This window comes from Rhinolophus sinicus, chromosome 15 (genome assembly GCF_057876585.1).
Source record: "Rhinolophus sinicus isolate RSI-liver-muscle chromosome 15, RSI-T2T, whole genome shotgun sequence".
NCBI lineage: Eukaryota > Metazoa > Chordata > Mammalia > Chiroptera > Rhinolophidae > Rhinolophus > Rhinolophus sinicus.
In genome coordinates this window covers 84,541,763-84,656,083 of record NC_142515.1, presented here as the reverse complement: position 1 = coordinate 84,656,083, position 114,321 = coordinate 84,541,763, and the positions used below count along the sequence as shown (strand labels likewise).

At 51.8% G+C, this 114,321-nt stretch overlaps 5 protein-coding genes across 13 annotated transcripts; 1 reads left to right on the top strand and 4 right to left on the bottom strand.

Moving 5' to 3' along the window:
• Positions 1 to 2,529: 2,529 nt before the first annotated feature.
• CALR3 (calreticulin 3) lies at positions 2,530 to 20,963 on the bottom strand. Of its 3 annotated transcripts, XM_019736723.3 has the most exons (9): positions 20,801 to 20,963; positions 20,479 to 20,580; positions 17,015 to 17,218; positions 11,875 to 11,969; positions 8,949 to 9,137; positions 4,979 to 5,086; positions 4,756 to 4,887; positions 3,958 to 4,050; positions 2,530 to 2,752 (listed from the first exon to the last, which is right to left on the bottom strand). In XM_019736723.3, exons 1-9 carry the CDS (start codon positions 20,889 to 20,891, stop codon positions 2,606 to 2,608), a joined length of 1,161 nt encoding a protein of 386 aa, XP_019592282.2. In that variant the 5' UTR covers positions 20,892 to 20,963; the 3' UTR covers positions 2,530 to 2,605. The 3 variants fall into 3 exon arrangements, with proteins under 3 accessions (XP_019592282.2, XP_074194093.1, XP_074194092.1); XM_074337992.2 differs by lacking the exon at positions 17,015 to 17,218; XM_074337991.2 differs by lacking the exon at positions 20,479 to 20,580.
• Positions 20,964 to 21,090: 127 nt separating this feature from the next.
• On the top strand, positions 21,091 to 33,231 carry C15H19orf44 (chromosome 15 C19orf44 homolog). 3 transcript variants are annotated; one of them, XM_019736912.3, is made up of 10 exons: positions 21,091 to 21,222; positions 22,387 to 22,544; positions 24,163 to 24,922; positions 26,535 to 26,853; positions 27,756 to 27,823; positions 28,360 to 28,777; positions 29,324 to 29,419; positions 30,620 to 30,786; positions 32,082 to 32,160; positions 32,315 to 33,231. In XM_019736912.3, the coding sequence occupies exons 2-9, from the start codon at positions 22,519 to 22,521 to the stop codon at positions 32,151 to 32,153; spliced, it is 1,926 nt and encodes a 641-aa protein (XP_019592471.3). In that variant the 5' UTR covers positions 21,091 to 21,222; positions 22,387 to 22,518; the 3' UTR covers positions 32,154 to 32,160; positions 32,315 to 33,231. The 3 variants fall into 3 exon arrangements, with proteins under 3 accessions (XP_019592471.3, XP_019592474.3, XP_074194076.2); XM_019736915.3 differs by having other exon boundaries at positions 21,178 to 21,377; XM_074337975.2 differs by having other exon boundaries at positions 21,193 to 21,421.
• CHERP (calcium homeostasis endoplasmic reticulum protein) lies at positions 32,644 to 49,761 on the bottom strand. 2 transcript variants are annotated; one of them, XM_074337974.2, is made up of 17 exons: positions 49,610 to 49,761; positions 49,127 to 49,300; positions 47,098 to 47,282; positions 45,837 to 45,974; positions 45,425 to 45,576; positions 43,687 to 43,831; positions 43,506 to 43,595; positions 42,110 to 42,356; positions 41,124 to 41,299; positions 39,272 to 39,707; positions 37,729 to 37,967; positions 36,602 to 36,735; positions 35,716 to 35,802; positions 35,155 to 35,298; positions 34,946 to 35,062; positions 34,381 to 34,475; positions 32,644 to 34,102 (listed from the first exon to the last, which is right to left on the bottom strand). In XM_074337974.2, the coding sequence occupies exons 1-17, from the start codon at positions 49,632 to 49,634 to the stop codon at positions 33,909 to 33,911; spliced, it is 2,778 nt and encodes a 925-aa protein (XP_074194075.1). In that variant the 5' UTR covers positions 49,635 to 49,761; the 3' UTR covers positions 32,644 to 33,908. The 2 variants fall into 2 exon arrangements, with proteins under 2 accessions (XP_074194075.1, XP_019592470.1); XM_019736911.3 differs by having other exon boundaries at positions 43,687 to 43,798.
• Positions 49,762 to 54,474: 4,713 nt separating this feature from the next.
• On the bottom strand, positions 54,475 to 66,505 carry SLC35E1 (solute carrier family 35 member E1). The gene is made up of 6 exons (XM_019736735.3): positions 66,050 to 66,505; positions 65,691 to 65,761; positions 63,407 to 63,544; positions 62,481 to 62,606; positions 57,946 to 58,191; positions 54,475 to 57,485 (listed from the first exon to the last, which is right to left on the bottom strand). The coding sequence occupies exons 1-6, from the start codon at positions 66,456 to 66,458 to the stop codon at positions 57,255 to 57,257; spliced, it is 1,221 nt and encodes a 406-aa protein (XP_019592294.2). The 5' UTR covers positions 66,459 to 66,505; the 3' UTR covers positions 54,475 to 57,254.
• Positions 66,506 to 68,480: 1,975 nt separating this feature from the next.
• Positions 68,481 to 113,458, bottom strand: MED26 (mediator complex subunit 26). 4 transcript variants are annotated; one of them, XM_019736952.3, is made up of 3 exons: positions 113,126 to 113,458; positions 71,600 to 71,674; positions 68,481 to 71,176 (listed from the first exon to the last, which is right to left on the bottom strand). In XM_019736952.3, the coding sequence occupies exons 1-3, from the start codon at positions 113,195 to 113,197 to the stop codon at positions 69,524 to 69,526; spliced, it is 1,800 nt and encodes a 599-aa protein (XP_019592511.1). In that variant the 5' UTR covers positions 113,198 to 113,458; the 3' UTR covers positions 68,481 to 69,523. The 4 variants fall into 4 exon arrangements, with proteins under 4 accessions (XP_019592511.1, XP_019592510.2, XP_019592517.1 ...); XM_019736951.3 differs by lacking the exon at positions 113,126 to 113,458 and adding an exon at positions 74,035 to 74,385; XM_019736958.3 differs by lacking the exon at positions 113,126 to 113,458 and adding an exon at positions 103,425 to 103,545 and having other exon boundaries at positions 69,387 to 71,176.
• Between the last annotated feature and the right edge of the window lie 863 nt (positions 113,459 to 114,321).

Below are 114,321 nucleotides of genomic sequence, written 5' to 3'. Positions count from 1 at the left end.
GAGACCATTATAAAGAGTGACAGGTTCTACAGAGTACTCCAAGGGTGTGACACTTGAAGGTGGAGCATGCATGCAGTGACGGTGGGGGCTGGGGGCCATGGCAGACAGAGGCAGCTGAAGACCTAAGAAGCATGGTGAGATTGGGCTCTGAAGCTCAGAAAGCAAGACAGTGTCAAATGAGGCCAAGAACACACATGGTCTTATGGGACACCCCTGTGTGAACGAGCAATCAATGAAGACCATGTGTGATCCAGCCTTGTCTTTAAATTGTGTTGCTCTCTGTGCTCCAAGTTCTCAGTCTCACCGTGCTCCTTCATACCTCAGCTGCCTGTGCGAAGAGCAACAGGAAGCTTCCAGAGGTTCTGAGCATGATCAGATCTATGTTCTAGAACAGTGACTCTGGATGCAGCTGGCAAAGTGGACTGAGACAGGATGGATGGAAGCCAGTGGGCCATCTGGAAAGATGTAGCCGTGGTCCAGATGGGGTAATGGAGGTTTTCAGCTGTCTTGAGCACGTGATCAGTTCGTGTTGCATAAGGAAAAGAGAAGTTATTCTAGATATTTCCAACAGAGACAGTTGATACAGATGATTGAGTATAAAAGTATTGGGAAAACAGAAGGGTTATGTGAGGTTACCTAAGATTAGTAACTATAAGAAGCTGCTAACCCCTTTAGGGCTGGAAAAAGATGTTACCTGAAACCAATAATCACTGGGCCCTCACCAGCTACCGCTGTTTCCGCCATTGTTGTTAAAGTCACTGCTATTGTCACTGCTGAACGTGTTGGCAGAAGCCTGAAAAAAACGGCTTCTCTCCACCTGCCTTACAACTTCCTCTGACAGAACATGATGGGCAAGAGTGTCTGGGAAATGCGTGTGGGCTTCCAGCCTGGGTGTCAGAGGCTGTCGGGGCGATACCAACAGACCCTCCAGTATCTTCCTGACTTGGCGGTGTGAGTGCCCCCTGGCTCGCCTGAGTGGCCTGGGGTTCCCCTACTGTGGCTGCCACATTTGCCAGCAATCAACTGACCTGGGGCCTCTCTCATCAGAGTCCGGGGCTGCGCTGCCCAACATGGCAGCCATTCTCCACACGGGGCTACATAAGTTTAAATTAATTACAATGCAATAAGGTTACCTCCATAGAATGTACACCGGGAGTGAACCCAGGGCAAACTATGGACTCTGGGTGATGACGATGTGGCAGTGTAGGTACATCTATTGTGATAAGTGTACCACTGTGGTGGGGGATGTCATTGGTAGGGGAGGTTGTGCGGGTGTGGGGACAGGGGTACATGGGAACTCTCTCTCCTTTTCGCTCAGTTTTGCTGTGAACTGCAAATTTCCCTAAAAAGCATTTATTAATTTTTTAAAAATTCATTCCTCAGTCCCACCAGCCACAGCTCAACGCCTCACATGCAGCCAGTGGCTACTGTTTTGGCCAGCACAGGTGGGGACGGTTTCTGTCTTCACAGAAAGTTCTCCAGGATGAGCTGCTGCAGAAGATGAGCTCTGAGGGTCTGAGCTAATCTGACACATCTTCGTATAATTGTTTCTGGCATTTTCTCCATAGGCCTGGTTCTCATACTTCCCTCACTAACTTCTCATCCTATTTAGTGATGAAAGAGGTGGGTAGTGTTTGAATCCCACCCCTGCACAGCGAGAGAGTGAGTCTTTAGTTTCTGAGACTGATAATCAACTCCTGATAACCCATGAAGACCAATGCAGCCATCAGCTGAAAAAGTCCACATTTGAAGGTCTGCCAACTTCCGCTACAGCGAGACCAAAACTTGACAGATTTTCACTTCCTGACCTGACTTTTCATACTGATCATCTAGCAATATGCATATATAATTTCCAATTTATTCAGCTTATTTGTAAGTTCACTAAATTTCAAATTTCTGGTGTACTGAATTTGATTATTTCCAACACAAGTTTCTGCATGAAAACAGGTCTCTCAAAACAGAAGATTGCTATGTGTGACTTTAGAAAAAAAAAAAGAAAATTATTTGATTTGAAAGAAAAACATTAAACTGAGAAGTAATATTTTCACTTGAGAAAATAAATTTCATTCCTCTGTTTTACAGAGAACTAATAGCCACTGAAGTGGGTCACAGGGGTAGGGGCAGGGAGCATTAGCTTCTTTATAGCACTTCAAATGTCTGTGCACGAAATCTGGGTTCTCCAAAATAACCAGTGTACCAGCGGAGCACGCAAAACCTTTCCACACGAAGGATATTGCATCAAGATTTCATGTTGGGAAAGCCTCATATGTTACTGGTAATTTACAAACTGAAGAAATGAGGCATCATTTCCCCTTTTTCAAAGTAAACTTACCAACTTTTATTTATAAAACATTTTGGGGGTTAAGAAAAGAGCATCAGGATTTTTGGCCGGACTCGCACCGGCCTCTGGCTTCCAGCCTTCAGCTTTGTCCAGAGGAAACGTCTTGTGCTCAGGGGCGGGGACTGGGGGAAACCACCAAGAAGCATTGGAACATTTCTCAAGGAAAATTGAACGAACGACCACATACATAGATGTCTGAGCTTTTATATGCAGGTGAAAGTAAAGCAAGGTTTTACCAGTCATCTTTAGCTGGGGTGGTGATGACTAAAGTTCATTCCTCCTATGAAATCTCTTGAAGACGTTTTCTTTCCCATCCAACTTGTCCATCAGCAGCATTTCCTCCTCATCTTCCTCACGGGCCCTCTTCAGTTCCTCCTTGGCCTGGATGTCGTCCATCTCCCTTTCTGGGCCCTGCAGAAAGAAGCAAACATCCAGCCAAGGATTACGTGACCAAGTGTGCCTGCAAGCTGTGCCTGCCTCTGGAAGCCTCCACTCCAGCTAGAGGCGGCTAAAGAGCCCCCAAGCCTATCAAGGTCCTAATCCCTGGACCTTGTCAATGTGACCTTATTGAGGAAAAGGTCTTTGCAAATGAGATTAAATTGTGCTGAGATGGGGAGATTATGCTGGACTATCAGGTGGAACCTAAATTCTGTCATAAGTGTCCTCGTAAGAGAGAGGCAAAGAGACTTCACACACACACACACACACACACACACACACACACACACACACGAGAAGGCCATGTGAAGATGGAGGCAGAGATTAGAATGATGTAGCCACAACCCAAGGAACACCTGAAGCCACCAGAAGCTGGAGGAAGCAAAAGAAGGATCTTCTCCTGGAGCCTTTAGAGGGAGCGTAACCCTACTGATGTCTTGATTTCAGCCCACTCTCACTCTCCAGAACTGTGAGAGTATACATTTGTGTTGCTTTCAGCCAGCCAGTTTGTGGTGATTTGTTATGACCGCCCTAGGAAATGAATATACCCCCTTCTTTCTGTTCCCAGAGCGTGTGGGTCCCTGTCGTTCTACCAGCCGACCAGTGAATGGGCAATGAAAGGAGGCCTCAGAGCCTAAATGAGAAAAGCCAGGGAACATAAAACAGGACAACATATTGAAAGCTGTTTGGCTGTGAGGGCTCCTGTGACCCAGCCTGTCTACTCCTGGGCTTGTGTCCACTGAAAGACATGTACAGGAATGATTATAACAACTTTATGCCTCAGGCCGCAGCTGGAAGCCACCACCTAAAGCTGCATTGACAGAGAATGGGTACACACTTCTTGAAATATTCTCACAGGAAGAATGAGCTACGGCTGCATCTGATAATCTGAATGCATCTCCCAACAATGCTGGAACAAGTAAGTGTTGGATGGCTCCATTTATGTGAATTTCAAAAGGAGGTCAAATTGATCTATGGTGATGAAATAGTGGTGTCTTTGGGGGCAGGTGCGGGATGGGAGGGGGTGTGAAGAGGCACCTGGGGCCCTGGTAGCTTTCTGGATCTTCATCTGGGTGGGATATTCATTAGTGAAAATTCATCAAGCCCTTTCCTATATGTTAGACTCAAGGACAGAAGCAAATGAATAACGAAAGCAAAGTTCATTGCAACCATCATACCTTGGTCTCACCCCAGGTGGCCTTGGCAAAATTCTCAGCATACTCTTCATCATCTGTGATCAGAAAGTTATCGAAGATGGTTCCAGATCTCACCTGTGCATGAAAATAAAGCCTTCCTTACTGATGTGAGAAATGTAACAACTTTCCACCAAGAAACAGCTGCATTTTGCTCAGTACTGTGACAGTGATTAGCTCTCAAGGGTAGCACATGCTTAAAACCCATTTCTAGAATGTTCATTCCCTCCAGGGCACTGCTTCTCAAAACGTGATTCCTATTGGGATCACCAAGAACATTTCAGAAACTCCTGATGCCTGGTCCCAGCCTTAGGGATACTGATTTAATTGGTCTGGGTGCTACCTGGGCATTGAGACTCTGCACAGCACCCTGGCACCTCAGGCGCTCAGCAGTGTCCGAGAACCATAGCTCGAGAGCCTTACTGTGCACCATGTGGGCTGTGGACAGGCCGCGGCAGAACCACCTGGGAGCTTGGTGGAAACACAGAATCTCAGGCTCCACCCCGGACCCACTGCATCAAAATCTGCAATGTTGTCCTAAAGCTGATGGATCCATAGGTCAGCTCTGAGCAGAGGCGTGACCAATTCCCAAGAGGCCGGGAGGCGAACAGGAAGTGCCCAGAGGGTGGGAAGGGCATCTGTTTTGGCCACGGCTGTATGTCTTGGGTCCAGGTATGGGTGCCAGGCACACAGCCGGAGCTCAAGGAATAAACAGCTATGTGAATTACGGAGGTTAAGCTAAAGTTCAGTTATGAAATTCAAGCAAATTAAAAACCCAGTGACCTGCCAAAGCTCCAGCCCGATGGCACCAATGTTCTCAAATTCAGAGAGGTCATATTCTGTCAAATAGTTGGTGTTTTTCATCTTCTGATGGAGCCAAACGTCCTTCTCTATACCCTCTGGTTTCAGGCCATCCTGCAATAACAAACCATATGTGCTGTTCCCGAGTGAGGCGGGCAGGGGAGGGGGCAGCCCGAGGGTGTCCCAGGGGGAAGACAGCATGCACCTGGTATGGAGGCTTCTGCAGCATCACAGCCGGCCAGTCCCCATCCAGCTCGCTGTTCCAGTCACTCGGCTTGCTGGCACCAGCATCCAGAAAATGCTTCTCCCAGTCCTTTACATACATGTAAGGAAAACAAGAGATTCTCAGGTTTGAGAAAGGAAGTTCTTAGCTACGAGGGGGAAGGGACAGGCCCGTGACCCTGGTCGCTGTTTCTCCGTCTCTTTCTCAATTTGCTTGTTGAAGGGCCAAGTGCTCAGGGTCGCCCATCACACTGGGGGCCTCAGGGCCACACATTGCCGGGTTCTCTCCTTAACCCGCCATGTGACTGCAGCACTTTCCCCAGGCTGTTGAGAGGAACAGCAGTGTGGAAAACTTGAAATAATGGCTGAAGGTGAAATGATGGGAAAAAAGTGATGGTGGGAGACAGGGCCACACATTCACTGATGGTTAGGTAAAGTCTATCCTACGTCACAGTCACACATGGACTGTTCAAGAAAGAGGCTGCAACATCCGAAGATTTATACTTGCGGACTGCTGGGTAACATGAGAAAAGCAATTATCATTTAGTTCATATATATGTATATGTGCATATATATATTCGTACACATATACACATATAACACAACACAAAATGTGATCAAACAATACGGCGAATGTTCAAATAAAAAGTTTATTACAGTAAAAGACACATTGCCATTAATCCCACTCAATATACTCCCCCTTGCTTCGAACACACTTATCCCACCGTTCTTGCCACTTTCTGAAGCAGTTCTGGAAGTCCTCTTTCGTGTCTTTAGTTGCTCTGTCATGGCTGCCTCGATGTCTTGAATCATTTTTACGTTGGGAAGAGCCAGAAGTTGCACGGTGCCAGATCCAGTGAATACAGTGGATGAGGACACACTGTAATGTTTTTATTTGACAGAATGTGCCGTACACTGGAAGCGACGTGTGACAGAGAGCGTTGTCCTGATGGAGGATGATTTAGGGCACACTTTAAAACACACCTTCTCTCAACCGTAGCTCACACCCAACTGACTGCACCGAACAAGCTGAAACTTGTCACACACTGTTACTAAGGTTAGACGCGTCACTTCCCATATTGAAGATCTCTGCCTTTCCGTTGGATGGCACTGGGCAGCAGCATTAACCGTATTTTTTTTTTTCACAATGGAAAGGTTCTGTGTCACACATCGCTTCTGGTACGGCAATTTCTGTCAAATAAAAACATTACGTTGTGTCCTCATCCACCTCATTCACCGGATCTGGCACCGTGAGACTTCTGGCTCTTCCCCAAAGTCAAACTGATCATGAAAGGTAAATGTTTTGAATCCATTCAGGACATCGAGGCGGCCACGACAGAGCAACTAAAGACACTCATGAAAGAGGACGTCCAGAACTGCTTCAGAAAGTGGCAAGAACGATGGGATAAGTGTGTTCGAAGCGAGGGGGAGTATATTGAGTGGGATTAATGGCAATGTGTCTTTTACTGTAATATGCTTTTTAAATTTAAACATTCAATGTATATTTTGATTATACCTCATTCACATGTATGTGTATATACACATTTATATACATACATATATACACATATATACATATATACACACATATACACACACCTATATATATTAAAAAGTACATAGATATACACATTTATACACACACAGATATACATACATATATACACATGTCAATATATGTATATATGTATTAGGTTGGTGCAAAAGTAATTGCAATTTAAAAGGTTAGAAATAATTGCAAAAACCACAATTACTTTTGCACCAACCTAATGTATGGCTTAGTAGGTACTGAATAAATAGTTGATGAATAAATGAATGGATGAGAAAAGTTGTTACCGATTAATATTCAGATAAACACATATAAAAGCATAAAAGTCATGCACAATGGTATTTTCTCTTCTAGCACTGAGAAATTATAAACATTTTTCACTCAGGGGGCTGCTCTTCCATGATACTCTGTAACTTCTCCACAATGAATACATGGGAGTTACTGGCCTCTCCTACAGCTTTTTACCCAAACCCCAACTGGCTAACCATGAGCCCCTGCTGTGTTGGGATCCAGACAATGGTTACAATTCAATCCCAGCAGCCGGGCTCCTTAGAATTGTGGGTTATCAGATCTTAACCCCACAAGGAACTAATTTGTTTAGGAGCTCACACGGATGGACGTGAACACAGGGACAAAACACAGCCAGTTTGGAAAAGAGCTTCTGAAAGGACGATTTGGTCCCCACCTGCTCTGCCGGCCACTTCTTCACAGCCCAGAGGAGGCTAGGATTCCAGTCCCAAGACCTGCGTCTCCTACTGTGCAGCCTGGGGGCTGCAGGGTCAGTTTCTTTGCCATTCTGTGTCTTGTTGAAAGTAAATGCTCTTTCTGGGTGAAAACTCCCTTCTTGGTTTGCTTTAAAGGTAAAAAAAGGAGGGGGAAACTTTGCCTTTTTTTTTTTCCTTCCTTGAGAAATGATGGAAAAACCTTATATGATTGGGGTTTTACCCTAATCTGAAAGCATTCTAATGGATTGGACACCATGGATTCCAAATTCATGGAACTTAACTTTCGATTAAGAAAAAAAAGGGTTGCCAAAAAAAATTTAGTAGTGTAAACAAGATGTCATTTTGATTTAGTAATTCCACTCGGTCTATGATGAAGTATTTGATTATTACTAGATGAAATATTTGATTATTAGATAGCAATGCCTCTAATAAGTTACAAATTGTCAGAAATTAATTGTAAGCATCAGCCCAGTACTCTTAGTGATGGCAGACGACTGTTTTCAGATAAACGGCTCATAGTTTGGTACAGTGTTTGATGTTCAAAACAAAATGTCCCAACAATAAACAAACATAAACTGGAAAAATAAAAGGTAGCTGTAGTGGGTAGTTCTCAGAAAGATTTGTCCACATCCTAAATCTGGGAACCTGGGAGTGTGAGCTTATTTGGAAAAACGGGGGGTCTTTGCGGATGTAATTAAGGTAAAGATCTCGAGGCAGATCATTCTGGATTATTCAGGTGGCCCTAAATCCAATGACAAATGTCTTTAAGAGACAGAAGAGACACAAGAGGAGGAGAAGGCCATGTGGCGATGGAGGCAGAGATTGCAGTGATGTGTCTACCAGCCAAGGAACACCTAGAGGCAATGGATGGGGAAAAAGCAAGGAAGGACCCTCCCCTCCAGGCTTCAGAGACAGTGAGACTCTGCTGACATTGATTTCTAACTTCTGGCTTCAAGAAATATAAGAGAATACGTTTCTGTCCTTTAAACCACCCACAGTAGCCCTAGGAAACTACCATAGCGTTATGTCAACTGATTCTTGGTCGTCAGGAACAAGGGTGAGGCAAAAACAACCACTTCATGTTCAAATGCAAAACAGCAAAAAAGTCACTTTTAGGGCCGCCCGGTTGGAGCTCTGTTCTCCTAACTCCGAAGGCTGCCGGTTCGATTCCCACATGGGCCAGTGGGCTCTCAACCACAAGGTTGCCAGTTCGATTCCTCGAGTCCCGCAAGGGATGGTGGGCTGTGCCCCCTGCAACTAGCAACGGCAACTGGACCTGGAGCTGAGCTGTGCCCTCCACAACTAAGACTGAAAGGACAACAACTTGACTTGGAAAAAAGTCATGGAAGTTCACACTGTTCCCCAATAAAGTCCTGTTCCCCTTCCCCAATTAAAAAAAAAATCTTTAAAAAAAAAAGTCACTTTTAAGAAGATTGCTGCTGCATTTAACATTGGTTGAAAAGAACAACTCTTACTTGCTTTGATCACAAATATTATAAAACTCACAGTACCTTGAAGCGTGCAGCTCTGAGACTGGTTTCAGCGCATAGACTGGGGAGGGCATTTTGATCATTATACTGCTGTCATCATGATTCCCCGCCACACGGCAATCATACAGGACCTGGTACTTCCACACTTCACTTGTGCACTTTCTGGAGTTGTTCGGGAAAAATCCTCACCTGGGGTTTGTCTTCTCTCTTCTGTTCCCGGTCCTCAGACTCTGCCGAAGGCTTCTCCATCTTCTTCAGGGATGTTAAGTTCCAGTCATACTCAATGCTGCCGGATTCAATTGCTTGGCCGTCAATTTTCACTTCGTAAGTGAGATCTGGTCTTAAGATCAGCGTGTAGAGGTGTGTAAAGCCATCAACCTGCACGTGTTAGGGGAGAAAAGGATGACAATGAGATGTCCTCAGGCAAAACCTTGTCATAAACAAGCAAGAAGAGAGGTTCTAGGACTAGGGGTTGGCGTGAGCCTGTAACAGGGTGTCCTGTGGAAGAACGCCCCTTCGCAGACCCCGCTACCTACTGGCAGCCTTCTTGTGAGTGGCTGATTCCCTTTTGTACAAAGACACCGGCTCCCACTATAATCCCACCGGCAGTTACACAGGGTGGTCAGTGTAAACCACGGGACCACCTCGCTGTTTCTAAAAAGTTCTGTGGAAAATGACTTCCTGTTCTATATTCTGAAAGATTCCAAATGAAGCTCTCTCTAACGCAGGGGAGAACTTTCTGGTGATCTGAGCTGTCCAACAATTGCAGCTCGGCGAGGGCAGGCCCGGTGCCCTCTGAGTCACGTTAGAGCCCTAGGCCGGACACAAGGAGAGCATTCAACAAACATGCAATTGGGGGGGAGGGTCTGGGGGAGCCAAGGGCGCCCAGAACGTGCCTGCCTGCCAGCAGCGGAGGGATTCCTGCACCCCACTCCAGCAGGGGTTCTCGAAGTGCGGCCCCCCAGCGTCAGCATGCTCCCAGGTGGCAACCTGGTGGACCCACCAGTCACTTTCACAGGCCCTCCAGGGACACACACACCGCTCAGGTTTGGGAGCCGCTGCCCAGCCTCTTAAAGGGTCTGTGTCAGGAGGATTCTCTCCCTGCCAAGCGGCGAGGCTAAAGGCCTCTTCAGTTCCCGTCTGCTCAGCTCTGCTAGACAGGCCACTGCTGTCCGCCCCGTGGCCAGTGACTCTGTCCAGAAGCAATACTACAGTCTACTTGGTGTGACAGCCACGTACTGCTTCTCCCAACGCTCTCCCCTGCTGTCCGCGGGCCTGCCTCTCAAACCCCTTTCCTAATTTATACTTTTGGCTCCCTGGCCCCATTGCTGGTGCCCTCCCTCCAGGATTTGGCCACCAGAGCAAAGCCTGCTGGGGAATCACATCTACTCCCACACATGTGCAATGGCTCCAAAAGGCATCTTTAATTCCAACCATCAGTCTGAGCTTCAGACCCTAGTTTCCAACACCTTACTGACACCTCTATCTATATGTCTGCCAGGATTTCACACCTCACGGTTCTAAACGCGACTCCCGAGTCTGCTGTGGCCCCCTCCTTGGCTTTTATTTCCCCTCCTGAGTAACAGCAAAGCCACTGAGAGACATCCGCCCATACCCTTAGGAACCACATACCAAACATCACAAAGTCCTCTGAACCCCAGCCCGGAATTATCTGTCAGAACGCTCCCAGGCGCTGCACCCTGCCAGAGCCTTGGCGTGACAACCTCACCCTTCTCCCTCACCTTGGCCCTCTCCCGCTCTCCCCAAAACATCTGAGCTATTTTACTAACATGCAGAGCAGACTCCCCTGAGGGCTGACCACTATCTGCAGGGGAAGGGTCTCCCCTTTCCTTTCCAGCATCCCAGAATGAATCAGAGCCCAGTGAAGAGAACGGTGCTCCTACTGGCAAGACCAGAATGCGACCAGCTGCTGGGAATGAATGTTCCCTCAGCACACGTGTCGTATTTTTCTAACAGGTTGCAGAAACAGCAGCATGCATCTGAGGACGCCATCAGCCTGTGGGTGCCTCTCCGGGCCCTGGAGGCTTGCTGACCGCAGGTGGTCACGCTTTGGGCTCCCAGCCAGGGTCCGAGCTGCACCTCGCAGCCTCCCACACACCTGATGTGCAACTGAGGAGTCTCCTGAGACTCGATCATAAAGACCTGCCCTTTGGTCCCAACGCTACGTGGAGGAGGAAGACTTGGATTGTGAGCTCCCCTTCGCTCCATGGGAGGGGTGTCAGGAAGAGCTGTGTGTGGGGAACGCTGATCTCTTAGAACCACCACATCGGTGGGTAGGACCCCACGAGGGACTATGCTGACGGTGGAGACTCACGGGGCTTTGGGAAGAGGCCTGCTGTCTGGCTGCTGGGGTTGGGTCTGAATAAGGGACAGTAATATGGAGATGCTTCCCCTCCACACTGTCAAGGATTCTGAACCAGCTTGGGCCTCCTTCCCAGATTCCCAGGAGCTCTGGGCCTGGGGGATCTCTCAGGGGACAGGTCCTTGCTTCCTGGCACTTACATTCAAATGAGCTGGGTGGACATTGGGGGCATACTTCCCTTCCATAGGCCCTTCCACACGCCAGGGATTTAATACAAGCTGCCTCTTTGGAGAAGCCCCAGGCTGGGCCACTGAATTCTAAAGTGGGCCCTAAGACCTAAAGAGTCATTTTCACAGATGCCCTAGGTAAAAAGATAAGAGTGCATGCTTTCATTTTAGAAATTTCTCCAGATTAATTTCTCCAGATTAATTTTCAGGAATAAAGAAATAAAATCAGGACTACTTCATTCTTCAATGATAAGTATAGTTGCAAGGTGCCCATCCTGTTGTAACCCTGATGGGACAAATTATAAACCAATGTCCTAGGTCACAGTAAAAAAGGAGTGTGCCCTCCTGATGGGGAAAATCTTTAGAAACCAAACCAAAGTAGTGGACACGTGTCTTTAATGGGCCTGCTAAACTGGCAAGCAGGGAGGGGGGTGGTGTTTGCAAAGACCCATCCCTGGTTCATTTAAATACTTCAAGATCAAAACTCTTTTCTCTAAACTTACATTATCATCCAGCATCCAGCAGGAGTTAACACAAGTACTGATTTGAATACAAAAGCATTTACCTTACATCTGATAGGTTTCTTGTTTGAGTGATACTGATTCTTGAAATGCAAAATAACATGAACTTGCTTGATATCAAATCCACAAATATCGGGTCCTACAAAAAAACACACACCACACATTAGCTGCTCTCAATTGCCTTCCATACGTAGCACTACAGGACACCCCCAACCATTCTGAATCCCGAAATAGTATCTGAGGCACAGGAAGCTTACATGTCCAGGAATAATCAGATATGCATGTGGAGCTTTTTAAATGGATGGTGACACCATTCCCAGTTCAGGTCACTTTTCTGTTCCCCACAGCCACTTTGGACTCCAGCTAAACCAGCACTTGAGTACGAAAAGGACGGTTTAACAGGAAGTGTCCCCAGCTTGCTGCCTGAGTCTGGGGCCCTCCCTCTGAGTCTCTGACCCGTGCACCTGTGCCCAGGTGAGGGCTTTGGAGCTGGACAGACTGGCTGCGACCTCAGCTCTCATTCACTCTCTTGAGACATATTCGCCACGATGCAGCCTCCCCGTACCTCCGTGTGAATCGTGACTTCACAAAGCGATTTTGTCAGTTAAATGGGTAATGTATTTAAAGCTCAATACTTGTTGCTGATAATATTATGATGCCCCAAGACAACACGTGCACGGGCATGTTCTTAATAACCCCAAATTGTAAGCAAAAGAGAGACTGCCATCAGATAGATTCTGACGAATTGTAAACTCTAGAGTGTCCCGTTCAAAAGTTATCGATTTTTAAATTGGCACAGGGTTCAGTTTCATTCAGGACATGGAATGTTGTCGGACATTCTATTTCCTGCTCAGAGACTAGGGAGTTTTGAATATACTAAACAAGGTTTTCAGGAGGGATCTGGAAAATTCGTCAAATCTTCTGAGGGAATTACTTCACTGCAGCTTTATTGACCTTAAGCCTCAGGGAGGTACTAAAGCATCCGAAGATCTGTCTCAGATCAAATTCCACCAGATCCACTGACGCAGGCCTGCACCTGCCCCTGGGGATTCTGGCAAACATGGCGTAAACACAGGCAGATCACTGCGATCTCTTCTAGAACTTGAGTGATGACCTCTCGAATAGATGAAAGAGATCAAGGCCACATGTAATGACTCAAAGAATGTTATCAATGTGCCAGAGTAGATGTGACATTGAACTTGGAAGTGGCGTCCTGAGGGACTGACAAACACCACCTCCTCTATCTCCTGGCTGAGTTCTCATGTGTTTACATCATTTCCTGTTTTGGTTTTCGCTGGAAAACATTCCTGTTCCATTTTGAAACAAAAGCCACGCCAACAACTTGTATGAAAGTTCTGCTACCTCAAGATTGAAACATGAAATTTGTTTTTCCTTCAAAATTCCCTCTCATTCCTAAGCATCTACATGCTTTTAATATTAAATTAAGCTTCAGAACATGCCCAGACCTGACCGGAAAATCTGGACATTTTCTGTTAACAGCAATCATAAAATATTTACACACATAATGGATTTTTGTGAGGAACTAGGGTAGACGGATGCAAGTAGTTTAATCTGAGTCTGTTTCCTTATTTGCAAAGTGGGAGCTGTGTTCCCTATTTCCTAGGGTTTTATACGTAATCCAAGATTGCATGTGTAAGGCCCCTGGCAAGGGGCCCCCAAAATGTACTTCTCTCTTCCCCTTCAACACCCTGAGCCTCCGCAAGCTGCTCACACCAAAAGCTAGAGCTGAGATCACACGGAAGTGTTCTATCAGTGACACAGGGGTCTGAATAAAATGAAAGTGATTTTGAGTTAAAAGCAAAATTACAGAAAATTTCTTTTTTTTTTTTTAACACCAAGGTATGCTGTCTCACAATTCAGACGTAGCAGACGTGATATATATATATCTATATATATAGATAGATATATAGTAGTTTTACTGGATATTTATGGTTATTTTGTTTACCAAACCTAACTAAATCAAACATTTGTGAAATCAACTCTAATAGGTAATATTTTTTGCCAGCTATCCTGCATCCTGTTTTAAGAGAATAAAAAAACCAAGACATTTTAATTACTTTTTCATCAAAATAAAGACTATTTCCACTCCAGATTTTAAATTCAAGGGTAAATGCAAGGTATGGCAGAGCAGAGAGAATTCTGAGTGGGGAGTTGGACACTGTAGCGTCTGGGCAAACTTTGAATCTATCTAATGCTGTGGGCTTGAAGAAGTTACCACGCTCTCCACAACGACCGAGCAGGGTTATATTGAAATCTAATAATAACCCAATACCTAACACAATAGAAAGAACATACAACATTCGTCCTGCTTCTACATACAATGATACCATGACCAGCTGCATGTATAAGACCAGCATAAATGGGTGTCTGCAGCCCGATACTGAGCATGATAAATTCACAGATAAGCATGGAAAACTATGAGGGAGAAAAGTTCTAAAAGACAAAAATGTCAGATGAGGGGAAAGAATTTTAAAGAATAAGTTCCTAAATTTGGATTGTGGAGGGTTATTTTAAAAATGCACTTTAATTTTTAAAAATTTTTCACTTTTTTTTTTATTGTGGTAAAACACACGTAAGATTTACCACTTGAACCATTTTCAAGTGTTCAGTTCAGTGGCATTAAATACATTCACACTGTTGTGCAGCCACCACCACCATCCATCTCCAGAACTCTTTTCATCTTGCAAAACTGAAACTCTGTCCCCATTAAACGCTAACTCCCCACCCCTTCACCCTTTTCTCCCCCAGACCCTAGCAACTGTTATTCTACATTCTGTCTCTATGTCTACCCTAAGGACTTTATATAAGTGGAATCACACAGTATGTGGTCTTTTGTGACTGGCTTATTTCACTTAATGTCCTTAAGGCTCATCCATGTTGTAGCATGGATGTACCAGAACGTAGTACAACCACCAGAGTCGGGGGGTAGGCAGAAGAATGGAGGGGGGGGGTTAGAAAAAACAACAACGTAGTATGAGAATTTCCTTCCTTTTTTTTAAGGCTGAATAATATTCTGTTGTATGGATAAACTACATTTTGTTTATCCATTCATCCTTCCATAGACATAGGCTGAATGCTCCAGTTTTGTTCTTTTTCAAGATTTCTTTTGTTATTCAGGGTCCCTTCAGATTCCATATGAATTTTAGGATGAGTTTTTTTCTTTCCGCAAAAAAAAAAAAGTCACTGGAGTTTTGATAGGGATTAGATTGAATCTGTAGATCACTTAGGGTAGTACTGACATTTTAACAATATTAAGTCTTCCAACCCATAAATGTGGGATGTGTTTCCATTTGTTTGTCTTTAATGTCCTTCAGCAATATTTTGTAGTTTTCATTGTACAGTCATTCGCCTCCTTGCTTAATTTCTAAGTATTTTACTCTCTTTGATGCTATTGTAAATGTAATTTCCTTTTCAGATTGTTCACTGCATATAGAAATGCAACTTTTTGTTTTGTTTTGTTTTGCATGTTGACTTTGTATCCTGCTATTTCGTTGAATTCATTCATTTGTTATAATAGTGTTTTCTTTTTTGGTGCAACTTTTAGGGTTTTCTACGTATAAAATTATATCATCTCCAAACAAAGATAATTGTACTTCTTTCTTTTCAGTGTGGGTGGCTTTTATTTCGTTTTCTTGCCCAAACGTTCTGACTCAAACTGCCAGCACTATGCTGAATAAAAGTGGTGAAAGAGAACTTCCTTGCCTTGCTCCTGATCGTAGAGGAAAAACTTTCAGTCTTTCACCATTCAGTATGACGTCCACTGTGGGTTTATCACATATGGCTTTTTATTATGTTAGTTTCCTACTACTCCTAGTTTGTTGAGTGTTTTTATCATGGGTGTTGAATTTTGTCAAATGCTTTTTCTGCATCAATCGTGGTATATAACATTTGATGAATTTTTGTATGTCAAACCATCCTTGCAGTTCAAGAATAAATGCTGGTTGGTCATGGTGTATAATCTTTTTAATATGCTGTCGAATTCTGTTTATTAGTGTTTTACTGCATTAATGTACAAAGGCTATTGATCTACATCGTTCTTATAGTGTCTTTGTTGGGTTTAGTATCAGGGTAGTGCTGGCTTTATAGAATGAGTTAGGAAGTCTTCCCGCCATTTCAGTTTTTTGGAAAAGTTTGAGAAGGATTGGTTACTGTCCAACGTCCTTTCATGTCACCTTGCAGGACTCCCTTGAGTATTACTTGCAAGGCAAGTCTAGTGGTCATGAGCTCCCTCAACTTTTGCATATCTGGGACTGTCTTATTTCCTCCCACACTTTTGAAGGACAGTTCTATTAGATAATGATTCTTGGTTGACAGTTTTTTTATTTTAGCAATTAGAATATACTGTCCCTACTGTCTTCTGGCCTCCAAAGGTCCTGTTGAGAAATCTGCTGATAATCTTATTGAGAATCCCTTATAAATGATGGTTCACTTCTCTGTCTTCCAAAAATATGATTATAATGTGTCTCGATGTGGGTTTCTTCAAGTTGACCTTACTTAGAGTTCACTCAACTTCTTAGATGCTTATATTCATGTATTTAATCAAATTTGGGTTGTTTTCAGCCAACAATTTTTTTTTTCAAATATTCTCTCTCTCTGCCTCCTTTCCTCTTTCTCCTGTAAGGGGCCAGACAGTAAATATTTCTGGCTTCGGGGGTCTCTGTTACAATGACTCACCTCTGCCATTATTGCTTGAAAGCAGCCCTAGACAAAATGCAAATGAACTGAGTGAGGCTGCATTCCAGTAAGACTTCATTTGTGGACACTGAAATTTGAGTTTCACATCATTTACATGTGTCAAAAATATTATCCTTCTTTTGATTTTTTTCAGTCATTCAAAAATGTTAAAACTCATTCTCAGGTCATGGACCATAACAGACACAGGCTGTGGGACTGATTTGGCCCATGGGCAAGATTTGCCGACTCCTGATATATTCAAAATACTTGGGTATACATTAATGTTAAATAAATAATTTTCTCAAAAGCACCCTAGAATGATACAGTTGTCTTTTTATAATATTAAATAGGTTTAACAGTACTAAAAACCTTTGGTCAGATATACTCAATACTACTATTTTAGCAAAATCTTAGTCTAAGGTTGCTACTACAGCATGGAAGTGTTTTCAAAGTCACTAGAAATGGTTGCATTGTACTATCTGAACTCACCAAACATAACATAGTACTGGGATTTTCCATTCAGGTTCTTCTGATCCACGTCTGCAGGGAAGACCTTAATGTAGCCCCCTCCACAGTCCATTTTCTGCTCGTGTTTCACTGTGTATTGAATGACCAGTGTCTTCCCTTTATTGCTAAATGGTTTGAACCGTGCAGAGATGGCATAGAATCGGCCATTTTGAGTGGTTTGCAGACCTTCAAACAAAAAGCATTCATGAAGGATTAGGCATGACACACTACTCAGTGATACAGGAAATTAAATAGTTGTTACAGGAAATTAAATAGTTGTCTTTTCCCTTCCCTAAATAATAAACCTCCTAACCACTTACGTCTATCCAGCGCCTGTAGCTTTGTTATACAATATACTATGGACATCCCACTAACAGGCTCTCTGCTGCCACGGAACTTCTATTTGACAAACTCAGAAGGTGTTTTTATACTTAATACACCAATGTTATGTCTTATGTTATAAAAACATTGCAGTCTGAATGACAAATATGCAATCTAACTGTGGATAAAAGGTTAATTTTGCTTCCATTCATCTTCCAAGGGGGTGGGAACATACAAGGAAGCTTGTGTAGCAACTGAATTAAAAAACAAAGCATTCTACTTCTTTTCCTTAATTCTCATCTTAAAACAGTGACTTAAGACACAAAACAACAAATGGAGGATAGAGTGCAGATCTGTAAAAAAAAGTGTTTCATTGCACTGGGGGCACTGGTTGGGTGTCATCTGTATGGTGGCTCTTTTTATAGAGATACCATCCTTTCGTCATGTGAATCATCTCATATTTGTTTTACAAGTTTGTGTGCACTTCAAGAACAAAACTCCTGGACCGACCCGGTGGCTCAGGCGTTTGGAGCTCTGTGCTCCTAATGCCGAAGGCTGCCGGTTCAACTCCCACATGGGCCAGTGGGCTCTCAACCATAGCGTTGCCAGTTCAACTCCTCGACTCCCACAAGGGATGGTGGGCTGTGTCCCCTGCAACTAACAACAGCAACTGGACCTGGAGCTGAGCTGCACCCTCCACAACTACGATTGAAAGGACAACAACTTGACTTGGAAAAAATCCTGGACGTACACACTGTTCCCCAATAAAGTACACACTGTTCACCTTCCCCAATAAAATCTTTAAAAAACTAAAAAATAAAAAAAATAAGAAAATAACAAAACTCCCCTTTTCTTTTTTTTTTTTTTTTTTTTTTTTTTTTTTAAGATTTTTTATTGGGGAAGGGGAACAGGACTTTATTGGGGAACAATGGTCAAATTGTTGTCCTTTCAATCTTAGTTGTGGGGGGTTCTGTTCAGCTTCAAGTTGTTGTTCTTTCAGTCTTAGTTGTGGAGGGCGCAGCTCAGCTCCAGGTCTAGTTGCCGTTGCTAGTTGCAGGGGGCACAGCCCACCATCCCTTGCGGGAGTCGAACCGGCAACCTTGTGGTTGAGAGGACACGCTCCAACCAACTGAGCCATCTGGGAGCTCAGCAGCAGCTCAGCTCAAGGTGCCGTGTTCAATTTTAGTTGCAGGGGGCGCTGCCCACCATCCCTTGCGGGAGTCGAGGAATTGAACTGGCAACCTTGTGGTTGAGAGCCCACGCTCCAACCAACAACTGAGACATCTGGGAGGCAGCTCAGCTCAAGGTGCCGTGTTCAATTTTAGTTGCAGGGGGCGCTGCCCACCATCCCTTGCGGGAGTCGAGGAATTGAACTGGCAACCTTGTAGTTGAGAGCCCACTGGCCCATGTGGGAATCGAACCGGCAGCCTTCGGAGTTAGGAGCACGGAGCTCTAACCGCCTGAGCCACCGGGCCGGCCCAAAACTCCCCTTTTCAATAGACACTAGACTCTGTACCAAATCTTTATCTCATGCTGGAATTCATCGGACAAACCTAAAAACAGAGCCAGTCTTATTACAACCTAGTCTTCCTCACTCCAGACTCTGGCCCTCATAGTTGCCTATGCAGAGAGTTATCATATGAATGAACTTGGCATTTCGTATCAATAGGTCCAAGCCTGAACTCACGCTGATTCCCTACTACCACACCTCTCTTTTCTGTGTTCCCCATTCTTTCCTCACCCTTGCCTTTCTCAGGGGATTTGTAACCCCTCACCCTCTCTTGGCCCCTACCATCCAGGCAATTCCTAAGGCCACGTGATTCACCACCTTCGTGTCTTATTACCCTTCTCAGCCACCCCCATGGTTTCCTACCACCTCCCATCTCTGCCTGACTAAACTCTATCTGTACATCCATGGCTTCTATGTCATGGTCCCAGGAGACCATAACATAAGGGGCCAAACTAACTGGTATCCTCAGTGCCTGGCCTGCGTTGCGTCTGCATTTAGCAGCCATGTGCTGGAGTGAATGAAACACACAGAATCTCAGGATTCCAGACTGGAGGAAGGAAAAACATTGTGGAGAAAAAAGCAAGTGGGAACTTCTGCCCTTGGACAAACTTCATGGAATAACCTGTTTGTTTTCATTCCATTTAATCTGAATTCCACATAGCCTGATTTTTGACCAACTCTTTGGGCCAACATGTAACTTACAAAACAACGGATATACAATAGAAAACCAGAGGCTGCTGGATAGGGCAACATTGGGCCAAGATAAAGGTTGAATAGAAGGTGGTAAAGAAGAAAATTTTTCATCTACATAAGGGTCAGCAAATTTTTTATGTAAGGCGAGAGAGTAAATGTTTTAGACTTTGTCAGCCTTTTGGTCTTTGTCCCAACTACTCCATTCTGTCTTTGCAGTATGAAAGCAGCCATAGACTGTATGTAAACAAATGAGCATAGTTGTGTTCCCCTAAAACTTCATGTATGAGCCCTGCAATTTCATATATTTCATTGAATTTTTGTATAATTTCTGCATATCACAAAATAATAATACCCTTTCAGTGTTCCCCCAACAATTAAAAAATGTAAAAATCATTCTCAGCTTGCTGGCTGTACACAAAAACAGGAGGTAGACAAGCTGTAGTTTGTTCCCTTTGATCATCAGGAATGAGAAGAAGCCAGAATAGAGGTTATCCTGGGTTGGCACCAGGAGGCTACTGACTGAAAGGGTGGGGGAAAGGGAGGCCTCTAGGAAGGAGGGGCTGAAAACGTTCCCTAGTTTGACCTGTGTGTACAGATGTAAACAGTCCTCCTGTTGTATCCCCTGAGATTTGAACACTTGACAACATCTAACTTTTACCTTGTTTTACTTCTGAAAGTGAATATAAGAAGTATTTTTTCCTCTGCAGGGCAAGGCCCTGGGGTCTCTGCAGTGACTACAAAGCAGGGTGATCTTGGGCAAGAAAGGAGAAAACAAAAAATAATGCCAAACCCTACCTGTGCCTTAGTTTCCCCAGCTGTGAATGGGTGTAAGAGGTGTTCGCGGTGAGCCACACCTACCTTGAAGGACTGTTATGGAGGGTTTACCATTTAGCTAGACTTTTCTCACGATTCCTACACTAACCTTTGTCTTTCTCTTTATGGCCATAAAATTTCCCCGACGAGAGTCTAAAATGCCCCAATTGGGAGTCATTAGTAGATTGCACCCATCGGTTCCTCCAGCGCTCTGTGGGGTGAAACAACAATGGTTAGGGCTGAAAACTGTTAATTTGGGTCATGGTGAGGGGGCCCATGGTGAGGGGGCCCCTCGAAGCTTCGAAGCTTCGAGGCTTAGCCTCATTCATTCCACTGCGACGCGCCAGGGCCAAAGGAGACTCGGGCCATCCCTTGAGCAGCAGGGAACGGGGGAGCTTACGACCCCTGCACCCCAGGCGTCGCCCCTTCACCTCCGTCTAGAAATTCCTCCTGAAAGTAGACGGTTGCCAGCGCCACTCGCAGCACGCAGACGGCCCAGGCCAGGACGTGAGCCGCTGCCATGAAGGGCGAACTGCACTTTTGTAACAGCTTCTGCTCCCGGCGGTCTCCGCTGCGTGCCGGCCCCGTCCCGGGACTACAACTCCCGTCACACCTCGCGATTGTGACCTGAGGCATGATTGATCCCTGATGCGCGGCGTAAGCCGATGCCGTACTACCACTCCCATGATGCCCCACAATTGTGACCTGTGGCGCTATTGGTCTTTGGGGCGCGGTACCCGCTGGGAAATGTAGTCACTTCCGCCCTGGCGCTGTTGCCGGGGCAACGGACCTTCGGGCTGAGTGCCCCGCCGAGATCCTAGGCGGCCTTCGCGGATGGACGCCATGGGAGGAGGTTGGAAGGACTAGCTGGGCGGCGGCTGGGCTTGGGAGAGGAGTTGCGGGGAAACGGGGCTCGTCCGAGACTGAGCTGGGAGGGCTGCCCCCACCTCCCGCCCTGCGCCTCATGCCTCAGTTTCCCTGTCTGGGCCCACTTGGGAGCGTGATCCGGTGTGAGTCGTTTCAGATGTGGGGAAAGACCCCGGTGGTCCGAGGCACGTCACTGCTTTCAAAGTTTTTATTTATTTTTAACAACTTTATTGAGGATGCATTTACATACCATACAGTTCACCCCTTTTAAGTGTCCAACTCCGTTAATTTTAGTAAACTTACCAAGTGGTGCAGTCATCACCACGATCCAGCTTTAGAACTTTCCATCACTGGAAGAAAATCCCTCTTACCCCTTTGCAGTCCATCCCCGCTACCACCCCCAGCCCCAAGCAACCACTGATGTACTTTTGGACTCTGTTGATTTGCCTTTTCTGGGCAGTCCTTGCGAATGGAATCGTACAGTGTGTGGTATTTTGCATCTGGCTACTTTCACTTATTGTAATGTGTTTGAGATGTATGCCTGTTGTTGTGTGTATTGGTATTTGTTCTTATTGCTGAATAGTGTTTCATTGCATGGATAGACTGCAGTTCTCACCCACTCTCTAGTTAATAGGTATTTGGATTGTTTCCACTTTTTGCTTATTGTAAATAATAACTATTATGACTATTTGCATACATTTCAATTATCTTGGGCCACATGGAGTAGAATTGCTGGATCATTTGGTAACTATGGTTACTCTTTTGAGGACCCACCAGACTGCACTGGTGACTGCATCATTTTACTATCCACGCCCCCAGCAGGGTATGAGGGTTCCACTTTTTTCACATCTTTCCCAGTGCTTGTTATTATCTGTTTTTGGTTATAGCCATACTGGTGGGTGTGGTGTGGGATCTCCTGGTGGTTTTGACTGGCATTTCCCTAATGGCTTTTAATGTTGAACATCTTTCCATGGGCTTGTTGGCCATTTGTGTATATTCTTTGGGGAGATGCCTGTTCACATCCTTTGCCTACTGATTTATTTTCAATTGTATGTATTTTAAATAGATCTATTTTACTCATGGTAATATGTACCTAACATAAAATTTGCCATTTTAACCATTTTTTCCATTGTTTTATTTTAAAACCTAGGGAAATTTTCAGAAGAACTAAATGCCAGAAAACCTGGCCTGATGGTGGGGCCTCCCCTCTGACCCACAGAAAGTTCTGGACTGACTCGTCTCCTGGGCCTCAGCTAAAAAATATTAACGAAGATAGCTGTTGATGTTTCAGAGCAGTATGGAAATGAGGTACGATTCTGCATCTTGTCTCTTTTGTCTCACACATTATTATTATTATTATTTCTTAAAGATTTTATTGGGGAAGGGGAACAGGACTTCATTGGGGAACAGTGTGTACTTCCAGGACCTTTTCCAAGTCAAGTTGTTGTCCTTTGAATCTTAGTTGTGGACGGTGCAGCTCAGCTCCAGGTCCAGTTGCCATTGTTAGTTGCAGGGGGCGCTGCCCACCATCCCTTGCGGGAGTCGAGGAGTCAAACCGGCAACCTTGTGGTTGAGAGCCCGTGCTCCAACAAACTGAGCCACCCGGAAGCTGAGCGGCAGCTCATTGACTTCTAGTTGCAGAGGGCGTAGCTTGCTGACCTATGTGGGAATCGAACCGGCAGCCCTGCTACCCAGAGCTCACGCTCTCTAACCAACTGAGACACCCGTCTGCCCCGCCTTACATATTATTTTGTGGGAGACATTATGCGCACAGATCTCCCTCATTCCTTTTAATCGCTGCATCGTGTTCCATCATCTGAGTGTGGTCTCCTGGATTTTACCAGGTCTCTATTGAGAGGTTCAGGTTTTTGATGAGTACAAACAACACTGCCCTGACATTTCTTAAATATACATCTCGGTGCATTTGAGGATGTAACTATAGGTAAATTCCCAGATGTGAAATTGCCAGGTCATGGGGTCTGTGCAGTTCACATTTTCATTGCTGTTGCTGAGTTTCGCACTAAAGGGCTGCAGCAAATACATACCCATCCATGCCGTATTTCTCCATCTTTTTACATCTTTAAAGCCTTTTGAAACCTTTGTATATCTTGCAGTGGGTCATTCCTATTCTCTCAGGGGCACACAGGAACTTTGAGAATATGATGAAAGCTCTGGTCCTTCTTCCAGAACAATGTACACCAGCATGCACACTCGACATGTGGCCGACAGTTGGTGGGGGGGTGCTGTGTCTGTCCATAGCTTTCCCCTCCTTCCAGGGCAGTGGTTCTCACACTTTAAGTGAAATAAAATTTTGCAAGGAGCTCATGAAATACACAGACTGTGCTTCAACAGCTTTTTGTGAGAGAGCTGAGGACACTTGGATAAAAAAGGAGCCTCGACTTGGGGTACGACTGGGGAGCAGGACTCACTCAGAAGACAGGGAAAGTAACTGGGGAGGTAGTGAAGCCCAGTGGGGGACAGTGGGGTCTTTGGAATCAGACCTGAACTTTGAATTTGGCTCAGCTACTCATCTGCCAGGTGACCTAACCTGTGGGGGCTTTCATTTCCTCCACCTCCTGTATGAAGGGGTGATAATAACCAACTCACCGGGTTGTGTGAGGGTTAGATGAGGTAATGTGCCTCTGAGCAGAGGGGTGGGCACACTGCTGGAGCCTGAGAACTGCTGACTCTCATGTTTCATATGTAACAGGTCTCATTTAAGACCAGGTGTTGAATGGTCATTCATTAAGTGGTACCAACTGTCTAACCATTTTCCTTGTCAGCATCAGGCTTGAAGGGGAGGCTCTGGCCAGACTGCGAAAGAGGATTTGCTCTCTTCTGGGGTGGTGGGAGCCATTGAGAGATTTGAATGCACAGTACAAACATCAGGTGTTCTTACTATAAGTTTTCTTTCTTTCCTCGCTAGAATGGCTTCAACAAGGAAAACCAGCCATCCCATGCATGATATCTTGGGTGATTTCAGTGATATTTCCTTAGAAGATTCCAAGGGGGAAGAAATCAGCAACTTGAACCTCAGTAAGAATCTCACCAAAAGAGCTACCAGTCATAGCAGATTTCTAAAAAGAAGCCAGACTCTGGGTGAAAAACACTTGTTCCTGAAAGAGGATGCTGGCCTGGGGAGTGGGCCCCGGCTGTCCTCAGGTAGACCCCTGACCACGGCCTCGAAGCTCAGGACCAGTGCCGCCCTCAGGAAGCTGGCCCAGATTGAATCCAAGATCATGAACCGGAAGGTGCAGCTGGACTTGTCTGACGTGGAATCCAACCCAAAGACCTGCAAGGACAGTCTTCCTAGGAGAGCAGACGAAATTCCTCCGAGGAATACGGTTGAACCTTCTTCACAGAATACAGTCAAAACCTCCCAGAAGCAGGCCTGTGCAAATCCTGTCACCGAGAGTGACACGCTGAGAGGAAAGGCCAGTAGGTTTCTAAAGAAGAGAGAGCCATCCATTGAAAAGGTATCCCCTAAAGCCCATTTTGGGAAAGAGCGGAATTTTCCAACACCCAAAGAAAAAGAACCTACTAGAAAATTGGATTCTCCAGACAGTGATGAAGAGGAAATGAAAGAGTTGCTGGGAAGCTTGATGGAATCTTCTAGAGAAAAAGAAATACGCACAAAACAGGGTTTAACCAGAGTCAATGAGAAAGGACAAATAGAACTATTCTTGGTAAGGTTCGCATGTGTTTCTTTTCAACAAAGCCTTTGCATTTGTACCTTTCTGTCATAGAGCTAGAGACTTGATAGCAGCCGTCACCCATCTACCTGAGAAAAGGGATTGACGAGGAAAATTTGGGTTTCAGACAGTCACAGCTACTATTGTGGGCGTGCTCTGTAGGGGACGGAATTATTGGGGGCACATTAGGCAGTTTTGCCATACTAACTAATTTGTAACTGTGTACACCGCAGGACAGCACTTTGTCAGACTGATCAAACACCAGCAGTGATTAATGCCTTCAGTGAGCCACACCTATTTGTCACTTGTACCACACAGAAATCGTTCACTTGGGAAGACTGTATTTCCATTTCTTAATTGGGATGAAAGTCACAAAAAATTAACCATTTTTAAATGAACAATCCGGTGGCATTTGGTACATTTACAGTATGGTGCAACCACCACCTCTGTGTACTTCCAGACATTTTTATCACCCCCAAAGGAGACCCATTAAATAACCACTCCTATTTCCCCCTCCCCCAGCCCCTGGCAACCACCCATCTATTTTCTGTCTCTGGATTTGCCCATATCAATAGCATCATAACGCCATGTGGTCTTTTGTGTCTGGCTTCTGTCACTCAGCATCATGTTTTCAAGGTTCATCCACGTTGTAGCGTGTGTCAGCGCTTCATTCCTTTTATGGCCAAATAACAGCCCACTGTGTGGATGGACCACGTCTTATTTATTCATTTATCCACCGATGGGCATTTGGATCACTTCCATCTTTTGGGCGTTGTGAGTCCTGCTGCTATGAGCATATGTATATAAGTATCTGAGTTTCTGTTTTCAATTCTTTGGGGTAGATACCTCGGAGTGGAATTACTGGGTCCTATAGTAATTCTATATGTAATTTATTGAAAACCAAACAAATTGTTTTCCACAGCGGCTGCACCATTTTACATTCCCACCAGCAGGGTATGAGGGTTCCAATTTCTCCACATCCTCGCCAATACTTGTTATTTTCTGTTTTTGTTTATTTTAATTTTTATTTTGTTTATTTTAATTTTTATTTATTTAAGTGTGTTTGTCCAGGACCCATCAGCTCCAAGTCAAGTAGTTGTTTGAATCTAGCTGTGGAGGGTACAGCTCACAGTGGCCCATGTGGGGATCGAACCGGCAACCTTGTTGTTAAGAGCACTGCGCTCTAACCAACTGAGCTAACCGGCCACCCCCATATTTTCTGTTCTTTGATTATGGTTATCCTAGTGGATGTTAAGTGATAGGAAAGCTGTGTCTTAAGGGGAAACAATCCACATATTTTGCTTTTGCTGAAGGCTGTCATAGATCAGGTACTCAGGGGCCTTTATTTAGAAAATATATAATTAACCATATGTATTTGAAAGCAAAGTGGTATTTCTGATTATTTGAGGAGTATTTCTAATCCTAACATTATCTTGTCTAAATATTGTACCTTGACTTTCAGAGATGAGGAGAGAGGAGAGAAAGGGCCACCGAGGGATAAATATCTGACCTCGGAAGCCGTGGTCTCATGCACCCCAGTAGCCATGATAAGGCCATGTTTATCACACATTTGGTCATTTTGTTTCTTTTATTTCCGCCAAGGTAGGCTCAGATTCCAACTCAACTGAAACTCCTTTCGCTACCCGATGAGGAACTTTCCAGCCCAAAGCCACTTGGGACACCACATCTGCCAACCTCCCGGTCAGCAGACAGGACCCTTCACGGCCTGCGCTCAAGAGCTTGCTCCCCACCAACTCACACTCCAGGGGACAAGGCCTCTCCTGCGGTGTCACCTTCCATTACCAGCACTGGGTCGAAGTCAGCGCCCTTGATGATGGCGCATGGCGGGCTCTTGTCCCCTGCTGGAAGGAGGGAGGCTGGGCGTGGGGAGGAGTTGCTGTCAGAAGCCTCCGACAGCCTAGCCGGTAATCCGCAGCCCTGGGCAGTCATCACCCCGGGCAGGAAGGGCGCGGCTGCCTTTAGGGTCCCCAGTGTGGTGGTCACAGGCTGTTGTCACAGGAACTGCATGCTAGACCTCGTGATGCCCCCCACTCTCTGACATCCTTTCCTGGTGGAGGGGCCATGTCAGAATTTTGTTCTGTCTTTAAAAACATCCAGCAACCCTGACCAATTACAGAGCAATGACCCGAAATCTTTCTAGAAATCCTTCTAGAGCCACAAGCAATAGAAAGGCCACTCAGTTTTCCTTTTAGTGGAAGAGAAATTTGCCTCCTTTCCTTTTTAATTTCAGAGAAGGAAACACGTCTCTATCACCAGTCACCATTAGACATTTCTATTATTTCCATATTAATGTTTTTATTTCAATATTATATGTATTTAGGAAAGAGGAGAAAGGAAAAAGATGTGGTACCAACGTGTCACCTTCTGGGAAGCTTTATACTCATATCTAAGCTACATAACTGTAGCCTGCTGTGTCTGAAGGACAACAAATGCCAGCCGTGCCCCCAGGGCCTGGGCGACCATTACCTATGAATCAATTGTAGCTGAGGAAAAGTGCTTTTTCCTTTTCCTTCTAGGTTCTCAGCTGGGGCTCTGTAACAAAAGACAGATGAACGGGAGAACAGCATGCAGATAGTAAATAAATATTTAATGTACCTTTTACATGCTGGGAGCCCTCCTAAGGAACTGAAGACCTGAAGGAATGGGTCAAGCCTGAGTGTGTTTGTGCTAGGTTTGATGAGGAGTGGAAAGGCCTGGAAAAACGTGACGGGATGAAAGAAATGAGCTAAGGGCCGTCAACGTGATGGTAAACATTGATGGAGTAAATAAATGAGTAAATATTGTCATGTTACATTTTTAATTACAGATTTTCGAATAAATATTTTATCCCTTGATGATCTGGTTCCAGTTGTCAGTGAGAAATCAGAACAGAAAGTAAGTACAACTAATTTTTCATTGTAGCTCCTTACATAGAAAGGCTTGTAACCATTATGCTTCATTTAGGTTAGCGGTTCTTGGGGGCGGGGGGGCAGGAGGGCGGGGATTGTGCTCCCAGGGCACACTTGGTAATGTCTGGAGACGTGTTTTGATTGTCATGACTGGGGTTGGGGGGTGCTACTGGCATTGAATGGTGGCAGCTGGGGATGCTTCTCAGGTTCTTGGAATGCACAGGACGGCCCCCCACTGCAAAGAATGTTCGGCCCTCAAATGTCCATAGTGCATAATACATAATGACACCTTAACATTTCATCCACGTGCCCCTTACACAGACTCACACCGTCAGTGTTCAGTGCAGTAGCCCGCGCCGAAGGGTTTCACGAATCCTGTTCAAATACTCGGCCTATTCAAATCTAACGAAGGGCCAGGGGGACCCTGGCCTGCTGGGCCCCCCAGGAGAGCCCTACACCTCATTCTAAGAGCATTGTTGATCACTCAAAAGCACTGTCCAGTTACCTTTGCCTTCATTTTAGAAAGGAGGTCAGAGGGAAAAGGCATCCAGCCAAAGCCCCTGGGCCAGGGGCCCCCCAACTGAAAGTGAGGTGTCGGAGCACCTGAGTGAGCCGTCAGCCTCCTCTGCGGGGCCCCAGCGCACTGCCAGCCCGAGGCCTACGTCTGGGGAACCTCCAGCCAGCACAGTGAGCTCGGCTTACTCGGAAGATTTCGACAAATCCCCAAGTCTGACAGCGTCAGAGCCGATCGCCCATTCTGAGGAGTCTCCAGACAGGACAGTATCCACTTCGTCGGAACTGTCTGCAAGCCGGAAGACAGAGCATCCCCCACCAACACGTACCTCTCGGGAAAAACGGGCCAGGGCTGTGACAAGAGTCGTGGTGAAGGAGACGGCCGTGCAGACCCTCGATCCCGCCTTTACCTACCAGTGGACGAAGGGTAAGCCTGTGGCCTCAGGGCCCAAGGAGGGAGGCGCCAGCCATGGCAGCAGTGATGGGCGCTCAGGCTGTGCTCTGCGGGCGCCCCGGAAGTGTGATGAGCCCCAGGCTCCGGAGATCTGGGCGGTTGTCATTACACAGCTGGGAGGGACCCCAGGCGTCCCAGTTTCCTTCTCCACAGACGACGGTGTTGCCCACTGTCTTCCGAGCTCTCAGACATTCTGAAAGGTTCCAGAATCAAAGACTAAGGCCGTGGTTCTCAACTGGGGTAATTCTGGCCCTGGGGGACATGGGCAAGGTCTGGAGCCATTTTGGGCTGTGACAGCCGGGTGACAGTCTAGTGGGTGGGAGCCAGGGATGCTGCTCAACATCCTGCTCCCTCTTCTCGTTTAGATGACACCCAAGAACAAGGCAGAGCTTGGTCTTGGACTGTGCAAAGGGCTCTAATTCTCCCCACTGGGTTCATTTGGATTGGGGACCTTAGCCATACATCAGCCATTGCCCCAAATCCTGCCACTCACCTCCATCCCCTTTGTTCTGGGGACAGCGGCCGGCGTGGCGGCCATCGGACCGGCCTTGGGAGGCGCCTACGTGGACCCTGAGCCCATCGCCAGTCACGTCATCAGCGCGGACGCTATGGAAGGTAACAGCCCAGCTCCGGGGTCCTTGCAGTGAAGTGGATGCATTTCATCTACTAATTCACACCCACCCTTGGAAGTGTGGCACCCCCTTTAGCACTGGAATCGGGAAATCCATTGGTGGGGACTGTCACAGCCACGGGCAGCTGCCATAGGTCCTAGGATCCCAGACTTGAGTGTCTGAGAACCTTCTGTCTGTCTCGCCAAAGGATACCAAGGTCAGACAGAAGAGGATGGTTACAAGTAACACACCCCTAAGTCCTCCACCCCAACGGAGCTATTTTTACTTTTTGTGTCCCCTTTGAGTGTTTTTGTCCGTAATCCGTATGTGTTTCTCCCCAGTAGATACTCAGCGAGTACTGCGAGGCAGCCAGCTAGGTGGACAGGGCCGTGGCCTCCTAGCTGAGTCGGGGTTGTCATGGGTCCTGGAGAGGAAGGCACCCAACAGCCACCCAAAAGCCACCTTAGGGAGCCCAGACTCTGCTAGATCCCCGTGGGGCCACTGGTGGCTCACATGACACCAGCAAGGGCCCATCCAGTACCTGCTCTTTTATTTTTCCATTTTAATTTTCATGACATTTTAAAAAGATAAAAGATATTAAAATATACTGGTTGTAACAAATCAAATGTTTGTATCTTTAAAAAAACATCATTTTTAAAGACATAACATTAACCTCAAAGATTTTTCTATGTAGTTTTAATAATGATCATTTTTTAACACTTGTGCAATTTTTATTTTTATTTAAAATTTTTATTTTTAATTGTACTTTTAATTATTTTAATTCTGTTTAAAAATGCATAACATTAAATTTACCCTCTTTCCCACTTTTAAGTGTACAGTTCAGTGGTGTTAAGTAGATTCTCGCTGTGCAGCTGCAATTTGGGTGTCAGTTTACTAACCTTCTTGCTCTATGTTGGACGTGGAGGTGAACTTCCGCTTCCGCCTGGGAGCAAGCTTTCTAGACATGTAGTTTTGAGGTTCACACGCGTCAGTGGAAGGCAGTGGAAGTTCATTTACTAGAGACAGACCTGGAATAGGCGAGGCCTTCACTCCTTCCCAAGGTGGCAGCACTTCTAGAAAGTCTCCCGACATAGCCGAGGGGTTGGGGGCTGCAGCGCCCGTGGGCCCACAGCAGTGTCGACGGGGTGAGGGTCCTGGAGGGTGATGGGCACGGGCCGCCCAGTGATGCAGCTGTGCTGGGCAGCCCTGACAGCGTACAGCCCCGCCGTGCTGGTGCTCAACGACATGCTGAAGCAGCAGCTGAGCCTGACGCAGCAGTTCATCGAGGCCGGCCGGCACCTGCACAGGTCCCTCCTGCAGGCCCTGGACGCAGACTCCTACCACTACCACACCCTGGAGGAAACCAAAGAGGTGAGCACAGCACAGCTACTCCTTCCCTCCCGGGACAGGCCGGGCAGGCAGGCCTCTGGCTGTGGGCACAACTCTCAGCCCAGGGCAGCAGGGACGCGAGGCCCAGTCCCCTTCTGTCTTAGAGGAAGGAGCCAGTGTTGGGAGGCAGGGACACCAACAACCAGGCTGGCCTGGGGTGAAGCTGGTGTGGCACTGAGTGACCTCAGTCCACAGGTGACCTCCTTGGTGAGGAGTGGTGGCCCTCCATGGACCCTTCCGCAGCACTGGCCTGCGGGGGCCTCTCTTCTCAGTCCCATGGGCCGAAGCTCTCAACACCCCTCTTTTTCCCTCTAAAAATTTCATTTTTCTCTGACACAAAATGTTATTTTGTAAAAAAACTTGGTTAGAGATATGTAACTATTTATAAAGTCCTCTGTGAACTATGTGTACAATATATAAAGTATATTACAATGTAATAGGTACGTTATAGATATGTATTATGTATATTTCTTTATAGAAATAGCATAATACTCTATGAACTTTTCTGCATGCTTTTTACCTACCAATATTTCAGTATATATTTCTAAAAAATAAGGACTTTTAAAAATTAGTCATATCATACCAAAACCCAATTAACTTTTCTTTGTATCATTGGACAGTCCAGTATGCAGATTTCCACTCGTCTCGTAAAAGTTGGACATTTTGTTCCCATTTTTTTCATCACGATCCAGACACAGTTCGTACATCGAGATTATCTGCTGTCTTTTTAGCTTTGTCACCTGGAGCAGTGGTTCAGCCCTGAGCAGTGTCCGGCCGCCGAGGCTGTGACTGCCAGATCCTGTTGGCAGCAGGGCAGCCCACGGGGGTCCCACTGAGAAACCTGCTCTATGGGTCTCCCTCACGCCCATCTCGTTTTCTTGCAGTTTATTTGTTCAACAGGTTGTGTGAGGCTCCCCCATTCTGGGCTTTGCTGTGTTCCCTGTGGGGTCCTTTAACTTGTTCCTCTGTTGGACGCCCATCAGTGGACTGAACGCAGGAGGAGGTGATCTGTCGCCTGCCCACAGCCAGCCCGCCGTGGCTTCTTGTCTGCTCTGGGCCCACATTCTGAGTGGTGGCACCCAGGCCCTCGTCCCTGACTGATCACTCATCGTTTCAGACCAGCTGGGGCTCACGCGTCATTCCTACAGCAGTCACGTGGCATCCTGCCCCTTCCCTTTCGTTAGCCTGACCAGGAGTGCGGTTCATAGGCACCGCCCTTAGCGGCCGAAGCTTAGTGGGCTGCGGCGGGGTGGTGACACGTGTCCTCTGCCCCACAGTACATCAGGCAGCACAGGCCCACCCCGCTGACCCTGCAGGAGGCTCTGGAAGAGGTGAAGGAGGAGCTGTGAGCGCCAGGTGAGGCTCGACTTGTGGGGCTCTAACGAGCTGGTCCAGTACACTGGCTGAGACATGTCAGTGTCCAGGGGACATTCAGTGGGGGGCGGGGGGGGGCAGCTGGTACCCAGGAATCACCTGGGTGGAATCCTGCTGAGTAGTTGATCTCTCCCAGCCCTCACTTCCTCAGACACACCACAGACCAGTGGAAACGGGATGCAGGTGGCGCTCCATTACCACGCCTGGCAGGACAGGAGATGCCAGCTTGTGAGGGGCCTTGCAGGGTGGCTCCACCCAGCCAAGCACTGGCTTCCCAACGAGCCGAGGTAGATGGGGGTACGAGAAACCCCATTTACTAACGAGGACCAGGGCCAGGGCTCCATGCTGGGGACTCCTATGTGACATCAGGCAGCTGGTGAGCCAACCCAACCACTCGAGCGGCACTCAGACACCCCTCCCTACTGCACCTGAGCACATTTCTGACAGCAACGCACAGAAAAAACGGTCTTTAAAAAAAGTCTTTATTTGAAGGCAAAACAGTAAAATCCACAAATTGTTAACAGCACGTTTATGCTTTATCCTGAAACAGATGCATTTAAACAATTCACAGCTACAGGAAACCCGGAACAAAATCAAATATTTTATCACATCAGGCTGAAAAGTTGGAGAGGATTTTGTATCTTATCTAAAAGAATTTTTCAAAAATGTTTCTGTACAAATAAATGGCACCGCACCCTGCTGCCCGCGGATGCCAAGTGCGGCCGATCCCGGCACGGTCACCCCGCGGCTCCCTCCAGGACTCACCTCCCCTTGTGGTGGTTGTGGGGGGACTAGGAATAGGAAGTGACAGAGCAGGAGGTATGGTCGGTGGCTGCTCCCCATGGTGTGGGTCTAAAGGGGCTGTCGCACGCAAGTGCTGGTGTTGGGGGTTCCTCTAAGTGAAAAATACAAGTAGGTGCTAAGGGTACAGATCCTCCAGGGACATCGTGATGTCACGCTGTGACCTGAAGATGCCTCAGATCCATCTCCTTAGATCCTTCTGTTTCTGCAGACAATAGTAAATGGCTAACGTTCCAAAAAAAAAAAAAAAAATTCAACTAAAGTAACTGAACTAAGGGACCAGTACGTCTTGGAGGCATTGTTTCAAATTATCTCACTGGGGCTCATTTTAGATCAATCTTCGTTTTTTTAAAAACTTAAGAATTTGGAGTAAAAATGAAAACCCTGTTTAAGTTTGCAAATCAAGGTTCTGTGTGTCTGTTTGTAAAGAGTGAGAAGTACTGGCACCCGGCCTGAGCTGTCACGACACATCCGGTGGGTGCAGGCGGCAGAGCCAGCCCGCTGCACCGCTCGTCTGGATGGCAGCGGTGCCCACCCAGGGCTGCCTCCACACACGCCTGCTGGTTGAAGCGGAGGCTCACGTCTGACTGGGGGGACGTGAAACAGCTGTTCCTTCAGGTGTCAAGGGTTCTTGTCTGGGGTTGAGGGGTTCGTGTTTCTCGCTTCACTGTCCAGGCGTTGAGCTCAGGGTGTCTCGTCTCCTCAACCTTCCTTCTACATTAGAGCTGGTTTGCAGGTGGGGCCTGGGCCGCCCACGTGGTCGAGCATGGCACTGGTCACTATGCATGCTGTGGCTGTCCTCCTCTTCTGTCGCTCCCCCAAGATGGAGGCTGTGTGAGAACCGAGCTGTCCCTACCATTTTCCACGGCCACTACCAGGCGGGTCCCGATGGCCACGCTGCCAGCGGCTGGCATGGCTCCTGGCCGCACTTACTTGCACTCTTCCCTGGCCTTCATGCGGGCGATGAAGGAGTAGCTCTTGTTCCTGCGGTAGTTCTCGTAGGGGTCGTCCAGGGCCACACCCACGCCCTTGTACTGGTCCCACTTATCCCGCACGTCCCCGCCCTTGATGGGGTCCTGGATCCCTTGCTCTTTCACGCCGAGGCCGCCAGATCCACTCCAGCCTTAGGAAGGAAATGGGGCGAGCGGTTACAACCCACAAAAGCGGAAATCTGGTAACTTTCCCGACACCAAGTTAAACAGAAATGCATATGGGGGGTGAGTAACGTGCAGACATGCGGTTTATAAACGCGAGGCTGATAAAGGAAGAAAGAATGCCCAGCAGAAGCCTGCAGGCTTGTCCTTTTTCAAAGATCCCATGGGGAGCTGGGACTTCCTGTGACTCCATCACGCCCGACCCCGAATGCCCACAGTAGGTCATTCATCTTCCCTGGCACCTTACCCATTTTCACCAGCATCTGATGTCCTTTGTTCTCTTCCCCAAGCCTGGAGTCAGGTATAGGAGGTGCTGAATTAGAACCCAGACCAGCCGAGGAACTAAAATTGAGACAGGTAACTTCTTTTACAAAAGAGCTGGTACATTTATTAGAATGAAAGCTCTTAGAATATTACAGCGTGTGGCTTGTGTGAACCGTCACAGTGTAGGATGGACACACATACACTTGTCTACCATGCTTCGTCGTCCTCTTCGCCAGCCAGATAAGGGGGTTCCCTAAGTGATGGTCCCTGTCCCACACTGCACAGCAAGGACAGGTCACAACAAACCCCTAAAATGGTTAGAAACACAGAGCCCAGCCACTGCCTCAGGCTTTACGATGTGACCATAAAAAGGTAAGACCATGGAGTGAGACGAGGAGATGCCATTGTCACCGCGCTAGTACCCGGGATGCCTGAGGCGCCGACCCAGCACGTCTTCTAATGAAAAGTTGCAACATTCACAGCAAAGCCTCAGAGCTTCCAGTGCTACCAGCGGGTGGGTCAGTGGACAGTTAAGACAGAAATCTTACGGCGGGGTGGGGCTCCTGGACCGTGACCGACGTCTCCTCCCTGGGGAGTACGACTTGGACCTGGAGCGGGAGCGGGACCGGGAGCGGCTTCGTGAGGAGCGGGATCGGCTGCGGCTCCTGCGGGAGTGAATGGGAGAGGAGAGCCCGCGGGTCAGCCTGCAGCCGGTGAAGCCTCAGGCCCGAATCCCCGCGAGGCCGCGCCTGCCTACCTGGAGCGCGAGCGGGAGTAGGAGCGGGAGCATGAGCGTGACCGTGACCTCGAGTACGAGCCAGACGACTTGGAGGACCTCGAGTTGGAGCGAGAGGAGGAACGCCCTCTGCTTTTGGATCTGCTCCGAGACCGGGAGGGTCCACTGCAGGGAGAGGCTGGTGAGTTGGAGCTGGCACCTCCTGGCTCCCCCACAGGCCAAGCCCGCCACCCCTACTCCGGGTGTTGGGAAGACCTCAGGGATGAGGGGTAGGGACATGCCATTCACACCGGGTGTTGTGCCTAAACAGCTTGGTGAATACAGATGGCTTGGTGAATATCTTGTGCCGGGGTTTTTCCGTTTAAATTTGGGCTTGTGGGAACAGCTCCCAGCGCCTTTATCCTTGGCACAGACCTAAGACCCAGGCAGAGGCTACACATGACTTCCTCTGCCTGCGTTGGGGCATGATGTGATGTGTTAGGGCGTCACAGGACAGTGTCTGGTTCCCTCTAAGCCACTTCAAGAGCAGATGTGGCCAGAGAGGCATGGAGACTCCACACGAGACGGCGGGGATGCCCTCACCTGTTCCTCTTTTCCTGGCCTTTCCTCCGTCGGGCCCGCATTTTTGCTCGGAAGAACTCATAGAGGCCGTTCTGCTCCCAGCCTTCACTGTAAGACAGGGCCAAGCCCCACGTGACCACGTCAGCCTCCCCCCTGCAGGGCACTGGGGAAAGCTTATCAGGACGAAGTGCCACCAACAAGCCCTCAGAGGCGTGCAGCCTCCCCTTCCTCATTCACTCAGGGTGTGGAGCCCTGGCCACCAGGTGACACTCAGGCGGTCATTTCAACAGGGCCACCCTTTCTCAGGTGAGGAAGTGGACTGAGGCCAGGCCACTCGCTGGGCAGTGGAGAGGCAGGGATGTGTCCCAGCTCCACCAGGAGGCCAGGCCTTTCCACACTGCTGTTCTGAGAAATGGATGAGGAGGGTCGTAGGGCCTGTGGTCACCATAACTGGAGACCAGGAGCTCTGGCTCACAGACAGGCACACCCGCTCCCAGCACAGGAGGCCATTTTAGCCGGGCTGGTGATGAGGCCATTGGGGGAGAGGATCCTGGGGAGGACCCGTGACAAAGCCTGGGTGTGCGCAGCCAGCAGCTCCTGAAATGGGCCACATCTAAGTTCCTGCTCTAATGTGTCCCGACTATTAACAGAAAAGTCCTTCATCGAGGGCCACTACGTGTGACACACATCACCCACAGCCAGGGGAGAGATGGACCCTCTAGCTCGGACTAGACAGTTCTCCTGGAGATGCCACGTCCTCACCTGGGCCTCACACCACTCTGGGCAAAAGGTATGGCTGGGAGGAGTCTTTCTCATGAAGCAAACTCGGGAAGACAAGGCGCTAAAGGGGACAGACTGTCCTCCCCTCACCTGCCCCGTGCCCGGTCTCCCTGAGCCCAGTACCCACCTGTTCCTGGGTCTGTCATGGGAGGGCGGGCTGTAAAAGGCCTCCACGGCCGCCAGCAGCCTCTCGCTGGGTGGCATGGGGGGTGGAAGGCGGATGTCTTTAGGGTCCAAAGGCTTGTACTCGTGGTCTTCCAGCTGCAGTGGAGAACAGCTGTTACTACACCTTGCTGGGGCCCGGCAGGCCCACCCAGGGTGCTGCGGAGGCAGGAGACAGGGCCGTCCCTGGTGTGGTGTTTGGGTTGCTCTGGGCTCCAGAGCTCATCCTGGAAGGCCCACCGTCTTGTAGGGCTTCAGCCACATCCTAAATGGGGTGGTCGAGGGCTCCTCTGAAGCTCATGAAAGCCACCAAGTTCTCCAGAAACACACACAGAAGATGTGGCGTCCCAGCTTAGGTGATGGAAAGAGCCCCTGGTTTATTCCGACACCGCAGATCCCACACGACCTATCTGCAGAAGCCGCCCCGTGCCCCTGAATCCTACCTGGGGCTGTGTCATCTCCCCTGTGGGCCCTCCAGTCACACAGCAACCTTGGCCCAACCCAGGAACCCCTTCCCAGGAACCAGCTCTCCCTGCCACCCTAGCAGACCCATCTCCACTTCCAGTGTGTGGTGGCTCAGAGGGCACGGGAAGGGGCAGTGACCGGCGGGGCGGGGACCCTGGAGCCCCAGGCCTGACTCCTTGTTCACCTTGCCCCTCACGTGCCCCTCTTCCTGCGCCTGTAGATTTCCATGTTCCCCACAGGCACAGCTCGGAGGCTGCCCCTTTGCTGAGAAATCCCCTTGCCGCTAGTCCCTGGAGGTGGCTTCCAAGGGCTGGTACTGAGAAGACCCATGCCTCATGCCCAGCCCAGCCGGCCCCAAGTAGCACCAAATGCGCAGCACCAGGAGGGCAGGGTGGATGGGACACAGGTCTCACTTGCTGCCATTTCAGAAGGTTTAAGCACGTGTCTGAGGAAGGGACGCTGGCCTAGGCGCACTCTCACTGACTAGCTTGGTCAAGTTCACTGAGGGGTGGGAACCGAGATGGGCAGGGGCCTGAGGCAGCAGCGCTTTATAGCCTATGGGAAATGGTTTCCAGCCGTGAACTTCACATGGAGACAAAGGCACACCGAGCTCACTGCGGACCTTACCTTCACGAGGGGGGCCATCAGCCCAGCAGGGAGATCAAAGTAGGGCACGTTGGGGACCAAACTGGGGTCATCGTGGTTGATGTGGGGAGGGCCCTGTCGCCGCATGTGTGGGGGCTGCCCATTGAAGCCATGGGGAGGAGGGCCGAAGTCAGGGTGCTGTGGGCCCCCCCAGGGCGGGTGCTCATTGATCCCAGGATGTGGCATGCGGTGGCCAGGGTGGTGGTGAGGGGGTCCCATTTCTGCAAAACAAGAACTTGTCTCAGGCCTGCAGGGAAGTCGTGAGCAGGGCAGCGTCAGGGGTCAGGCATGCTCTTCAAGGTGACAGGTGCTAGCAGAAAGGTGCTCAGAGAGGAGGAAGTACATCAACACCCACTTCCTGGGCAGCCCCGCCTGGCAGCTTCTCTCCCTGCTCAGGCGGTGCAGTCAGGAAGGAGGAGCTCAGGCTTAGAGGGGCCTGTCCTGCACCCCCAGAGGCAGCTGACAGACCTCGTGGGTGAAAGAACCACAGGGAAATCAGAACATCCCCGAAAAGCAATGTTATAGGCTGAACTGCTGACCCCCACGAATTCACCCCCAGTCCTAATCCCCAGGACCTCAGAATGTGACTGTATTTGGACATAGGCCCTTTAAAGAGGTGACTGACGGGATGAGGTCATACAGGTGGGCCCTGATCCAGTGTGACTGGAGTCCTTCCAAGAGGAGATCAGGACACAGACACACACGGAAGACCACGTGAGGGCACAGGGAGAAGGCAGCCATCTACAGGCAAGGAGAGGCCTCAGGAGAAACTAACCCTGCCGCCACGCTGACCTCTGACTTCCCGCCTCCAGACTGCGAGATAATAAGTGCCTGTTATTGAAGCCACCCAGTCTGTGGCACTCTGTCACAGCCACCCCAGGACACTAACACAAGCAATAAATGTACTACGTGGTCTCTGAGCTGAATTTATAGCCAAAGGGGAATTCAAAAATAATGGTAGAAGCAGTAATAGTGTAGGAATGAAATTTTTAAAAAAAAGAAAACTAAAGATTCTTTGAAAAAACAAACAAACAATCAAGTAGAGAAGCTGATGAAAACTGCAAGATGCGGAACAGGGAACCCACGATGGGCCCTGCACTCAGCACCAACTGACTGCCAGCCCCTCTGGGCACCTGAGGGTCACTTCTGCTTTCGGAATCTGTCTTCCCTTCCCTGTAGGACAGACACTGCCCTACTCCTGGGTGTGTGGGAAGAGGGACAGGGTGTCACACCTCTACAGCCTGGTGCGTGGTTGTTGCTGACACCTGAGTTACCAGCCTGTTTGCAAGTCTCCCCTCTTTCCTGAGGACCCAGGATGGGCTTCTCCACCATCCCGTGACTCTGCCTGTGACTTAGACTCAGGGCACATCAGATACACACCAAGGATGGCCAGCAAAGCCATCAGCCTACTCAGGAGGCCGATCTGTCAGGTGCCTCCTCCAAGTGGGCGGCCTGGACTTCTCCAGGAACCAGGGGCAGGAGAGGACTGTACATACTGTCTTCTCCAAGGACACTGCATACTCACCAGCAGGGAAGTCCCCCTGGGGGTAGTCGAAGCGGTGAGGATAGGGTGGCCGCTCGAAGGGGTGCCTCGGGGGGAAGTCATCCTGCATGAAGCGCGGCGGGAAGCGGTTGAAGTTGTGGGGGTGCGGCGGCTGGTTGAACTGTGGGTGCTGCTGGTGGGGCGGGAAGGGCCCTCGGAAGTGCGGTGGCCGCTGCATGCGGAAGGGAGGCTCACGCTGGCCACCACCCCAGGGCGGCTGCTCGTGCTGGCTGTTCCAGGGGCCCTCGAACTGGCTGTTCCAGTTGGGGTCGGGCTGGCTGTTCCAGGGTGCATCACGCTGGCCATTCCAGCCAGGGTCCCCGCGCTGCTCACCCCACATGCCCTCGTGGCTGTTGTTCCAGGGTGGGCAGTGGGGAGGTCCGCCTTGGTGGTGCGGGTAGGGGGGCTGTTCTGGAGGCTGCGAAACAAAGAGCAGACATGAGCTACTCAGGAGGCCCACCTAGCACCCTGCAAACATGTGGCCTCTGCACTACCCAGGGCTGCAGATGACGGTACACTGGACACTCCCCTGGGCAGGCCATGGTACCTGGTTTATGCTGATGTGTGCAGTGGATGCTGCAGTGCCCACCCCACCACAGGCCCCTCACATCTGTGCAGATGACCCGACTCCCAAACGCAACACTTGCACCTTGGCCGACGGCTTCCTCTGGGTCAGCACGCAGAAGACAGCACAAGCTGGGGATCTGAGCACCCCTTGGCCCCTCGGCCCTCAGTGGATGGTGCAGAGGTGCCTCCCCTACCGCTTCCAGAGTGTGCGCAGTGACTGATCCCCAGGGGCCCATGGTGGCCACCCACCCTGGCGGTGCTCCCTTCCCCATCACGCACTGTCTCCTGGGTCATCTCCCACATAAACTCCTTGCCCTCAAATGCTGTCTCAGGGTCTGCTCCTGGCCCCATCCCAGGAAACGTGGTTTTCTGTAGGCTGAAGACCCTACAAGCTCTGATCTTACCCAGCTGCTGCTTTGAAGACTTAAAGCTCGGATTGCAACCGAAACTCTAGGGCCGGGGAGGGATGTGCTCAGATCAGGCAAACCAGAGGGGGCCCATCTCCAGGGTCATGGTTGGCTAGCTTTGTTGACCGTTACCACTGGGAGGCCGGCCTTGGCCACCACACCCTCAGCTCTTCCAAGAGAAGCCAGGAAGCCAGATCTTAAACATGGCAACTATGTCAAAACGTGTTAAGACACTGCGTGGGCCGACCAGGCCAAGTTTATCGCCAGGCCAGGGCTTCCGACAGTGGACTGCCAACCCAGAGCAGACCCTTGGTGTGGGGGCCCCGTTGCTGCGAGCCTTCCAATCATGCTATGCCAGATGAGATGACCCCTGCCCTGGCCTAGAAGTTTCTGACCCCAAGGAAACAGGAGGAAGTGACCAGTCTCTCAGCCCCAGAAAACACTGCCAACTTGACATTCTGACCTCCCCCTTCCTTATGAAAGCACCATGTTTCACGGTGACAAGGGGTTGATACTCTGCTAGTTGATTCAGTCAAAAAAGGGAAGGAAAGGGAATACCCTATTGCACTTAATCACATAGAATTTCCCAGAACTCACATGAAAATGGGGATCTGTTACTGAGAAACCCAGGCGATCAAAGAGCCAGGAAAGGAAGTAAAGGCTTGCCTGTTTTGCTCCACCCCACCCTTGCACCTTTGGAAGACGAGGCTAACACCCTCTCCCCGAGGCCTGACCCCACGGCAGAGCCTCAAGTCTCCCAGCAAGCCGCTAAAATCCCCCGTAACCCGCAGAGGCTGCCGCCCACCTGCCTCCCCTCCCATTAGGCCCAAGTGTGCCCTCCCTGTCCCTTTAAGAAATACCTGCTGTTGGCCCCAAGGAGCAACAGGGTGAGGCTGGTCAAACCATGGGGGCTTGTTAGGTGGGATCTGGTCGTGGGGCCCAGGGCCCCGGGGGCCGGCAGCAGCAGGGTCCTGGACCCCTCCCGAGGCATCGTACTCGGAGGAGCCAGGCATCTGGATGGGAGGCTTGTTGTCATCTGGAACCAGGCAAGAGGGCGGTTAGCAGAGGCCCCGGCAGCAGGAGGCAGCACCCAACACGGTCTTTAGCAAACACCCGGGCAGCCCAGGTGGGGCTTTATTTCCCCATAAATCCTTGCTTCATGACTCCACTGAAAACTGATTGCTGCTGGGAAGACAGCGGGAAGAGGGGAGACTGCCTTTGCACAGGACACACACTTTTCTGAAAGCTTTGCAGTAAGTATCTCACTTCTGCCATGTTGGTTTTATTTTGCAGAAGAATTTTTATTGCTGAATTTCATTAAATACCTTTACTGTTTCCAGTCGAACGATCACTTGTTCTCACCTGATCTTATTTTATTACATTTTTTAGTGTTACTTTATTCGATTTTTTAGTGTTGAACCATCTTATATATTCCTAGGACGTGTCCTTTTTGGTCATGATGTATTTAAAAATACTTGGCGCATTTCATTTGTTAAGAGTTTATTTAGTATTTCTGCATCTTTGTTCTGAAGTGACACTGGATTATTATTTTTAAATCTTTCCCTAATTATAGTTTTAATCCTTACCTACCTGGAGGGACAGTTACCAGGTGTACAAAAATGATTTGGGCAGCTTTCCCCTCCCCCTATTCTCTGGGATGGTTTGTACAGGAGAAGAACTGTCAAGAGTTGTAAGGGTTTCATTACATTTTGCTGTGAAGTCCCCTGGGTCTGGTGCTTTAAACCGATTAGAATCTGGCCTGGGACTACGGGACCAGAGCCCTTTCTGGAGGCAGGCTGCTTTCTAGGGCTGCTTCCCAAGGGCGGGTGCTGAGGGGACCACGTACCAGGCTGGGTGGTTGGCGGGATGGCCGGGGCAGGCGTGGGGGCCGGTGGCGGGGCTGGCGGTGGTGGCGTGGCCTTCACTTCAGCTTCCATTTGTGGCATCTGGATCTGCTGCTGTTGCTGCTGCTGCTGCTGCTGGGCCAGGCTGTTGACGAACTCCTCGTGCTGCGTCTTGAGGGTCTGGATCTGCTGCTGGAAGGCCAGCTGCACTGGCTGGACCACTGAGGAGTACTCGTTGATGAGAGTTGCCTGGCAGAGAGAGAAAGGCAGCCGCATTCAGCGTGAGCCCCTCAGGTCCCACCCCCTCTGAAGCAGCATGGGGACAAATGCTGGGAAAGCACCAAGAAGTTGGGGTGCTGCCATGGACAGTGAGGCCCAGGGGCCTGGAGCAGGCAGGCGACTGTCATGTAAAATAATCAACTTGGTCTTGACAACCTGAGCATGTGAATCTACTGAGAGTTGGTGACGTGCGGTAGTTTGGAATTCTCTGGTAATGGAATCAGGCGATGATAGCCATGCCCTGAACAGCCACTTAGACAAACCCATCGCTGATGAATGTTCTGGGACATGCTCACGGCTGTGCTTACTTGCTGCCTGGCATTGAGCACCATTGAGTCACCACCTCCCTGAGCCTCAATTTTCTCATCTACAAAATGGGACAACACTGGGACTGGTCTCTGAGGATTTCAGAGAGAAATCAGTGAAATAATGGAAAAAAGAGGGTAAAATTTAGAAAAAGTCTGAAATGCACGTTCTGTTTGTTTCTAAGCATGTCCCTGTCCCTGTGGGAAGGATGGCGTTTAGGACCATCACTGAGGGAAGCAGTCTGCGCGTGCCTACTATTCAGCCAGGCCTTCTGGCCTGAGAAGGGCTGTGAGCTGTGTCTTTTATTCCAACAGCTGTGCGTGGGGCAGTGATGCTCGTGTCCTGGCACAGGGGACCAACGGGACCCTCCCTGCCCTGTGGCCCTACTGACTGCATAAGATGATGGCCACAGAAATCTAGACGACATCGGGGTCTCCTCACGCTCCCGTCACGTGACTGTGTGCCTGGAGGCCCAGAGCAAACAGGCCAAGGGTACCCCTAGAGCAGGGCTTAAATTGGGCACCAGGTCACAAGAGCACCAAGCAGAGTCTCACTTGGGAGAGCTCACCCCTCACTGCGTGCATGGTACGAGGGCCCTGAGGCTGCTGCTCGGACCCTGGCCGCCAACACTCGCCACTATCCCAGAGGCACCACCGGAAGCCCAGTTTAGGAAATGCCACCTGGGCTCTGAGGGCACCATGCCACTGCCCACTCCCAGACTGGGCGGCGGTGGCGGACCTCCAGACTTCCGGGCACTGGTGAAGCGGCACCTGCCCTGGTACCGGGAGCCGTGTGGGAGATGGCAGCACTCACCTGGTACTGGCCGAGCCCCAGGGCTGGGCTCTGCAACTGCTGAATGATGGAGTCATCGAAGTAGCCATTCTTCTCCCACAGCTGCAGGAGCTGGACGTGGGGAGGACAAGGCCATGTCAGGGGGAAACAGCAACCCCAGCCCCTGCCCACTCCCCTCACACCCTCTCAGCAGCACCCCTACCCGGGCGATCTTTTGCTGCTTGTCCTCCTCCACGGCCAAGAAGCTGGTGCAGTAGATGGGCACCACGACCTTCTGCAGGGCGGCCAGCAGCTCCCTGGCCTGCTTGCGCTGGCTGTGAGGGAGAGACCTTCCGCGCGTCAGGGCCCTGGGGCGGGACCCGGCCACGCGCCCGTTACCATCGCGGCTCCAGCCACAGCACCCTCTGCCTTCTCGGGGAATGGGCCCCCAACCCGGCTGGGACGAAGGCTAGGTTCCCCATGAGACCTGTGCTGGCACTTGGGCCCGAGGGACAGGCGGGCAGCAGTGGGAGAAGGGAAAGAATATAGGCCGGGGCCTTTCAGAGCAAGGCCTGTAACACACCCTGGTCTCCTGGTCAGTAAAATAACCCTTCCCTCCGGGATGGTGTGCGGATGGACGGACAGGGGGCCTGGGAGAGCCCTGTTGTCCACAAAGGACAGGCCAGGGCTGCTGTGGGTTCAGGCCCTTGTCCAAGTGACCTTGCAGCACTGTCACCCACTGCACACAAAAACACTCTGGCTTGGGCCCCAAGTTTCAGGAGGCAGAACGAGTGTGCCTGGCATTGGGGACCTGAGGCTGGCAGGGCAAGGCAGTCTACCCCCGTCCCTATCCTCCCAGGGGCACTCTGAGCATAAATGGGTGTGGAGGCCCCTGCGGCTGTGCATGGAGGTGGCATGGAGCCCCCTGTGTGGCACTGGCAGAGTCTGCATGGCTGTCTCCTGGGGAAGGACATGGGACAGAAGGCAAGTGGCTGGAACCCCTCCCAGCACCAAGCTCACCAGAGGGAGCTCAGGGACAGGAGCGAGTGCCCAGGGCCAGGAAACAGGCCAGGGGAAGGAGAGCAGTCCAGGCAGGAGGACAGGGCAGGTGGCTGGAGGGCTGGCAGGACAGGGCTATCTCGGCAGAGCTGCCCTGGAGTCAGCAGAGCAGCAGGTGAAGCAGGAGGGCACAGAAGGTTCCAAGAGGCTGCTTATTTCCCGACAGCAGAGAAATAAGGGGACGATGATGCAGGGATTGGCTGCGTGTGGCACGGGGTGGGGAGTGCAGGGACCTAGGATTCACGAGTGGCAGAAGACGGGGCAAGGCAAAGGACTGATGGGGGCAGGCCAGTTTCTGCTGCCCTCGTGGGTGCAGGCCTTCAGCTGGCCAAGCTCAGAGCCAAACGTGGCGGCTACACACCAGCCTCACTAGCTGTGTGTGTGCTTCCCCTGCGTCCTCCCCGGGCCTGCCTCGGCCCAGGCACCTGGTTCTGTAAGTTAACCTTTCTCATAAGGCACCAAAGAAGCCATGCAGAAGGAAACACTGGCCTGGCCTGGAGAGGGCAGGGGGCGTGGGGGCTAGGGCAGAGGGTCAACAAAGGGAACCCTACAGGAGGGACCCTGAAGCAGGGCAGTCAGGTGACAGGGGACATGTATGTGGATCAGTGAGGGGGAGCTGGCAACCGACAGAGAGACACCAAAAGATACCAGAAGCTACCCCAAGGGAGCAGAGCAAGGAGCAAGGAATGGTGGCCCCAGGGGTGAAAGGGCGGAGGCACAGGAAGGTGGTGTGTGCGTGCGCACGTGGTGTCCTCCCAGCGGAGGGCTTGTGGCTCGGACCGACCCTCCCTCAGGGAATTGGGACAAGGGACCCGGTCCCAGGACAGGCCAAGCTCCTAAGCGCAGTGAGGCCCAGGAGGAGCGGGCTGGGTGGGTGGGGGGGGGGCCCGAGGAGCCCTCACCAGTGGTGCAGCACGTCATTGATCAGGTAGATGAGGTGCAGCCGAAGCTCGAAGTGCGCGCCGTCCGCGGTGATGCGGTTGCGGAGGTGGCCGGCCATCAGCTCGCAGTGCGGCGGCGACTTGGCGTTGCTGAACATCCAGTTCTTCCCAGCCTGTGATAGCCAGGGCGACAGGTGAGCGGGGCTGGCTCCCCCAGCCAGAGCACGGGCAGGTGTGCGGGGAGGAGGTCGTGTCCCAGGTCGGGGCCACCCGCTGCAGCTCTCCCTGCCTTCCCGCTTCTTCTCGCAGGTGCTCAAGAGAGAAGGGCAGGGGCCGCCGGGGCGCCCCTCGAGCAGCCCTCGCCCAGGCAGACTGCAGCAGGCTCCCACCTGTCAGGAGCACCGGGTTCTGGGTGCACCCCGCCCGCCCTCACCGAGATGGCATCTTTGGTGCACGTGTCAATGATGGGCTGCAGCAAGTTGTCAAACTCGTTCATGTCCAGCTGGGTCTCCTCCAGGAGCTTCTGCATCTGCTGCTCCACTGCATGGGCCAAGGCCGCCGTCACCTGCTCCTGGGAGGCCAGGTGGGACCGAAACTGCCCGTCAGTGCCCCGCCCCTGGCACCAGGAGGTCTGTCCCTCACCCGCAGCCCAAGAACTGCATCTGGGGCGGTCATGGCCATGGCCGGCAGAGCAGGTAGAGAACAGAGCGAGCTAAGACACAGGAAGAGACAATGCCCCCACCCGTGACACACAAAAATTAAGACCTAGAGGAATAAAACTCTACAAACGAATTCAACACAAAAGAAAAGTGAGCAGCGATGTGAATAGACAGTACAAAGAGAACTCAGAAATGGTGACTGGTCAGGAGAAAGGGGAGCAACCTCACTACAACCAAGAAATCAGAAATTAAAACAGGACACCAGGGTTTCGCCCATTAGATTGGCAAACTGAGAGCTGGCTGCGATCCAGCTCTGCTGTAGGGACAGGTGGTCAGCTCAGGCTGGCCGAGGCCAGACCAGCCAGCCTATGACCAGCTCCGTTCGGGAACTGAGAGTGAGCGATTTAGCATGTTTTGTTGTCAGCAATATGACAGCATTTTATGTCTTCAATCTAGTAATAAAACTAGGGTTGGTGTTTCAGATGTCTTATTCTTTATTCATCTCATTTTCCTGGCGATCCATCCTATTGTATTTGGCCAAATTATCAGACTGTGACAGATCAGGACAGAAGGGTCCTTTCCCACAGCAGCTTGGGGAGGCCTAGCTAGCAGGAGCTGGTGCCAACGGCACCCAAGACCACCTGGCATTCTGTTACACAATTTCTAACGTGCAGCCCCACTTGTAAGCGTCCACCCCAGCAAAGAACTTGTGGGATGATTTCACTGGAATGAGAAGCAACCTCTGTCCAGTGTCAGGGGTCAGGCTAAACACGTCATGGGCAGTGGCAGCAGTGGCTGCCATGCACGGAGCTCTGGGCAGCCCTGTCTTCAGCGCTGACATTTGGTAACGAGTCCTTCTGACTTGTTACTCACCTACTGCAAGTCCCAATATGCAGATGTAAAAACTGACACACAGGGTGAGGTCTAGGAACCCACCTTCGGACCAAGAAAGGAAGGGGAAGGGCCCTGGGCCTGATCAGGGCACCAGTCCAGGGCCAGTGGGTTGAGAGGGAAGAGGAGCAGCAGGCCCCGTACCTGTCTGAGGGCCAGCAGGTGCTGTTCCTGCTGCTGCAGGTTCCACTGGCTCTGCTGAATGAGCTCGTCCATGGACGGGGCTCCCTGGGCCGGCGGGATGGGTGCAGCAGGGGCCAGTGGGGGCTGTGGCAGGGCTGGCAGGGCAGCGGCTGGCTCCAGCTCTGGTGCCTGCTGCTTGCAGATAACTGGCAGGAGAGGAGAAAAGGTGGCCCCGTGAGAAGGTGGCCGGGGTCTAGGTGTCCCCTCAGCCTCTTGGGCAGCTCTAGGCCATAGGGGCTCCACTCCCTACACTCTCCATCCACAAAAGGACCTCCGTGCTGTGCTGCAGCCACCCCCACCGGAGTCTGCCTGGCTCCCTTTACTCAGGCTGGCCCTCCCACCCTGCCCCCATCCTCCCAGGGCCCGGCCCCAGCTCCCTTCTCCAGATCTACCTAAGGCTCTTTCCTCCGCCTGAACACTTCTGTCGGCGGTTTCCATCTGGCTAACTGACAAACTCATTATTCCCAGCTAGATATTGTTACTTCCAGAAAGTTTTTCACGAGCCCCCGTCTTCGCCTGCTAGAAGCACAATATCCTTCCCTGGTTACAGCCCCAAGTCCCAAGCACCTTGGGTTTCTGACCCTGCTGGGTGGGAAGGGTGAGGGGGCTCGTCTTGCAAGGGAAGCAGCTCTCGCGTCACAGTCACTCCAACCAAAGCACTGTCCTTCTCTGCCTGGTTATGCCATCAATCTCCACCCGGTGCCTCAGTTTACGAATTCAGCCCCTTAACCCCATGGCCCACTCCATCAGACTCCAACCCACTGACTGAATTCAGACCTTACAATCAAATGCCCCGTTCATTCCCGTGTGGGCCTCACGCTCCCAGCCTCCACTCCTGCTCCCTCCAGCCTGGCTACACAAACCTGACTTGTCACTCCCTTGTTTTAAACTCTCTCAAAGCTGGCTTTACACCACTTGTAGCAGTTTTAAACGTCGTGTGCTGGGGCTAAGGAATGATGGCTCCAGACACATAAGCGCGTATAATATTTTGCCTACAATTTCAGGCAACTGAAATTTCCTCCCTACCCCCATCTCAAATCTAAATAAGCACAAGAATCCCTGGACCTAGGAAGAAAACACAAACATTTCCCCTGGCATTTCTACTCTAGATTAAACCATTACCTCCTCTACACACATTCTAGGCTCCAGCCACGCAGGGCCTCTCATGCCTTCTGGCGTCTCTCATGGGTATCTACCTACACACCCCAGGCTTGTCCAAGCCACTGCACCTTTGCCGTTTCCTACAAACTTTTTATTGAACATCTACTGCGCATGGCGCATTAAGACACAATGACCCAAAACAAGGTCTGGTGGCTTCAGGGAGCTGGTAGTTCAGGACATAGTCACCTTTCAATGCCCATAAACTGGGCAATCCTCTACTCGTTAACAACACAGTTAGAGGTTAGGATTAGGATTCTAAAGGAGACAGATGTAGGTCCTGCCCTCAAGGACCTACCACCTGGTGGTTATTTATCTATTATCCAAAGGTCAGCTGGGATTCCTAACCCCATCTTGAAGCGTTTGAGGGCAGGGCCAAAATCCTGATGGCCCAACTCAGTGAACACTGACAAACATCTGCCAAGAACTAAAACCTAGAGGGACAATTCTTTTTGATCTGGGCTGCAAGCAGCTGAAATGCACAAAAACCTTGCTGGACCCACGGAGAGCCCACAAAGGGCCTCTATCACTTCCTCCTTGGAAAACACTGAAGCGGTCACTCTATTTCAGCTGACCTGTCATCACATCTGCAAAACAATAGAGAAATCCCTGATCCCAAGCCCAGGAGGAGGATCGATAACCTCGTCCTCCATTACACTGGGACCCAGCAACTGCTGCTGCAGGGCCCCGGGAAGAGCTGAAGGGATCAGGAATTCCCAGCTGCCCCAGAAAAGAGCAAACGACTCAAAAGGTGGTTTGTGGCGGAGAACGCACTGGAATCAGAGAAAGGAATCGCTCGATGGGGGCGGCCTGAAAGCTGGAGAGGACTCACGCTGCTGCTGTTCCAGCGCCAGCTTGCACTTGTAGTAACTGTAAAACTCGCCTCCAAACAGAAACGAGAATTTCGGGTTGTCCTTCTGCTTCTCCATCGTCATCTTCTCAAACTCGGGCCCGTTGCGAGCCACGAACTGGGCCAGCTTGTCGATGACATTTCGAAGCTCCTGGTCTGGAGGACGGAGAAAAGGCCACGCGGAGCGTCAGCAAGGACCGCCTATATCCGTGGGCCCTGGCGCCCCAGACCCCGTCCGCCGGGCCGGGGTCCCTAGCGGTGGGCCCCGCAGATGCCGCCCTTGTACGGGTCCCGATAGGGGCCACAAGCGCGCCGGGAATACGGGGACCCGCGGGAGAGGCCGCAGGCGAACCCGGGAGGCCGAGCCCCGCCCCCTCCTAGGCCCGGAGACCCTTGGAGGCGGGGTGGGCCAACAGGGGGTTCCGGGGAGAGAAAAACCGTCACTAAACCCGGGCTGGGCCTCACCATCGGGCGGCAGCGGCATCTCCATGGCTCCGGCCGCCGGGAACGACCTCCGGCACCTCACGATCCCCCACCAGCGCCGTCTGCGGAAGCCGGCCGGAAGTGGCGCGAGGGAGCCGTTTACGGCGGGCTTCACAGGCTACTTCCGCCCGCCACTTACGGCCGTCGCCCAGAAACCCCGGAAATGAGGGCAGGAGGCGGGCTGGAAGAAGCCGCGCGAGGCCGAGTGCGCGGGAGGGGCTTTCATGCGCTCACGCAGGAGTTTTTCGCGCATGCGCTGAATGGGTCCTTGTCGCGCGCCGCCCCAGAACGGCTTGGAGAACGTGGACCGTTCTTATGTGTGGCTTGGTCTCGTAGGGTCACGTTGCAGCCCCAAGGCCTGGCGGGCTATATTCTCCACCGGGCCAGGGCCCTAGGGAGTTCTTGCCCGGGTCGGGGCCTGTGTTTCCTCCTCGGGGGGCTGCAGTGAGGAGACTGCCACGTGAGGCGCGTCTTGGGAGGCTCCCTGCTTGGCGAAGATGGAACTCGGCCTAGTGATGGTCAAAAGATCCCCCTCCGCCCCCCGCTTGGTTTCTTTCACTCAACCCACCGCTTTGGTAAGGCAGACTTTGGGGCCGGTATCACCTACTCCTGCCAGCCTCAGACTGTGCCCTTTGGGGCTTGCGGAGCTTTCCTGCAGTCCGAGCTGCTTGGCAGGAACGCCCACAACCTTTCGTGCCAGGCCTGCTAGACGACGCACCTTCCTGAAAGGGGCAATGAGGTTGCTTCCGTAACGAGTGTCGATGTAAGAAACGTCCAAACCTGTAGATAACGTTTTAATTTATTTGAGCCAAACTGGCGACAATTGCCAGGAAGCAAAGTCTCAAAGGATTGAGAAAATGCTCTAGACAATGGCAGTTTTGTAGCTTATTTTATACATTAGCATCAAAGGAGACATGGTTACATGGAATCTGTTGATGGTAGGTTAAGGGGGTGGGAGAAAGCAAAGTGGGGAAATCTCTGGTTGGATAAAAAGGCAAACTAGAGAAACACATTTACATTGGTGATTACAGAATAGTTAACATTTACAGCACATAAAGATTGTAAACCAGGAACAAAATAACAATGAGGGGTTCTGTGGTCTCTTGCTGTGGTGTGGTGGTTGTGCCCTGAGAGATCTGGGAAAGATTACTCTGACATTTCAAATGTATGTTACCTCGATGCAGAAAGACTATGATAGGCTCGCTTAAGGTAAAGATTGACCTTTGTCAAGGAAGCTGCAGGCCTAGGACAGGACTATTCACCAGACCCACTTTTAGCCTGGAATTTTTATGTTCAGAACATCCTATGTGGTTACTTTCAGTCTCAGTTTGTAAGGCCTGCCACGTAAGCCTCCCCTGAGCTTGTCAGGTGTACTATGTGCCCCTTTTTTCATCGCCACAAACATGAAGTTAATGCATGCTAATTGTGGGGAAATATAACAAGGAGCAAATGATAGAGAAATACAGACTGGATGTCCCACGTAATCAGAAGGGTGCCATAGTTGACACTTGTCTTGGCCATACCTCCCTATTTTTTTATGCAAATCAATGTATTTTAGATCAACTTATTTTTCACTGTTAGAAAATTTCTCCTTCTGACTCTTAGGGATTGCCTCCTGTATGCCAGATACTGCTCTAGGCCAGGGGCTGGCAAACTTCTATAAAGGGCCAGATAGCAAATATTTTAGGTTCTGTGGTCCAAGAGGCAAAATCGAGGATATTGTGTAGGTACCTACATAACTCAAGAGAATGGAAATCAAAATGTAATCATTGTGTACAATTTTAAAAATATAGGTCTAATGAGAAGAATGGAATGCTTTGGAGAGGGTTCCAAGTTCGTCTTTCCTGCCATCAATTGATTGCAAATGTTCACCTGTAAAGACTGTTTTTGGTTTATGAAAATGGGGGCTGGTTGTGGCTTCCGGATGCAACGATGAACAAGTCAGACCTAAGCTCTGCTCTCATGAACCCAGCCTATGGGGTGGGAAGAGACCCATAAATCAGTAAACGTGTCATGACAAAGGTGTTATTAAGGAAAACAAAGTGCTGAGACCTTGATAAGGGAAGAGGGTGGGGCCTACACCATTAGGGTTACTAGGAAGGAGGGAAAGGTGAGGTTTGCACTGAGATCCCAGTCAGGAGCTATCTAGGCAGAGGGCACATTTGGGATTGTTGTGTTTAGTATGATGTACAGTAATCTGGGCAGTGTGGGCATTTTTCCATCCCAGTAAAGAGCTGTATCAGGAAGTCTTAACTTTTGATCTGCCATGGGTGGACTTAGAGATAGCACAGTGTCAGACATAGATGCATTTTTGTGAGTTGAAGATACACAGCATTTATCAGCTTCTTAACAGAATCTGTGAACCAAAACAGGTTAATAAATTTATATTGTCCTTTTCAATGACTACATGATTCTGTGGTGTGGATTTACTGTACTTTATTGAAGCCAGACACTGTGGAGTCTCTAGGGTTGGTTCCACTAACACTTGGGTTTTGACCACTATTAAGTGTCTTAGTATATATAGATCTTGTGCTGACTAAAGGGTGTGCACATTTAATACTTTTATTGCTCAACTGCCCCCAGAAAGATTGTAGATCCATGACTACTACTTGCACATGTTCATTTCATAGTGTGTTTATCTGAGACTGAAAATTCAAGCATCACAGGGCCTCACCCAGCTCATTTCAGTGGACCAATCAGAATCTACTGGTCAAAAGAAAGCAGTCAAATTGCTAGAAGTAACTGCTGTTGCAGAGATGGTGCCAAGGACCTGGAAACAAGACTTAACAACTAAACTGCACACCTCTGGGTGAGATGAATTTGCTGAAGGAACCCACCTAAGAAGCAAAATAGTTTACGATCACATGCACACCCCCTTTGATCCTGCAAATGTGCTGTGAAGAATGTATCCTAAGAAGTGTGTGCTACATTGTGCACTGCAAACAGCCCATAAAATGGTATTTAAACACGCAACAATATGGGTCGTTTCACTGTAGTACATCCATGTAATGGAACATTACAATACCATGTACACAGGCACAAAATCAAGGGAGAATAATAACATGGGGAAATGTTCCTAGCATACTTTTTAAAAGCAATTACAAAATAATATGCACAATATGTCATTTAATAACAATGTGTATACATCCTCCCCAAATGCAACTGCTGTGTTCAGTTTCTTAAGTATCTTTTCAGAGATAAACTATTCACAAACATTTATATATCTCAATGTATTTTGGAACTTGTTCCCTTTATACATAGATCTTTCGACATTTTCTCTTTAATAATTTTTTTGAAACTTAAAAAATATAGACAATAAACATTATTTAAAAAGTAGGGACTGGGGCGGGCCCAGTGGCTCAGGTGGTTGGAGCGCTGTGCTCCTAACACCCAGGTTGCCGGTTCGATTCCCACATGGGCCAGTGAGCTGTGCCCTCTACAGCTAAGATTGTGAACAACGGGTCTCCCTGGAGCTGGGCTGCCGTGAGCAGCCGGAGGTCGGGGTGAGCTGCCTCGAGCTGCTGAGTGCAGCTGCAGGGCTGCTGTGTGCAGCCATGAGCGGCCGGTGGTGGCCAGCGGGAGTGGCCGGCAGCTGGCGGGAGCGGCCATGAACTGCTGTAAGCAGCTGACCGACAACTGGCAAACGACTGCTGCATGCGCGTGGGTGGGGGGGTTGGTGGGGGAGGCAGAAGAAGGGGCGGGAAGGGACTCGGGAAATCTAGGCCCCTCCAGATCTACAGTCTCAAAAAAGCCAGAACTTGGTGTGACTGTCACCTCATCTCCCATAGTAACTGAACCATGTATGGTCAACTAGTTGAAGCCACAGCAGGAGGAAAGGGAACAGAAGGTCCGGTCCTGTGCTGGAGCACAGAGTATTCCTTGGGCCTAATGAGTCACCAGGCAAACCTCTGGTCACACGGGAATTGCCCTGAGACAAATAGGAGTATTCCAGTCTGGGAGAGGACATTCCTGAGTAGGAGTTCAGACTCTAGCGTCTGAACAATGGGGTCATCCTTAAACTTGGCCCTGACAAGGTGACGACCCTCTGAAGGACTTAGGAAAGAACGAAGCACTTAGGAAAACTTATACCCGTTATCTAGACCATGGGACTTCTGGAAGATTGCCATCACAGACCAGTCCAGAGACTCAACACAGCACTGATGCTTTTCAAGAATGTACTTTCTACTATGAGAACTGTTTCCCATTCTTTGGAACACTCTGGGTATTGCCTAGTTGTGTTTCCGATTTGCAAATCCTAAGACCCTTGAACAGCTCTTTGTCATTTATTTCTAACCAAAGCCTCCGGACTTTTGTGCTTGGTCGACACATTCAACTGGGATTGAAGGAAATTCTGTCGGGAATGATTTCTGAGTAATATGGGGGAACTAGGCTTTGGAGGCAGATAAGTAGCTGTGTGATCCAAGACAAGTGACTTAACCCCTTTGGGCCTCATTTTCATCTGTAAAATAAGTAATAAAACTTAACAAAGATGATAAGGATTGTGCATGAAAACCCACCACTGCATCAGGCACATATTAGCTATGACTCCTCCAAAAACAATCACCATAAGCACAGCTGCCACAACATTCTTGGGTTTTCCATGTTATTCTGTTCAATAAAGGCATGTCATTAACTCTTTAAGCTGTGATTCTATAGTTTTATTCTCCCATCTCATAGATTCACAAATTACAGGTCCTAAACTTGGCTCAGTTAAAAAAAAAAAAGTTGCAATACACTGGGATATGAGAACCAGGTCAGTTTCTCTACCTCTTGTTTGTCTTGTTGCTGGGCACACTAAAGACAGGGTCACTCAGAGACCCTCACTGACAAACTGGGAACAGTCTCAATTCCCTGGAGACCATCATTTATTTTTGGTAAATGCCATCAATGAATATACAGTGTAATTCCCACAGAACAGTCTATAGCATTTAGGTCTTGGAAACAGGTGACAATGGAAAAAAAAAGGCTTCACAATTTTCAGATCCTTTAATAATTTAATGTCCTATGCCCTTAAGGCGGTTAGACCCTTAACGTATCAGGTCTGGTTACGTCCCAGTGACAGTAAAGGGCCTATTGAACGATGTATACCAAATACACAGCAAAACGCAGAAATTCCAAGTGCTGCTTCACTGGAACGTATTTTGGCTTCTCTCCTTTGTAACGGGGGTTTGATTTTCCCTACAATTAATGACTTAAAGTAAGTGCTTCAAAATTCCACACCGGGGTGGCTGGTCAGCTCAGTTGGTTAGAGCACGGCGCTAATAGCACCAAGGTTGCCAGTTCGATCCCTGCTGCGCCCTCAAAAAAATTCCACACCAAATCTCAACACAAAACTATTCAAAAATGCCCTCAGCCTCAGTTTCCCCTTCTGTAAAATGAAGGAGTTAGGTCAGAGTGTCACAGGCCAGACCGCATCACGGATGGGTAAACTGAACTCGCTGCCACAACCGCCAGCAGTTAGGAGTGAGAGGAATAGAGATGCAAAAATGAATGCGGGAGTGGGGTGGGCGTGGCGGGCCAGGGAGGTAGGTGGCTGGAAATCAGGCCTTCAAGAAGTCAATGTCAGCTCTGAAATATCAAGTCTCAAAAGTATGTCTTTGTCCTTTGATTTGATGATTTGGTCTAATATGATTGTCTCATTAATTCCAGTGTATGTACTTACTGTAAATTTATGTTATATACAGAATTAAATATCCCATTTATTAATTTATAAATCATAATAAAACCAGTCAGTTATTTCCCCTCACCAGCAGATCTTGCATTGGAAAAGGAAAACTAATATACAAATTTCAGCAACATTGGAAATTTCATTAAAGCTGAATGGAGGCATAATTCATTTTGGAGTTCAATTATATGTTCAAGGAGTCAGTTACTGTAATCATAAAGACAACCATCATAATATCTTGGCAGACTTGCAAAAATTATCCCCACTTGTTATTCACCAGTGAGAAAAATTGAACTGCCTCTGGTGAAAGCACTCAGCGAGCGCCTGTCACCAACAATACCCTTCAGGATTGCCTTTTCAGGTTTCACACAGCAATCATCTTGAAACTTGGAGCCAAAGTAATGATTAGCAAGTGAACAACAGACAACAAACAGGGACTCCGGAGGCTGGTGGTTCATCAACTCACAGGTCAGAGGGCTTCTCTGAACTCTCCAGGAGCGGCCCACTTGTGAGCTGACAAAGCGGAACCTCTTCAATACAAAATTCCAATGATCAAAAACCAACCGACCAGGAGTCAAGCATAAGCTACAACACGTCTTTGAATGGGGGAACGTCTCACTCACCAGCAGGTAAAGGGTGACCCCGGACAATGCTGGAGGAAGAAAGCAGCCATCACCATAGACCCCACCCACCCAGCCAGTGGTCCTCTCAGGGAGGCAGGACAGTCCTTCGTGATGCCAAGAAAGCTGGAGACCCCGACCTGGACCTTGGCACACAGAGGTACCTGCTGGGCTCACATAATCTTTCTGAAGATTTGAACCTGCCAGAACCCAAACTTTTCCTTGACCAAAGCAGCAGATTTGGCAAACCAGCTCCTCGCTTGGTGCTCGCCCTGCTCCCCTTCACCAGGACAAGATTCAGATCCCAGCGTAAACACGAGCACAGGCCATGGAATCCAAGCACTGGGCTCTCGTCTGTCACACTAATCATCGAGATGATATTCTGGATTCATTCTGCTTTCAGCGATTGTGGTCATTCGGGAGGCGCTCCTCAGCACCTCACTGCTTCCCACAGAATGCCGAGATGTGTCAAGACAGGCATCGCCAGTGGGAACTTTTCTTATTTTTAAACGTTTAAAAACAAAAGGGTTTTCAACCCATAAGCCAGTCTTAATGCGTCCCCTCCTGGGACCAAGGCATAAATATACATACCACTATAAAATATCCCCTAGAAAAATGCAAGATTCTCATAAAATCAGTATCTCCGCAACATCCTGCAAAGTCATCACAGCAGTGAAGACCCACCAGAAAAGACAAAACGACTATTATGGAAATAGAGCTTGAAACACTGAACATGATTTCCTAATGAGCCCTGCCCCAGCTCTGTAGTCACCTCCTCACTGCCCTGGGAGGGGCAGTGCCCTGCACGCACCAATTCTGACTTGCAGGTCAAAGAATCAGCCTCCAGGAATCCCATGCTAACTGCAATAGCTGTTCACTTGGGCGTGCTTGCTAGTAACTGCAAACGGCCATGGGGCTGATGGGGAAACTGAGTCCATCCCCTTGCCTGCTCCGGGGTCTGTATCCACAGTGATCCCACCTTTCCAGAGGGTTATCTGGAAATGTTATCTGGGAAGCAGAACAAAAACTCTGAAATACATGACATAGGGGAAAAGTCCACGCAGAAAGGTAACACCTGGCCAAGATCTCTGTAGCAAAATCGCCCTCAGATGACAGACTCCAGGAAGGAAGGGCAGGAAACACAGGAGCTCGAGGGTGGTGGTCCTCACGGCAGGGAGGGCGTCCTGCTGCTCCGGGCGCTGGGAGCCCAGGGTCCTCTGATGGTTGTATACCACTCCTGTGTACCATCCCCTTGGGTGGGTTTACATTCACTGGTTGTCAGAAGTGGTGCTGCTGGGGGTGGGGCAGGAGTCACAGAAAAGCCCACCCTGTGCATGAGGCTCTACACGTCATAGCGGTTCAAATTGTACGAGTTCGGGTAGCTCTGCCGGCTGTACTGGAAGTGGTCTGTTAAGGTGTTGTTGCGGCCGTACTGATAGTCCCCGTGCTGGGGGAAGAGGACGCCATTACGGGGCTTCTCCAGGGGGCTCCGATGGTGTTCTTTACTGCTCAGGTCCCCTGTCGAGACGGGGAGGAGGTGCTTCCTTGCTTGCTGATTTGCATCGTACTTGGTCTGCAGGATCAAGAGAGCAGTGGGACACTTGGCTCCTTCCCCAGGACATGCGCATAGGACAGAAGGGAGCTCAAGATACACAGGCAGACACAAGTGTCGACCCAAGCAGGGCTCAGACATGGCCAGTGAATGGTTAATGGACCAGCCCTCCCTGTTAGCCATCCGTGTCCTTACAGTGGACTAAACAGATCCTACGTGAGGAGAGCGTGAAATCCTGACAAAGCCGCAGTAGACCTGAGAACCACAGCTGGAGCGAGGCAAGGGCCGGAGTCATCTATGTGGGAAAAGGAAGGCCAGGGCGGGTGGGGTTGTGCCAAGACCATAAACCTGTCAGTGGCACAGCTAGGAGCTGGAACCTGGGCCTTTTAGCTCCTGGCGAGGCCCCTTCTTTTCCTCCCTCCACCAACTCTTGGCGCCTCCCTGGGCGTGGAGGGGACAGCCTCCCCCACCCCAAACTTACCTTGTTGTACAGGAAGACCCCTAGGATGGCCGTCATCATGCCCAGGACATTGGTGCTGGTGACTGGGTTCCGCAGCATGATCAGGGACACCGTGATGACCATGATTCTCTTGGTGGCATTGGCCACTGAATAGCTCAGAGGGCTGATGAGGTTGAGGATGCTGAAGGCGATAACATTCTGGGCGAAGTTACAGAAGCCACTGACAGCCAGGAGCAGGAGCGTCCAGGGCCACTGGGACATATATGTCTATAGACAGGGGAGCAAGACAGCACCGCGGTCACATGCCTGCCTTGGTGGGGGGCGGGGGGGTGCACAGTGGCTTATTAGAGTAACAGTGGGGAGCAGACCCAGACTGTCGCGTGCTATCAGGGGCTCTGTATGCACAGCCTCTAACCCTCACCACCAGCACCATCAGCACCTCCCTCTCCTGCCGAGGAAGTGGAGGCTTGGATAGGGGAAGTCAGGTGCCTATAGAGGGCACAGAGCAGGACGGGAACCAAAGTCTCCCCTCATCCCTGGACAGTGAGGGCCATGGCTTTGGGCTCAGCAGAGAGAGAGACCTGCTTCCTGGACCTGGTCTCAGTCTGATCGGGCGGCTGAAACAGACACCGCAGGCTGGGGGCTTACAAACAACATTTATTTCTTAGTTCTGGAGGCTGGAAGGCCAAGATCAAGGAGATTCCATATCTGGCATGGGCTTCCTGTTTCATAGATGGTACTTTTTTGGGGTGTCTTCAAGTGGTGGGAAGGGTGAGAGAGCTCTCTGGGGGTCCCTGTAAGGGTACTGATCCCACTGATGAGGGCTCCACCCCCCATGACCTCATCACCCCCCAAAGGCCCCACTTCCTAATACTGTAACATTGGGGGTTGGGTTGCAAAATGTGAACTTTTAGGGGACACAAACATTAAGACCAGAGCAGACATAATGCATCCTATAAGACGGGGAGGTCCTGGGAAGGCAGCCCCTGAGTGTGTGAAGAACCCCCCAGGTGGGAAGCCAGAGGCCCTGGGTCTGCCCATCGCTGGAAGCCCTGGGCAGCTGCTTGACCTCTCTGGTCGTAATGTCTTATCTGTGCCACGGGGGCTGAGCCCTGTTGAGCCCATACAATGCCACTGCTGCGGGGATCAAACACAGTCATGGCTCCTAAAGTGCCACACAAACATAAGAAGGTGCTATTATCATCAAAACTGCAGTTACTGTCTGATCCTCCCCGGAATGAGGCACTCTGATGAAGGGGTCCAGAAATCAAGAACCCAGTGCAGACATCTGGACCACAGAATCCCCCAAAGAGCCTGGGCTGACCCCAGGACAAGCAGATGGGGAGAAGCAGGTAGGCCCCACCCTGGCCAGGCATCTGGGAACGCTCAGCACTCAATATTTCTGTATACGTATTTACAGCTGGACGCCAGAAGACACAGCACAGCTCCCACACTTCCCGGCCCTCTGCAGCCCCACCTTGGTACCTTCAGAATGGGGAACCAAGAGTCTGTATAGACAGGCTGCCAGGCCAGCGAATGACCTTGGAGATAGCACACCAGCCACAGACAGCCCCAGGATGTCCGTCTCTCTAGTATCTGTGACCCAGACAGCAGTGCTGGGACATCCCTGTGTCCCAATGCTCTGAGGACAGAGAGGTCTCTGCAGGCCAATTGCTGGATCACAATGGCCTTGGCTCTGGGAGGATACAGCTGGCTCCTCTAGGACGGTGGCCCTGCGAGGACGGGAGCTGGAGCAATCTTAGGATGATTGCCTGATTCCATCTCTACCACCTCTCGGGGAGGGATCACACGGTCCCCTCAAAGGTGAGCAAGATACACTGAGGTGACCTGCTCAAGGTCACCCAGACTTTTGCCCCTCGTTGGGATAATGGCCTCTGTAGGGCACTGTTGAATACAGTGTGTTCCTATAGGGCTGCCATTAGAATGGATAAGGGACCCATAATGTTAAATACACACACACACACACACACACACACGGTGCCAAAAATATGTATATACATTTTAAGAAAGGAAAAAACTGTATTAAAATTATGCTGACGGTAACCACTTTGAGCACCTCTTATAATTGCAGAAGTCAAATGTGACTTGCATTCATTCATCTTTTGTTATCGGTATATAGCGAGTATTATAGTTTTTTCCTTTCTTAAAATGTGTATACATTTTTTGGCACCGTGTGTGTGCGCGCGCGCGCGCGTGTGTGTCCTCAAAAAGAAAAAGAGGATACTAAAATAAAAAACAACAAAAAAAATCGTGATCAATAGAAGAAAACTGAAAAAATATCAATACAAGAAAAACCAAAGAAGAGACCAGAGCAAAGTCTGTCTACACACGTTTGTGCGTGTGTATGCAGACACCAAAGAGCTGTAACATAGGACAGTAAAAGAGAACTGACAACAAACTTATTGACAATATAATACAGCCAATGAAAGGAATGAGAAAGACCTAAATATGTCAACATGGAGTGATCTCCAGGACATATTGAGTGAAAAGAGCAAATTGCTCTTTTCTAAATATCTAAAAAGTCATTTTTTGTGTAAGGAGGAGGGAAGGTGCGAATATATACAAGTTTGCTTACATCTGTGAAAAGAAACCCTGAGAGGGTAAACCAAGTGCACAAAAATGGCTTCCTATAGGGGGAGGGGGAGAGTGGGAGAAGGCGAAAGGGACTGAAGCCAGGCTTCTTTGAATAAAACTTGTCATATCCTTTGACTTTGGAAATAAAAGATTTGACGTACTCAGTAGGGGCATAAAAAGAAGGCAATGCCTAAAAATTGAAAACAAACCCAAGGAACCCAACCACACAAGTCAGTGACACAGGCACGTTGTGAAAACAATTATTTCAAGTGCCCTTAGAACACAGTATTTCAAATGAATAGTAAGTCCTCATTTAACAGCATTGATAGGTTCTGCAACTTTAATCAAAACAACCTATAATGAAACCAGTTTTACCACTGGCTAATTGATAGAAACAAGAGTTAAGGTTCTACGGCATCTCATCAGAGCTCTAACGAAACACCATTATTCGAGGACCTGTTGTACAGTTTTAATGGGACGTGTTTTAAGGACAAATAGAGCTGCACAGAAACCTTAAATTTCTCTCAGGGCTCAACCCGCTGTTGTCCTGCAGGATTCTCATTCTGGAGTGACTCTCTGTGTGTACAGGAGGGTCATGTACGTGAATAACTGGAGTAGGACGTGAACAGGAAATGTTGCGAGGAATCAAGCATTCCAGAAAAAATATAAACAAAAAATTAAAGCAGTAATAAATCCCGTGGCATTAAAAGGGAATTGGAACAATCAATATGAACTCTCCCTTCTGCCCCAAACACGTCTTGCCCAGTATTTCACTGCATAGGCTTAAAAGTAATGCTAGTCCAACAGCAGTGAGCACACATAGCGTTCAGATTGTGTCTCTCAACACCACTCTCCACTAAAAACAACCTGGGTTCCCCAAAGAGTGGCTGATGGCAGGTCTGGGATGGGAGGTGCACAGATAAAGGAGCACATTTTGCTGGACCAAAAGCCACCAAGGCTGACGTGTTGTCAGAAGGGCAGGGAGCCAAAAGGAAGGACTCCATCTGCCAAGACAGGATAAATTGAATATGAAAAGACTAACAGGTACAACTGACAAACACGAATTCACAATGAGACTAAAAAACCAAAAGAATCCTCCTCCATCCCCCCCAAAAGGAAAAAAAAAACCCTCAACTTACTGGTTAACATTTGAAGTCAGCTCTTAACTCTTTACTCTGAAAATTGGTAATTAAAAGAGAAACCCTGAACTGCCTTCTTGTGGACTGTAGCTCAAGGTTAACAGACTAGTCCTGGTTGACTGGAAAGTTCTTCACAGGAAAATCACAGCAAATCAGTGTAGAAGGGAAGTTAGAACCTGGAGCCACCGTTGGCTCATCTGGTAACTGAAGATAATTTCCACAGCATCCACAGGTGGTACTAAGGATTAAGGACCAAGGTCAAGCGTCCAGTCAGACCCCAGTAAGCCCTAATCAGTATTAAATCTTTCTCCCTAACTGAGGCCTGAAAGAACCACGCCCACCTCCTTCTCACTGTCACCTGCATTAGCACTCTCTGGAGGCTGGCCTGGTGGGTGGTGGGAAGAAGCTATTTCCGGTACTCAGAGAGCTACACCTATGACTGGAGTAAATGGAAATATGTATAGCGATGAGGTCAAAAAAGGAATCGAGCACAGTTTTAAAAAGTCAGACTGAGATCTGAACCAGACCGTTAGGACAGGAAAAGTCCCCCATGCTGGGAGTTTTTTCTTCCTTCATGCCACTGGCAGAAATGTGACCACTATCAGCAGCTGGGATCTAGCACGCTGGAGAGGAAATGCAAAGGAAGCTGACTTCCTCGACTGCACATAACGTGAATCATGACAAAGAGCTGAGTGTTCAAAGGCGCAGGCTGTCAGAGGCCCCAAATGCTCCAAAGTCAACACAGAGGCATAATTCCCCAACAAAACACCCACTTTGGAACCAGTCAAGAAAAGGGTGTGTTTTCGGCGCCGGCCAACTCACCAGGTCATTGCTGACCAGGAAAGCTGAGAGGTCCACCAGGACCCACGTGGGGATCATGAAGAAGATGGCATGGCAGCCCAAGATGTTCAGCAGCCGGAGATGGTGGATCCGCGAGTCTCTCAATACCTGAAGAGAGAAAACTCCTTTAAAGGCTGATTGACACTGTAAGTGGCAAAAAGGGCTGTGACCCAGGCCCCAAACACAGTGACTGTACATGAACCCCGACATCTGACCCTGACCAACAAACCTGCAAGTGCACCTATGATGAGACACACAGCCCATGCCCAAAACAAGCATAATGCTTCATGCACAAAGGACCGAGAACAGAAAAAAAAAAAAAACCACGAAAAAAAACCCAACATCAACACTTGGGGCCAGTCAGGTGGTTGGAGCGCTGTGCTCCTAACAACGAGGTCACCGGTTCGATTCCCACATGGGCCAGTGAGCTGCGCCCTCTATAGCTAAGATTGTGAACAATCGCTCTCCCTGGAGCTGGGCTGCCGTGAGAGCGGAAGGTCAGGGTGAGCTGTTGTGGGCTGCCCAGGGCTGCCGTGGGCTACCACGAGCAGCCGATGGCCAGCGTGAGTGGCCGGAAGCGGGTGAGAGCTGCCATGAGCTGCTGTGAGCGGCCGACCGGAGACCGACTGCCTCAGCCAGGGGGAGCGCAAGGCTCAACACCAGCATGGGCCAGGGAGCTGTGTCCTACACAAATAGACTGAGAAACAATGGCTTGAACTGAGAGTGGGGTGGGGGGAAGGCGGAAAAAGGGGGAAAAAAATTAAACAACAAGTAGAAAACCAGCAGAAGGGCAACATGAATCGTTTTTTTCTGCTCCAACACCGAAGAAATCCCTACTCGGCCACTTTTTCAAATGCCACCCGTGCACCCCCAAAACACCATGCACATCCCAGATGGTGCCCAAATACCTTTTTGGAGAAAATATTCTGAAGTGAGAAGCACAGTGTGGCAGCAAGAGCACTGATGAGCCCCCACATGTCAAATGACAATTCAGTGACAGTGGCCAGCAGGACCCCGCTGATGATGGGGATGAGTGATAAGTATACCTGTGGGAAGAAGGCAGGAGGGGCTGCTGGGCCGGCGTCCAGCTGGGCTGCCCAACAGACGCCTGGGAGAAAGCCTGAGCTACGCTCTCTCCCTCACCGAAGGGATACCACCTACCCCTTTGGACAATGGTGTTAGCTGACAGTGATATGCTGAGGAGTTGGGGGCGAGGCAGATGGTTATCAGGGTACCTGGGGCAGGGCTGTGTCACTGTGGGCAGCACTATTCCCTATCCCAACACCCCCCAGTAAGAGCCATTGCTCAGAGCCACAAACCTGGGCTGGTCCTGACAGATCTATCCACTGCCACCACCAACACACCAGCGTCTGAAACCCCAATCCTCTAAGAGGTTGGCAGGGTCCCTCTTCCAACATGCACTTACCCCTGGCGGGGACACTCCCCCCCACACACACACACCTTCTCCAACAGGAGACCTCTTCTCCCCTCAGGTCTCAGTTCACACGCCATTCACAAGACCTTTCCCCAACCCCCCTCTCCCCGTCAGGTTCCTCGGATGCGTGCTCCCAAGCACAGAGCTTTCCACCCCGTATAAGTGTCCCTTACATCGTCTGTGCTGCTGCAACTGCTTTAGGGCAGGTCCTCGTTCACTGCTCTATCCTGGTGCCCAGCACACAGCAGGCATCCAGTAACACGCCATGACAGGAGGCCTTCCAGAACGTTTGAGCTTTCCAGAGCCTGGTGCATGGAATGGCTCCTGAGCTCTGCTGGCTAAACAGCTCCCAAATTCTGGGGAAATGGGATCCATTCCTGACATCTAGCTTTTCTGACTCCCCGCTCATCTGTCTCCTACAAAGGACATTCTTAAAGCACTGTGGACATTTTTAGGAGGGGGTGGTGAGGCCCTCCCACTCTCCCCCACACCACCCATTCAGAGCAAGGGCTCTGAATTCCAGCTCCCCTACTGCTGGCTGTGGCCCGTAAGCACAAGACTCTCTCCTTACAAGTCCCATTGCTTCCCGAGATCTGGAATGACCTGCCTTATCTGCCTTACGGGTGGGTCCATACTTATTCTGTCATTATCATTAGTCTCCTGCCCAGGCCATTCCCCACTGTTTCCTCACTGGGTGAAGTTTCCAGCTCCTTGCCCCAGCTGGGTCCAATGTCCCGTACAACGGGGAAACCTGATAAACGTGCTGTGATATCGAGTGATGCAGTCGCACAGCTCCCAGGCAACTCCGACTCAGGAGACAAGTCACACCTGACATCACCCAGGGGGCAAGCAGCAGAGCACACCCAGGGCTTTCAGGGAAAAGGATGGGCTGAAATGAAAAAACCAGCTACAGGCGGCCCAATTTCTATAAGCTAATCCAGGGCACTGCCGCTTTGTTACATCAAATACAGGATGCCAGAAACTGACCATGTAGAAAGAGGTACTCTGTCCAACATGAAATGGATTCCAGCTGGGACAACGGGAGCCCCACTTCCACTTAAGGACACAGGCAAGGCTGTCTCTGGCTGAAGCCACAGCTTCTCTCACCCTAAGCCAGAAAATACCCTGGACTGGCATCTTGAACAGACCCTGGATTGTGCCCAAAGCATCTTCCTTATGCAGCCCTGGGTTCTGTGTGTTGCTTTCACTTCCATTCTCAGACATTTCCTATTCCTGGCTGTTTTTATGTCAAAGACTTTGCTGAATTTTGCCAAAACCAGACTCCTTTGACTATCCTCTCACTCTGACCCCAGCAACCCTGACCCTGACTGACCCGTCTCTTGCAAAGAAGTGAAACTCTGTCAGATTTCCATTCCAGCAAGAAGTTGGATGCCCCACCCCAGATCCCACTGGAGGGGCACAGGGTGCCTGGCCAAGATGGGACCAAGTCATTGCCTACCTGCAAACCCAGGTAGGAAATCAAAGCAGGGAGGAAGTGAGACCTGAGAGAGCCGGCAGAGTCCACGAGACCAAACAGCTGAGACAACTCAGGGACACACAACCTTCACATCACAGTGGCCCCCAGGGTGAGTTGAGAAAATTAGCAGCAAAAGGGCCACCAGAGGCATCTAAGCCGACTTCCTTATTTGCCAGGAAGCCTGGCAGCCCGCAGGCCAGGAGCCTGGACCACGTCACCAGCCAGGCAACAGCGGAGACGCCCTGGGAGCCCCCACCTGCCCAGAGCCCGCCTGGGTTACCTTGGTGCTCTGCTTCTCTTTCATGATGATCCGAGACAGAAGGACCACCCAGATGGGCATGGTGGCCTTGACTGCGAAAAGAAGCAAGGGGTGCTCAGGGAGCAGTGCTAGACCCAGGGCGCACCCTGGGAGCCTGTCCCAACGCCACCGCGGGTTGGGATAGCTTGGCAGCCCCTCAAACCTCGTCAGTCCTTCTCTTTCTGTGGGGCTGCCCCCCATCCCAACAGTTGTGGTCCGCCCTGCTCGGCTCCCCAGCTCCCCTAGACCCTCGTGCGTGTCTCTCCCCTGCTAACAGCCTTGGCGGCCCCAGCCCGGCATTCAAGGCTGGACATTAATCGTCCGTCGGCCGCGGCACCCACCGGTGTGCGCGTAGGACACCGGCACCTTCCAGATGCTGACGTGCGCTGACACGGACGCGAAGTACTTGCCGAAGGCGAGCGGCAGCACATAGCGCGGATAGAAGCGCGGCGGCAGCAGAGGGCCGGGCGACGGGTGCGGGGTGGGCCCAGAGCCCGAGACTGGCGGCGCAGGGGGCACGCGCCAGGCGCGCAGCAGCGGTGGGAGTCCGGCGCACAGAGCTAGAATGTGGCACAGCGACACGGTCACGGGGAACGGGAAGGCGCTCAGGATCACCTTGTTAACCACGTTGCCGCCTGCGCTCAGAGCGTACCACAGCAGGCACAGCGCCGCCACCCGCGCGCCCTCGCGCGCCCCGCCGCCGCCGCCCGCCGCGCCCGGGCCCCCCGCGCCGGCAGCCACCGCCGCCATCCTGCCCCAGCGGCCACCCCTTCCCGCCCGTCCGACGGCCAGACGCGGGGCGGGAGCGGGGCCGGGATGGGCGGGAGCGCCAGCCAATATCGCTCCCCATTGGCCGCCGCGGTCTAGTGTCACCGCCGCGCGCCGCTGACGCGCCCGCCACCACGTAGCGAGCGCAGGCCCCGCCTCCCGCGGTGGGCTTCCGGTGGGGGCGGGGCCTATCTAGGAAGCGGAAGGAGATGCGGCTGAGAGTTGAACGGGTCTGCAGAGTGGTGGGCTGGCCGGGGGTCGGGGGCCGGGAGCCGGGGCCCCGACGCGCCGGCGTTAATGAGCCGGCCATCGAGCTCGCAGGCCATGCCGCGACGTCCGCGCTACACGGGCGCCCTCAACCAGATTCCTGAAGGGCAGGCGGCAGCGGAGGTGAAAGATATTTCACCGAGGGTGAAAGACCAAATTGTGAAAAGCTAAATTCTTTCTGAAACCGGGAGCGGACTCCCGTGGTCGGTCATCGGGAGCGCGTCCTGGGAACCGCCACGACGTGCTCTGTGCGGTAAGACCCTCTCCATTTCACAGACGGACAGACCGAAGCTCAGACATAGCAGCCTCCTCGGGTACTGTCAACAGGGCTCTGCGGGAGGGGAGATGCCGTCTCCGACTGCTGGTGCCCCAGGACCAGCCTGGTTGGAGCAGTCCCAGGCCCCAGCGGAGAAACCAAGCGGTGTTTTCAGCAAGATGGTCTTTCATGTGCTCCAAGTCATGTACTAACAACCTTTGGGAGGGAAGAGGGTTTTAGAATTCTTTTACAGTGGCAAATTATACAGTGGCCACCATTGATCTGCAAAATGTTGGAGGGAAACCTTAGCTTAAACTTGACTTCTTAAAGGTAGGCAGTATCTACCCTGGAACTTACTGGGTACTCAGGAGAGGTGGTCCCTGCAGGTGGGGCACGGAGCAGAGACCTGTCCCAAAACCCAGGTCTGAGGAAAGGAGGTATTCATAGGACACCAACCTGCACGCTAAATCTCCCAGCTGTGCCAAGCACCCTTTGTCACCGACTAATGTCACTTTCTCGGACACCGCACAGCAGCAGGGCTGGCCACATTAAGGGGGAGAAAACAGGCAGGTGGAGTTAGGAAAAGAACTAGATACTCCACAGCACAGATGGTTCCACTGACTTGTTTTTAAACTGATCTTTTAATTTAGTCCTCACAACTCTGGAGTAAGCATCTGCATGTCCCAAATGGGGACACGTACTCAGGAGTGAAGTGATTAGCCACACAGCTGGTAGATGGCAAGGCCAATGTTCAAACTGACAGCCCTCTTCTTCGGGTGGGTGTCCTGCTCAAGGCTATGTCAGATCCCCACTGGCTCTGGCATGACTGAAGGTCCCTGGACGGGGCTGCTCCTCTTCAGGGGCAGCTGCTTCCTCATCTGTGAAATTAAGTAGGTATGTCCAAGCGGACACATTCCGGAGTGAAAAAATCTAGAAAATCAAAGTCAGCTTATGGTTCCAGAGACAAGGGGGGAGAATGAAACAATGACCACTTTATAGTCAAGGGAGAAGTTATTTTTTTGCTCCCTTCTGCATGGGAAGCTGGCAGCCTGGGGCCAGAGCCAAGGGGTATGCTGCGAGACAGGGCTCTGCGCCATGCCATGTAAAAACTACAAACATCTTAGGGGGCAACACGAGGTCACCAAGACCTAGGCCACTGAGCCTGCTTGGGAGGGCCCCTCTCTCTGGGGCAGGTGAGGCCTGGAGACAGGATAAGATTCCTTAATGTGGACCCTTGGTCTCTTGTCACCCAAAGCTAGCAGGTGACCTTGGAGGTGGGAGAGGCAACATATGGCCCTGAAAGGATGAAAGGCAAGTAGAGGTCCGTGCCCACGCAGAATGCTAACAGGCTGACTTGGTCACTTTGCCTGCCTGCCTTCCTGCAGTCTGGATAGGGGGTGCAGGTCTTTCTGGCTCACCCAGAAATCAGAAAGAGTTGATTTGGCTGTCAAGGACCAAATTAGAAACGATTCTCAGACTGGTTTGTGCAAATGGTTTTTTTTTTTTATTTCCACATTTATATCACAAGGTGTCCACTTATTGGACCAAATAGCAAAGTTGCTCCCTTCTGCATCCTGAGAACACAGAAGTCTAGGTACTGTACATTCACTAAGGCTCCTTGTTTTTGCAAATCGCGTTATGACAATAACCATAAGGCAAACGAATCTAAAGGAATGGTCATGAGTGTTTCCAGCGCACAGACAGGTCTCCTCGCCAACAGTACAGCGGACAAACCAGTAGCACCTGTGGGAACCGTGTTTTGGGGATGGGACTCTAGAAAGGTGAAGTTTTCTAGGTATGTGCAGGAAGGGGAAATGGAAAGGGAGAAAGGAAAATTATTTGGCTGGTGGTGAGATGGAAGAGGGGAATAAAATAAACTCTAGAAAACTTAAGTTTTTGCAGCATTTCTTTAAAAACTGGGTCTGAACTGAAACCAGATACGAATGTGTGGATGCCCGTGGAGTGTGGGTCAAACTAGCTGGCCAGGTGGCCTGCCGAACGCCAACAGCTTACTACAGCCGAGAAGCTTCTGGCACCGTGACAGAAACACTGACCTGGTGGGGTGCAAACACAGGCTGTGGTGGTGCCCACAGCCTCAGACACTCGGGGCCAAATGAAAGAACAGAAAACACCGATGAGATGCGTGCTTCTGTTAAAGGTAACCTCTCCCACAGGTTTTCTGTGCCTGCCTGCAACTGAGGTCCCAGCACACCGGTGCTGGGAAGTGTCCGCACCGCTTCCAGGGTGGGGGACTGACGCTTTTTATAGCTGGTCTGCTATAGAGTTCTGAACTCACTTTGCCGGCCTTCCTTCCACACGGTCCTTCCTTTGTAATTTTGTTAGTAAACTGGTAGCAGCATTTCACAAAAGAAGGAGAATTTTGAGGGAAGAGCATGGAGTGACCGAGACTCCCGCCCCCGCCCCCCACCCTGGCCGTGCTCCCCACCACTGGAGGCTCCCAGGCCCCGGCCACCCCCCGCCCGCTAACTGCGAGGTGGGAATGCACTTAGAGGCCGAGGGCCCGTCAGTCCAAGCAGACATAAGGCAGAATGTTCAACCGCCCGTCGTCGCCGTGCGGGTCGAGCGATATGCACTGCGTCCAGTCATACCAGTTACCCTGTGTGTCCTGACACCCGTTCACCCCTGGCCACTGGTGGGCCTGGATTCTGTCCAGATCGTCCTGCGTGACCTGGCGGCTCAGCCCCGGGAGGTCAGTGGGCGGCCCCGGAGGCAGCAGCACGTGTGGCGTCCTGGCCCCACGCCGGGTGCTCTCCTCCTGCTTCAGGTACTCGGACATGAAGTGGTGAGCCCCCGGGGTCTGCGCGCCCGACGACGACAGCAGGCTGCTCTGCCGGCTCAGGTAGGACTGGATGATCTCATTGCGCGACAGCTCCTTCCAGTTCGTCTGCTCAAAGGGGCTCTGCAGGCTGGCCTTGGCCTCGGGCTTGTCCAGCTCTGTCCTCGGCTGCTCTGTGTGCACGGGGCTGTCGGCCCGTACTGGCTCTTTCTGGGTCAGAGGTTTGATCTGTCTTGTCATGGGGTCAAAGGTGAGCTTCCGCTCTTTTAACCGGACAGGCTTGACACCTGCCTCGGCCCCCTGGCCGTCCAAGTTCACCGTGTAGTCACGCGGTCGGTACCTCTTCTTCTTTTTGCTGTCCGAGCCACCAGATGAGGCTGCGTCACTGTCAGCCCTGGAGGAGTCCGGGGAGAAGCCAGCCCTGGGCAGGAGGGGCTCAGCCTGGGGTGGCCCCGCCTTGCAGCCTGGCCCCACCAGCCGCTGGTGGCCCTCGGGCTGCTCTAGCCAGCACACTGGGCTATCAGCACTGGGCAGCAGGTCCAGCCTCCGCACAGGAGGGGTGGATGGCTGGGCCAGCGGCAGTGGTGATGGCACCTGCGTGGCATCGAGCGACTGGGGCCGTGGTGAGGGGCTGGGCACAGAGCCCTTGGGTGTGTATGGACTCCGCTGCCGTGCAAAAGAGCCCTCGTGCCGTGAGTTCCGGGGGCTAAAGGAGCAGCGAGGAGGCCCCTTGGGGTGGGGGGGCCCTGGGGTCTCGTCCGCCCTGTCCAGCTGCTGCAGCATCACGGCCTTGCTCTGTAAGCAGGGCCCAGGGGGCTTGCCCAGGCCCGGAGAGCTGGTGTGTGGCCTCACGGCATTGACAGGGATCTTGCCACTGTGCTTGTCATTTTCACCATGATCTAGGCGGCCACCCTCGGGGCCCACGTGCCCACTACTGTCCAGGGAGCCTGGGAAGCTCTCGGGGCTCCCGCCAATCCCGTTGGTTGGGAAGGGTGATGAGTTGGGGACCAGAGAGTCATGGCTTGCTTTGGAGACCTTGGGAGGTGGCCCAGGGTGGCCGAGATCACGCTGGTCCCCCCGGCGCTTGCGGCTGCCCAGCCTGTCCAGCCGCTGCCCAGGCAGCCTCTGGATGTCATTGCGGTTCTTTAGGTCGTGGATGCTTTTGGGTGCGCCGGCCACCCCCGCCTCCGGCCGGCAGTTATGGGCACCCCCATTGGCAGAGCCAGGGGCCCCCGCCAGCCCCCGCAGCGCCGCTTCATTCTGGTGCACGGGCTCGATGAGCTTCTGCCAGCTCCGCAGCAGCTTCTTGGCCCGCTTGGCGAGCTCCTCGTTCTTGGTCTTCTTGCGGACGTCGTTGATGAGCTTCCCGAGTCTAGTTTCCTACAACAAGAGAAAGACCATGACACACTGTTGGGGGAGAGAGTCCCCTGTGACCCCTAAAGTACTGGCTCTCCAGACACAAAACCTACATGGGTTTTGGGTCCTTTGTGACATCTGAGTTCTCAAATCGAGTACTCAGACTCTCAGGTCCTGGAGCCAGAGAGAGCATGCTCAGAAGTACCATCCTGCAGGCCGCTGGCGCCACGACCATGACAAGGGCGCTTTGCCAGGGAAGAGCACATTGTGGCAAAGGCAACAGTGAACGAAGGTCCAGGGCCAGCGTCACCCATGCGGCCTCCCCTGGGCAGCCCCTCCTCGGCCCTGAGGGTGCAGGGCATCCTGTGGAGGAAGGAGCCCCAGCTCTGAGACGGAACCCTCCCACTCCTGCAGTGCCTGCCCCGTGCGTGGGCCAGGGACGCTCACCTCCAGCGCCTCTTTGGTAATGGGGTACTTCTCCAGGCTGGAGATGACTTCCAGCACCGCCACCATGTTCCGGATCTGCAAGACAGGAGCTGCTCGTCACGCCCGGCCCTTCTCCCTACCACACGGAGAGCCAAGAGAGCCCCCACCCATGCAGCCTCCTACCTGCTCCAGGGGCCAACATGGCACTCAGCGCTCACCCTCCCTTCCACGTACACATCCACCCGCCCGCGTGGCTGTCACTCAACCGAAACTCATGACGTTTGTGAAACGAGATCTGCTCTTGATCCGGGAGACACACTCTATTCTGCCATCTGATGGGGTGGGAGGCTCAAGTATTTATTAAATAAAACGCATCAAGGTTAAAAGAAAAGATCGATACATAATAATCCAATTGATTTGGCTACATTCGTAAGACCTTTGCATCCGGAGACACCATAGAGAGCACAAAGTCACAAGGTGGGAGAAGACAGATGCCACAGGGCCCCAAGGATCCCCATCTGGAATATACAGAGACCCTGGGCAACACACCTGTGCTTATCTCCTAGTAATCAGGAAATGCAAACTGAACCCTCCGGCGGACACACAGTACACGCCCACCTGGCAGAAATGGTACCTGCCAACACCAAAGAGTTCTGGGCACAGCAGACTAGGGAGCGGGGGCTTTGGTACAGAGAAACGTGGCTAATCCTGCGATCAAGCAATTATGTCCCTTTAAGATACACGCTGCGAGCCAGGCCCAGTGCTACTGCTCATGTTTCCATATGTCACCACCTTGTTTAATTGTCACAACCACCCTGGAGTAGGTACTGTTATCACATTTTACAGATAGGAGATGGCACAGGAAGGTACAGGTCATGTGGCCAAATGTTATGATGATACCAGGGTCCTCCAAGAGTTGAAGGAACAGAGTGAGAAAAAGAAAGCGCCATAGAAAGAAGCAAACCAGAGCTTCTGTGACCAACAAGACAGCTCAAACCACGGGGAGTGAAGTGTCACAAACTACATACGATCAATTCTGCTTACACCAAGCAACACAGCATACTCAAAATTAATTCAAAATGAACCACAGACCTAAACGTCAGAGCAAAAACTCTCAGGCTTCTGGAAGAAACAGAGAAAATCTTTGCTACTTTGGGACAAAAATTTCTCAGGAGCCCCAAAGCACTAACCATCCAAGAAAAAAATACGGACCAACTGGGCTTCATCAAAATGAAGCACTGGGGCTTATTAAAAGACACTCTTAATGAAGAGGCAAGCCTCAGTCTGGGGGGACGTGTTGACAACACATTCCCACTGAAGGACCTGGGTCCAGACTATGTAAAGAACTCCGGTAGCTTCACAACCCAAACAGTTGCAGGTTTCCAGTGGCTGGCTGGCGGGGGGAGCCCACGCCCCGAAGAAGACCCCTCTCCCCTCCAAGATCACAGTGAGCGCGCGCGCACACACACTAGCACCGAGTTACCCAGGCCCGATACAGCAAGGAAAGGTACACCTCCCACCCAGCCATTGCAACGTCTCCTTGCAGCTTTTCCATAAATATTCTTTGTATATACAAGCCTGTATATACACTTATCACATTTAAACAAACAAAACATAGTTCTCTGCCTTTACTCTTTCTCATTAACATGTGACACGTCCAGCAGCACAGACCCTCCCTTTGCTTAGCCTTCCAGTGGGGGGAGGCCCCAGTGAGCAGCGCGCATTGCGGGGACACGTAGGTGTTTCCAAGCTGTTACAGACAAGGCTGCAATCACCACCTTTACCAGATGTGACTCTGGGCTAACAACAAACAAGCAGCCAGAGGGGCTGCTGGCTCCAAGGCCAGGAACAACTGTAATTAGCCCAGGGCGGCTGTTCCCATTGGAAGGTGGGGAAGCCTGTTTCCCACGTCTCTGCCAGCCCTTTGCTGTATCAATTTCCTGTTGCTGCCCAAATGATCACACACGATCACAGACTGAGCGGCCCAAACGCACCACACGCATCATCTCACATCTCAGTCCAGCGGGCAGGAGTGTGCTCAGGTCTCTGGGCTGCGATCCAGGTGTTGGCAGGCTGCCCTCCTTTTGGGGGGTTCTCAAGAGCCCGTTTCCTGCTTCTTCAGGTGTTGGCAGAATTCAGTTCCTCATTGCCGCAGGACTGAGCTCCCTGTTCTCTTGGTGGCTGTCACCTGAAAGCCATCCCCAGCTTTTGGAAGGAACTGCGTTCCCCAGCTCGCCCCCGCCCCCATCTTCAAAGTCAGCCTCACATCTCATCTCTGACCCCCCAGGAAAGGGTCTCCTTTCTAAGAACTCCGTCAGGCTGGTCTACAGCCTTCGTCACATCTGCAAATTCCCTTCTTCCCTGGAAGGTACCCCATGCCCAGGTTCTGGGGACCAGGATGTGGACATCCTTGGGGTCCATCACTCTGCGGGCCACATTCAGCTTTTCTTTCTTACCGGCCCCATTTCCAGCTGCAGGAAGCCGGGCTGTAAACTGCAGTGACCACAGAGCAACGACAGTGGCCCTCGCGATGCCTGACACCTCGCGCAAAGCTGTCCCTCTGCCAGGGGGCCAACCAGCATCCTGGCCACAAAGACCTTCCCGCATGATGCTTCTGTCCAAGGCTGTGGCCCATGCAGATGGCCCTAAAAACCTACGCTCCAAGCCGTGCCAAGGGAGAGGGTCTGAGAACCCAAACCCCCCGTACCTCTAACGTGCCGAGGGCAGGCATGCAGAGCAAGAGGAGACTGGGCGGTCCCACAGGGACAGCAAGGCCACCCGCTCCCTGTCCCCAGCCCTGGGTATCTGGCCCCGACAGGGTCCCAGGCTTGCCACATGGCCTATCTCCACTCCAGTGACCTCATCCTGGTATATTTAGAGCCCTGGGTCCCCACACACCCCTGAACCAGCAGTCCCGCAGAGCAAGACGGGCAGCACAAAGTGTCCTTGTCCTTGGGCAGACATTGTCCCACTGCCAGGCAGGAGGGGGAGGCAGAACACCTGGGCAGCCCGGGGCTGGCCATGAGCTGCGGCCGTGGGTGCCACAGACACCCCACAGCCAGGACCCTCCTGGGGAGCTGCACAGGAGCTGGGACTGGTCAGGCCTGGGGGCCCTGCTGTCACTCAGGCAACGTGCAGAGGCGCTCGGCCTTGTGGAAAATGCTCTCCCCTTGCCCTCCTCCTCCTGCCAGGGATGCATGGACGCTTGGGACCACCCTGGGGGCTCAGCCCTCTGGCTCTGCCCGCCTCTCAGGCCATGATGGCAAGGACACTGAGCACCTATAGGAAGCAGCGGCCCGGCATTCTCGGTATATCAGTCAGCAGATCCTGAGAAGTGCCACAAGGAGTCCGGCCTCGAGCCCTGGCCCTCAACACACCTGACGGCAGGAAGGAGCCCTGGGGTCTGTGCAGCGCCAGGCTGGGCCTCTGGCCTCACACCCATTAGGCAGTGTCACCCTGGCCAGCCTGGCCCCCACCCCACACAGGAGAAGGCTCCTGAACTTGCCTTTCCCACCGCTCCACCCACTCAGGAGCAGCAGGCCTCCCCGCCGTGATGAGAGGCTGGTGGGTAGCGCAGACGCCAAGGCTCAGATGTGGCCAAGGGGCAGCTCCCATCCAGGCTCCAGGCCTGAAAAGCCCAGCACAGGGCCCTGGGGCAAGGCAGTGGGGTGTCAGCTAGAAGGTGGCAAGCGGGCATGTCTATGGTGAGGGCAACGCCTGCGTGGGGCCTCCCGGGATGGAGAGCAGAGGCCCCAGCACCTTGGCGACAGTGAGACGGCACCACAGCCCTGGAGAGGGGACCAGAGCCAAGATTCCAAGAGAACACAGCCCGCCTTCTACGAACTCCAGCCACCCCCTGGAGCTGACGCTGCCACCACTGCAACAGGCCACCTGTTTGTATGAAAAGACACGTGCTCCTCGCAACGGCGCACACGCTGCTCCTGCCTGCACTGTGGGGCCGGGCCCCTGCAGCCCCCTGCTGTCAGGAGCAGCCCCGTGCATCCGGGGCCCTCTCCCCTTTGGAGGTTTCCCTTGGGATTCTTCCCAGTAAAAAAACACCTCTTCAAACCACCCACTAATCGGCTTTCCCAAAGGGGGCAGAATCCACCCATCAGGGAGTCACAGCTCCTACAGCCTCTCATTTCCTCATTGGGGCTCCCTCAATAGATGCAGATGCATTTGTATTTCCTGAACAATTCGTGAGCCTAGTATCACCTCCCCTTTACCAATAATGACTTCCTGTGTCAACTGCTCAGGGCTCCAGCTACTCATGCGGCCCATTTGTTTTCGGTCTTTGGCCTCGGGAGGGAAGTGTTGGCAAGAGGGGTAGGTCCTTGGCTTCAAATGTGACAGCCGACCACAAGCCCAGCAAGGCCCCAGCCTGTCTGTGGATACCCGTGTGCACTCACACGTGAGGCCGGAGGCCAGGTGGGGGCATCAGGGCCTGGGGCGTCTCACAGAGGGGCCTGGGCCAGGCTACCCTGCCTGGGGAGGGGGGACACAGGGTCAAGGGAAGTCGGTGCCCCATGGCCTACCCACATCTGATCAGCTCCTGGCCGACACTCATACACGTGTGGCTGTGATCCTATGGCCACAGCTAAGCCCCATGACCTGGTACTCAGGCCCTTTCTTTCCAGCTGCTGCCAAAGGCCATCCAGCCACACTGCCCCCGGCCCCCTCTGACACCCTGTCACAGCACTGGCTCCTCCGGAGTCCAGGAGACCAGACTACCTTCAGAAAGCCTGCCTACACAGAAGGCATGGAATCATCTTTAAAACCAGACCCCGCCGGAGGAAAGACTTGAACGCCCTCATCATGTCTGAAAGTTGCTCTGTGAATCGCATCACTGGCCTGGCCTTCGATTGTGTGCAGAGCTGGGCCAAGCGCAGGGGGCACACCGCCACTGAGCAGCTTCCTCCGTACCCTATTTCAGAGGATTCGTAGGTGAACCCCAAGCCCTGAGTAATTACCACCCAGGGGGATTTCCACTCCGGTGTGAAACAAGGAACTGAGACACTGAGCGAGCTGTGGTGCTTGTAAGTCCCCTGGTTCATGACTCTTCTCCATGCATCAAGGCGTCCCATGCCACCCAAAATCCCCAACCTCTAGGTAACGAAGCTGGACATGTGCAGTCATGGTGGCAAAGGGGAAACCCTGCGCTCCTGGAAGCCCAAGCACTGGTGGGACCACCCTGGCCCAACTCTCATAGGACCCCCACTTGTTGGGTTCCTCCAGAGGCCAAACTCTGTAGCTTTTCATCTTCGAAGCCCCATTTTACAGATAAGGAAACTGAGGGTCCAGGGCTCACCATGCAGCTAGAAGGTGGCAGTGAGGCTTTACACTAGCGTGGCACAGGCTCTGCCCACCCCACACAGACCAGCTGGTGTTTTACTAAGTGGAGGGAGGGAGGCGACCAGACACCACCAGACTGGTGACACTGGCATCCCGCCCACTCTCCCCAACCTGCCACAGCAGGGACATGCACAGGTGACAAAGAGCTCCTGGAAGCCACACAAGGCCAGCAGCTAGCTTCACACCCAGTAACACCTTCGGACGGCCTCCAGGTTACTTCTAGCTCCCCCCATACCAGGGTGATAGAGCCAGGGAGACTCACATACCCTCCCACTAGAGCAGGGGTGTGGCCCACTCCCAACGCTCAGCCTGAGCCACGAGCCACTCAGTAAAGGAAGGGCTGGAGCCGGCTCCCTTCCAGGCCCTGAACAACGTACACCCAGGGCGGGCTCACCCCGTCTCACTGCCTGGCCCGTTCCCCGGCCACCCTGTGGGCCCACAGCTCTGCAGGCAGCCCACACCAGCTCACTCAGTGGGCTCAAAGCAGGCCAGGGCAGCAGTCAAAACGCAGTTCAGTTTAAAACCAACGATGTGTAAGTTGTCTTTTTTTTTAATGCAGAATGGTCTAGACAAGAATTTACAAAAACCACTTAACTCAAAAGACTTTGGAAGTGTTCAGCAGCAAGCAGGCTGTCCTCCCAAACCCAAACATGCCACAGATGGTCCCCAGCAGCAAGCAGACTTGGAGCCTTTCAATGTGCTGAGCATTCTAATGTCCCCGGCTGAGTCACCACCCCCGCCAGCCACATAGCGGGTATCAGGCATGCCTGCTGAGGGCGGGGGCACAGGCTGAATGAAACGGCGCTTTGCCGGACCACGCCATGTCTGTCATTTCATCCCGGCTGCACCATTTTCAGCCACGGCAAGTCTTTCTGCTTCTGATCACCACACGTTCCCAGGCCGATGCTGTTCTGTAACTCAAACTGCCCCTGTCACAAGTTGGTGCAAGAGGTGGCACCGGCATCCCCCCGAGTGCCTGGCAGAGCCTGGCCCCTGCCCCACCCAGTTTCCAGGAGTGAGGAAAAGAAGTTAGTACAGTCTGACCCTCCTCGGCTCTGGAAGGAGGCTGCCTGGTCCCACAGTTAAGCAGGAGCAAGGGGAACTTCCCTTGGGGGTGCCATGCCAGCGCTGTGCCCTGCCTGGCGAAGGCGCCATCCTCCACCAGGACCCCGTGGAAGCCTCACGGCCTCAGGGGCAAAGCCTGTCTCAGAGGATGAACGACACCGGGGCAGCAGATGGGGGCTGTCCGGGTTCAGCTGCCAAGCTCACCACTTGCAAATGCACTTCCTCATCAGTGGGGCCCATCTGCTCCCTAGACGCACCCACAGCTGGACCATGACCACGGCCTGCATGGCCGGATTGGCAGGCACTCACAGCCCGCAGCGCACCCATGGCCAAAGCCCAGCACTGCAGCTACAGTTCTGCCCGGGCCGAGGGGCCTGCCCTCCACAAGCAGCCCAGTCAGAGGCAGCCCATGGCCCAGGGCTGCCGTGGGGGCTCCCCATCAGAACTCCAGCGGGGTGGGGTGGCTGTCATCCCGGGACCTGTGTGAACGAGGCCTGCAGATGAGGAGGGGAGCGGAGGGGAGGGGAGGCAGCACTCCTCTCCACAGCCCTGGCTCCCAAATGGTCCCTCACTCCCTCCTTTATATCTCAGCAGCTCTTCCCAACAAAACTACCAACTTAAACTCTCCTGACCCCTGAATCAGGTCAACAGGATGTACAATTCTGGTTGTAACCCGACCCTTTCTGAGAGCACAGGGTCTCTCAAGATGTCATCCGTGAGGTGGTTCATTCCTGCACGGACACAATTGGAAAGCCAAGCAGAGCGCTGAGGCTGCCGCCATGCCCCAGCACGGGCGGCTGGCAGTGCACCTGACGACAGCGTACAAGTTGTAAAAGACAGAATGACCTCCTGCCCATGGAAGGGATGCACGTACCCAGTGCTCGACCCACATGCACGGGGAAATGGTCGATCCACAATGAGAATGAGCCAGCTTTTCAGGAACTGAAGGGAACCAACCTCAAAGAGACTAAGTGAAACAGCGAAGTGACAATGCACTCCTGCACTGCCAGCTGAAAATGCCCGGCGGTGGAGCTGGGCAGACACAGCAGGGCCCAACCTGGCCTCCAACCTGGACGTAAGCAAGGTCAGCCACCAACCTGAGACAGAATGTTGGGAAAAGCTCGGATCGTGCCTGGAGGTCCTGAATGGCACACTGACCCCCGTCCTCGAAGACTGTGCCCTCCGGGGCCAGGCCAGGCGGCTCCGTGGCCCCACTGCGATGCTAGGAGGCCACTCCTCCCCGCTCCCTACTGTCCCGTGGCTCCTGAGCTGTGTGTGGAGCTGCAGGAATGGCAGTGGACACAGGGACCTTCTCAGTGGGCATTCCTGCACCAGGGGTCACCATGGGGAGAACCAAGGACAGTGCCACTCGTGGCACAGGAGAGCGAGCCTGGGCATTCTGTGTCGGACAGCACGTAAGGGTGGACTCTCATACCCTACGACCCAGCAAGTCCACTGCGGGGCACGTACCAATAGAAATGCGAGCACATGCGCACCGAGAATGGCGGGCGCAGTCGCATTCAGAACAGTCCAAACTGAAAACCACCGCATGGCCAGAGTGTAAGCGACTGAAGTGGGGTCCAGACAGTCAACATCGAACAAAGCAACTACTGCTACACACAACACCAAAGATGAATCTTGACGCTGTCAAGTGAAAAGCCAGGTATAAGAGAACACCCTCTGCGCGGGAATGCCAGACTTCTCAATAGGGAAGCGGGGCTGGAAGTGGCCAGGAGATGGAACAAGAGTGGCTTCTGGGGAAACACTCTATTCCTTGACCATGGAGCGGGTTCAATTTGGGTGTGTTCCCTTCATAAACATTCACTAAATGTGAAACTTAGGACTCGAGCACTTGGCTGGATGCTGTACTTTAAGAAGTTGACCTTAGAGGCCATCTCATCCTAAAAACAGAAGCTAGAGCTGCTGGGGTTGAGAGAAGGGGGAGGCACTGGCGAGCCAAGCCCCCCTCCTCGCTCCCTTCCCACACAGTGGCACAGCCCTTCCGACGGTCCCACATAACAAGGTCAGAGAGCCCCTGCACCCCGAGCCCAGGCGACCCTGAGACACGTGGCGTGCGCTGCTTCACAGCTCACAGAGCAACATGCCCACACGCTCCTGCCCTGGGCAGGGGTCTCTCTGGGGAGGACAAGGGCACTCTGAAGGGTCCAGGGAAGAAGCCCTCCGCAGCTTGATGTCCCCACGAGGAGACAAGGTTACTGGAGCAAGGCAGGCAGCACCCATTGCCGGCACTGCCTGCCATACTGCGCTGGGCGTCTGTCCCTTGTCACTCGGGGGTCTCCTGAGACCACAGACCTCCACAGCAGGTATTGTGCCACTGCCCCCACGAGGAACCAAGGGGTTTGTCCTATAACTGGCCTCAGGCTTGTGGCTGACCTAACATGCTGCCCTAAGTCGTGCAGTCAGGCCCGGCTTGCCTCCATGCAACAGGCCATTAGCCAGTGGTACTGGTGACCTGGATAGAAATGGACAGCTGGCTCAAGGGAGGGAAACGGGACAGGGAGGATGAGGAGTGTGCATGCCTGTCCCAGCAAAGACACAGAAAAGAAGGGAGACTAGGAATTAAAGTGGGCAGGCGAATCACACTTGAAAACCAATTTGCCGTAATAAAAGGTCAAAAATGAAAAAGCCTTATGATCATTCCGATCAGCGTAGAAAACAAACATTCGACAAAACTGGACAACTGTTCCTGATATAAACTCTCAGCAAACCAGGAATAGAACTTACTCTGCCGGATAAAGTGCTTCTACAGAGCCCACAGCTAACGTCATACCTAACGGTGAACCGCTGAATGTTTTCCCCCTAAGAAGGGGTACAAGGCTGTCACCACTCCCACTCAGTCTTGTCAGGAGGTCCCAGCCAGTGTAAAGGCGAGGGGGGAAAAGACATCCAGCTTGGGAAACAAGTAAAACAGTCACAAGTAACACAAATGACCTATAGAGAAAATCTTACAGAACCTACAAGTACAAAACACAGCTGAGAAGTTAAAAGAGGCCTCAATGAATGGAGAGCCACACAGAGCAAGTCAAAGGATTGGAAGAGTCAATATGATTAAGATGTCAATTCTCCCCCCAACTGATCCCTAGATTCAACGCAACCCAATCAAAATTCCATCAGGGTCTTTGGAAGAAATTGACAAGCTGATTCTAAAATTTATACGGAAACACAAAGGTCCTAAAAAAGCCAACAAACTTTGAAGAAAAGAAAATTGGAAGACTTATAGTATCTGATTTTAAGACATTAGATAATCAAGACAGTGTGGTATTGGAGCAAATACAAACAGATCAATGAAACAGAATAGAATCCATTAACAGAACCATACATGCGTGGTCAATTGATTTTTAACAAAAATGTTAATAAGGCAATTCAACAGGGAACAAATCATTTTTCAACAAATAGTGCTGGAATAACTGGACAGTCATATGCAAACAACAACAACACAACCCCAACTCCTACATCACAACATTAACACAAAGTGAGTTATAAACCCAAATACAAAAGTTAAAACTATAGGACATCTAGGAGGAAAATCTTAATGATCTTGAGTTTGGCAAAGACTTTAAAAACATGACACAAAATGCACACATTATAGAGAAAACATAAATTGGATTTCACCAAACTTGAAAATCTTTGCTCTTCAAAAGTTGACACTGTTAGCAAAATGAAAACGCAAGCCACAGACTGGGAAAAAATACATACAAATCATCTTAACTATAAGAGGACTTGTGTTTAAAATATGTAAAAACTCTCAACTCAATAATCAGGCAAAGCACCCAAGGGGAAAGATGGGAAAACGATCTTTCACCAAGGAAGAGACGCATGGCAAACAGACACCTGCAGAGATGCTCAGCATTGTTAGACATCAGGGACACACAAAGTAAAATCACCATGAGCTACCACTACCTATCGATTAGAAAGACTAAACTGAAAAAAACTGCCCACACCCAGTACTGGCCAAGACAGAGCAACTGGAACTCATACACCGCTGGTGGATGTGTAACACTTGGCAGATGCTTAACCCCAAATTCTAACAACATGTGAATGGATACATGAATTGTAGCATATCCATAAAATGAAATACTACTCAGCAACACTATTGATATAAACAATACGCATAAATCTCAAAATAGATACGCTAAATGAAAGAAAAGCCCAGACCAAAATAAAACCCAAAAGAGTACATATTGCACGATTTCACCAAATTCTAATCTACAGTGACAGAAAGGAGGTCAGCAGTTGCCTGGGGACAGGGGTGGGCTGGAAGGAAGATTACAAAGGGTCAAGAGGACTTCGGGAAATGATAGATGTGTTTATTACCTTGAGTGTGATGATGGTTTTTTGTGAAAGTCTGACAATTAAGTTCACAAACTTGTTGCAATGATGTTGCTATTCTTTTTCAGTATCAGAGGGATTATTCATTATGAATTTGTACCAACTGGACAGACAGTAACCAAGTTTACTATGTGGAAGTGCTGAAAAGGCTGCGTGAAAACGTAAGACAACCTGAACTTTTCACCAACAATTAATGGCTCTTGCATCACGACAATGCACCAGCTCACACGCACAGTCTGTGAGGGAGTTTTTAGCCAGTAAACAAATAACTGTATTGGAACACCCTCCCTACTCACCTGATCTGGCCCCCAATGACTTCTTTCTTTACCTGAAGATAAAGGAAATATTGAAAGGACACATTTTGATGACATTCAGGACATCAAGCGTAATACGATGACAGCTCTGATGGTCATTCCAGAAAAAGAGTTCCAAAATTTCTCTAAAGGGTGGACTAGGCACTGACGTCAGTGCATAGCTTCCCAAGGGGAGTACTTCAATGGTGACCGTAGTGATATTCAGCGATGAGGTAGGTAGCACTTTTCCTAGGATGAGTTCTCAAACTTAATTGTCCAATCTGATGTATCTGTAGGTCAAAATGTAGCAAATTGTACACTTTATGTGTACAGTTTATTGTATGTCAATTATACCTTAATAAAGCTGTAAGATACCTATGCAGGCAGATAATAGGTGCAACAAGGTCCTAGAAAAAGTGGGTGGTGGTAGGCAGAGAAGGAAAGCTCTTTGTTGAAGGTGAGGCATCAGACCCCCACAGTGGTGACTCAGCCCTCTCTGGAGGTGGAGGGTGGGGCAGAAAGTTCCTTCTCCGTTCAGTAAAATGCAGAGCGCTGTCTGTCCTGCCAGGGGTATCTGCCAGGGGTATCGCAGGACTAAACACCTGCCGTACTGCATGTAAGGCACTCCTCATAGCAGACAGGGCTCTGGCAGGCAGCAGTAAACACCAGTTTTTCCTTCTGGGACATTCTGCATGCCCCCAAAACACCTGTGCAGCCAACAGACTGCGCAGTCTAACTCTGGGTTTGGAAAGGTGATTCTAGGCTTAGAGCCAGGCCCAGTCCTAAGGCGACGCTGCCAGGTGGCCGGAGCTGGGTAACAGTGACTTATAGGTTGTGAAAGAAAAGGCTCAGCGGCAACCGAGGGCTGAACTTAAGGACATGAGCCCTCCTTAGCCTGCCTGAGGGGTTTCATCAGACTTCGACTGGAGACCCTGGAGAGGCAACCAACTTCCGTGCTCACAGGGGAAAGGCCAGCAGCCGGCAAATATCTGCACCAAGTCTTAGGCAAAGGACAGTCTGCGTGATACCCTGTATCTATCCTCTGGACACGGAAATAGCCTGAGAGCCTCTTTCCCCTGAGCTCTGCATGGTTTTCTCCAATGGGAATTACGCTCCTGTGACTAAATCTGTCTGAAATTCCAACTTTCCCCCCAGTCAACTGAGGTAGACCCTTATTACTCTCAAGCAGGGCTCAGCCGTCCCCGGGAGCCACTTTGTGTCCCCAGGAGCCACTTTGACTCACAATCTCAGTTCCAGCCCAGACCTCTCGATCAGAAGCCGCATGTGAACAAGCCCACTGGGAGATTTCAGAGAGAGAGCGCACAGGACCCCTCGCCCCAAAGCAGTGGGTTCCGCTTGGTACCTCGTGCTTGGCCAGTCTGGATTCTCCCCAGCAGCAGTGCCGCCAGCACCACCTGCACCCTGCTTTCCAGAGCACAGCCCCCCCCCCCCCCAGGGGATGAGGTTGCTCTCATCCAATCTCGATGACAACCCTAAGTCCAGACAAGGGTGTGACGTGCCCAAGCTCAAACACCTGCAGGCCAGACGGGTCCGCGCGCTACCCTGCCAGGGGTGGCTGCAGAGGCCCCCAGCAACTCCTCTGCCAGCCCAGGAGAAGGCCATGTCCAGAGGTGGTGCGCTGGGTCCAGACAAACCACCACAGGATGGAAGAAGAGTTCATGGCTGGGCTGGTGGAAGACGTGCTGTCAGACGACGGCACCTGGCAATGTCACTGCAGGACCCTCAGCCCTGCACACTCAGCAGCCCCACCTGGGGATGTCAGCAAACTGTGCCACATGCGTTCCTTCCAAATAGGAGTCACACTCACCCGCTTGCCTCCCATGACACCTGGAGCCTGTCACCACCCCCCACAGCAGCTCTACAAGCTGGGCTGCCAAGGGCCCCGGCCTCATCCACCCCCAGAGCTCCTGCCCTAAAAGGCACCTCCCCTCTTCGAAAGCCCAAAGCCAGAGCTTCTAAGAGAATTCGGTTTTACCTCCAACAAGGACCAAATCGATGACCGTGACGACGTTGGTCACATTTTCTAAGGGTAGACCACGCTTTCCTGGTTCCAGCCAAAAACCTACACAGCTCACTGCCATGGAAACAACTGTTAAACGGTGGCGCCTGGCCGGGCATCACTCACCCCTCAGTTTTGAGAACATAAGTCAACTAAAATAAAAACTCACACATATACCCCGCGTGCACAGGACTTGGCCAAGGCTGGCCTGGCCTGGCTAGAGCTGCCTCTGCCGGATTCCTACCCACCCAGACTCCATGTTGAGGCTCCTGCAGGGCCACCAGCACGGGGCCTGCAAGGACAGCCCAAGTCCCCAAACGGGAGGACGGCAACAGCCCTCAGCAACCCTCACAGGTCAAGAACCTGGCCCCAAGGAACCCATCTGGAAGCCATGGCCAATCTCGCTGGCACCCCTCCTCCGGCTGTGCGGAAAGCAAGACCAGGCTGCCGCCTTACACTGCCCAGTTTTGGGGAGCACGCCCTCTCTAGAAAGAGAACAGCCCCTGCACCTGCCCTGCCTTTCCTTGCTTGCACCACATGTGACATTCCTCTCAGCTCTCACTGTCGTCCGGCCCTCCCCCTGCAGGTAGGTGCCACGAGAGCAGCACCCTCAGTCACGTTCACTGTCCCCTCCGTGGTGCCCGGGACAGTGAGTGCCGGCACAGAGCGGGGACTCGATATGTGCTAATAAATGAATGAACGAACACACAGCCTAACAGATGCATGGGGTCCCATTGTGTTTACTCCACGTCAAGGTCTGCAACCACCAAATAACTGGTGTCTGGAGAGCAAACATGCCTTGTCCTGTTTTCCACCTGTTACTGGCACTGGCCACCCACTGCGGGTCATGGGAACAGGGAGGTGACGTTCAGTGGTCCTCATACCACCCCTCCCCCCCACGAAAGACAAGGCAAAGGGCTCCATGTCTGGGCGACCAGGCAGGGGGGAAGCTGCGCCAGGGCAGGCGGAGGCCGCGGCTGGGGTGGCACAGGCTCTGTTACTCATCCAGGCAAACATGTTTGCTCAGCAGGGTCCAGTGGCTTTAGGGAGAGTCTTCTATTTTCAATGCAGTGGTCCAGGAAGTTACCACAAATATTTTCTCCAATTTACCTTCTTGGCAACCCTGAAATTATTCCAGAGGGTTACATAAGGAGGGAGAAGGGGAGCCAGGGGGGTTTGCAAAGTCAGGCAGAAAAGCAAGATGGAAAGCAAACTTCACAATCCACATGGTAACTTGGTGAGAGGATTATCCGTAAGGTGACAGGTGGCACTGCTGGGTATGGCGGATGAGTGGCAGGTGCTGGCAGAGGATCATTGCAAAGGCACAATGGAGGATCACCACAGCTCCTGAGGCCACCTGCCACCAAAAGCCAACTCAACCACCTCTTCCCAACCTTCCGTGCTGGGCACCTGGGGGAGAGGAGCCTGACCACCCAATAGTAGCCATTTCCCTGCTCGCCAGACTCGCCTGCATCCCACGAGGGGATGGGGCAGCAAAACGGACCTGAGGCCAGGATCCTGCCCCACTGGTAAATGTCCAAGGAAGCTCAAGGTCCCGTCATCACACGGGTTCCAGAAACACCACAGCAGCTTCTCCGTGTTTGAAGTGCATGCTGGTACCAGCAAAAAGACTGGGAACCGGGAACAGAGGGGGTTGTGCTTTTCATTGTATTTCCTTCTGTATGTCATTTGCTAACATGACTTCCTCGGTATGTTAAACCTACTTTTCCAAATGTGTTTGAGTCGGTGTTTTCCCCTTCTCGTCCTCACCGTACACACGATACCAAACAAGAGAAAAACAGCCGTGTAACAAGGTTCGGGAGGGAACGCAAGGATGTGTGTTCTACACCTGCATCGGCGTGACGGAGGTTCCGCCGGCTGCGACCTCCACCTGTGACCCCACCCACAGGGCTGGGCCTGGGCCTCCTCTCAGAGCCGCTCCTGAGACGCAGGGCTACTCACTCCTCCTGGAGCCCTAACCCCAGATCGCTCCTTCTCTCCCTCCATTTCCCGGTCCCTCAGGCAGCGCCACATCTGCACCGCAGGCCCCGGTGTGGCCTCTGGACCCCACAGCCCACCTGGTGGCTCTTCTTCCACATCTCAAAGGGGCTCGGGGTGTCCTGGAACAATGGTCTCCCCCCATGACCTGCTCCTATGAGCCTCCTGCCTCGGGAGGAACAGCACCCCAGGAGCAAGCAAGCCTGAGCCCAAGGGAGCCCCCTTTTCTCTCACCTCCCACAGGCACGGCACCTCCAAAGAAACCAACCCCATTAGGTAGGTCTTCTTTGGACCCTGATACTGTGGGCCTCAGCCCGTCACTTACCCAAGTGCTCAGACAGTGGCGCTGTCTCTGCATCTGCCAGTAGCCCCAACACTTTGGACGCACTGTGATGATGTCTGAGCTACCATGGCATGGACTGGGCACCGAGGGGGGCCCAGGGCTTGCTGGTGCCCGTGCTCCCCTCCCCTCCTCTGAGAGCATCTACGGAGGCACTACTGTTGGCACGTGTCCTCCTGAACCCCACTAACCCCAGGAGGCCTGCCAATGGGAACACCACCATTCAAGTGTGACCTCAAGGCCCCGCTCTGCAGCACTGTCCCCCTCTAAGACCCTCACACCCCCACTGGCCTGAGCCATGGCAACGTTTCTCTGGGTGACTTTCCCACCCTGTCCACAGCGTGTGACAATGACTTAGCTGAAACCGCATCACTGACACTATTTTCTTTTTCACTGAACACTTCTCTTCCTGCTACATGACCTTCACCACGATCACGGTTAACAGCTCCAAGTTCCATTAACACATCAGAATGTCCGTGCCCTCCGACTGCTGGACATTCCGTTTCCTTCCGAGTTCTCCTACGGCAACCGATGCTGCCATGAGCACCTTCAAATATACAACTTACTCTTTCTTTCCTTGGGGACAAATTCCCAGGGGTCAAACTTTGCTCTAAGGGTCCAAACCCTTTCATGGCCTCAACTGTTTTCACCTCCCGACCTGCACAAAGCAGTGGCCCTGTTACCGAGGGAGGAAGAAAGCAACAGGTCCCCGAGAGGTGGGCCCACCTTTCTGGGAAAAGCGCACACGAGAGCGGGGCTGTTACCATCTGCCCTGGTCATCTATCCCCCAACTCGGCATGGGCCTGGCAGGGTGTCTCCAAATGATCGCCAGAGGGGAAGGGCGAGAGGGCCCTCGCGGACTGGCACGCTGCTCAGAGCCTCAGAGAAGAAGGAAGTGTCTGCGGCCAGACCAGGGGAAGCAGGAGCTGAAGGCACACGTGCTGACTCCACATCTAAGGCGCTGCCACATTATACACTGGCTCCTGCAATAACAAAGTCTCCAACATCCCCACTTTCGGAGTCTATTTTGGCAGCACCTCTTGGTGGCAGGAAGCCGGCTTCCCACTGTTATTTAATGTCCATAACACCTAAGATTAGAATCAAAACAAGACAATCGCGCGTGGGCAAGCATTAGGACAAGCTCATTTTCAAAAATCGACACTGGAAAACCTTAGAGAGAGCACACTCACTGCCACCCGGAATATGCCCACTCCTGTCCCGGTCCCCGCAGACACACGCAGCTGCTCCCGACGGTGTGGGCTGCTTGGTGGCTCTCGGCCATCGTCTGTCCTGCTTTCCCACGGCACCGCCGCACAGCCACCTCCTAAAGCTGCATGCAGGCTGTCTCATTGCTGCTCCCAGCGCCCAGTTCCGTCCCATCCCCAGCTCGATCAAAACACGGACTATTTCTTTAGCCTACGTGGCTTCTGGGGACATGATGGTGATGGCCTGGCCTGCCTCCTACACACGCTTTAGCGTCCTCGTCAACCCAGCACAGCGCTTGCTGGAAGCACACATGAGCTGTCCAAGGGTCCAGAACCCTGTTTTTCTCTCTCCCTAACACAGCAAGTAAAATCCACAAAACTTGTTACCATCAAGAAGTCACATCAACGATTAACATCCCCCGCACACCCTCCAACAGCTGCTGAGCTGTGCAAGTTGCACGGCGTTGGCCAGGAGTCCCAGGCTCCTGGGCGGCTCCAGAGCTGAGCACCTAGCTTGCTGCCCTGCCACCCCGTAAGTCCACAGCCCGGGGGCAGGCGCAACACTAACAAAGACAAGCTCCTTCTGACACTGGCACATCAGGCCGTTCCGTGCCCATCATCTGTAACAGGCGTTAGGACGAACTGGGAGGGAGAAAATGTGCTAAGATGACAAACAAATCCAATATGAGTTCACCAGCGGCTGAAAACTGGGCTAATGCTACTGAATGTACATCTAACAGCTACAATAAATCAAAGTAAAAAATGTAGCACACTGACTGGGAAAAGAACTTATACCAAACCCTAAATGCTACTCCAAGCTCCCGAGCTCCCCCCCGCCCCCCACAAGGGACACATCCCCACGCTCACCTGGATCTTGAGGACAGAAGATCCCTTGAGGAGACACTAGTCAGGGCACGGCTCCAAATGCCACCTGAACGTTAGCTGGCCCTTTACATCTTTCCACTTTATTCTGATCCTAAGCAATAGTGCCTGGGCTTGGGGAGCAGGTTCAATTTTTTCTAGTGCCATTAAAACAACTGCAGAGCTATCAAAATAAAACGGGGTCCCCTCCCTCCAAGTCTGGAAAGCCTTTCTGCCCCCCCACCCCAGCCGACAGTCAGTGGGCAGCACTGACCACCCCCCGCCCCCAGCCTTCACACCACGTACTGACTGGCAGCCTCCTCGACTCACAGCTGAGCTCGAGTGTCTGCCCCTTGGAACAGATGCCACGCTCCTCTCGTAAATAAATGCGTGCTGTCTCCAGGCCTGCAGGAAGCAGATGTGTGGGGCCACAGCCACAACTGGAGGGAAAAACAGGACCACACTGCCCTAAATACTATTTTTTCTGACCCAGAACCCCACATTAAAGTAAGGGGCAGAGAACCCCTCAGACACTGCTGCAGTTCTGCCTCTGCCAAGCTCCTGAACAGGGGATCTTCTCACTCCTGTTTCTCCAGGACTTTGGTTGGGGCCTCCTCAGGGTGGGGGTGAAGGGGAGGCAGGCATTCCTCCAACCACATTCAGAGCCTGCTATGGCCAGACTCCACACAAGGTGGGGGGCAGAGCCCCATCCTGAGGGTGGAGACAGGTGAGAGTCCCAGCACGGGGCCCCTGAGGGAAGAACAGCAATCAGAACTACAGACACAGAACAGGGGGCGGGAAAGGGTTTGTGAGGCGAGGAGGGAGAGACGGGCAGAGGCCCCCTGTGCCAGCGACATGGGTTTGGGAGTTATGCTTGTCTAGTGGAATCGGGGCGCCTGGGGGTTTGCCGTGGACGGCTGAGTTGGGCTGCAGTTCCTATCGTCCCTGAGGAGCGTCCTGAGCTCATTTCACTCCCTTGGTGGAAGCGTGTGTGTCCAGACCCCTCCATGTGTTGCTGGCACTGCTTCCCTGCCTCCACCAGCCTCAGGCTGGAACTGGGTACTGGTTCAGGTTCACCGGTGGCACCCTGTAGTGGGCAGGGCGAGTCACTTCCCTTCCTCTGAGCCTCAGGCCTCATCTGCTCCCGGGGCGGCAGGGAGGGAGGGCAACAGTACCATCCAGCCCCCAGATGCTTAAGGACTAGACAGTGTATGCAAAGCTCGCGGCCACCAAAGGGTGATAACCAGCGCTTGTCACAGAGGCACTGGCTCTGCTTCTGCCCCTTCCTGGCATAGCCCTGGGGTCCCACCAGGCTGAGTGAAGGGACAGCAGATACCACGCCCCCTCCATGCCCACTCCCCTCCCAGTGGTAAGTCTACAGGTCCTGCCTGTTACAGGAGCTTTGCTGGAAGATGCGCTAAGAAGAGAGTTGGGTTCTTTACAGCCTCAGTAAGGCCGATAAAGTTATGACTTTATTTGTTAAGCAGTTTTTACATGGAGCTCTACAATTATTATCCAGACGCTCCAGCATCTATCAACTGCCTTTTACAGACAAGAAGGTTAAGGCACAGAAAGGTCACCTGATCTGTCAGAAGTCACACAGCTGGGTCTGGGGCCCTGGTGGCTGGCTCCCAAGCACCAGTTCTTCACCACATGCTCGGGTGCCTCTGACAGAAATACAGAGCTAAGGCACGGCCTTGGCCTTGAAGGCGTTCCTGGACTGCCTGGGGGGGGCAGACCATGAACAGGGAGCTTCGAACAGTGCAGGCTGGGAGGCTGTGGGACATTAAGTGTTACGAGGCCTCCAAGGAGGGGGACAGTAACAGGAGTCTGCAGGCCAGACCAGGAAGGTGACGACACGCCAGGTGGGGGTCCAGCAGGAGCAAAGGGCCAGGGGCATACAGCAGCAAGTACAGACACCACGGATGAGAGAGGGAGGGGGCCGCAGGCAGGCCACGGAATGAATCCCAGGCCACGCTCAGCGCAGGGAGTGACACGGTCAGACTGCAGTTTTAAATAGCTGGCTCCATCTGCCTGGCGGAGAACTCCGAGCTCAGCAAGGAGACAAACCTACTGGTACCGGCCAGCTCCAGGGAGAAAGACGGGGCAGGACAGGGTGGGTGTGAGATGAAGGGGACACTGAGGCAGCAAGAACCCAGGGGCTCAGGGCAGTAGGCTGTGGAGCCTACTGTGTTTCACCCGCTCTACATGTGCTGGTATGTCATCGACCACTAAGACAGACAAATGTGCCAACTGGAAGACATGCCTACCTAACCCCCACTTGCTCTTCTCACAGCAACCCCAAGAGCTCAGAGGTGAGAAGCACAGTCTTCCTCACACCCTGAACACCATCTGGGACCAGATGCCATCCCCAACTGTCCCCTCCCCTCAACCAACACTCAACGGATCCTAAGGCTAGCATCCCCAGCTTCTCCCCTCCCAGCAGCCGTCACAGCTGAATGCCACACATCCCGGGCCCAACCCCACCCCAGCTCCGGCAGCAGCCTTTCCAAGCTCAGTAAGCAACAGGGGCCCTAGTGGAAGAGGCCTCGGCGTGTCCGAGCTCCTAGACGTCCTTCTGCCTGGACGGCCCTCCCTCAAGCGGCACCACCCACCGCATCCACCAGCGTTCCTCCCCTCCTCTCCTGCACGGGGCCCTTACGCCCGTCACTGTGTCATCATGTCGCTGTGCTTGTGCCCACCCAGCACTGCAGCTCACAGGCACCACCTGTGCCAATGGGCTGGGCATGGAACCCAGAACCTCCTGCTCGAAGGTTGTAAGCAAGTCACCACGAGTCACTCGTGTCTCTAAGCTACGGACAGCAGGCACTCCCCCGTGGGACCGTGTGAGAAGCTGCCTAGCACGTGGTCAAGTGTTGGCCAGATGGGGGTCCCAATCTGTGCAACAGGAATCACCGCACTCGTCACCTGTCAGGGCGACTGCTAAAGCAGGCACGATCCGGGGGGCTCGGGGCTTTTCTGAACGCTAAGGCGACATCTGATGGGAGCTCCAGGAGCCAGGGCGATGCACTTCAGCAGTCTCCCCGCACCGTCAGCAGCAGGGCCCCAACACTGGCGGCCTGTGTGTGTCTGGGACAGATGTGTCCTCAGCTGTCCCGAGGCTCTGCCCCCATGCTCAGCCCGGCAGGCCTCCTGTAGCCAATGCCAGCTCCACCTGCACCTGCCCTCACATACCTACCCTCAGCTTTCCAGAAAGGGCGTGGGGGGTGGGGTGCTGCGGCTTCAGGGAAGGTCTGTGGCCCGGTGAGGCCCCAAGTAGAGCCGGCAGGTCAGAGCATGACGCTGACCTTTGAGCTCCAGCTCTGAGCAGAGCTGTGGAGGCGCAGGAGGCGCCCACGGAAGTGCCCCTCCACGTCTGCTGCTGTGGAAACCACCACCCCACACTTTCACTGACACACCTACTCGGGCCGAGACTCAGGGCACACATACACAATATTCAAAAAGCATCCTTTTAGTAGCTGAATTCTGGAAGGCAGTTCCACAATAATGAAACAGCTCCTGTCATGGAATATTATGCTGCAGTTAAAGGCTTGTCACAAGGATAGAAAGCCAGGACGCGCTGAGGGAAATGAGCTGGCTGCAAAGTGACAGACGTGCGTGCCAGAATTTATTTAAAAACCACGCACAGTATTCTGGGATGTATCTCTACATGAGCAGGAGATGTACTCCAGACCCAAGACGGTGGTTTTCTCCAGAGGGACAGAAGAAACTGCATTAACAAGAGGCCAAAGGGGCCTTAGCTGTAAGTCAAACAAATATGTAAAGTTTTAAAGAAGGAAGGTGCGTTTATTGCTTGTGTACTGACAAATCAGTGAGAACAAAAAGAAAGAAAATGCAACATTTCAGGTAGAGGACAGGACAAGGGAAAGCCCAGAGTGTCGGCCACACCTGGACGTGCAGGCTCGGGTAGCCCCAGGACGTGGGGGATCTGGGGGGACTGTGAGCCGCTGGAGTTCTGAGGCAGGGACTGAGGACCTACGTACGGGGTTCGCACATAAGGACACTGGCTTTCAGAGACCCGGGGTATGGAAGGTGACCCTAGGTCTCACCTGCCAGATCACACGTTTCCACATGTCAGGGTAACTTTAACAGTGCCTTGTTCACTCTATGCGTCCTGGTCTGGAGGAGAAGACATCCAGTCACCCTGGCTACAAGGACAGGGAAAGAATCACAGCTATGCCTCCTGACATGGCCCACACCTCTGCCGCCCATGTGTACGACAGGTCACACGCTATGCCTCTGCTATAAGGACACTGTCCCGTAGAGTCCTAGAGCGACACTGGGGTGGCGCATTTCACAAATTCAGAAGCCAAGACTCAGAAATCAGATTCTGCCCCAGGTGACACAGCTCAGAGTCTGAGATCTCAGTGTGGGAAGGGCTAAGATGAGGCCCTGGGTCCTCAGACTGAGATGCGGGCCGAAGGCCATCATGCCCAGGTGAACGAGAAGAAGAAATGGACGTAACACAGACATGAGATCAGGAGCCCACCTCCCTGGGGAGCAGACGCAGGAAACTCCACTGGCACCCACTGCACCCATCTGCAGCCCATGGCAGCTGTTGCCCCCACACACTGACAGGAGCAGCAGAAGGGACTGGCATAGGGCATCCTGCCAGGATGCAGCACCTCCATTTGCCGAGGCCAGGAGTGGAGTCTCCAGGCTGGTGCTGGTTGGCATAAATGGAGAGGAGGTGAGAGGCTTGGATGAACGGTGGGTGGGAGACAGGTGTGATAAGCCAGAGGGGCGGAAGGGGCAGGTGGAAGATGCCCAGAGAAGGGCACCAGTGCCAGACCCCACAGCGCTGGAAGGGAAGACGCCAAGGGCTCCTTCTGCAAACGGGAGCCCCTCACAAAGGAAGGGCTGAAGGCTGCATAGAGCCCTTAGTAACCAAGTGCCTTTCACGTCTGCTTATTGTATCGGACTCGTGGGAAATCTTGCCATTCAGTCACGCCAGCTTTCCTCCTTCCTTCCTCACCTCACTCACACATTTCCTCACTTCTGCCTCCCGCAAACGGAGGGGTGTCGGGTCACTAGTCTACCAGGCAGCTCGTCAGGTCAAAGCAAACCTGTGGCTCCACCTGGCTCCACAGGCCGGGGCCCGCCTGGGTGAGACGCATCGGGATACAGCAGCGTCGGCCTCGGCGGGACTGCTCTTACTCTGCTCCCTCCAAGATCATGACGTGATGGCTTTTGCGCTGGGTCCCCCAAAGCACACACGCCTTCATCTAATCAGGAATGCAACAAGTCTGCACGCTCAGGGGGTCCTTCCGTCTCATGGCCTAGCAGCGTGGTGCTAGTCAGTAAAGCGGGGGTGCTGGGCCCCGGGGCAGGGAGAGAGGCTGCTGGGACTCTGGACTCTCTGAAGACTGTCTGGCCCCCGTAAATGAGGCTTGCACAGTCAGTACAACGCAGCCTCAAGATGCAATGGTATGAGTTGAAACAAATATGACATTAGGCATGCTGAGATCCAAAGCAGTTTTTATAGCCCAGCGGTGAGGTGAGCAACAGTGGAGAACACAGCTAGAAGATGGAGCTGGTCAAATTTTCTTTTTGGGGGGGCGGGGGTGGTACGCACACACCAAGAGGCAACACTTCTCTAACATGAAGATCTTGGACATGGGAGCCCAAACCCATCTAAACTGCACCCTGTAACTGCTGCATCCAGCAGAGAACAGACACGAGAGTTCATTTAGCAGCTATTTACTTGCTGGGAAAATAAAAATGTATTGCGCATGTGCTGAGGGGGAAGTCAGAGAGACAAGAGAGCAGGACGAGTGATTGTCCTGAAAGCTTCAAAGAAAACAAGCAGTGCAGCATGTTAGAGAAAGGATTCCTCCCAACCGCTGGCTCAGAAGAGGTGTCACCTCAGCCCTGGAGCCCCAGAGAGAACAGGCAGCAAAGGACCTGGAGCTTAGTGGCCCTGCCCCCCCCTTCCAGGCAGCTGGCTCATTGTGTCCTCTTGAGGGACTGTGAGCACGGCCCCCAAAACACTTGAACAGAGAATCTTCCGGCAGCCAGCGGCAAAGGCACAAGGAGCCCGTGGCCTGCAGCCCAGATCTCCATCTGCGCACACACCCTGCGCCAGGGTCTGCGCGGGCCACATCTGTCCTGGGCCCCGCCCAGGAGTGTGCTGGAGCCAGGTCACAGCAGACCAGGAGAGCCTGAAACTTGCAGTAACATTGGGAGCCAGCTGCTAAACACAGCCAGTTAATGCAATGACAGAAACTTACAGTGAGTTATAGTGAAAACACAGGTGACGAAATACTCAGAACTCATCACTTCCTACTTATTTCCCCACATTCACTGTTATCTAGGTTTCTGATTATTCATGACTATTGTATTCGCACACGGGAATGATGCCCTACTACTGGGCGTCTCCTCCCAACTCCACATTCATGACATCATGTTAATAGCTTGAAATTAGCCTCACTGGAAGTATTTAGACCGAGGAGATTGGCAAAACACTACAAATCTGGGCGTGATTTATTGTCAGGTCAGTGGGATCTAGATCAGAAGTCTGAAAACTATCCAGCCCAATGCCTGTTTTTCGTAAATAAAGGATTTTTCCCTCATTTTATTTTTATCGAGGTAAAATTCACGTGCAAATAAAGTTTTATTGGAACACAGCCACATCCATTCATTTTCATATTGTCTATGGATGCTTCTGCATTATAAATAAAGGTAGAATTGTTACAGACTCTGTATGGCCCAGAACATTTACTATCGGGCTAACAAACAGTTAGCCAACCCCTTGGGGTTTAGATCTAAGAAAGTGATGGAGAAAATGCTAATAATGCAGATGAAACTTAACAGCGTATCGTGTCTGTAGCCATTATATTAGGAATTGCACAAACAATCGGGGAAATATTCTACTATTTGAAAACTATTATCTGATTCAGCAAAGACATCACACGACTCATTAATATAAACAAAAATATCAATCAACATTCATGTCCGAATTACACTCAAAAGTTGACTGTAATACAGAAAGTTCAGCAAAAATCAATGAAAGCAGTCTATGGGAAAGAACTGGCTGCACAGAATTGACAATAGAGTGTCGTGTATTTCGTTATTTGTAAACTGTATGCTACCCATCCTTTATAAACTTCTGTGTATATGTATATGCGTACTTTTTACCCTAGAGAACCCACCGTCAAACATTTACGGGCACACCATACAAAGTAAATCAAAGTTCTTCATTATTTCAAAGTACTTGAAAGAGCATTTGAATTAAACTAGAATCCATTTGTATTACTGTATGTCAACGTTACATATAAATGAAAAGAGGGAGGAACCTGGCTTCTTTAGAAATGCCAATGACTGTAAATTACTAAATGTTAACTAAAAAACCGGTTCTACGTTTTATTGTCTCCATACACAAACAGGATTTCTCCATAGTGATGATCAAAGTCTAGCAAAATCTAACCTAATCTGAGGTTTGTTCATGGACACAGTGCCCCCTTTTATGTTTCCAAATCAATGTTATTTGGAAAGTCAATACAAGTTCAATATTTAATACATTCCCTACCACTTTATACTTTGCTTTTCTTATCATTATACTAAAGAAATGCAATGCTCCTGCCTTTCCCTCCAGTTGACGTAAGGGGTGGCGATGTCTATTCTCAGCACACAGCGTCCTAAGTGACAGTGGTGTGACACTGGTTTGGAAGGGGCAGAGGGAAGTTTTCCAAGAAAGAGATGGTCAGGCTTAGCCTAGAGCTGGAGGAAAAGAGGACGAATGGAGAACTGACATTTTGGCGGTTGAGCCGCTAGGACTTCCAGGGGGAAAGCAGGAAGCACGAGTGACTCAGGAGTTTGAAGGAGCCACAGGTACAGCTTCATCATCTAGGATGCAAACCTGGAGCCCACGCACGTCCTCTGTCCTGCTGGGCTGGACCCCAGTCCCCCGAGAGCATGGAGAATGTGGGTCCATGACTGGTGGACGTGGCTGGAGTCAAGCATTGAGCATCCCTGCTCTGAACCTCTCAGAAACACGAGAGAGGAAACACTCTCCTCTCCACCGCAGCACACGGAGGCCCCGTGACCCACTCCACACCTGATTGCTCTAAATAGCTCCTGAGTGCTCTTCAGGCTAAAGTAGTCTACTTCTGTTTTCATTTTTTTACTGTTTAATTGAAAAGACAACAGAGTATAAGAAAAACAAAACCGAAAACTGTTCCTACTGCCCCCATACAAGTGCTTCCCATTTTCCCCAAAGTGCTAGTTTTTGTGCCCCTCCCAGTGTGCGCAGCTGACAACGCTCCCGCTTCATCAGGTCAGGCCTGGCCATTTCACCACAGAGCCTCCGGATTGTTCTTCACGCGTCTGTGCTGTGGGACCCAGTGGGTGCGCCAGGCTTCCTAAGCTTCTCCCATGCCGTTTCATTCATGACATTAATGATTATTACATGAATATATCCATCAACACTGCTATTAAAAATCATCATACATCTGTAAATAATTTCCAAGAGTAAAATGACTAGATCAAAGGACATGAACATGGCTATGCCTCTTGCTACAGACCGTGTTGCCCCAAAAATAAGACCTTGCTGGACACTCAGCTCTGTAAGACCCGGTCTTATAAAATAAGTAATATAAGACCGGGCCTTATGGAATATAATATAATATAATACAATATACGACTGGGTCTTATATTAATTTTTGCTCCAAAAGACACACTAGAGCTGATTGTCCAGTTAGGTCTTATTTTCAGGGAAATATGGTAAATAGTTTCCAAAAGGGAGAAGTATGAAGTAGCTCCTGGGTCCTGCCAGCAGAGTGGTGTGGGTTGAGGGGAGTGGGGTGGGAGATGGGCCCAGTCTTGATTACCTGCCAATGCCATTTCTTCCCACATTTCTGAGTACAACATGTATTTTCTGATTATTAATGACAACATTTCTCTGTCCGGTGATATCTGAGCTCTTGCGATTGTTAATTCTGAGTACATTCTCCATTAAGAAAGGACACTGCTTCCTAAAGACAATTTTGCACAAATTTATTCTGATCACCCCCATTTGCAACCACAGTACAGAGGGACTCAGAATAGTTCAGGGGAGTTCCACCCCAAGCACCTCTTCCAAAGAAGCGTGCCTTTCCTTCCGCAAGTCTGGGATTTTGTTCTACAACCAATTTCTTCCTGTTTCTCCCCCAGGGAGCTTTTTAGAATGTGTAAAGTTATACAGTGCTGTCTGGTAACTGCTCACTGCTCACACTAAAGGGAAGAATATCTTTGAGAAAACACTGGCATCTGTGAAAACCTAAGTTAAATATACAAACTCCTCCAAGGAGAATAACCTTCCCCACCCCCAGAAACGTGGAGAGGTACCTACTATGTCCCCAGCAATTTCCCTTCAGGCATTATTTACCCTTCAGTAGGGTAGGGCTTGTCCTCACTTAATAAAGGACAGCAAATGTGACAGACTGACAGCAAGTAACTGATGTGATTTGTCCAAGGATAAATACCTCAGAGACAGATGTAGAGATTTGAACCCAGATCTAACTCAAAACCCTTGCATATTAAATACTTTTCTTTCGTTCGCTCCTTCTGTCTGTCTGTCCGTCCGTCACTGTCTTTTATGTGCGGTGGGGGGTGCTCAGGATTTCTAGTTGGTTGTTAACCTCATTCACCAAGCTACACTAGTGAAGGCTTTCTTCTCCACTCGTGCATGGAGCTGACATGGCTCAGAGGCTTGAGAGCCACGGGAGAAACTAAGACCAACTTGCCAGGGAGAGGTTGGGACCCAGAGGGTGACTGGGAGGGGACAGGAGCCCCATCCTGCATCCCCATGCCAGCCCAGGCACAACCTCCTCCCCCACGTCCCATGTGGAAAAAGACAACACAGCCCAAAGCTCTCACCCAAAGCACAGTGATCCAAAGCCCTCAAAGTGCACTATTCAGTTCAGGTGAGCATTAAAATTAAACAGAAATTGAGGGGTTGGCCAGGCAGCTCAGGTGGTTGGAGCGCCAAGGTCGCGGGTTCGATTCCCACATGGGCCAGTGAGCTGCGCCCTCTACAGCTAAGATTGTGAATAACAGCTCTCCCATGAGCTGGGCTGCTGTGAGCAGCCTGAGGTTGGGGTGAGCTGCTGTGAACTGCTGTGAGCTGCCATAGGCTACTGTGTGCTGCCAGGAGTGGCCGGTGGCCATCGTGAGCGGCCAGCAGCCATCGTGAGCGGCCAGCAGCCATCGTGAGGGGCCAGCAGCCATCGTGAGCGGCCAGCAGCCATCGTGAGGGGCCAGCAGCCATCGTGAGCGGCCAGCAGCCATCGTGAGTGGCCGGCAGCCGATGTGAGCTGCCATGAGCCATTGTGAGCAGCCGAACAACGACCGGCAACCGACTCCCTCAGCCAGGGAAGCACAAAGCTCACAATACCAGCAAGGGCCAGGGAGCTGTGTCCTACACAACTAGACTGCGAAACAACGGCTTGAATCGGAGTGGGGGTTGGGGAGTGAGGCGGAAAGGGGGAAAAATAAACAGAAATTGAAGTCAGTTCCTCATTCTCACCAGCCCTGTGAGGTGGCTCACCGTGCACATGTGACTGCGGCTCCACACTGGACGGCGCACAGAGGACTGATGCTCTGGGAGCAGGAAAGGGCGCCACAGGCTTCTGGCACACCCCTCCCGTGTGCAGTGGGTGCAGTGCTGCCTCAGAAGGAAAGCAAAGGCTCTGAGCTCGGCTCAGCAGCTTCTGAACCTCGCTCAGCCCCGGGCTCACCTACAAAAGGGGTGATACCTAACAGAGCACAGTGAGCGTTGATGCTGTGCTCCGCCACGCTGTTTGCCGTTATAGCTCAAAGGTGCAGTCCCTGCGGAGACAGCCCTTGTGAAGACGACACTAGAAGGCCCTGAGCAGTTGATCTGAGTAGGCTCGTTAGGGGACTGCATGAGGTCCAGGCTGAACGTCAGCTGCAGGTCTCTTACCCGCGGACGCACGAATGCCCCCTCTGCTCCATCCAGCTCCATGGCCCCGGGCAAGGACAGCCTCCCGCACTTTCCCCTCACATGTAACACACAGTACCAGCTCCCTCAGGGTCGTCTCGGTGACTACACAGACGCTGGGCACTGTACCAAGCCCATCCGCAGGCTCAGCCTCTCAGGATGACAGCACAGGTGATGGCACCGACAGCCCCACGGCACCGATAAATAGAGCAAAGCCTGGAAACATTAAGTGATTCGCCCTAAGGCCATAGCACAGCTGGGGTTCAGGTTTCAGAACCCTCTGCTGTGGGGAGTCCTGGCTCAGGCTTGGCCTGAGGGAGGGAGGAGGCTGGTGCTCTCCTGTGGGACTAGGCTGTAGGGGTTCCCCATGCCACTGAAGGGAGCTGGGTAAGTACTGCAACACCCACAGCTGCCCACCTCCTTCCCTGGGTCCTATCGCCAGCATCCAGAATCTCGACTCCCCAGAACTGAGCACCACACTCAGGACAGGCTCAGTGTCAGAGTGCTGACTGCGCCACTACGGCTCCAAGAGAACCCACAAACGATAGAGGGACCCCGATGGGCTGAGGTCTGGAGAGGGCCAAGCAGCCATCAAAGGCAGGAGGGCAACCTCCAGGGAAGCAGCCACCCCAACCCCAATACTCCTTTGCAAAGCAGCTACCCTGCCGCGGCCCCAGCAAACCTGACTCTTACCCGAACCCAGCGTGGTCCTCCCAGGTGACCACTCCTGTGCTCATATGGAGCCGGAAATCACAGAGGAACCACAGCCATTCGGACACTGGTCACTGGCCCTAATAGAACGCACAAACTCACTACGCACCAGCAGGAAAAGAACCAAGTGGTGCACGGGACACACGCATGTCACACAGGTTAAAGGTGCTGCAAGAAAAATCGGACCAAGATGCCAGGAACAGCCAACAGACAGTGCTCCTGGGACAGCTGGCACTGGCCTTGCTGGGCCCAGACCCTGGAGGCAGGTAGGAAGGGAAGGAGAGAGGGAGAAATGAGGGAGGGTGGGCCACCCAGATGGGAGCACACAGCAGGTCAGAGAGGACTGATCAGCAGCTGAGCATGGGTGGGGAGAGGGGGCACGAGGGATGGCTGAGCCCAAGTCTGGGGTACAATGTGCTGTGCTGATTCTGTCTAAAGCCTTTTGGTTACAACTGACAGAAAAGCCAGCTCAAATGGGCTTCATCAAGAAAAGAAACCACTGGGGCTGGCGCGTTAGCTCAGTTGCTTGGAGCGTGGCGATAATAACACCAAGATTGCCGGTTCAATCCCCGCATAAGCCACTGTGAGCTGTGTCCTCACTAAAAAAATAAAAAGAAACCACTGGCTCCCCTAGCTGAAAAGTTCAGAGCAGGGCTCACCTTGGGCCATGGTGACTTAGTCCCCCTCTCTAGACTGGTCTCACTACTGAGCAGGCAGCAGATCCCAAAAGTGACCTACTCCCATTCTCGCCCATTCAAGCCTCCTCAACTAAGGCAGCAGAGGGCTAAAACTTTCATGGGCTTTGATTGGCTTAGAGGCTCATCCTTGAACCAATCACCAACCAGGAAGACGCAGCCCCATGATTGGCTAGTTCCCAGTCACTGACCTTCCTTTGGACATGGACCAGAGGGAGGAAGGGTGGGGACAGGAAGGGAATGACAGCTGGATGCTCAAGCCTATTAGTAGCTGCCACGCATGTCAGCACCCAGGATAAGTCAGGCCTGGGGCCATGTCCCCTCCTCAACAGCCTTCCTAAGCATCTATGTACAGCCTCCTGAGAAAACTATGGCTGCAAACTTACCCTCGTCCAAGGCTGCAGGGGGAACAGCAGTGTCAAGATTCCAACTCAGTTCTGCCCAACGACAAAGCCCAAGTTTCCCACCCCGAATGTCTTCACTCTATGCCCCTAAAGAACTCCGACTTTCTCCAGTCAGCCACACGGCCCTAAGAGAGGGGATGAAACATCGCAGTCTGTTTTCACGCCCTCCCTCTGCAGCTGGTACGGAGGGGAGAGCAGGAGGCAGGGAACCTGTAAGCGGCTGCACGACACATCCCTGGAGATCCTATTTGCAGGAAGGGGGCCACCAAGGGGAGAGGACCCCAGGGTGGCTCTGAAGTGGCCTGAAGAGCGATGGCACCACCAGCTGACAGAGCGCCGTACACCGGAGGCAGGAGGGAAGCAGGTGTATCGGCTTTGGAATGGGCTGCTTGCACATCCAGGACAGCAGGGGGCTGGGGCCGTGGCTCTCAGAGCACCTGGGGAAAGTCTCAAATGCCAGACAGGGGCCCAAGCAGTGCAGGGCGGAGCTAAAATGCTCAGGGGGAAAGAGGCACTGTGGGCAAGGGGTTTGGAGAGACCAGAAAGGCCAACACAGCAAGGTGCAAGGGGGCCACGGATGAAGGGTACCGCTCAGTGCTAGGCCTCAGGCCTCATTCATTCCACGGAGGTACATTCAGCACTGATTGCAGCAGGCACTAAGGATGGCACGGTGACCCAGGAAGACCGTCTGGAGTGACAAACACAAGCACATCCTCATGCTCAAGGTTGGCTCACCTTACGAAGCAGATGCCACTTCCTACTTCCCAATGTGTGGGGGCACAGCACCCAGCAGATAGCAAACTATGTCCACCCTGTTCCTAACACAGGCGTGTCAGCCCCGGGTGCAGGCAGGTGCCCTGTCCCCGGACGGAGCAGGCGCTGACAGGCCGGGCCAGGAGAAACCCGAAGACAGCCCAACTTCCACCCCCTTTCTGTCTGGCCACAGGGAAGGGGTACAGCAGCTGGGGGCACCTATTGCTTTCGCCTGCACAGCAGACCCTGCTTCTTTTGCTAGCTCCTCCCTGACTTCCTGTGGGTACTGCCACTTTCCTACAAGGCTCCCTTCACCCCACCCCCAGGCCAAGCCAGGCTGATTCTCCAGTTTTCAAACTGGAAGCAAGCAAGTGAATCCGTTCCTGAAGGGATGAGCCTTCAAGAGATCAAACCAAGAAGCTGCTGTGTTTCTCACCTCATGGAAGAAGTACGTCCAGAAGACAGAGACAGGCGTGCGCGCCCACGCACACACTCGCGCGCGCGCACATACACACACACACTCACACACGCTGCCAAGGACAAAAAAAACCCAGAAATACTGTTTCCCTCTCAGTTCCCCCACCCCAATTTCAATCCCAAATGGCACTTTGACTCAGTGATGCGAGGAGGGGAGAGGTTACAAGCAAAGGCAGGATGACCTCGCAGAACACCTGGTAGTGGGGTGGGGTGGGGGGTGATGCTTCTGCCCTTTGGTGAGAAGTTAGGCTCCTGCAATCGATGGCAACACTGGCTTATCCACCGACCTTCAAAGTGAGAACTCTAAATGCTTGAAAAGTTCCTTTAAAATAGAAATGAAAGTGAAATATTCATCTACAAACCTTTTCCCCAGTCGCACGTAAAACGGAACATGTGACCCACTTCTGTCACTGCCAGGCTGTCAGTATCCAGCAGAGGAGCAGACATCACCCACTTCAGGTGCTTGCTGAGAGTCCACCAGAAACGCAGGGAGGGAAAAATGGAGAAGGCCATGAAAATCACCTGACCCTACCTAGCCCTCAGTTACCTAAGGGGAAGAAGCCAGGCCCGGAAATGCAGGCACCAGCTTCCGGTTACGCAGGTAAACCAGGGGAGGGGACAGACAAGAGGAAATGGGCAGGACAGTAAGATCCCACCAGACCTCCCAGACCCAGACTGGGGCCAGTCCATGCCTATGAGCTGAGAGGACATAAGTCCAAAGAGCTTGACTCTTGCCTGGGTCGTGGGCACCGCCTTCTCATGACTATAGGAGCCTGTGTGTTCTGCGCCTCCTGCACTGCGTCACCTCCCCGGCCAAGCCTGGCCCAGGCAGCTCCTGCAACACCAGGAGAGCTCATGGGGACAGGGGCACAAGCAGCCCTGTGGCCAGCTCTCTGGGACTCCTGAGTGCTCCCCAGCCCAGGATGGGGTCGGAAGCTGTAACCTGCACCTGTGCACATACAAGGTAACAGCAAGGTGCCCAAGTGGGACCACAGGCAAGTCAGACTGCAGGACCCATCAGAAGGAATGGTTATTCAGACCCTGTGCTGTGACCTCCCTGCAGCCAAACCACCCCATCAGACTCTGGATCTTACATTTCATTTACACCCATTTGGCCATCTGGACCCCAGTCGCCCAGGCCCAGCATTTCGCCCCACTATGTGATGGCACTATCATCAAAGAGGTGATTAGACCAGCAAGCTCCCGGGAGACCAGGCCAGCTTGCTCCGCGCCCCACTACCCACTTCTCCCACGAACAGACCCTAGACCCTTGATGTCTCTCTCCTGGGGCATCCCCTCTATTCTGGGTCTGTCCGGGTAGAACTAACACCATGCCCAGATTTAGGGGTGAACCAACCAACATAGCCTGCTAATTCCAGCAAAGCCTAAGGGCACCAAAAAAATTCTGCTGGTGCTTCTGGAAAAAAAAATCACCTGCTGTCTCTTCCCGGGACGACATGGGTGAATCCTGAAGGGGCAGGGGCTGGGGGGAAGACACAATACTGTGTGAAGGCAACACTATAAAAGATGGAACAGAGAGATGGTCTTTGAGTGACATGAGCACACCAGCACCTTTACTTCTTAAGCTCCTGTCATGAGCACAGGGCTACCCACCCCACCCACCCCCACCGGGAGGAGGCCCGCTAACTGAATTAGGAAAGGAAGTAGAAAACAGGTGTTCTGCCAGCAACTACCTAACTCAACACTGGAGGCAAACAATGAAACAATCAGCGGAAAGGGTCAACTGTTCCTATATTACATATCTACACACTAGTATCACTCACTCCAACAGGCAGCACGAGAAAGCCAGCTTGCCAACTGCTTGCCCAGCACAGGCAAGAGGCACCGAGCAGGGTAAATAAAGTTGGGAAGTGGCTTCTAGCAAGGTTGGCCTTAACAAGAGGAGGGGATCAGCCGGAGAAAAGATGTGGACACCACAGCCTAACCCGAGCTGGGCCATGGACCTGATGGCAAGAGGGGTCAAGAGAGCTAATTTGGGATGGAGGATATCAAAGTAAGCCATCGGGGAGAAGAACCACCCAGCTCCCAGTGTGTGCAGGCAGAGCTGCAGCCAGCCTGGCAGGTCAGGAGGCTGCCCAGAGAGCCAAGTCTCACCAGGGATGTGGGTAGGGGACGGAGCTAGAGGTACCAGCAGGGCAGAAGGGCCACCTACGGGGCCCAGTGCGAGCTGTGGTCACACGTGCCTGAGCCCTCCATCAGTAACTCACCTGACTGCTCTCATCTATACCGACCGTGTTTCCCCGAAAGTAAGACCTGACCGGAAAATAAGCCCCAGCATGACTTTTCAGGGGAACATCCCCTGAACAGAAGCCCCAATGCGTCTTTTGGAGCAAAAATGAATATAAGACCTGGTCTTGTTTTTGGGGAAACACGGTAGAATCCCCCACCACTGCCACGGCCAGCCACCGACATCACCACTGTGCACACAGCGACGAGCGACTGGGGTCTCCGCAGCAGCCACTTTCTGATCCTGACAAATGAAACCCAGGGGGAAGGAGTGTCCAGGAAGGGTCTGGTTTGTCACATGACCGAAAAGGGCCAAAAGGGCCCAAAGTGGCATGTGAGCAGTGTCTCCTGGGAACAGCGCAGGCTGGGATCTAAGATCACAAGCCCTCTTTCCGTCGGGGTAAAAAATGCCGGCCGAAAACCAAAAAGCAACAACCGCCTCACACCTCTCCCTCGGCCAATTCAAGAGCAGCACAAAGCATTTCCTCCTGGCCCAGAATAAAAACCGCCTGTAGAATCTCGCATAAGGATCCTGAGACCGGGCAGGAGAGTTGAGTACCTGCCTTGTAGCCACTGCGCTCCCATGGTGACAGGAGACACCGCGGCAGGTGGGTGCGGAATGCGGGATGGGCTCCAATCCAGAGGGACCCTTTCTAGCTGTGTGCCCGCTTAGCCTTTTTCCACACCAGCACAGCACCTGCCTCCCTGGGTTGTTGTACAGATCAAATGAGTTTTGAACCTGTGAGAAGGGCTGAAAATTACAGCACCTCATACCTGCTCAAGGTTGACAGCCAGTTCCCAAGATCAGCCCTTTTCACATGAAGATCAACAAGCATCTGAGCACCCAGTGGCTGGGAAGTTCTAGGTACCTGGGAAAGAACTCATGGTCCTCGACCAGGGAGCTTGTGATCCAAGAAAAATGTGATTAACAAGACCTCTTATCAGCAGGAATGTAGGTTTTAAGTTATGTGCAGCGCCGGAGGGAGACTCTCTTAGATTGAAGCAGGAAAGGTTTCTGGAAAAGGGAGAGCACTTGGGATGGGGTGGGGGCGGGGCAACAGACCACAACAAACAGGAGGTGCAAGGTTCCCATCAGAGGTGTCACACAGACACGGGCAGCTCGCAGGTTTAAGTAAATGCTGTTTGGATGACAAGATACAACTTCATTTCAAAGCACAGCTAGATTAGCTTCTGTCCTTGAATTTTCTCAAAAAAAAAAAAAAAAAAAAAAGAAAGTAAAACAAACAAACCAGCTACTCAAAGTACACCTGTTGTTATGTGGAAGTTCCTGAATGTTTCTGATCATAAAAATGGATCCTGACAGACAAAAGGTTAGTCATAAGCCACAGGCTAGAAGATTTTAAGGGGGAAAAGTTGTAGGAACTGGGCAGGAAATGGAAATGGCAAAACTTAACATTTAAAAACACTTCATGTTTGTGAGGTTAAAACTCAGAAGATGCACTCGAGTTCAATTTCCATGCTGGGCACTGCTTGTTGGGGGCAGGGGGAGACTGTGCTCAGTAAGCCAGCTGGCTTCTGAGCCATCCAGCACTGGGTTTAGGCCCAAAGCTGCCAACAGCCTGCTCTGCGACACGAGACAGATTACTTATCTCTGCTCGCCTCTAAAATGAAGTTCAGAGAAGCAACCAGGAGGCGAAGCGCTCCACACTGTTCCTGGCCCACAGCACGTGCTCACTTCAGAGCCTCCAATGGATGAAGACAGGAAACTTCACTGGAGTCCTAGGAGCACACTCCAAAGCTCCGAACCCCATCTGCCCCGCAGTGGCACCTCACCTGACGTGACCCTTCTCCTTTTTAGCAGGCTCCACACACACACTCAGAATCTCCAGGAACTCATGGATCAGGAGTCTGGGAGTCCAGACAGAGGGCCCAGGTGTGTCTGCACCCCCCACCTGGCATGGTGGCCCTGGACTGTTTCCAGTCAGCTCCAGCGATAATCAAGAGCTCCCCAAAATACAGCAGGCCTTCCCCCCCCAAAGAACTCCTGCCGCCCGCTCCTGGGTTTGCCTCCAAAAGCCACACAGAGCACACCTAACACCAGGATACAACAGCACTTCAAATACTTGAAACCAGCCTCCAGGCCCTTCACAAAACCTGACACCTGCCCCTTTCCCATCCAGCTGCTGAGAGAGCAAACCATTCAAGACTTGCCAGCTATTCCTCCAAACTCTCCGTTCCTCTGGGGTCAGAGATGAACCAAGAACTGACCTCCTATACCTGACCGTAAAATGTTTCATTCTGAAAACTCACATGATGAAGGATTCTAGAAAGCCCTTTTACGATCTTAAGAATTCTAAATCATCTTTCAGTGAGATGCACGAAGAACTGTTTCATTTGGACCTGAGAGCTGCAGCCCTGTATGGCTGCCCTGAGCCGATTCCCTCCACCAAACAGCGCATGTGCACACTCTATGCCTGCCCTCCTCCCTGCAAGGGAGGCTCCAGGGCCCCCGAGGATAGGGCCACGCGTGTCCAGGTCTGCACCCTGCGTACTCAGCACATAAGCACTTGCTAGAAATGTTTATTCAACGGCTGAGCCACTTTCTTCAGTTTTACCGTATTTCTCTATAAACGGCATGTATCAATTGGTAATTGAGATGTAAGTGTATTGCCTCCCAAGACCTGGAATTCATTCCGAGTATTTTTAAACGAACGCAGCATGCAGAATATTGGTCGGCCTTCCTTATGCAGGAAATGCTCCCCAGTTCGTGGAGTCCTTACGTCAATTCTTGCTCCATTCTACACGTGTGCCCCGAGAGTGGAAAGGAGCTACTTCAGAAGGGGGCTCTGAGCGCGGGCACGCACACCGAGGCCTGACTGAAAACGCGCTGCCTACGCTGCCACCTGCTGAACCAACCGCCAGCTCAGTCACCCCTTCTGCCGACCGGCTAGTGGGCCCCCAGAGGAACACGCAGCCCCAGGACAGCCCACCACCAGGCAGAAAAAGGAAAAGCACAACTTCTACGGACAGAGATAAAGCCCACAGCTTCCAGAAGGCAATGTACAGCGGGGGGTTGGACCGGAGACCCACCCGCTGGGCTACCAGAGATCAGGCTGGGGCCTGGTTCTGGTTAAACTGAGAAGACCCACAAGCAAGGCACCGGCGAGGACGGCTCCCCTCCGTCACCCAACCCCAAGCCTGGCACCCTTGAGGTATGTGTCTGGCCACACACAGCGGCATCTCGAGCCCAGGAGCCCAGGTGACTATGGCGTCTTTTTAAAACTGTATCAGGACAAAAGTCCCTGCCCACAGGCTGATCTTGGACAGTCCTCCAGGCCTCTGTGACCTCCGGCCGGGACAACATACTGAGCTTAAAGCCACCCCTGAGGACTGCCCGGACAGCTCCGTGAAGACGGAATGTGAAGTCCACCTTCTAGGGGAGAAAGAGAGTCACAACATGGGCACACACCTGCTTCACTACAGACACTGTTACCTGCCGTTCTCCCACCGTCATAAAACGCCACACTGCTGCCCTCATAGAGCCTGCTCACAGTATAAAGAGCAAAAACAGGAATATGACTGCATTTGGGCAACAGAGTCATCAGGCAGAGACATGTTCAGATTTCACATCCTCTAATACATTGGAGAGAATCAGAGCCAACAGCCTTCCATTTCACAATTTAGCAGAGTCCTCTTTCCTGTAGACCCAATGGCGTTTTGAGTTCACATCAGAAGTGCTACAATCTGGAAGCAGAAAACAAAGCTGGAACAGACTCATGAAAAGGTCCATGTCTGCGGGCAGTTGCCACACCAGTGTGGTCTGGCCCAGGACTCTCTCCGTCCCTGACAGAAACCTTAAGATGTTTCTGGAACAAGCTGCCTGATATTATCAACCCATGCGATCTATCACAGGTAAATCTAACTGAACTGGGAATCACATATAAATTTGTGCAGGAGAGAAGAGGCTCCCCCAGGTTTTCTTACCAGCTCACAGATGCTGTCCTCTTGAGCCACCTCAGAAGCCATCTCTCCACTTTTGAGAGCAGAGTGGTGGCGTTTAGAGTTGGAAGCACGTCACTTAATAACTTTGGGTAAGTCCCTAACATTAGGGCGGTCACCTCACATGAAGTCAGAAAGAAACAAAAGCATCTTGTCCTCTCTCAGCCATAGGAGACACTAAGCAGCACGTGTCACTGTGCAAAAAGGGGGGACCAGTCACTCAGCCCACTTCCCTGACAGGCTGCGGGGGAGGCAGGCGACGCTGCCGCACCGCGCCGCGTGAGGTGTGCATCTCTGGGGAGCATTTTGTTCGAATTGTGTTCTTTTACCAAGTTCACACCATGCACGTGGCATTCAAATAAAAACGTTCTACAACAATTCACGTTCGTCTCGGCTGCCCCTTTCACACCCTGAACCCCAGATCCAGAAGGAGCTTGGCGGGACATGTCCTCCAGTTTCCAGTCCCACTTTGCAGGTGAGGAACCTGCAGCGCAGCGAAGCTAAGCGGCACCTCAGCCTTCAAATTCCTAGGTGGGAAAATTATCCTTCTTGCATGTGCCTCTGCAAAGGTCACCTCCCCTTGGTACCTGGTGTCTGCAGAACGGCGAGAAAGAACATGGTTCCTAAGGTTTCTCGCTGGAGAGCGTGCCCACTGGGAGGCATTTACACAGCTGTCCAGGGCAAGTTCAAGTTCCTCTTCCCACAGTGGCTTCTCGGGGCTCTCCCTGCTCTGAATACAGCGACGCTCACCTGCCTTGAGCAAGGCCTGCCTTGTGCTGTTATTCCGCTTGTCGTGGGGACAGACTTTTCTCAGATGACAGACGAACATTCGTTCCTTGTGGCTCTACAGAGTTCTGCATTAGAATATTCCCTGACTGAACTCTGGGGCCTACAGCAGTCACAAGGGCTTTGTGGTGACAAGGGTTCAAACGTACCTCCTCAGTCATAGGTTCAAGAAAGATTCTACGAGTCAATTTAACCAGCACTTAGAAGGTCCACCTAATGCTTCTGCTCTGAGGGAGAAGATAAACGAACCGTGCTCATGAAGACTGACTCTGGTCAGGAAGACAAAGCCCGAACTTGTGTGAATCAGTGAGTGTCCCATACAAACAGGAACCTAATCACCTGCTGAGAAGACTGAGCTGCAGGGGAGTGACTCTGATTTCTGGGCAGGAGAAGACACTGCCCTCAACTTTATCCACAACCAAGCAAGATTAAGCTGGAACAAATGCGCACACTGCACTTCAGATTTTCAACACTCTGGGCTGACGTACCATGAGAGAGTAAGATTTCAACTATTCTGAAAAACTGTTAGTTGCTTTCTGAAAAGGAGTGTAAAGGATTTACTTCAGTACTGAGTTGGCAGAAATTAACTCAGAACCTGCTGCTATAGAAATTCAAATACTCCAGAGGCTAGAATTTAGAGCAAAAAACAACTTTGCTCTTAAGAACTCCTTTGTCAAGGAGATGCTCAGTAAATGTGACTTTGTTACTTCCCTAACTTTTCAGATACTTGTGGATATTAGGTCAGCGGCTTGACATTAATTTTTCAAGCAAAAGCTGTTTGTTAACCATAATTGCATGTCCATAAAGGTAAGCTTTATATGACACAATTCTCTGTATTTTCTCTCAGAAGAGGTTTAATTTTAGTGTTGGCTCTTCAACTCTGTCCCCATTTTTTTCATGAGCATCTTAAATATGTGTCAACCAACTATCCAGAAGTGTTCATAATTGGGCAAAGCAGAGAAGAGCGCCCGTGCGGCAGCAATGCCTTGTTGGAGCTACCTTACTCTCACCTGGGCCCAGGTCAATCGTTAAGAAACTGCAGCGCTGTGGCTGCGCCTTCTCCATCAGTAACCTACTCTGCCAGATCTCTAAGTCTCTATACACGGTTTGAACCAAGCCACACTCCTGTCAAATGACTAGTAACAATGCTCACGGACACTAACAATGGCAGCATTTAAAGGACGCACTTTCCTCATCGCTCATATTCAAAGAGACAATTTCCCAATTCTATCAACTTATGTTACTAGGGCTCTAGCACACCTATCGCTAGAGTTGCCCAAAGTAAGCCACACGAAACATGAATTCCATGCTATGTAATACAGCCATGGGCTCATCTGAGTGTAATGTTTCTGCACACACCAGGGTACACGAAGCTGAGATTTGTTCCCTCCTCCTACTTCTGGCTAGCCCCTCTTCCTCCTCCACTTCTAGGAACCCTCTAGATTAGAGCCTTGGACAACACTACAACCCCTGAGGTCACTGCCCACCTAATCTGTAACATCGTGACCACCTGTCAAAGCACCTTCTGATGTCAAAGCGCCTTCTGATCCCAAAGCTCTCCTAGGTGGCATTAGGATCAGTGCTAATAGGTCAGCCACTCTCAGATACTCCAGAAGGCAAGCAAGCACATGGAATTCAAGAATTGCACTCTGACTCGACAAAAGATGCAAAAGTCACCAAGGCTATATTTTTCATGTCACTTGCTTTATCCTCTAATATTTCAGTGTTGGGAATTGCAGCGGCACCAGTTCCTGCAAAAATTCTGGGAGGTTTTATATAGCTTGTGCCTACTCCACCCCCAAAGTCCTAACAAAAATGTATACATTTGTTAAAGGCAATTTCCACCCAGCCAATCTTAATGGGGCCCGAAGACCAGGAATAAGAGAATTACTTATGATAGAGAAATCAGAGCCTTACAATTATCACAACCCCTCCAAAATTACCCAAGACAATTTTTTCTTGCATCTGCAGTATGTTAAAGTGGTTTCAGTGGCCACTTCCTGGTCTCCCAGCAAATGCAGGGGCTCACTTCATACCTGGATGTCATCCTCCTACTGCTTAACCTGCTCCTGCCACAGGGGAAAATGATGACCCCTATCACCAACAACCCCTTGGAGAATATGTGAGAACACAATGAGTCTTCCCCTACACACACGGAGGGGGGACAGGGGAGATCCCTCTGCAAACAGCAGCCTCCATGGAGGGTCATCTGACAAAGCGACACCCTGGGGTTAACCCTGTCATCTAGGTCAAAAACCACCTGGCTAGAACCTTCAGATGGGGGGAAGGGACAGCCGAAATAGGGTTCTTGAGCGAACCGGAGAGAAAACAATCACCTTTAATTCCCTACCCAAAAGTGGGGCTCTGGCTTGGTCAGAGACGCAATGGGCAGTTAGGCCCAGAAAAGCAGCATGAAGGATCCCACCCTCCCCAAGATCATCCTCCGTTGGCAGCGACTCGAAGAGGGACCCAGCAAAGACATGTCCATTCGCAGACCCGAAGGGACCTCTCCACGCGCGCCCTGGGGACCCGGCTAGGGGCAAAGCAGGCCGGGGGTTTCCTTCCGAAGCCAAGGTGCTTCCAGCAGGGAGAAGAGGGAAGGAGGACTTCCCTGATCACCCAGAAGGCCGAGACACCGGAGGCACGGGCTACCGGAGTCATACTCCAGCCACCAGTTGCTCCACAGTCTTTCTCCCTCCCCTCCCCCAGTCGAGAGGGCTTCCCGGGGGGTCTCAGGTCTCCGGAGAAGGGGAGGCGGGTAAGCTCCGACAGAAGCAGCAAGGGTCGTAGAACTCAAGCAGGAGGGAAGGAACAGCTCTGGCCTCAGCTCCCGTCTGTATCCTCCGCCCAGGCCGCACGTAAGCCTCGGCCTCACGTACCGAGCGCCGCCGGGCTGCCCGACCTGCCCCGGGCCCCGGCCCGGGGGACGAGAGGCCGGGATGGCAGCGGCCCTCGGGGGAAGGTGGGCCTCGGGCGGGTACCCGGGAACCCCGAGGGTGAGGGACACTGGGGAGGAGGAGGGTCCCGGGCCCACGAGGCCTCGGTCCTGGCCCGCGCGGCGGGTACTTACGTTGCTCTGGGGGTCGATGGCCTGCAGCAGCCGGTCCCTGATCTGCTGCGGAGACGCCGGAGCCGCTGTCATTGCCTGGGCGAGGCGGGGGGGGAGCGGCCGGGCCAGCGGGCGGGCGGGCTGAAGCGGGGGACGGGGGTCACTCACTCGCCGGCCTCCGGGAACGGAGCTTCATGTTCCCCGCGGCGCCGGGGGATGAGGGGGCGCGCGGGGTGGCGGAGAGGGGAGCCGGAGCCGGGGCTCGGGCCCGGGGCGCCGCCGCCACCGCAGGAGGAGGAGCCGCCGGAGCCGCCGCCGCTGCTGCCGCCGCCTCGAGAACCAAACTCCAGTGAGCTGCTCCTGCGCGGAGCACTCTGGGTAACCCGCGCCGCACGCAGCGTCGGCGCCACGCTGAGGAGGTTGGGAGATGGGGCGGGCGGAGACGCCGGGCTTGGGCGGGGCCACGCCTGGGTCACACCCCGCTCCTTTTACGCATGCGCGCACAGGCGCACTCGCCCACCGCGCAGTCCCCATCCCCTGCTCCGCCCGGGGAGCCGTTGGGAAACGGTTGGGCGGGGCAACGGTCGCCGCCTGGAGGCCCCGCCCCCACCCGGGCTGGGGATGCTGAAGTTCCCGACCCAAACGCGAGGTGCGCGCGGAGTCCTTGAACTCGGCGCTGCGGGTGCCCCCTCAGCTGTGCAGGGCGGGGAGGGCGGCGACAGCACCCCTCTTCGGGAAGAAAAGCCTTCCTTGCGCTGACAGAGGTGATAAGGGTCGCGGGCGGGAGAAGCTGCCAAGTTTTCCAAGCCTGGGGGGGTCCTTCCCACCCCCTCGATCTGCGTTCCTGGAGGCGAGGAAGATGGATGTCCACGTTGTGATGCTGCGCGCGTCTGGGTCTGACCGAGGGGTGCCAAGCGACGTTCCGGCTCTGGTTCACTCCAGAGGGCGGGGGTCTGCAGCGCCTCGCTGGCCCGGGTCCCGAAAACATGAGACAGAGAAGCACCTCTCCGAAGAGCCGCCATCCCAGCTGGGAATGCCCCCAAACCAGCCCCGTGATCCAACCCCGTGGTTGCACACCTGTGCCCCGGTGACATTTGGGGCTGGATCACTGTTGTAGGGCCTTCCTGGTAGGATGTTGAGTAGCATCCTTGGCGTCTACCCACTAAATGCCAGTAGCACCGTCTCCTCCAGTGGCGACAACCAAAAATGTCTCCAGT

Excerpts from the sequence above, each read along its gene's own strand:
- CALR3 (XM_019736723.3), bottom strand. The coding sequence starts at position 20,891 with ATGGCAGCGGCTCACGTCCTGGCCTGGGCCGTCTGCGTGCTGCGAGTG. Across the intron at positions 20,581-20,800 it reads GGAGGAATTTCTAGACGGAG|AGCGCTGGAGGAACCGATGG; the intron begins GTGAAGGGGCGA and ends TTCACCCCACAG. Across the intron at positions 17,219-20,478 it reads CCATAAAGAGAAAGACAAAG|GTCTGCAAACCACTCAAAAT; the intron begins GTTAGTGTAGGA and ends TTTTGTTTGAAG.
- C15H19orf44 (XM_019736912.3), top strand. The coding sequence starts at position 22,519 with ATGTTTCAGAGCAGTATGGAAATGAG. Across the intron at positions 22,545-24,162 it reads CAGAGCAGTATGGAAATGAG|AATGGCTTCAACAAGGAAAA; the intron begins GTACGATTCTGC and ends TTTCCTCGCTAG. Across the intron at positions 28,778-29,323 it reads TACCTACCAGTGGACGAAGG|CGGCCGGCGTGGCGGCCATC; the intron begins GTAAGCCTGTGG and ends TTCTGGGGACAG.
- CHERP (XM_074337974.2), bottom strand. The coding sequence starts at position 49,634 with ATGGAGATGCCGCTGCCGCCCGATG. Across the intron at positions 43,832-45,424 it reads AATGACGTGCTGCACCACTG|GGCCCTGACGCGCGGAAGGT; the intron begins GTGAGGGCTCCT and ends GTCCCGCCCCAG. Across the intron at positions 34,103-34,380 it reads TCAGATGCTGGTGAAAATGG|GCTGGAGTGGATCTGGCGGC; the intron begins GTAAGGTGCCAG and ends TTCCTTCCTAAG.
- SLC35E1 (XM_019736735.3), bottom strand. The coding sequence starts at position 66,458 with ATGGCGGCGGTGGCTGCCGGCGCGGGGGGCCCGGGCGCGGCGGGCGGC. Across the intron at positions 65,762-66,049 it reads GGTGTCCTACGCGCACACCG|TCAAGGCCACCATGCCCATC; the intron begins GTGGGTGCCGCG and ends TTCTTTTCGCAG. Across the intron at positions 57,486-57,945 it reads GGGTCTTCCTGTACAACAAG|ACCAAGTACGATGCAAATCA; the intron begins GTAAGTTTGGGG and ends TTGATCCTGCAG.
- MED26 (XM_019736951.3), bottom strand. The coding sequence starts at position 74,160 with ATGCTGGTTGGCCCCCTGGCAGAGGGACAGCTTTGCGCGAGGTGTCAG. Across the intron at positions 71,675-74,034 it reads TGCAGCTGGAAATGGGGCCG|ATCCGGAACATGGTGGCGGT; the intron begins GTAAGAAAGAAA and ends CCTGTCTTGCAG. Across the intron at positions 71,177-71,599 it reads TTACCAAAGAGGCGCTGGAG|GAAACTAGACTCGGGAAGCT; the intron begins GTGAGCGTCCCT and ends CTCTTGTTGTAG.